Below are 144179 nucleotides of genomic sequence, written 5' to 3' on the forward strand. Positions count from 1 at the left end.
CTGACGCAGGGCTCGAACTCACGGACCGTGAGATCATGACCTGAGACGAAGTCGGACGCTTAACCAACCAAGCCACCCAGGCGCCCCACTGTTGTTACCATTCTAATAGGTGCATAGTAGTGTCTCATAGCAGATTGCATGTGCATTTCCCTAATGTCTAATGATGTTGAACCTTTTTTATGAAGTTATTTACCATGTAAGTATTTTCTTTGATGAAGTATCTCCGTAAATGTTTTGTCCATTCTTTTTTTAATTGGGATGCTTGTTTTCTTATTCACTGGGTGATAAGGATTCTTTATATATTTGAGGTAACCACCTTTTGTCAAAACTACATTTTGAAACTTTTTTTCCCCTCAATTTGTGGTTGGCCTTTCTCTTATCAGTGTCTTTCAAAGAACAGACGTTTCTAATCTGACAAAGTCTAATATATTTTCTTTTCTGGCTTACGCTTTGGATTTCCAAACAAAGAAATCTTTTCCTAATTCAAGGCTGAAAAACTTGTCTTCTATGTTTTTAATAGAAATTTTTTAGTTTTATATTTTATATTTCTATCAATGATTCGCTCCAAGTTAATTTTTATGTGGTGAAAGGTATGTCACATAAGGCTATCAAATTGTACAATAATTCATTGAAAGGGCTATTCTTTTCCCATTGACTGCTTTTGCAGGTGGTCAGAATGAGTTGTGTGGTTATATTTCTGGATCCTAATTTCTTCCTTTTATCTATGCATATATTCTTTGTTCATTACTATGTCCAATTCATTACTGTACATTTATAATAAGTCTTAAATCAGGTAGTATGTGTTCTCATAATACATCATTTTTGTTAAAAAATAGCATTGGCTAATCAAGCTAAGAGATTTTGGCTTTTGGATCGGTATTGTTTTGAATTAGTTCAAATCGATAAATGGTGTCTTAACCATATTGATTCTTAAAATGCACCAACTTATTATTTGTCTCCATTATTTGGGTTTTTGTTTTCTCTCATTTATGTCTTGTAGTTTTTAGCGATCTTGCACGTACTTTTTTAGATGTAAACATTTTTTGTTTGGTTGATCCTGTGTTAAAAAGTAATTTCTGTTCAGTTTCCAGCTGTTTATGATAATAATTAGAAATGTGTTTCATAGTTGCATATTGCACTTATATCTTATCACCGTGCTAAACTCATTTGATCAATTTAGCAGCTTCTTTGAAGATTCAAATTTTCTCCACGGACAATAATACCATTGCCTGCAAATATAGAGCTCTGAATGTATTTATTTCTACTCTGCACCTATTTTGTGCATTTTTCTCCCTCTACAGAACTGACTACATCCTTCAGTACAATGTTGAATGAAACTCTTGAAAATGGGCATCCCTGTCAGTTCTTGACTGTAGGGAGAAAATATTTAGCTTTTTAATATCAAGTATGATACTGCCTGTAGAACTTTGATGGGTGCTTTTTATCAGGTTGAATATATGCCTTTAATTCATAGATTGCTTACAATTTTTATCATACATGAGAATTGAATTTTTCCAAATGTGTTTTCTGCATCTGTTGCAAAGGTCCTATTATGTTTCTTCTTTAGCCTGTTTCACACGATGAATTGAGTTGTTTGACTTTGAAATGTTGGGTCAGCCTTGAATTCCCGGGATATGCCCCAATTATGGCATTAGATATTAGCATGTTTATAAATTTCTGCATTATATTTGCTAATATTTTAGATAGATAATTTTGGATATTTGCATGATGGATATTGGTTTGTAATTCTATTTTCTTATAATTTATTTGCTATGCAGACCTCAGAAAATGACTTGAGAAATATTTCCTCCTTTTTTTCCATATGTTATTTTACCCTAAATATTTGATAAAAATTTTCAGTGACAACATCAAAGGCTTTAATAGATGCAAGACTATTTAAGTTTTCTCTTCTTCTTCTAAAGCTGCTGGTTGTCCATTTCATCTAAGCTATCAAATTTTGGGGCATGAAGGTGTTCATCATATCCCACTATTAACCATTTAAGGTCTGTAGTGATGTCACAACTTTCATCTCTAAATTTATATTATTGGCAATAAATATTTATATTGGTAATATAAATCTTCTTTCTTCTTCACTTTGTTAGTCTGGCTAGAGGCTTACCAGTTTGTTGGTATTTTCACAGACCTAGCCTTTGGCTTTATGAAATTAAAAAATTCTTTCAATTTTATTATTCTCCTATTTTAATTTTTTCTTCTCTTCTGCTTGCTTTGGATTTAATTTACTCTTTCTATTTATTGAGCTGCAAGCTAAGGTCATTTATTTAATGCCCTTCTTATTTTCTAACATATGTGTTTAGTGCTCTAAGTGGTTCTGTAAACAGTGTAATTCCCACATACTATGAAATACATTTTCATTTTCAACCAATTAAAAATGTGTTCTGATTTTCCTTGTGGTATCATATCTTTCCCATGGATTATTTAAAAGGTTATTATTTAGTGTCCAAAATATTTTGGGATTATCCCAATATATTTATTTTATTGATTTCTAGTTCAATTTTGCTATATTCTGAGAATACATTTTTGTGTGATTTTACTTCTTGTGTTGCTTATGTTTGTTTTATGGCCCAAAATGTGATCTATTTTGGTCAGTGTCCCATGTGCACGCTTCAATATGCATTGTTCAGTTTGGTTGTTGTTGGGCAATATTTCATAAAAGTCAAATTGATTAGCAGTGTTGTTCAGTATTCCATATCAGGAATCAAGAAACTTTTTCTTAAAGGACTGGATAATAAATATCTTAGTCTTTTGGATCATACTGTCTCTGTCACAACTCTTCACCTATGCTGTGGTAACATGGAAGCAGTCATTAACATTATTGAAATATATGAATGAAACTATGACTCAATAAAACTTTATTTATAAAATCAAGTAGTTGCCCATGGGTGATGGTTTTCTCACTTCTATTTTATATCTTTTCAGTGTTTGGTCTCCTTGGTCTGTCAGTTACTGTATGTGGCTTTGACATAACCATCTATAATCATGGATTTGTATATTTCTTCTTCAGTTCCATCATTATTTGCCTCTTCACTTATAAATCCCCATTGTTAGGAGCATATACATTTTAAGATTGTTATGTTTTCTTAAATTGGCTTTATCATTATGTAGTATTTTTATCTATGGAAATATTTATTTTTCTGAAGCTTACTTTGTGATACAAGCAGTTCAACTTTCTTTTGATTAATGTCTTTATGTCACATATTTTTTTTTCCTATTATTTTACTTTAAAGTATTCTTTGGCTTTATATTTTAAGTGGAATCCTTGTAGACACCATAGTTCATACTTTTTTTGTTAAGTCCAATCTGAAAATCTCTGTCATTTGATTGGGATGCCTAAATAATTTAAACTCAATGTAATTATTGACATCAATGGATTAAACCTATTATCTGGAAATTGTTTCCTATTTATTCTAACTTTTAGTTCCAGTAAAAGTTCATGGAAACTATCCTGTCATGAGGAATTTGGCACTTGCCAAAATGAAAACGAAAATGAAAACAAAACAAAGCAATACAAAACAAACAAAGCCTGTGTACCATCATTCAGGCCCAACTACATTCAATTACAAACGCTTTACTTGGCAGAACTCATGGGGGCCAATCTGCCCTCTCCACCCAAGACATGGTGCACAGTCAGTGCATTACAATCTCTGAAGGGAGTTGCCGTCAAAGGCTCAGGACCCACTGACTGGCCATGTTTCTATGAATATTTGCATTCCTCGCCTTGGTGCCTCCATTTGGAGGTTTCTTTATCAGGGAAACACAAAGATAGTTTTTTCTCCACTCCGATTTAGTACTCAGTATTTTTCCATCCCTAGCCCTTATCTTTCTCCCTCCTCTCAGACCAAATCTCCACAAGTTTTGGTTTTGTTTTTTGTTTTTTTTTTTCCAGGGTTCCTTTAACAGTGAGATGGGTTCCCATGTCTACCACCTGAAAATCTGTTATTGGGGGGAAATGAATCTATTTATTTCTTCTAGGGAAGAATCTATAGTTTCTTTCATTTTAGATTCTTTCTCATTCTGATATAATAAGTGATTAAAGATTTCGCTATTACTATCATATTTGTCTTGTGGCTTTAATTGGTTGCTCCCACACACCTCACTGCCCACCTTTTTCCAGCTCAGTGGAGCTCCTGACAAGGAGTGATTTAAAACTATCCATAGATCTGAAGTTCCTAGGGATTACTATAGCCTTGCTGGCCCACACTTTACCTTTAGTGATTTAGTAACATTTTATCTGATTTCTCCTTCCTGGGATGGGGGTGGTGAGGGAGTCTTTGATTTCAGGCTACTTGGTTACTCCATGACTACAGCTAACTGATTGCTTCAAAAAAAAATGTCTTGTTATGATGGAAGTGATAGTCTTTCCAGCTTTCTAAATCTTAAGTGGAAGCAGAAATATCAAGCTACCACTTTCTTCTAGCTTCTGACAGCTAAACCATCAGCCTGTTGTAATTTTCTCCCAGGGACATTTGCCAGGTTGTTAAATCCTGTATCATGAGAGAGTAGCTCCATACTGCCAATGCCTCTTATCTAGTTTCATATTCCCTTCCCCTTGACTAGCATCCCTATTATCCACTCTTATTTACTCCTACTCATGCATGTTAGCTAGACCCAGCAGCGGTATTGGCATAAAATCCCACTCAGCCTGTAGCAGACATATGCTTTTCCAATTGGGCATTGCTGATATTTGGCTCTACAAATGGGCGTGATGTTCATAAAGGGAATGGAGAACAGATCCAGAAGAAAGAAAGCATTGGTTTACAAAGCTCTTACCATCTGGAGGCATCTGAATAGTCTTCATGTGAGGGGGAGCTTTTTTCAGGCAAGGAGAGGTAGGCTCCTTCTTTTGCCCTAGATGATTCAGGGAACCTGGGCACTTGAGATCCTCAGGTATCCCTATTCAAAGTCTTAGGATCCTGTCTCTCCCAGTTCCGGGTCCAGATGTTTTCCTCTGTCTACTGCTAGAATGTGGAAGGTGAGAGTCTCTCAGTGGTGCCAAGGAGACCTTCTAATTTTCTCAGTTCATATTAATTTTATGATAAATAGATTTGAGCCTGTCATAGTATCTCTTCAATGCGTCAATGGCCCGTAGAAGCAATCACCCAGTTCCATAGTCCTTATTATTAGCAATGTCCTCCATGCTTCTCAAACACCAGAGATTTGTAGATGCTAGTACACCCCCCACCTTTCTTCTGTGTCATATCTCAGTTTATCACAGATGGAAATTCTAGCAACTGCCATGCTAGTGCATTCAAGGGACTATCAATTATCCGTCTGCCATTAGTGATGAGACCCCTAAATTCAGTGGGTAATTGGCTGTCATTACAGTATAATCCCTAGAGAGAGGGCAGTCTGTAGTGCACATGGATTGTAGATCAAGGTAACTACCATGAAACTGAAGAGAAGTTGCCAGAAAAGGATTAAGCTGTGAGATTTTTGCAACCTGTGTTTACAGTGGTTGGGGGAAGGTTGCATTGACCTATAGAAGGACATCTGAAGGAGATACCAACCATCCCTGCTTTGCACAGCACAGAGGTTCCATATCTTTTGAAAGATTATTACCCTGTTATACTTCTCTATGTCTTTTTATTCACAAATACTGATAGATCATTTTGTATACGAAACTGAACTCCCTTATTCCTTAATTTGACAACAACTGCATTTCATGTTAAGTATCCCAAGAAGACAATTAGTTTCTCCTGGCACGTTTGTCGGCCCCAGGACCCGAACATGGTTTTCTTGGAGACAGCTTTGACCTATGTTTGATAGCCTCCCTTGCATATAGAATGCTCTTTTTAATCATTTTTTTTCCTTTTACATTCTGAACTCGACCCATATTTAGTAAGAAGTAAATCTTCCAGACATCTTTCCTTCACAGACAAATTTATAGTGAAATGTCACTCTTCTCTTACATCCGAGAGTAATTCTGCCAGTTCCCCTTTGATGATGTCTTATCGTGTGATGGCACATACCGTTATTACCATTTACCCATGTTTTTGCATATATTTTATCGGTACAATTAGATTAAGTCCTTTGGAAGAAGGGGACTATAACTTATGCCGCTTTTTATTCTTATCAGAATTATACTAAGCATTCTATCTATGAGTGCACCATGTAGAGATTTCAAATAGAGGAATCAAGACTGTTTGATATGTCACTCGTATATAACACTCCTTGGCACAGAGAGGCACTTCTTAAGTTTTTCTGACTGAACACATAAAGACTAAATTAATTTATGACAACTATATATTCTGGTATGTTTGCCTTTGTGTGCATGTGGGTGCTAATACTAACATATGAATTTAATAACTTAATTTTTATTTGGGAATATGTATGAAATGGCAGCTTATTTTTTTTCTGTACATTTACTCAGTCTGCTTTAAATTTACAGTGAGAAAAGTCACTCTTTCTATTCCATTTATAAGCCACATAATGATGAGCATTCTTGAATTTATTTCTCTGTTTCTTAAAACCACAGACCTACAGATGAGTTTGAATCAGATCCAAAAATCTATGGGTACTTGAAAGCACACGGGGGCCAGGCTGCAGTTTGTGGGGAGTGTTATAACCACAGGCACATGACAGCTAGCAATGAGTAAACCAATCTGGGTGGAAAGGATTGAGCCACATCTTTGTTCGAACTAAGTTTACTGACTCTTCTGACTCTTGTTTATGAAATAGCCTGATACATATGTGTGTGTGTGTATGTATATATACATGTGTGTGTGTATATATATATATATATATACACACACACATATTTAATGCTGCTAAATGTCAGCTAGATTCACGTATTTCTTTTTCTTTTGTCTACATCTTTACAGGCCCTTATAATGTGTGTCATAATCAGAAATAAACGGGTTTCACTGTGTAGCTGTTCAAGAACAATGGAGACAAAGCCAGAATTGCCAATAATAGCTGAAAGAGGAAGTACTTCAAGTCTAATGAGAATATTCTTCCATTTCTAAAGGGCTTTGCAGAGTATTTCCCCAAGTCCGGGGGATTTGCACAACATGAACAACAACAACAACATAACCATTTGAGCGCTTGTTCGGATTGGACCCTGCCTATCAAAATGTTATTACCAGACAAATTTTATTACTGAAAAATAATACGAGACAAATGTTGCTAGATTTTCTCCGGTGGGCTAAATTTTTACTCTTTCTGGCAAATGGCCCCAGGGGGAGCCTGTCAACTTTATGATATACCCCCCCCCTTTCAATTTTACTTGACTTTTAGTTATTTCAAAGTCTGTTTCATTTAGTTTCCTCTACTTTGACGTTGACTTTTTTCTCATCCTTTTTGCTTCATTTAGCTAATATCTGATCTACTGCTTAGAAACCTCCTAAACTGCCCTTTCATTTTGATCCTCTTCTTTCCTATGTGCCTCATCTGTATGGAAAGATAGTTCAGCCACTCTTCTCAGGTATGCTCTCACACCACATTTTATTCCAATGCAGTGAAACCAGACTAGTGACATCACAGTGGCTTTGCCCAGGGTTAATACGCCACCGTATTTTGCAGTATTTTGTACATGCTGCCATTTTTGAAGAAAATATGTTCATTTACCACCTCCTGTCACATTCCCTGTTTATATAGCTCACATAATTTCCACTTTTTCAGGTGGCACGTCACTCATTTTTTTAGTATTCAGTTTCCCTAACACTTCTCTTGACAATTTAAGAACAGTAGCTGTTTTAGCCCTGGCCTGCTCGCGGAAAGAACTGAAGGGTAGCTCTTGATTGATGTGACCACTAGAGATCTCAGGAGCAATGGTTGATGAAGCTTCAGTTTCATGTTTAACGAATGTGACATCCCACATAAATGGCTTCTTTTTTTTCTGACATAGTAGCAATTGCTGGCCTTTTCCTTGTTTTTAGTTTAAATATCCAGGAAAGGTTATTTAATTTTCTGAACTACTTGTTCATTTCTATTAAGCCAAACCCTTTTATGTCTGACTATATTCTAGGCTTTTGGCCTGCCTAGGATGGAGCTGTCTTGGAATAGATGTCTACCACTGATCCAATCAACAGTGACACATACCATGGCTGGCCATTCTGCAGAAACCATGGTCAGGCAGTGGCCCTGAACCAAGAGTGTGGGCATGGACAGGACAAGCACTGGCTGACATTTCCATTACTTTCTATTTCTCGATGCAATAAACACATGACATCACTCTTCTACATACATTTCCAAGAGTGTTCTAACTAAAATTGTCCACCTAGAACACATTTAGTCATTCGCTGTTTTTTGAGTAACCCAATATGTGTCAGGATAATTTTCTGTTTATTCATATGAGGAAAAATTAGGGATGGAGAGCTGAATAAAACAAAACAAAACAAAAATCCTTGCTTTCAAGTTTCTTCTGAGAGCTAGAAAGCCTATCAATTACTTTTGATAAATTAACATGAGTGATTGAAGACCGTTGAGAAATGAGGGAGATGAGATTAGGGGCAAGCTGTGAAAGATCATAAAGGTCTTTGTATATTACAAGAAGGAGTTTTACCTTTACTCTAATTATAATAGAAACCCTTTGGAGCTTTGGTTGTGTTTTGTTTTGCTTTTTATTCAAGGGTGTATCATGATCAGATTTCTGTTTTAAAATAAGCATTGTGACTGTTGCCCGGAGAATGTGCTCAATGGGGATTAAGAACAGAGGTAGCATGGGCCAAGCAAGAGATTCCTGATCTGGTCCAGATAAAATGATTTTGCTTTGAACTACACTGGAGAAGAACGTGATGAAAATAAGTTGTATTAGGCATTTTACATGAAGAACCAACAAAATTTAGTGTTGGTTTTTATGTGGTTTTTACACAATAGCTCCAAGACTTGTGACCTGGGTAACTGAGGGGATAGTGTTATGATCATCTGGGATAGGAAATATTTGCTACAGAATAGATCTAGCTGGAGAATTTTTAAGGGGGCAGGGGTGAACAAGCTTTCTATATTACATGGCAAATTTGGCGTGCTCGTTATAAATCCAAGAAGAGACGCCGAAGGTATTTGGAAAAGTGAAATTGGAACACAATGGAAAGAAGCCATACTAAGGTTGAAGTTTTCGGGAGTCACAATTTTCCTGATGGATTTTAAAGCCACTGAAGCCAATTTAAGTAGAGGAGAGAAGGCTGAAATTGTGTTAATTTACAGACCAGCTAGGATAAAGACTACTAAAAGGGACAGAGGAAAAGTTTCTCAGGAGGTAGGAGAAAACAGATAAACTTTGTTTTGTTGGAACCTAGATTGTGGTTCCCATTCTGGAGGGTGCATCAACATCTCCTGGAGAGCTCGTTACCCTCTAAGTCTGACCCAGTAGATCTGAGATGAGCCCGGGAATTTACTTATTTTATAAGTTCACACATATAGTAAAGGGTCTGATAAGATTTTTTTTTTTTTTTTGATGTTTGCTGACAGCTTTCAGGCTTCGTTCCTCCCTCTTCCTCTTTTCCCCACATCTAGGTAAGCTGATAAGAAAGCTTGACTTCTCCCTCCTTTCATTCTGGTGAGAGGTTCAAACCCTCAGGAATCTCTGCCAGTGTGAGGGAACCTTCACCTGGTTCCCTCTGCCCCCGAAAGACCATAAAAGCCCGAGATCAGGCTCCTTTCCCTGCTTTCACGAGCCATTTTTGAACTTGCTAGAAATCATTCTGCTATTCCTAAAAAGCTTTACTATGTAATAAACCTTTTCATATCCTCTTAGTGTGTGTGTGGCATCATCAGTCTCAATAAATGAACCAAACTTTGGGTAGTGTCATCCTGTTACTTCAGAGTGGCCACAGGTGGTGTTCCCTGCTTAGCTGGAGAGTACTATGAGAGCCATTCTATAGCATGCTCTAATAAACAGTCCCTTAATTTAAAATGCTGCTAAGATTCCAAGTAAGCTGAGGATAGAAAGTTGACCACTGACCTTAGGGCGATCATTTGTGATTTTTTTATTTTCTTATTTTTTAATGTTTATTTATGTATTCTATGAGAGAGAGAGTGCGGGTAGGGGAGGGACAGAGAGAGAGGAAGAGAGAATTCCAAGCAGACTCCATGCTGTCAACGTAGAGCCCAGCATCAGGCTCGATTTCATGAACCCTGAGCTCATGACCTGACCTGACATCAAGATTTGGATGCTTAACCGACTGAGCCAACAAGGCACCCCCATTTGTGAACTTCATAAGAGCTATTTTAGCAAGATGGGTTGGGGATATAATGGAATAAAATAGAGGGGACACAGAAAGTCTAGAGAATTCTCTGAAGAAGTATTTTTTTTAATATTAAGGTATATTTGGATTTTGATTGATAATAACACAACTGTCAGATCTACGCTTAGACTAGAAAAGGGAGAATTATATACTGGAGAATTCTTACATTATATTAGAGGAAGAAAATGAAGTTGGCCCCATCTGATGGTGTCTGCTTTCCACATGAAATAAGCTGAGATCATCAACTCAAAAAGAGAAAAGGATTATGAAGAAATAGTCACTGGGAGAGTGGGACAATGATCTTCATGGGTATCCACTAGGATGAGCAATGGCACTGAGGAGTACTTATCTGAGATGTGTGATTGTAAGTTTGAAGGGGAACCAGGTAATACGGGGAGCCTAGTGGGTTGTGTCTGCAACTCTTAAGCCAGAGCTTCTGGGTTCAAATCCTCTTTTTCCCCCCACTTATTTCTTGGGTGACCTTGGACAAAATACTTAACCACAAAGGGCTCGTTGCCTTTTATAATATTAGTTTGACATGAGAACATGTCAGTATTAAAAGGTCTCAATGCTACCACATGAAACCGTTTCTTACTTTTCTGTAGGTAGGTAATTCATTATTTTACCTTTAATACGAGGCCTGTGGGAGACTTGCTTACATTTTACTGCATCAGTGGGTGGCCCAATGACTAACCATGAAATAAGCCCTGGATTCTTTCCTGGAAAATTGGGATTCAATTCAGAAGGACATGGTAAGAAGAAGGTCATGCTTTTAATTTTGTCCAAACACTTTCATCCCCACTGCCATGGTTGCTTCAGTTTTGTGCCATTAGGAAGACCCAGGTTGGAGAAAAATAATCAGCCACCTTGGATAGTTGAGGCAATTATTTGCTATTTTTGTTTTCCTCTAGTAAAGGCTCACTGGCGATGAAGCTGTGATAATTTTTTTTTCCCCAAAATTTGTTACTGTGTAATCTGTCAAACTGGCTACTTCCAGATCACTGCCCATCTAGCCAAACTATTACCTACTAGTATAGCCAGCTTCACTCACATGTGATCTGTCTAGCTGGACGGATCCCACACTGAGAAGGGCCCAGTGCTTTGCTGAATGCTTTGCTTTCACCATCTTGAAATTCTTTGGACTTGAGTGTTTTAAATGAAGTCTGATGGAACAACAGGACATGCGTGTGGGCAGAGGAGACGTACTGGGTGGCAGAGCGCTCACTGGTGGTGGCTCAGCAGTAGTCAACCCTTCCTGGCACAGTGGAAGCAGGAATGCGTAGCATTTGGCATGGCACAGAATCCTACGCCCCGGCTGCCAAGCCAGGACTGAAGGCCAGACTGGAGGTAGCGATAGCACAGCAGCAGCACGGATGCCAGTAGCAGTGGCTCTGGGACGGAGGAAGGGGTCTGCATGGGCGTCAGGATGTGAGGTGTGGGAATGCTTGCTCATCTGGCTGCACAGCCTATTCGTGAGCTGTCAGCAGCCATATTAACGCTCCAGTGGGGTGCTGGGACAGAATCTGCTAGTGGGCAAGCGGTAAATTATGTCAGTAAATTGTTGTAAAATAAAAGGTTACATATGGATATTGCAATAAAGAATATTGGGAGGCATTAGGACACTTCAAAGAGTTTAGAATCTCTAGTTTTGATGACTAATGTACTATTGCAAAGGAAATACCCACAGGCTTGAAAAAAAGAAATGAAATTTAATGTCTGTATTATTGGAAAAGAACACAATTTTCCTATGAAGTTTTGGTTGACTCTATTATTAACAAGGAAGACAATTTTAAACTAAATTATTTTTTTTAATTGAAGATATAGTTATAGAATTCATGGACAGGCATTTTGAATTATGTGCAAATCATGAAGCTGATTTGTTTCTTATATGACCTCCACAAGGTATAGAAAATGCCAAAGGAAACATTAAAATGACATTGTATAAATTTACATTTAAGCTAAATTTAGACTTACAAGAAACTGATTTGTATTAAGAGTTAAATCTTTTTAGAAAAAAAAGTGTTCCATGAGAAATGTCAGGTCCAGATGTACTAAATTTTATATTTTGAAATAATTAGAAATTTATTCCAATGTTATTATAGCTTATAAACATTCTTATTGATTCCAGAAACAGTCGCATCCACAGAAAAATTCCTCTCAAAATTAGAAATTATCGAAATTATTTGCAATCCTGCATTTACTGAGAGTGACTAACATTGCTTTCGGTTGTATCAATTATAAAGTCTACTATAAATATAAATTTATGCGATCTAGTAAATGAAAACAGAGATAAAAATTATATGATTAATCAAGATACTCAGTAAGAAATTATTACTATTTAGGGTATTATATAAAATTATAACACAATTTATCTTCAATTTGTAAATTAATATTATTTTCCATGTAGTACTGATGCCCTTATTATGTTTAGAATTATATTTAGTAAACAAGTCTTTTAAAGGAAAGATTTTCATATTTTTGCACTTTTAATAACAAGGTACTAAGCAAGGGACCCCACATATTTGTTTTGCACTAGGCAATGAAAATTACACAACTAGCCTTGCATAGATGCAGAAATTATTTCAAATCCTTCCTCTGGTTATACTCTTGCCTAGCCAGAGTGAACTTTAAAATATATCGTTCAAAGTTCTAATATTGGGAAAACAACTTAAATTATTTGAGGTCTACCCCTGAAAACAGAGGTGATCCACCATGTATATAACATATATTTCTATCAGTCTCCAAACACAGACTTGTCTCATCCCATGGGTATCCTATCCTGCTATAAATAATTTATGCTGTATTTTTAAAAATCATCAGGGTAGCCAACCTGTAAGGCACCCAGTGAGCTATGCTATGGCATATAAAGATAAGCTGGACCGATCAGACCTGACTTTTGTTTTCTATTGCTTGTCACTTGTGTGATCTTGGAAAACTTTGTGTAATTTTTCTTAGCCCAATATATTTATCTATAAAATAAAATAATGGAGTTGTTTAGATGTCTTTTAAACTCCCAACTCTAAATTTTTATATTAACAAAAGTGAATATTTTAGTATGCTTAATCACAATGATAATTGATTGCCCAATCATAAATGCCTACGTCACAATTTGAGAATTAAAATTTTAAAGGAAAATTAATAATTACTGACTTACTTAATGGAGAGTGTCATGATTTATATATTCTAGGACTGTGTCGTGAAATCAGTTGAGATCAGTGTCCTATGATTAAGTGGTCTTAATTAAGTCTTTACAGAGGAGTGCATGTTGTGGCTGAAGCAAAGCAATAGCAAAGACCAGGATATATCATGGACAAACCTGGTAATAGCATTTTTTTAAACACTGTTCAGTTTTGCATTTGCTGTATAACCAACCCATAATCCCATTTATTGTCCTTCCTCAACTCGTCCACTCGTATGATTAACTTACAGCATATTTCAGACAGCATAGTAACAAACATCAAAATTTGTTCTCACTTACATTTACAAAAGATTTCTGGAATCTAGTATTACTACCATAATAAGGTCATGTCTTGCAGAAACTTCATTTATCTTTATAGTGATGTAGAAAATGCATTTATTGTACGAAAGATGGAGAAACCAGTGATAACGAAGAAGTGAGTTTCTTCCTATTCCCAAGGTGTCACAGGCCATTGAGTCAGAGGTCGATTGACAAGTATGGTATAATACTATCTGGTCTTAAGCAAAGGAGCTCACGTTGTGGTAAAGAGTCCCAAACAGTGCATTGTGTTTGTTTAAATAGTGTGGGAGAAATTAACAGCTCTGAGTAATCGATTGCAGTTCCCATGATGCCTGCTTGTTGCAAGAATTGTTTGCAACTTCCGGGTCTGTTTGTTCTGGGCCTACTCATTGTTTCCAGACACTCTGCTGATTTCTGAACTGAGTTCAGGCTGTTCTTTCTAACACAGCCTCATAAGCAAGCGATGAGGAGATTTGCAACAGCCTAGTGTTAATCTCAGACTTCTAAAGTATTATTGGAAAATTTGGCACACTGCACCGCCTTTGAGCAAACAGATAGATTCAGATCGGTCTTCCACTTCTTAATTTGACTGTATATAATGGAGGGAACCATGTGGGTAAAATTAGGAAATTTAGAATATTAGAACAAGGAAATATTCAGGAATGCAAAGCATGCTATGCTGTAGAGTCCTCTTTTGGATATAACGTTGGCCAAAAACTTTATTGAAAATAATGGGGAAAGTCTGAGTTGTAGTCATTTCCTCCCTTTCTTTAATGCCATTTCATATTAAAACAAGAGAAAAAAGAAACTGCTCCAAGTTCCGTCAGTGCATGAATTACTAAATCTTCTAATGGAAATCAGCAACAAAATTAATATTTTATAAATGAATGTGACATCATTAAAAATGAATCACCTGAATAGCATTTGTTTTTATTCTGAAATAACAGGTCTTTAATTCAGAATCACATATCCAAAATTATTTTTACTCATACTCTAAAACTTTAAAAATTCATTAACAATTTATCATTGATGCTGTCATCTCTTCTAAATATATTCCAATTTAATAACTATTATTAATAAAAACACTGTGTTTGCTTATTGCACAATATAGTCATGAGGAATAATTATTGCCATTTAAAATGCTCTTATAGAACTTACATGCAAATAAAAATATATCTACCAGTGTCACTCCTTAGTTTATTAGTCATGAAATAGCTAGCAAAAATAAAGAAAAATTTATATCATCTTCAAGAAATATTTACCCTAGATTGAATTTGGGTCATTAAACATTTTTAAATCTGCACATGCAATTGGTGTTGGTATACAGCTGGTTTCATGGGTCTAAGAATGTTAAATCTCAAACAATCAAGTTTTTCACAGCTGGTATTGGTTAACTTGTGTCTTCCCCAAATCCATATGTTGAAGTCCTATCCCTCAGTATCTGAAAATGGGACCTTATTTGGAGATGGGGTATCTTAGGTCAGGCTGCCATAAAATAATACTTATAGACTGGGTGGTTTAAACAAGAAACCATGTCTCGCAATTCCGAAGGGTGGGTGGTCTCCTGGTGCTGGCAAATCCCAACTCTGGTAGAGGCCACTTTCGGGCTTATAGGCGGCCACCTTCTCTCTGTGTCCTCATCTGGTGAAGAGAGAGGGAAGAAGCAAACTCTCCTCTCTCTTTTTATAAGGGCACTAGTCTCCTTGCGAGGGTTTTGACCTCGTGACTGAAGACCTCCCAAAGACCCCATCTTTAAATATTATCACGTAGGGTTTCAACATAAAAATCTGGAGGGACACAAACATTCCGTCCTGAGCAAAGGGTCTTTACAGAGGTAATCAAGTTAAAATGAGGTCATGACAATAGGCCCTAATACAGAATGATTGTTGTACTTGTAAAAAGAGAAAATTTGGTGATGGACATGCACATGGAGAGAGAGTCAAATGAAAACAAAAGCGGATCAGGGTGATGCTTCTATAAGCCAAGGAATTCCCAGTATTGCCAGCAAATCGCTAAAGGCTAGGTGAGAGGCATGAGACAGATTCTATTTCACAGGCCTCAGCAGGAACCAAGCCTGCCAATGCTTTGATTTAGGACTTTTAGCATCCAGATCTCTGAGACAGTAAATTTCTGTTATTAAGCCATCAAGTTTGTAGTGCTTTGTTATGGTAGCCATAAGAAACTAATAATACCATGGCATATGCATATGTATATATACAATGTGTGTATATATATACACATATATATGCATATATATACACACACATATATATACATATATATATATACATATACATGTATATACATATACATGTATACACATATACATGTATATACATATACATATATACACACACATATACATATATATATACACATTATATATATACATATATATATCTCATGTATTTATATATCTCACATGTACTACATATGTATATATGAGTATATGTAGAAGCAAATGCATGGAGAGATGGAAAGAAATTCATTTCAGTAGTTACAAGACTAAAGAAGAGGAAGAAGAAATTCCTGTTAAGGAATTGGTTTATCATTAACGTTCTGTTTTGGAAACAGAGAATATTATTAGTCACTCGTACAATTTGAGCTTTGTTGAAATTATTATTATATCTCATGCAGACAATTTCAGTAGTTTCCTACCAGGCGTGTTTTATTTAAATTCTACATATTTATTTTCTCCACTTAAAGAAATCTTCTAACCCTTCAAGAACCAATCCATCCCCTAGGGTGCCAGGCGAAATTAGTTATTCCTTGCAGTGTGAACATATGACACGATGCTCCAATTTCCATTATGGTGCACTTAAGAGGGTGCTCTTTAACATAAATTGTTTGGTGTATGTTTGTTTCACTTACTAGAGTATGAGCTCTGTGATGTAAGAGACTTCCCTGCAAAAACAACAGTCATCATTCTGCTTTGTAAAGAGTAGAAAACTTGAAAATTGTTTGCTAAATTTTACATTATCCTGACATTTGTTTGTTGTGCAACCTTCGGCAAATAACCTAAATACCTACCACTTCAGTACTAACACTTAGCACTAAGGGTAATTGTGGATATTTAATATGAGGCATGTGTGATATTTTTTTGGCACCCTGTCTGGAATTTTGTACCCCCAAACTAAAGTTTGTTGTTGTTGCTGTTACAGTTTTTGCTCTTACATAAAGCTACTTAGATTACATGTATTGTTTGGATCCCTAGAGGTTTACTGGTTAGTATACAAACAAAGGCCCTACAACAATATATGTAAGATCCAGGATGAAGCCAGTAGGTGGGAAAGTTGGGAAGAATTGACAAGGCAATCCCAGGGGCAGCAATTATCTGGGAATTCAGATACTTCTCTCTCTTGGTGACCTATCCATACCCGTAAACTGTGTGTTGCTTTTTGACCTTCGCTGTTGCTGACCGCTGACACTTCTACGCTGCTGTTGCTGACGCTAATTTCTGTGTGCTTGACATCTCTTTCCATTTTCCGTGCCTGCTTTGTACCAGATCCTGATTCTGCTTTCCCTGCCTTCCCAAGTAATCTGGCCAATTCCTCTGGTTTGTTCCACTTTTGCTTGAAAGTGATTTCCGCCGCTTTACTAAACATCTTCGTCTTTTTATGGCAAAAAGGGAGATTACGGTCCCTCAACTAAAATGCCAGAAATGGCTGGATTATGATCATCTTGAGGAGTAGTTGTATCAGCTGTCCATTTCATCGCACAGCACCTGTAGACCTCCTTTTTTTTTCTTTTGATGTGTATTTATTTTTGAGAGGCGGTGGGGGGTGGGGTGGGGAGAGGCAGAGACAGAGAGAGTGGGGGAGACAGAGAATTCTAAGAAGTCTCTGCCCTGTTCGCACAGAGCCCGCTGTGTGTCTCAAACTCATGAACTGTGAGATCGTGACCTGTGGAGATCAAAAGTTGGACTCTTAACTGACTGAGCCACCCAGGCGTCCCCTGCAGACATCTTTTTACAGCTCCCCTTCCCCTGCCTTGCCCCACCTCCACGTAAGGTGTATGGGGCTCAAAATACACAGTGCACCGATACTCATGATATGGGAACAAAGTACTCTTTGGGTCCTTTTACAGCCAGTGGGGTCACACATGCTTATCCATATTCTTCCTTCCTATAGTTCCTTCTTTCCTTATCCCTTGTAGGATCTTATCACCATCCTCAGACATTCTCTTTCACGTCTCTTTTCTAACGTCAGGTCCTAAGTGGCAAGATATCTGCTCTAAAGCACATTTGGTGTTCAAAGGACTCTAAAATTTTCTGAATTTTGAATGGAATCTTCCTTCTGATTCTAGTAGTTCACTGAATGATGCCATCCTCTAAGCATTTTATATAATATCTCATGCTGGTACATCATCCAAATTCCTGGTCCATGAGAATGCCTTCTAGGATGAACAGCAGAAAATGTAATTCTGGGAAGCATAGAGAGCTGATAACCTCAATTAAAACATTTTAGCAGAGGTCAGATGCTCCACTATTAGGAATGTTGCAATTCCTACATGAGCAGGAAGTGAGACTATATTATTTGTACTGTATTATTTGTATTATATTTTATAGGAAATGTCCTGTGCCCACTTCAAATTCTCTTTGCCTCAGCTTTTATTCTAGACACTGTTGCTAAGTTTCGACAAGGTGTCTCCAGCTTCATGTAGGTACGGCATAGAAGTGCCTCACATCAGTCTTAACCTAGTCCTGTTAGTTCTTGCCCTTGGCCTTCTCTGACATGGGACAACCAGGGGAATGTACTTGGAACTGTGCACAGAATTTATCACTCTTTTGGGAAACTCTTGATGCTTTTTGTCTTTAAGATGGCATAATTCCTGCCAAATTTAGCCTCTTGCCTGCAAGTTATGACCTCATACCCCTTCTGTCTTGGAGAGACAAGTAGATCCTTCTTACCAGAAGTGACACCCAGAGCTGGATACGAAGTTGCCTTCTCTGTGTATATTGCCTCCAGAAACATCACCATATAAATGCAGCTTTTACTAGCATAGTGTATTGTACAATATCGCCTCATATCAAGGGACCCATTTCATGACAAAAGAAATACAGTAACGGGTACATAATTATGGGATCTGCTGGTTTCACACATATCCCATCACCCAGAAGCGGCTGATCTAATAAAGTGATGAAATAGCCTATTAAAATTTGGGTTTGTCCTCTAGGATGTTAAATCTATTTCTATAATGGAAACATGTAGTATCAGGCCAAGTCTGTATTTCCGCCCCAGTACTTATTTGTTGTTGTGTGTCATCCTCAACAAAAAAGTTAATATCTCTTGAACAATCTCTGAACACAGAGATAGGAACTGATAAGTAAGTGTCTTTCTTCTTTTTTTTTGGCCAAGTGTTAATGAGGTTTCTCATATGGCTCCCATAAATTAAGCACTTTGTTTCCATAATAGTGGCCAATTTGATAACATATTGGCTCTCCCATATATCACTCCTGGTTCCTGAGATCACAGTCTCAAATAAACTATTCATACATCATCCTTTGTCTCAGGCACTATTTTCACAGAAACACAGGATAAGGCAATATCTAAGGTCCTCACCAATTCTGGCAATGTATTAATTTTCCTAAAGATAATTGTATTCTAAATCTAACTTTTCCATAATAGTCTAGCAGAAAGATCCTGGATTTCTTTCTCTGAAAAGAGTTGTCACTATCTGCTTTCGATTGAAAAGCTGCAGGGTACGTTAAGTAACTCTTTTTAGTCTATGACTTAATGGGTAGAGTTTTGTGATATCAATTGTTCATAAGACAAACTAGAGCTGAATCAAAATGGCATGATTAACAAAACAGAGCCAAGTGTAGACATTAGCATTTGGCAATAAGACTAAGCAGTCAAAATATTTGGCAAAGGCTGTTGCTGTGGATTCTTGTAGATGAGAATGGACAAGTTTTTCTTTGTGGCCATGAAAACCACAATTTTATTGTTATAACATAAATAACTCTAGGCAAAGGGTCTTGGCAGTCATACCTGACTTATTATTGAGAATATATAGACATTTTTAATCGCTAAATAATTTTTCCTTCTTTCTCTCAGATATAAGAGCATGAGAAATTCTACCACTTAATCCTTTGATATGATTAAGCTTAGTCTGTGAGTGCTACCATGATGGATGTGGACCAGATTTGTAGATTTCACCGCTGGAATATCTCATTGGTTTGCTGCCATTTGAGATTGAGTTACTCTCTTATGTTCAGATGAGTGCTGGGTTCTTCATATTGTCACATTAATGTCCAGTTTCCTCTATTTATGGGGGATGAAGAGCTAAAATCAGTATCTCCTGGGGTCCCTTTCAGATTCTTGCTGTAAAATGTGTTTAGCCAGTTGTATACACTTGACCATTTGGAAGGCAAAAATGAAGGGACACTTACCTCCCTGTACTCTTGACTAGTACAGAAGGGCTAACAATATAGGTATGTGGGACTTCCCTACAGCAGCATTCAGTGACCAACACCAATGCGAGAGGTAGTTTACAAGGTAACAGTGGCTATTTCTTGCTTTCAGCATAACCCTAGTGGCAACCTCGGAAAGCACTCCCTTAGTGGATCAGTATTAACCATGGAGATTAGTAATAATCGGTTTTATTCATGGAGAATTTCCAAAGGGTCTCATATATACCTTCAGCACTTACGATGACTTTCTAAGGGCAGAATTCCCTGTATCACATATCTTCCTGCTGAAAATACCCTAAGCGTTTTTTGTTTCCTTCCCTGAATCCTAATGGACACATCAAATTAAAGGAGAACTGAGCACCATGACACAACAGACAGTGGAATTTTCGATGATTGAAGGAGTACCATCACAAATGTTAAAAGTGTAAAGTGAAGGGTGCCTGGGTGGCTCAGTCAGTTAAGTGTCTGACTCTTGATTTCAGCTCAGGTCATTATCTCACGGTCATGAGATTGAGCCTCATCTCGGGAGCTGAGCATGGAGCCTGCTTAAGATTCTCCCTCTGTCCCTCCACCCCCTCAAAAAAAAAAGTAAAGTGAAATATATGTTCACATAAAATTATTTCTTAGGAAAATACCATTAGGAAAAAATTTAAATATATTGCAAATGTGAGAGAAGCAAAGTCCAAGCTGGAAGTCCTGGCTTGTGTTTATTTTTAGAAGATTTTAGTGGAGTTAGAGGACTTTGTGACAGAGAAAGAGATGATACTAATCTTTGGGCTTTTGTGTACTCTGGACCTTCAGTCATAATCTCTTCTGTAAACCTCAAACCATTAACATAAAGTCCTTTCTCAAAATTAAAAAAAAAAGACATTTCAATTTAAAAAAAATATGTAAAATTATAAGATACATCTACACATTCCAATGTGTTCGTATTCCTGTCTCCCATTCAGTATGATCTTCAACTCAGAGCAACATGTTAAGGGAAAAGACCCATGTCATACGCTGGACACTTTCATGTTTCTTAGGGAGATACATATAGTTCTAGACTGTCAGACGATTAAGGACAGCAGTTCTTACACTCAGTGACTGTGCACGTTTGATGTTATCAGTTCCTCACAATTCCTTCAACAGTCAGACACAATGGTATATCGACTGACTATAACTTCAGGATCATTTCATGGACTCCAGAAGCTGAGCGTTTAAATCATAGTGAACTTCTGATTTGCTGAATATTAGCTCTTCACTGAATTATTTTTTAAAGAATCCTGTAATAGTACCAAATCTGTTAGCACTCCTGTCTGGAATCCATTCAATGCAACAGGCACGGAAGAATGTTTTAAATTGTGGATTTTTCAGTTTGGGTGAGTGCTGAAAAAGCTGACTTTCAGAATACCTGCCCAATGATATTCTTTTATATATTTTCCCAGAGAAATAAAGCTTATCCCCCACGTTTCCTCAGCAGCTCACATGGCATTTGAAATCGTGGATGACACAAAAACTTGTCTCTAAGTCAATTTGTGACAGCTCTTCCCCCTCTGTTTTTAACACTATATTATTTACGTGCTTTTTTAAATAATCTGTGCTCTTAAACAGTGATCTGCATGGCATAGAAATTTATGAATTATAATAAAATGAATGACGAGATCATTTGAAGGTGTGATTTTTAAAAATGAAATCAAATTATGCTCAGGCATCATGAAGAAACAGTTACAAATAATGAACATTAAATTGTTCACTGTACTGAATATATAGTAAATTAAGGTAAGCATGTGAAAAGTGTCCTTTGTCTTCTCTAGAAATCTAATAAATAATCAAAAAATAGAAATATAGTAAGGTGTCCCTAGCTCTGAAGTTGAGAATTCTGTTTCTGTTGTTCTCTTACTTAACTGAACATAAAACCTCTGTGCCTGTTTAAGGGTTTGAAAACAAGAAAAACGTATGGACGTTTTCAGTTCACTGACTATTAAGCACAATGCTTCTCTCAGTGCAGTATTATCACGGGTGACTTCTTTGTCCTGACATTATTGAGAATAAATTAAATATTTTTACCTAATTAGAAATTTTAATATCTGCCTCTGTCAGGCTGCTTCAGTGCCTGACAAAGAGGGATGGAAATGGATACATTCTGAAAATATTCATCTCCCATTGGCTGGAATAATTCCTTTTAGCTGGAATTGAACATTTTAGTGGTTGCTGTGGAGTCACAGAGGTGATGTCTTAGTTCAGTGGCTTGAATCACTAATGCGTTAATGTCTGGATGATAGGCAATGGGAATGCTACCAGAGTTAGCTTCCAGGGGATGGAAGGCTCTGTCTCCCTCTCCCGTGAATGACTCCACACACGTTTATGACAGCATCTACCTATTATTACAAGTTCATGTGGTAATTGCTTGCCAGGAAATTCCTTCACTTAAGGAGACAGAAGAGACAAGAAAGAGAAAATAACTGGCAAGAAAGTACACATGCATGTATCCCTTTCTCTGCTGCTCTTTGGAGATTTTCGTGGGATAATATGATCAAACAAATGCTTTCTCTTGTATGCCACAATTTCTCCAAGAAAATATTTCATCTGACATGTGGCTTTGACTCTTTCTGTCAACCACCTCTCTTCTCCAACCAGTTTTCCTTCTTCACTTCTTTTTAAAATTAATTATTACATAATTCGCAAGGAAATCAAGCCAGGTTTTTAGACTTCCTTCTTCGTGCTACTAATCTTTGTTTTTTGTTTTTTGTTTTTTTTTTTTTACAAAATTAATTGATACTTGCTGATTCTTTTCCTCATTACTACTTAACCCCTTGCAAGCTGCCTTCTACTCCTGCCCTTACGTCATAAAGATTTCTTTCTTTAGGTCAGCGGTATCTTTCCAGTGACCAGTCACAAAGGTTTTCTGTTCCATATTGCTACCCCTCTTTCTTAAGCTCTGTCTCTGGTTGTAGTTTGTGCGACATTATTTATTTAGTTCCGTTTCCTACTTTACTGTCTCTTTTCTTTCCTGCCTTCTTTCTTTCTTTGTCACTTTTCCTGGTATATTTTCCACGATTTCTAAATAAAGGTGTTCCCACAAAATGTGTGTTCTACTCTGTCCCCGTCCTCTTGATCAGATGCTTGCATGATTTCAAACAAATCTCCAAGTAACTTCCAGCTGTCTTGGTGACAAATTTCCTCTTTCCATTAAGTTCCAGATGCTGCTCAGTACCCATACTGAATTGTTTCTTGGGCCCTTAATTGAGGTTTCTATATTTAGACACTTATTGAAAATGTAATGCATTTAAATACTTTTGAATTGTAACCAGTTTCAAATTTTTATGCAAAGAGAAATTGTAGATGGAGCACACCTGTTGTTACCAAAAACCTATTCATCCGTATTGAGATTGTGAAGCCAAAGTTATATAGTTGCACATATAAGAAAACAAAAAATAATGAAAATTGTTGACCAGTGAAGCCAGGTTTTGCAATCTATAGTCCTTTTAGTTAATTTTGATTAGGCTTGGTCTAACCACAACGTACCTGAATTCGTTAGGTTTTAGGCTAAAATTTCAACTGAAGACAGCACCGTAACTCATCTCCCTTTTCATGTTGAAAATCTGTTTCATGTTACCACATGGTGCATAAATAACACGGCCAGAGAATTATGTATGCCAACCGGACACTCATTCATTCAACACATGCACAACACGCTTTGCTCACCAACTTGCTAACCGCCACGGGGGGTCGGTTCCAGCTCATAAAATGACTTATCTGGGTTTTCTCTAAATTAAATGGTGGCAATTGCTTTTCAACTAGGTTTTACATTTTGGATCACAAAGATGCTACATTTGAAATATCAAGCAAAAGGAGAGTTAAAAATTACAAGCAAAAGCACTTTGGTTACTTAAAATTACGATACTTAAGGGAAATCAGGCAAATAGGAATTATGATATTGGAAAATTTAAAAACACAACATCCAGAGGCAAAACTCTTCCTTGGTCTCTTTAGTTATCTCCACTGACATTTTAGCTTATACCACAGCGGCTCAGACCTCCTGGATTATTTATGCCAAATATAAATAATCCATTACATTTCATGTTCATTTATTTCCATACATAGACACATTTTGTTGCCATTCTAGGAACACATCAATAATAGTAAAATCTGAATTAATTACAGCCAAACTGCTTGGTATGTGTTATAAGTAAAAATTACCGTATTTCATTTTTTAGATAAGGAAGGCCAAAACAATGACATTTCATTTAACTAGGTGTATGTTTAAGAAGTAGAGGATATTGAAAAAGAAAAAAAAAAGATAAACTGACAGAAACTAATATTAGGCAACTGTGTGAAAATATCTCTGTCTCTCTCCAGGCCAAGTGAATTGTTCTTTCCCTTGTATTTTTATAGCACAATTTAATACACTTAAATAATTTGGAATTGTTATTGTGTTTACTTTTTACAAAAAGATAAATTGGTGGAGGGGCACCTTGGTGGCTCAGTTGGTTAAGCATTGGATCCTTAATTTCGGCTCAGGTCCTGATCTCACGGTTCCTGAAATCAAGCCCCACAATGGGGCTCTGTGTTGACAACTCGGAGCCTATTTGCTGAGCTCTTTCTTTCAAAATAAATAAACTTGAAAAAAGATAAACTTGGCACACCTGTTATTAATAACAACATATTCACAGGTGATGTTTTTAGTATTTAAAACTGCAGAGCCCAAGTGATTTCATGCATAAGAAAGGAAGATATGCAAAGAGATTGTTTTTATTTGTTTACATTACCATTTCTCTCATTAAACTAAGCTCCCTGAGATCAGGAACCGTGTCTAAATCATCATTGTATCTCAGATATTAACCCAGCGTCTGAGTTGCCATTTCCAATCAATATCTGTCACAAAATTAAAATAATCGTTTTATTATACAGTAATTATAATATGCCTAGAATCATTCAAACTAGCGAATATACTTGCACAATGATAAGAGTAAGAACTAAATATACTAAAGGAAAAAGATGAATTGGAGCTATAGTACTGAATAACACACAGTAATATAATTTTTAGATATTGCTATCATAAATATCAAAACGTCTACTAAAATTGGAAAATAAATGTGATTAGGGATTGTACTGAGAAGGAAATACCATTCTCTATTTTTAAACATAACTGAAGCTTGAAGTCTTTTGTATATGCTCCTTCTTTTTCATAAACAGGAAAGATTTTGTCATATATGCAATGATGAATGTGAGCTTCTCTCCCTAAGCCAAAAACGCTTGAGAATTATGAACTCATTTTTCTTCTTCCCACATACCTTTGTCAAGATAATCTGCATGCAAAACCCCACAATTTTAAGGGAGTTTCCCACTTGGCCAACTTTGTGGTGAAAGAGACCCATAACAAATATACTTCCAAAACATAAAGGTAGAAGTGTGATTTCAGAGAATGTGAGTGGCTTGGGAGTTTGGGGTTTATAAAGATGTAGTTCGGCTATTGGCTCTTTTCTGAGTGGGGTTCTATATGAACTTCATTTTCTCCATTTGTGAATCCGAAATAGTAATTTATTTCTACTCCCATTCTTAGTAATACTGACATTTTTTCCATGGATATCCTCAATGTTCATCATATTATTATTTATGTGATTAAGTATATTGTAACAATCATGTCAGGATGAAGTCAAAGTTACTCTACATACACTCTTTGGGATTTTTTTACATTTAAAATTCAGCCATTTTATTTATTAATTCATTTACTTATTAATTTATTATATATTTTTTTCTTTTTTTTAAGTCACGTAATAATATTTGTTTAAGTAATACCCACACCCCACATGGGACTCAAACTCATGACACTGAGATCGAGATCAGCACACTCGTCCAACTGAGCCAGCCAGGCACCCTGAGTCGTATTTTTAAAGAAAAATACAATTTATTAACTGACTTGAAGACTCACCATTTCATTTCTAAATGGAGTGAGATGCTATTGCAATACATAAGAAAGTATTTACCAGTGTAACAAACATTCCATAGGGCCAAATCCAATTTTCCAGCAAGTTGTGGGTTTTTTTTTTAACGCTGATTTGAGATTGGTTATTGGTAAAGTGGAGATTTTAAAATAAACAATTTTGACATTTCCTCATTGATTTCATATTAATATAAATTGAATATTTTTAACAAGATATTTTAAATGGTTATTTGGCTCCACATGGACAAAAAGTAATAAAATGCTGTTGGCTTGGTTTTTGTCATTTGGCCAGAGATTTCATTGTCTGCGTGAAGTCACATCCTGATTCTAATAAAACAAATTGGAGGCGCCTATAATCTGAGAAAACTGCAGTACATTGTATAAAAATGGTAAAAGTTATACCCAATTTAATTATTATAATATACTTAAAAGATAATTACTTAAAGATCATCTTTTGTTTGATAATGGAAAACAAAGTTGACCCAATCACAGACACTACTTACGGTTTGAACTGTAATTTTCAGTGATGTATTTATGAGAAAAGGCACAAGGCTCTGTATGGCCCAAGCTTGTACAAGAATTAAAATTACATTTTTATTTCTTACATTCCCCGACCCACCCACCATTGCTTTGGACAGCACTGTGAGTAAATCAATTCCAATGAATTAATTGTCCTTTGTGTGTTAATGTTAAAATATTGAATCATGAAAATGTATCAGTTTGCAGTGGTTAGTATCTAGAGTAATGGATATTGGTTAAATTATTTCTGTCAGGATGACTGCATAAGTTCAATGAATCTAATTGGATAGCAACATATGTTACTTCTTTTTAGTCAATACATCGATTCCTTTTACTGATGTCACAGTGCTGAACTTCAAGGAAAATGCTAAATGTCATAGAACTAATCTGTCACTTGTAATTTCTGTAAGATACTCCTGTGGAAAAATCTAGGCCTGGTGCTTTCTTGGAGTGGAGAATCTCTTAGAAAATATAATTTATTAATTATGACCATTTTTTTTTCAGTTTAGACTTTCTATACCTTCTGGGTCATTTTTGATCACTTATATTTTCATGAAAGTCATCTATTTTATCCAGATTTACAAATTTATTTCACACAGTTGAACAAAGAACTCTCTCACAAAACTTATAATTTCCTATATATCAATGGCAATGTACCACTTAGTATTTCCTTTTTACATAATTATATTATTTACCTTTTAGTCTTGATTTACTGTACAACATTTCATATATTTTACTGTTTTACCATATAAATAAATTCTTTACATGGAAAAAGCTAATCTACTTACCAATAATTAAATTACCCATACATCTATTATTTTGTTAGACTTAAATAATTTTTACACATGTAAAAAAAGGGGGGAAATAACTTTATGCAATTTCTCTTTTCCTTTCTGTAACAGCTCTTTTTACTTATGTCTTTTCCAAGGTCTTAGGGTATATGACATTCATATGGTAATTTGTAAACCCAAACTCCATATTTAACTTACTTATAGTCGCGCATTCTTCTTGTCATATATTCATTGTTATTTCAAAATTGTGTGAAATTCAGCCTCAAGTAGTGAGTTCTACAAAAGCTCATAAGGAGTAAATGAGGTATATCCCCTGAGTTACTGCCAAAGTGTGTCTGTTGCTTTTATGATAGTTGTGTTATGTATGATGTCACTGAGTCGTACTTTCTCTCCGAGGGACTCCACTGTGGTACTGTCTTTGACCATTGGCGACTCCAGGTTTTTACCAAGGTCATGTGAATTAGCTTTAGGACAGGATTTTATGGGCAAGTAAGTTCTTTTATCTGTTACTGCTCTCAGGCAACTGAGTATATTGCTTCCAGTTCAATCACTGTCCACTATGCTGCCTCACTGATAAGTTGGTTTATGCAAAATATTGCTCATCTTTATGATTCAAAGCCGAACCAAGCTAAAGGAATCTCCCACTGTCGTCCCAGGGACCAACCTGCCATTACTGCAAACAGGGACTTGTTGGTTGGCACTTTTGCTTGTCTCTTTTTTTGGAGAAGTGTTACCTACCGCTCGGTGTATCCTGGAAGGGGCTTGCTGTGTCTTCCTATGCTCCTCTTTGACCATTGCTACATTTGGGATCCCATCCCGTTCACTTGCGACACAAGGTTTCCATAAGGTTTATCGAAGGTAGAATTTGCATTTTTATTTCTCATTCTCTTTAGAAATTTTGAGTAAATCCCAAGAAGAACGGAAGAAAATACAGACTTGCCTGAATCCTGTTAAAACCACAAATTATAAAGTATAGTTGTATTATTTTTAAAAATAATAAGCCTTGTGTGACACTGATAGATTGTATTATTTTAACCCATTTGACTTAGAATACTTTATTCTTCAAAGATCTTGACACTCATATAGAATGGGTAAAAGTCAGAGAATAAGAAGAAAAATAGAGTATGATTTCATACAGATTGATTATGGCCCCTTTATCAGTTTTTAAAATAAAAGTAATTTTTTGTTTCTGTATTGATTTTTTGTGGACAATTAATTGCAGTAGTCTGTTATTTATTATTTTTATTAAAGTATAATTAACATACAATGTTATATTAATTTCGGGTATCTGACATTGATTCAACAATTCTGTTCATTACTTATTGCTCGCCATGATAGGTATAGTCACCATCTGTCACCATACAGCGTTATTACAATATTATTGACTGTATTGCCTTTGCTGTACTTTTCATCCTTGTAACTTATATATTTTATAACTGGACGTTTATACCTCCTAATTCCCTTTATCTATTTCTCTCATCCACCCACCAACCTCCCCTCTGGCAGCCACCAGTTTGTTCCCTGTATTTAATAGTCTTTTTTGTGGTTTCTTTGTTTCTTTTTTGTTTGTTTTGTTTTGCTAGATTCCACATATAGGTGAAATCCCACGCATTTGCCTTTGACTTATTTCACTTCGCATAATACCTTTTAGGTCCATCTATGTTGTTGCAAATGGCAAGACCTCATCTTTTTTTATAGTTCAATAATATTCCATTTTATGTATGTGTGTATATGTATATGTATCTATACATATATATGTATGTGTGTTTGTATGTTTATATGTTATACAAATATGTATATATATAAATGTATACTTACTACATCTTCTTTATCCACTCATCTATGATGGACACTTGGGTTGCTTCCATATCCGCGTTATTATAAATAATGCTGCTATAAACATAGGAATGCATATATCTTTTCAAATTAGTATGTTTTAAATCTTTTTAATTTTATTTTTAGTTTGTAAAATTTACATCCAAATTAGCATATAGTCAAACAATGATTTCAGGAGTAGATTCTTTAATGCCCCTTACCCGTTTAGCCCATCCCCCCCAAAACCCCTCCAGTAACCCTCAGTTTGTTCTCCATATTTATGAGTCTCTTCTGTTTTGTCCCCCTCCCTGTTTTTATATTATTTTTGTTTCCCTTCCCTTATGTTCATCTGTTTTGTCTCTTAAAGTCCTCATATGAGTGAAGTCATATGACTTTTGTCTTTCTCTGACTGACTCATTTCACTTAGCATAATACCCTCCAGTTCCATCCACGTAGTTGCAAATGGAAAGATTTCATTCTTTTTGATTGCCGAGTAATAACTCCATTGTATGTATGTATGTATGTATATATATATATACCACATCTTCTTTACCCATTCATCCATCGATGGACGTTTGGGCTCTTTCCATACTTTGGCTATTGTTGATAATGCTGCTATAAACATGGGGGTGCATGTGTCCCTTCAAAACAGTACACCTGTATCCCTTGGATAAATGCCTAGTAGTGCAATTGCTGGATCATATAGTAGTTCTATTTTTAATTTTTTGAGGAACCTCCATAGTGTTTTCCGGAGTGGCTGCACCAGCTTGCATTCCCACCAACGATGCAAAAGAGATCCTCTTTCTCTTCATCCTCGCCAACATCTGTTGTTGCCTGAGTTGTTAATGTTAGCCATTCTGACAGGTGTAATGTAGTATCTTATTGTGGTTTTGATTTGTATTTCCCTGATGATGAGTGATGTTGAGCATTCTTTCATGTGCCGGTTGGCCATCTGGTCAAATTAGTATTTTAGTTATCCTTAGGCAAATGCCAAGTAGTGGGATTATTGGTTCATTTGGTATTTCTATTTTTAATTATGTAAGGAATCTTCATACTTTTTTCCACAGTGGCTGTGCTGGTTTACATTCCCACCAACAGTACAGCAGGCTTCTTTTTCTCAACATCCTCATCCACAGTTGTTATTTCTTGTCTGTTATTTTCTAGCCATTCTGACAGGTATAAGATAATATCTCTTTGAGGTTTTGATTTGCCTTTTCCTGATGATTAGTGATGTGGAGCATCTTTTCACGACTGTTGGCCATCTCTATGTCTCTTTGGGAAAAAAATGTCTATTCAGTTTCTCTGCCCATTTCTATTGGATCATTTGTCTTTCTTGTGAACATAATAACATAAGTTCTTTATATATATTTAGGACATTAACCCCTTATTAGATATATAATTTGCAAATACCTTCTCCCATTCAGTAGTTTGCCTTTTTTCTTTGTTAATGATTTCGTTCACTGTGCAAAAGCTTTTCATGTTGGTGTAATCTCAACAGTTTATTTTGCTTTTGTTTCCCTTGCCCAGGGAGACATATCTAGAAAAATGTTTTTAAAGCCAATGTCAAAGAGATTAGTGCCTATGCTCTCTTATAAGAGTTTTATGATTTCAGGTCTCACAACAAAGATCTTCCCTTTGTTTTTTATTTAAAATTTTGTGTTTCAAGTTAGTGGTCAAGACTGTAGGGTACGATGCTGTATTGCATGCACATTGCTCTATAAAATGACTCAATGTAAAAGCAACATTCTTTTTTTATTGTTTTCATATTCTTCTAAAAACTAACATTTTTATTGGTTTTATGAAAGCAAAAGTTTACATTCCAAATAAAATTTTAGTGCATCAATACCCTTCTAAATTTAACTGCTACAATAGTCCAACAGATTTCTTTTCCAAAATATAAATTAATTATTTCAAAGCCCTTTATATCAGGGTATATAGATGTAGTTAAATACATATATAAATCATTGGTTTTATAGAGTTTGTCGAAATTTCACATTTAATCTCCATGAGATCTTGTTCAAAAACAATTGTTTGACAATAGTGTTTTATGGCTTCTTGTAAGAAGTACATGTATATTTCAGGTATACGATCAACATCACTTACCCAACATAGTGAAGCAGCAGTGAATCTTGCAGGAAATGCTGGAGGGCAATATATTTAAGGCAGGCATCAATAGATATCAGAAGATTTCTGCATTTGGCGATATATTTGTTGAATACCATTAGCCTAAAACAAAACTTTAATAGTGTGAGAAGAATGACATAGCGGTCACAACGGCATTTTAAAATTATTTATGCTCTACCACCATGAAACAGTAAATATATGGAAAGAGGATCGAAGGTCAGAAAGTTTAAGAGATTTTAAATCACATTACTCAACTGTCATTCCTAATTATGAGAATATTTGTAAGCATCCTATGTTTGGAGATAATTCTCTCAATAGCTTCATCTTACATAAAAACACTGAAATGTGAGATGATATTATTTTCATCAGAGCTTTACCATCATCTTGGACACAGGCTTAGAAAAAATTTTTTAAAAATAGACTTCAGAATTCAGTTACAAATATAGTTTAATGTGTATGCATGCTAAATAATATAATTTGTAATGCATGACATTGGAAGTCTTTATGTAATGAAATATATTTCCCTAACACTGTACTTTATCTTTTTGTTGACATTTGATAAATGTTTATTGAGCATCTCTAATATATGAGGCACCAGTTTAGGTGGTCACCTGTGGGAATTAAAACATAATATCTCACATCTGTGAATATGTTGTTTATAATTCCTACTTTTATTTTTAAAAATGATATATAATTTGCATTTAGTGAAGTACATTAATCTTATACATGCATCTTAATGTATATTTTACCTATGCTTACATCCGTGTCACCATCCTCCAAATTGGGAGATAGAAGATTACAGCACCTCCTTATTTCTATCCACCCTCTAGCTTTATAATTGCATTTTCTCTGTTTTCTGGGATTCCGACCTCCATATGATACTATTTTTGAGTTTCTTTTCCTAGAGAAGAAAATCTTCCTGATGGGTGACCCCAATGCGTTGCTCTTGCATTCTGTCAATATTACTCACATTCAACTACCTCCCTGTCCTCTGTCACCACAGAGTAATTTCCCTGACTGTGAATCTGCCTCCACACTTGCCAACACATTTGACTTAGGTGGGGTGAGGTACATGAAAGCCTCTTTATGCTTTCTAATTGCCGTTGTTCAACAGGTGCCTTGTGGCTAAACCCTTGCCTCATCCTAGCACTTGATGGGAACTGTTGTTACCTCAGTCACGAAGGACAAACTAAGGGTTTTTGTTGAGCTGGAGGGTGGACTCTGAGTACCCTCCTTCTCAGCTGGTCCCTGACCAATTTTTTCTGACACGTACTCTGATGTTCCCCCTCCATTTCCTCTTCTCCACATAGTAAGTTTATATTCTAGATAGGATGTTTGTTTACTGTTATTGTATTTATATCCTAGGGGGAAGCTGTAATATCTGAAGTCACTCCACCATGTTTATTGGAAAACTTAAACTGTGTTCTACCTTTAATAGACAATTTATTGAGATACGATTCATGTACAGTAAAATTCAACTTTCTTGGAGAAAAATACTATGAGCTTTACATACATATCTACCTGTGTAACCATTACCACAATCAAGATATAGGAAATTTCCATCAACCCGAAATTATCTCTCTACTGCTTTGTACTTAAACACAGTTGAACCTCCCCAATCTTTGGCAAACCATTCATTAGTTGTCTTCCCTTATGATTTTGCTTTTTCCAGATGGCCATACAAATGTTATCACATTATCTTCCAGTTTGCATAGTCCCTGGTGAGAAGGGTTCTCCAATCTTAAGTCTGTTTCCCCGTGGATCTTTTATTCCCTGATTGACTTCGGGATTTGGTCTTTGCCATTGGGTTTTCATGAACTTGAGTATGAAATGTCTGATCTGTTTTTTATTTGTTAGTTTGTTTATTGTTATTTGTCCTGCTTGAGAAACCTCTTGGGTATATAGTTGATAATGACATCTTTCATAATTTTTGGAAAATTCTGAGGCACTGACTTTTCAAATATCTCTTCTTCCTCTTTATTTCTCTCTAACCTCTAGCATTATAAATGCATCTTCTCTTTTTTGCTGGGATTCCAATCTCCACATGATACTATTTCTGAGTTTCTTTTCCTAGCGAGGCAAATCTTACTGATGGGTGACCCCCAATCCATACTGAAAATGTTCTCCTTCATTGCATCACCCTACAGAGAATGGAAAGCCAAATACCAACTTTTCCAGCCTCATACTACAGTTCTGAGTACAAAGCTCTGCTCTAGGCTGTGAATTTAAATGGAAGTCTGGTGGAAAAGCTTCTGGAAAAAGTTAATTATATCACAGATGAAAATAGAAAAATACAACTAGAACATCATTCCCACCTACTTCATCCATTAAAGACATATTTTTTTTTGCCACTATAACAGCCATATTGGCCCCACAGAGCTGTGAAATGATACGCTAAGAACTGCAAAGCTGCATTACAGATGAAGCTTGAATCTTCAATATTGTTGAGGCACCGAACCAACAATGAAATTTCTACACATAGGCTTTAAATTTTTTTTCATTATTGTGCTGATAAAATAAAAATATCAGTCAAATATGAATTCTAAATCCACTGAAATCATGCTTCTAAAAAGAGTATAAAAAAGGACCTTTTTCAGATACACAGATGTTGAGAGGTTGTGACACTAGCAGATGGCACCATGTGAGAAGGGAGAGGATGTTCCGTTTCAGGATGAAGGGAAATGATACTTCCTTCATGGATGGATTGGATAGAGTCAGATCTATTGGTATATCCATAGTTGAAGTAAAGAATGGAAACACAAGAAATTGTAAATAATTGGATACATATAAAAACTGCGTTTAATTTTTAGGAAAACTTCATAACAGATAAATTACTTTATAAACCTAGCATCATAACATTGTAAATAAGGGTTTATGAATTAGATAAAAATAAAAGTTATTACAACAGTAAAAACACTGACAGCTAAGTAAATGGAATTACATAATGTAATAATATTTAACAGGGAAAGGTGAAGTAGGAAGTCACAAAGATTTACTTGAAGTAAACTCTGGTAATTTAAGAATACATTTTACTTCCAAAGCGACTAATCAGTGTATTTAACTTTATGAAAAATAAATATAGTTATGTGGACTGGAAATTAGCAATTGGGAAAATAATGATAACAAACTATAATGATACTAAAGTCAAACGTCTGAAGAATAATTTTTTAAGGGCCTATAAAATGTGTACTTTGAAAACACAAAATATTCTTAGAAGGAATTTAGAAACACTAAATAAATAGTCGGGTATACAAGCCTATGAACTTGAAAAATTGTTAAAGCATCAAATTTCCCCACATTGATCTGTAGATTCAATACACTCCCAATTAAAATCACAAGCAGGCTTTTTTTTTGTAGACATTGATAAGCTGATCTAAAATTTATGTCATAAAATAAAGAACCTAGAAATTCCAAACAATAGTGAAAAAGAAAAATAAATGCAGTGACTTACACTAACATCTTTTGAGACCCATAGTAGAGCTACAGTGAAGCAGAGAGTGAACTATGCCATAAGGATAGATACATAAATGAATGAAACATAATAGAGCCTAGAAATAGATTCATACAGATATGGTCAACTAATTTCCAGCAAAGGTGTCAAGATCATTCAGTGGAGAAAAGATAGTCTTTTCAATGAATTCAGTTAATTAATGGATAGCTGTATGTAAAATGTGACCATTGACCTCTCTATATTATTTCTAAAAATTCAAAATTAATATTATTCATCAACATAAAAGTTAATGCTCTAAATCTAGAAAATATTGAGAAAAATCTTCACAGACTTGGAGTAGGCAAAAATTTCTTGGAGAGGACACAAAAAAACATTAGCCACAAAAGGATTAACTGATAAATTGGACTTCATAACAAGTAAAAGTTTCTGCTTTGGAAAAAGGCTCACATTGGAGGATAAGAATGTTCCAAACATATATCTGACAAAGGTTTCTATCTAAGACATATATGGACTTATCTAAATTAATACTTAAAAAATAAACATTTTTCTAAATGGGCAAACATCTAACACAGGTACTCAGAACATAAGATATAAAGGCATCTAATAAGATCATTAAGAGATGTTCAATTTAAGAGCTTAAATTAAAACCACAATGAGATACTTCACACTCACCAAAATGACAAAAATTAAAAATACTTACAATATCAAATATCGACTCATACATCAGCTATTTGAATGCTCATATATTATAAGAGTGATTTTGAAAAATATTTTGATGTTCCTTGTTAACGTTTCATAGTTTATATTTTCCCAAGAGAAATGAAAACTGATGTTCATCAATGACATATACCAATGTTGACAGCTGCTTTATTTGCATCCCCTGCTGGCTTGAAAAGTCCCAAATATTCATAAACATGTGAGTGGAAAAACAAACTGATATGGGCATACAATAGAGTATTACTCATCAGATAACAAGAACAAATTTCAGATATAGCTGTAACAAGCATGGCTGGTGAAAGAAATCACACATGCATACTGTGTAATTTTTTTTAATAAGCTCCTAGGAGAAGTAAAAATAAGTTATTGTGATACAAATTAGCTTCGTTGTCTGGGGTCAGAGTTTGGGGACGGAACTGAATGAATAGGGACATGAAAGAACTTTCTGGAGTGATAGAAATTTTTAGTATCTTGTGCTTGGTGATAGTTTAAAGATTATACATTTGTCATAGCATCATAATGCAGAATTAAAATGTGGGTGTACTATTTCATGTAAATTATAATAAAAAAAATCTGATTCCAAATAATGTAATCAAAACTATGCTTCAAAAAGATGATTTGTCAATGATGTTTATATGGTGCAAGAGGCAGGAAGTAGGGGTTAGACAGGTTGTGGGCTGGTAGACCAGGCAAGAGAGTGTTGTCATAATCTAGATAAGAGGGAAGAAAGACCCGTGGCAGAAAAGATACATAAAATTTAGGAAAAAAATACAAGAAAAGATAATTAAGGACTTTACTGCTTCACTTTTGCAGAACTTCTGAGGTTGCTAAGCAAAATTCTTGAAATACATAGTCAATATATTTTCTCATTTGAAGTGGTTATAATAATGATATACTACCCAAAAGAGTAAATAATAGACAAAGAAATAAGGCAGCATTATCAATAATATTCAAACTATTGAAAGAGCCCAACTGTCTACAGACTGATGAGTGGGTAAAGAAAATGTAGTTTGTATACACAATGGAATATTACTCATCCATCAAAAAGAATGAAATCTTGCCATTTGCAACAGCGTGCACATGGCTAGAGTGTATTACGCTAAGAAGAATAAGTCAGTCAGAGAAAGACAAATACCATATCATTTCACTCATGTGGAATTTGAGCAGTCACACAGGTGAACATGTCGGAAGGGGGGAAGTAAAAGAGAGAGGGAAACAAATTATAAGTGACTCTTAACAATAGACAACAAACTGAGGGTTGATGGAGGGAAGCAGGTGGGAGATGGGCTAGATGGGTGATGGTTAGTAAGGAGGGTATTTGTTGTGATGAACACTGGGTGTTATATGTAAGTGATAAATCACTGAATTCTAGTCCTGACACCTATATTACACTGTATGTTAACTAACTAGAATTTAAATAAAAATTAAAATATATATATATGTATATAAATTCTTCATACCAAAAAAAGACAACAACAACAACAACAACAACAAGGAAACAAGGCTACTTTGGAACTAACCTAGAATATGAACAATCACTTGCCAAACTGTGCTATTTGTATAGTCCACTTTCTTGTTATAAATGGGTAATAACCTGGTTAAAAAAATGAAAGCAATATTTACCAAGTATTCATTCAATATACCCTAACACTTTGGGAAAAATTATCATACTTTGGCTGAAAGTCCTGTGGATGTTTGGCTCATCTATACTACCAATTTTGAGATGCGTATTTGAAAAATATAAGAAATGTGGGACAAATTTATATAAATTTTTGTTGGGTAAAGTTTTTAGCAGTTGTCTTTGTCCCATTAGGGAGATACCAAGTTCAGGCAATACTTAAGGCATTTGGTCTTAAATATATTAAGCAATGTATTGTAATTAGGCTAAGAAAAACTGGATTATTTATCCTTTAAAGGTAGAATTAAAATAAAATCTTTTTCACAATGCAAACATTTTATCTACAAGAAAAGAATAAACTCGGACACTTCTCTTATTTAGTCTAATTTGCACGCTTTTTCAGTAAAAACAAAACTCCGTGACAAAAAGAAACAGCTGGAATTGCTCTAAAAAGGTGAAATAGAAGTATTTTGACAAGATCACCATGAATTAAGGTTAACTATGCCGAGAAGGCAGAAGTAGCTAACGTGGAGAGATTAATATTCTGATAAAAAGAGAAAATGTCTTAGAAAAGGGAAAGGTTAAGGGTTAAATGCTGTAGTAGTTGACTGTTGGCCAAACAATATTCTGTAGTTTATATCTTAGTTTAAGATCTGAGATGTGAGCCTTTGCTTTTACTCCAAAACATAATAATAAATAGGTTTTGTTAATATACATTTAAAGTGAGGAATTTGGAGAGAGGAGTATTTAAATTTTGTTTAAAGAAGATAGATACTACAATCTAGAATAGTCTTTGTTCTGAAAAGATTTTAGCAAAGATGCCATCTTTAAGAAAATGTATAGGAAAGGGTCTCACTTGGAAAACATTTTTTTTTGTGCTTAATACTTCCCAAGTCATTAATATTTGAATTATTAATAGTGAATCTTATGAGATCATATTTATAAAATGTGATCACACAGACTCTGTCTACTCTAACATGGTAAGGTTTAAGTGTATAAGAAACAAAACAAATGAGCAAAGATAGAAAGAAAAGGAAGGGAGAGAGAGAGAGAGAGAGAGAGAGAGAGAGAGAGAGAGAGAAAGAGAGAGAGAGAGAGAGAAACCAAGAAAAAGATTCTTAATTACAGAGAACAAACTGATGGTTACCAGGGGGGAGAAGGCAGTGGATGGGTGACATAGATGATGGATATTAAGTAGTGCACTTGTCATGATGAGCACTGGGTGATGTATGGAATTGTTTTGTACTCCTGTAACTAATATAACACTGTATGTTAACTAATTGGAATTCAAACAAAAACTTTAAAAAAGAATAGTCTGTCAGCAGTTATGAAATTTCAGGAACATAAAGCTTGTAGTCAGAAAGCTAATTATATTCCTAATTAAATTTAATCGTATAAATGTGATTTCTCCTCTGAGGATGTAAAAATTCTTATTCCTGAGCCATCTTCAATGTTAACTGGTCCATATTGTCACATAATGAGGAAACTTAGACCTAGAAAAAGCAAGGTTACCTGACTTAGCATTGCAGCTAAAAACCGTACTCTACCAGACTTCAAGCTGTATGACAAAGCTGTAATCATCAAGACAGTATGGTACTGGCACAAAAACAGACACTCAGATCAATGGAACAGAATAGAGAAGACAGAAATGGACCCACAAACGTATGGCCAACTCATCTTTGACAAAGCAGGAAAGAATATACAATGGAATAAAGACAGTCTCTTCAGCAAGTGGTGCTGGGAAAACTGGACAGCGACATAAAGAAAAATGAACCTGGACCACTTTCTTACACCATACACAAAAATAAACTCAAAATGGATGAAAGACCTAAATGTAAGACAGGAAGCCATCACAATCCTTGAGGAGAAGGCAGGCAACAACCTCTTTGACCTTGGTCGCAGCAACTTCTTACTCAACACGTCTCCGGAGACAAGGGAAACAAAAGGTTTCCTGAGAGAGAGAGAGAGAGAGAGAGAGAGAGAGCACAACTATTGGGACCTCATCAAAATAAAAAGCTTCTGCACAGTGAAGGAAACAGCAAAGCTAAAAGGCAACCAACAGAATGGGAGAAGATATTTGCAAATGACATATCAGATAAAGGGTTAGTATCCAAAATCTATAAAGAACTTATCAAACTCAACACCCAAAAAACAAATAATCCTGTGAAAAAATGGGCAAAAGACAGAAATAGACACTTCTCCAAAGAAGACATCCAGATGGCCAACTGACACATGAAAAAATGCTCAACATCACTCATCATCAGGGAAATACAAATCAAAACCACAAGGAGATACCACCTCACGTCTGTGAGAATGGCTAAAATTAACAGGTCAGGCAACAACAGATGTTGGTCAGAATGCGGAGAAAGAGGATCTCTTTTGCATTGTTGATGGGAATGCAAGCTGGTGCAGTCACTCTGGAAAACAGTATGGAGGTTCCTCAAAAAATTAAAAATAGAACTACCATACGACCTAGAAATTGCGCTACTAGGCATTTATCAACGGGATACAGGTGTGCTGTTTTTAAGGGACACATGCACCCCAATGTTTATAGCAGCACTATCAACAATAGCCACATTATGGACAGAGCCCAAATGTCCATCGATGGATGAATGGGTAAAGAAGATGTGGTATATATATACAATGGAATATTACTCGGCAATCAAACAGAATGAAATCTTGCCATTTGCAACTACGTGGATGGAACTGGAGGGTATTATGCTAAGTGAAATTAGTCAGAGAAAGACAAATATCATATGACTTCACTCATATGTGGAATTTAAGAAACAAAACAGATGAATATAAGAGAAGGGAAGCAAAAATAATATAAAAACAGGGAGGGGGACAAAACAGAAGAGACTCATAAATATGGAGAACAAACTGAGGGTTACTGGACGGGTTGTGGGAGGGGGGATGGGCTAAATGGGTAAGGGGCACTAAGGAACCTACTCCTGAAATCATTGTTGCACTATATGCTAACTAACTTGGATGTAAATTAAAAAAAAATAATTAAAAAAAGAAACTGACTCTAGAACCAGAGCTGGAACTCTATTTCTTATTTTCTTTCTTTGTGCAATGTAGTTATTAGTGAACTTTAACCATAGCATCATTGCAGTAAGTAATGAATGTGAAACATTTAGAATAATACTGGATACAAAGTAACCACTCATTAAGAATGAAGTCTGTGCTAGGGAAATCCCAAATCCTACTCAGGTCTTTACTCCAGCACATTGTCTTAATCTATTCTAGTATACATTCTCCCTTGCAGTGTTTAATGAAAAGTTATGATACTTTTCTAATGGGCACTTTGTGAGGAGCAGAATTTTATCTTTTATTACATGCTACAGTAATCCTGTTATTAATATATGGTGTTATTCATATATTTTTCTCTCTGATGAAAAATACGGAGACTGAAATTAATTTATATGATTGATCTAAATCACAAATTCATAAATAACAAATTCGTAGTATTTTTGGTTTTTAATCTTAAACTAGCTCTCATTAGTTAGCCATTAGTATAAGAAAGTATTTAATCAGATACTGGTTTTCTTAGGGTAACAATTTTGATAATGAGTATATGGGTATGAAATGCTACTTTAATTAATGAGAAATAATCTAGAATAGAGTTTCTATCTGTTTTCAAATACACACACACACACACACACACATATTTGGGTAGTGCATTACTAAAATTAGTTACTTCTTTTTCCTTATTAACTTTTTCTTGGGGGGGGGGGTGGTTAATCACAGCCAATTAAATACTTAAGAAGTACACTGTTAAGAGGCTTAAGGGTGGTTTAGTCATCTGAGTGTCCGGCTCTTGATTTAGGCTCACGTCATGATCCCAGAGGGCTCTGCACTGAATATGGAGCCAGCTTGAGATTCTCTCTCCCTGTTCCTCTGCTCCTCTCTCTCTCCCTCTCCATCTCTCTCTCTCTGAAAAGGAAAAAAAAAAAAAAAAAAGGAAAGAAGTACACTGTTAACTGCTTAATTTCTCCTTATTAAAGGCAACAACGTGGCTCGGAAACTTTTGTTGTTCATGTGACCATACAATTCGGTCAATAAACTTACTACAAACTCCCAGGAACTTCCCTTAAATCCATCAGTTAGCCATGGATCTCAGGTCTGTCTCCTTTTCCTGAAAGTTATGTCTCTGCCAGCATTCTCATTGCCAAACACTGTCAAGAACTGTGAAAAACCGTGAGATTTTCCCTACTTGCAGGATAGCAAGTCAATTTGCCGCAGTGTCACTGAAATTGACAAAAGACAGGGAATTCTTGAATCAGAGTTGAGACCAAAGCAGCGTTCCACATGTCAGCATGCTTCCCTGGATCTTTAGAGTTCCACCTCCCACAGGACCATATGCATGGAGGGCCAGAGGATACCTGCCCACACACACAGAGTCATCTGCTTTACAGGAAAGAAACCTGGGGCCAGTGACCCGATATTTCCTTTTTGCACGCAGCAAGCATTGTAGCAAACCAAAAAACCGCCTTCCTCCACTTTTAGAGCAAACAGATAGATACATGTATTCACTGTGGTCTTCTTAGTTACCTATGTGACCAGTTACAGAAACTTCTTTTTATGAAGACAAGGCTTGCAGCCTGGCACAGTTGAGAACATGCAGGGATGCTCCGGGCCTGTGGTAGACGTCCTCTTCCAATACATACTGCAAAAATGCTAAAACTAAGCCAACAAAATTGCGACTAAATAGTCAGTTTAGAGACTAAAGGTAAACAAGCCATCAATAACTGGAACATAATTTAAATTAAAAACCCAAGGCTGCTTCAGATTCTGTGTCTCCCTCTCTCTCTCTGCCCCTCCCCTGCTTGTACTTGGTGTATCTCTCAAAAATAAATAAACATTAAAAAATAATAAATTAAAAATCCACAAATAATCCAACAAACCCCTCGACACCTTGTTGCCCCCCTCCTTTTGTCCTTGGCAGTCTCCAATGGTGATATCTGGGGAAAGAGTAAGAAATACCCCCAACTCTCTATGTCCTTCCTGTTTCTGACCCTGATTAGGAAGGAAAACAGTTGATTAAATATCAATGAAACAAAAAAACAATGATTAAAATATCAATGAATAAATTCAATTGGATATTTTAAAGAATTTTTTTTTCAACGTTTATTTATTTTTTGGGGGACAGAGAGAGACAGAGCATGAACGGGGGAGGGGCAGAGAGAGAGGGAGACACAGAATCGGAAACAGGCTCCAGGCTCCGAGCCATCAGCCCAGAGCACGATGCGGGGCTCGAACTCACGGACCGTGAGATCGTGACCTGGCTGAAGTCGGACGCTTAACCGACTGCGCCACCCAGGCGCCCTCAATTGGATATTTTAAATCACTAATTAAAACTGTATTTATAGCGTAAAGGAATGGCAATTCTCTTATTACCTAAAGATGAGAGGGAGGTAATAGGCCTTTCTCCATAGACTCAGATCTAGTTCTACTATACATAGCTAAGAATTTTCCAGTTACTTCAATTTCTGTTAATCATGTTAGATCTGTTCTCACTATTTTGGGGAGAGTATTACTGTGAATGATAGTGATATTTTACTAATCGTCTAGGGCAAACTAAACTTCTTTAATCAATAAATCTATCCCATATAAAGAGGGAATGGTGTGGTCCAAATGACATAAATTTGGGTTATATCAGCCTAAGTCACAGTGATTTTATTAACTTAAAGCCATAACTAGAATTTTAATACATAATGGGGGCTTAGAGTTCAGGTAATATAATTGTTGTAGTAGATGAGTTGAAGCTTAATAAAATGTGATTAGCAGAGGAGCAGACACTAGAGAGTTGGTCTAGAAACAAGCAGCCTGACATTTAATCTAAATATCTTCATATTGTAGCATGACTCATGTCAAGGATTTGAGCCTCACCCATGCAACAACAAAATAACCAGAAATACACAGGCAAAACAACAAAATAAACAGAATAATTGTCAAAACAACATACAATTGAGGATGGTGTATGAACCTCATCTTTATCTGGCAAAAATTAATAATTTTCCACTCCTGTTGCTGCTTTTTCTTTGTGACAGATCTATGTCAAGACAGTGATGCTTTGGAAGATCAAAGTTATGTTAAAATTCGTTCCAGAATGAGTTACCTCTGTCGGTTTTCATTAATACTGTGGAGCCCCAGACAATCAGGAAGCACAACAGATGATAAAATCCTGTTACCGATTTCATAGGTGGCAGGTAAGGACATAAATTGAAAAGGGGAACCTTTGTGATATATGTTTTTAACTTGGAAACCAATGTATTAGGGGTAAGGCTCAAAAAGAAAGTCCAAGGAGAGGAATACTAAAAGGAAGACAGCCTCTCCAAAAGGATTAATAGTACCTTGCTCCCAGTGGCTAAATTCCTGGAAAACAAACCCGGAGAGAATACCACTTTCCTAAACAACTTTTGACTGAAGTGGTTTATAATGTTTGTTTGCCTTAGCGTTATCCCATGCCCTCCCCTCCCTCAACCCCTCCCCGCTGGCACCCAGGGAGACCACTCCAGGCTACACAACAGGACGTGCTTGGGGTGGCATGTCTATCTGCTGACAATCTTGGAGATTATCAATCTTCAGGGTGAACAGGTCCTTTGACTGACATCCTCTTCAGTGTGTGGAAGGCGAGAATGTAGCCAACGTTGAAATAGATCAGTTTCTAGGAATTCAGTGATTATTGACTGATGATTCCAGAGGACATGGCTGGAAGATGTGTTGTCCTACGTTTATGTCAACATTTTTTTTTCTCTTAGTTTATTTATTCTGAGAGAAAACAGAGACAGAGAAAGATAGAAAGAGAGAGTATGCGTGGGAGGGGCAGAGAGAGAGAGAGAGAGAGAGAGAGAGAGAAGGAGAGAGAAAGAATCCCAAGCAGGCTCCACACTGTCAGTGTAGAGCTAATATGGGGCTCGAGCTCATGAACCATGAAATCATGACCTGAGCAGGAACCAAGAGTCGGACACTTAACTGACTGAGCCGACCAGGCACCCTTATGCCAACAAGGTTTTAAATTTTTTTTTTAACATTTATTTATTTTTGAGACAGAGAGAGACAGAGCATGAATGGGGGGAGGGCCAGAGAGAGAGGGAGACACAGAATCTGAAGCAGGCTCCAGGCTTTGAGCTGTCAGCACAGAGCCAGATGTGGGGCTCGAACTCACGGACCGTGAGATCGTGACCTGAGCGAAGTTGGACGCTCAACCGACTGAGCCACCCTGGCGCCCCTGCCAACAAGGTTTTAAAGGTAAATTTTACCTGAGCAGAAAATGAATTACTGTTCACATGCTTGTTTGTATTATGGGTAAGACTTGCATTTGCTATCATCATCAACAAAATATAGGAACATTAATAATCTTTGAAAGAGTAATTAGAAACCAATATTCAGGGATAGCACTATAGAAAATGCAGAATTACTGGGGCGCCTGGGTGGCCCAGTCACTTAAGCATCCGACTTCCGCTCAGGTCATGATCTCATGGTTGCTGGGTTCCAGCCCCGCATCAGGCTGTGTGCTGACAGCTCGGAGCCTGGAGCCTGCTTTGGATTCTGTGCCTCACTCTCTCTGTCTTTCTCTGCCCCTCCCCCACTTGCACTCTGTCTCTCAAAAATAAACAAACAAACAAAAAAAGAAAACGCAGAATTATGAGTGATAGTGAAATTAGTGTTAAGTGATATTCAGAAAGAGTTCTATATTGTTTCATGGTACTGAAACATGGTTCTATATTGTTTCATTGCTACTTTTTAAAAATGATTTTACTGAGATAAATATCGATATACAGTATGTATAACATAATAACTCAACATTTGTATATATTGCACGATGATCATCCCAATAAGTCTAGTTACGATCTGTCACCATACACAGTGACATTTTTTCCCCTGTGATAAGGACTATTAAGATTTACTCTCTTAGAAACTTTCAAATGCACAAAACAGCAATATTAACTCTAATCACCGTGCTGTACATCACATCTCCATGGCTAATTTACTTTATAACTAGAAGTTTTCACTTTTTGACCCCCTTCAACCCATTTCACCCATCTCCCATCCCCCAACCACCAATTTGTTTTCTGTATCTATGAGCTCGGGGTTTTCTGTTTGTTTTTGTTTTTGTTTTTGTTTGTACTTGAGATTCCACATTTAAGTGAGGTCGTACTGTATCCTTTTATCTTGGTAGGAGATACAGTTCCTGGACAATAACACGTGGCTGGACATTGCAGGATATCTCCCTGTGCACTGATTTGACCATAAACTGACCACAGAAAGTTTCCATATGGAAGTATCTCTTTACCTATTATCCTGAAGCTTCACTGCTATTTCACTATACTCAATACGGCTGTATTTATTTTGTAATCAAACCGTTCCTAGGAAAAGTTCTATCAGATGTCTTTCCCTGGAACCTGTACAACCAATAACATTAAGTCAAAAAGTACGACTCAAAAGAAGTATTCCTGGAAAGACCAGCTTCAGGGCTCCGGTGCCTTGATGCAATTGCTACTTCTCACTTCTCAGTCCAATAAAAGTCGAGTGGAACCAGCTGCTGCTTATTCCTAGTCTCTTGGCTCAGCCAGGGTTCTGTGCCTATGGCAGGAGGAAGGTTGATGAGCTGAAAAGATGATGGGTTTAGTAGCGAGACACAGCTTTAAAAAAAAAACAAAAACTAGTTATTTGCAGTGTATCTGTACAAAAGTGAGATCTACCAACTATAGCCACACTCCCCAAACAATGCACCAACGCATTCTCTCAAGAGCCTCAGCAAACTCATGGGGAGGTGCATGAGATTTTAAGTTTTCAGAGGAAACACAGCAGTACTCAACAGCTCTCACACACCCAGCAAACTATTAACAGATTCACCATTACACGGGGTTACATGCCCTTTGGTGCCATCATAACTTGTTAAGCTGTATTTCCTGAGGTTGCATGATGAAAGGAAATGCTGGAAGAAAAGCAGTGTGACACAGGAAAAGAGGGCGTGAGTACTTCATTTGATTTAAGGGCTTGTAGAACCAAACAGGTGCATACATCCAATGTGTAAATAACTAGTTATTTAAGAATGAACGAAAAATATTATTTCATTCTTTCAATTTGCGCGTATCTTTCCCCAGAAGCCTACTAAATTAAGATGTAAATCCTTATAAAGTGTGTGGAATTAGCTACTAAATAAATGGAACTGTTAGGTACTTGTTTTTTTTTTTGGCCTAAGACATGCAAAGGAAAAATTACTAAGATATTAAGTGTCATGAAAGAAAATGTTTGTGAACCTCCCAAGCTTTGGAACAAAAGGAACTGTTTGGAAATTTTTTTTTAGTTTTTTAATGTTTATTTATTCCAAGGGAGAGAGAGAAACTGGGTGCAAGCAGGGGAGGGGCAGAGAGAGAGGGAAACACAGAATCCGAAGCAGGCCCTAGCCTCCGAGTTGTCAGCACAGGACCCGATTAGGGGCTCGAACTCAGGAACCGCGAGATCATGACTTGAGCCGAGCGAGACGCTTAACCGACTGAGCTACCCAGGTGCCCCTGGAATAATTTTTTGATAGGATGCCTTATATTCTCTGCACCCATTTCTTCTTGGGTGCTCTGGATTGCACAAGTCAAAATTTTAAGGTGAACCTGTCCCATCTAAATTACAGTGATGTTTTCAAATTACAGTGTGTTTTTAGGCCTCTATGTATTGATTATGGTGAGGCTAAACTTTTATAACTTGAGCATAAATATGAACTTAAAGAATCTAAAATAAATTGATGTACAAATGAACTTGTCTCACTTAAAGACATATCCGTTCATATGTGCCCCCAATTTGAAACAGATAATATGACACTTGTACCTTGCTAGTCTCTTAGAACTACAAGTCAATATGAAAAAAGTGAAATGCGATGCAATAAAACTGCTTTTTTAAGAAGAACACACCTTAACCAAGTTTGTGACAGCCCTTAAAATATTACAGCCTGATTCTGCCAAATTCCCCATTCCCAAGTGCATTATCTGACCTTGACAAAGTAGACTTGTGGTTTAAGTTTTAGCCCCTTGGGTTTTTTTTTTCATGTGATATATGTCACTCTGCTTATTGTCTGGGGATGAATAAATCATTGCTTAAAGGAGGCATATTAACAGTGTAACCAAAGTGAACTAATAGCAATAAATAAACGTGATAAGAAGCCCAGTCAGAAAGATTTTCTCCTGGCTTCGTTTTATTCCCTCAAGGGTTTTAGCACATTTTCGTGTTAGATAATAAGCAGCAATTTATTTTTCTAAGTATGTTGAAATCATTTTTGTTAATTTAAACACATTTCTGTGCTTCTGATGACAAAACCACGTCTTAAGTATTTTTAAGTCAAGTCTTTCATAGCTATCTATAAAGGAGATATAAAATGAGTGTAAAATCAATGTACATTTCAATTGAGACCTGGTAACTAAGGTGTGGCTAGATATAAGTAGAGGCAATGAGAATATGATTTTCTATCCTTACCGGTTATATCATCTGTTTCAGGAATTTTCTGTTTGGTTTGACTTTCTGTTGAATGGAAATGGTCTTCATTTTTAGGCAAAATGAAGTTTAATGAGAATGTAAGAGGCTATGTGAGTAAAAGCCTTGTGTGAATCTGACTTTTTCCTGTGGGGGGAATAACATTGCATGTTTTTCCTTAGAGATGAAATGATAGTTGGGCTGACTTTGGGCTGTTCCATCATCCACGCCTCCAACAGGGAGAGTGCTCTATGTTCGCTATTCTTTTTTCTATTGTTTTGGTTGTTATTATTTGGTTTCTATTGTTCTATTGTTTCTATTGTTATTGTTATACTACTAGTTCTATTATTACTACTAGTAACACGGTTTTCTTTTCCTACATTTCTTGCCCGCAATGCTAAGTATACGGTGATTCTTCTTTGTGTGCTTAGAAAAATGGATTCATGATAAGATGAATTGCTTAATGAATAGAAATAAGGTTTCATCCTGGCACCATTTAAGTTTCTAAAAATTTCAAAGGGATGTTTGTGAGATAAATTGCAGTTTTAATGAAAAGCCTGGAGTTCGAATGTGTCTTCTCAGATAAGTTGAATGTGTCACCGCAGTGGGTCTCCTATGTGAAAGCCGAAGATCCCAATGAGGACAAAGGGAGGGACAGGCATTCTATGCATCTGCAAAGGCAGCCAGAATAATCTGGGAATGGCTGTCTACCCATTGGGAGATTTCATACACTCATCACTTTTTTTAGCCTAATAAATGGGCAGTTCCTTCAAATACTCTTATTCTTGGCTCCGCTGAATGACTGCTTTGCCAGAAATAAGGCCACAACTCAATGTTGCCAGAGAGGCCATGCTCCGCATGCGCTCAGAAGAGGGCCTGAAGCCTGTTTATGATGCACGTCAAGTCTGAGGTGAATTGAAGATTTCCCTGGAATTTCACAAAAGGAGAGAATCTATCGCGGTATTTAGCAATTGTTTGAAATGGAAAAAAAAAGTACAGATTGTTTTTTGTAATGTCAGATGACAGCACACAATACAATGTGTGGGGGAAAAAGGACAATGAGTGAAAGAAAAATGAAGAATTTAGTATGATAACCATTTTTTAAATGTTTTATTTATTTTTGAGAGAGAGAGAGACAGAATGTGTGTGTGTGTGTGTGTGTGTGTGTGTGTGAGCAAGCAGGGGAGGGGAAGGAGGGAGCGGGAGGGAGGATCTGAAGCAGGCTCCCTACTGACAGCAGGGAGTCTGATGTGGGGCTTGAACTCAAGAACTGTGAGAGTGTGACCTGAGTCAAAGTCGGTGGTTCAACGGACTGGCCCACCCAGGCGCCCCTGAAAACTATTTTCTAACTCAAGAAAAATACATTCAAACCTCTAAGATTTCAAATTGGAACAGGAATTGGCCCTAAACTTTGGTCTCTTCTACTTTGTTTGTTTGTGTTTATTTTGTAATTACACACCAGTTGACATATTGAATCTTCTATTGATTAACGAATAATAGCTGATACCTTGCCTGATTCTTCCGTAAACCGTAAGAATTTGTTCTGGCTTCTTATGAACAGTAAGATTGGGAAATAAACTATAAGCCTTTTGATGGTATTTTGACAATACTGTGTCACATACATCATTGAAATAGCTCTCTACATTTCGAGTTCAATTTCATTCAGTAGAAGTTATGAAATTTTCTATTAACATTGTCCTTGAAATTTTAAAACTGAAGAGCATTTCTGGAACCAATTTCTCTAAACGAGGGTTTGAAATAAAGCCGTTGTGATGCCTCTGGGCACTCGGGAGATATTCCTGCTTTCAGCCTCTCCAACCTCATAAGCTACAGAGATCACATGAGCCGTTAAGAATAAATGCATAAACAGAATTTTGTATGTGAAATTCATAGAAGCATGTGAAAATATACTGTTGACACACTTGTTTCAAAATCTTGAACTGTAATTCAGGTCAAAAAAGGTTTGTTTTGAAATTACTTCTCCGTGGTGGATTTCTTACATGGATAAAAAAACCTGCAATGGTATTGTTTAAAGAGTCTAGAAATGTCAATGTGATAGTACATAATGGTTTAAAAATAGAATATTAAATGTGAGTTCTGTGAACACAGATTATCTCTTACTGATACATGTATATACAGCTCATATTGATCCATGATCAATAACAGATACTCAAAGCATATTTATTGAATTTATACTGAGTCACATCACTTCACTATGGGGTAAAAAGAACACTACATTGGAAATCTAGGGCAGTGGCTCTTAAATTAGGACATACTAAAATTCTCTGAAGAGCATGTTAAAATAGTTTCCTCTCTCAGTGTCTCTCTCCAAACTACACACACACACACACACACACACACACACACACACACTTTCACTGGGACTAAAGTCATAATGCCAAAGAAAAATTCAAGTAATAAGAAGAACAGAAAGGAAAAAAAAATGGTAGCAAAAATCACAGATGAGGAAAACACTAACTCAAAGCAGTACATGCACCCCCATGTTTACTGCAGCATTATTTACAATAAGCAAGATAGGGAAGCAACTTGTTTCCATAAGTAGATTAATGGATAAAGAAGGAGTAGGATATATACAATGGAATATAACTCAGTCATGCAAAGAATGGAAGGTTGCCGTTTGTGACAAATAAACTAGAAGGTATTATGCTAAGTGCAATAAGTCAGAGAAAGACAAATACCACATGATTTTACTTATATGTGAAATATAAAAAAAAACAAAACAAACAAGAAACATAAACAGACCCATAAATACAAAGAACTAGTGATTGCCAGAGGGAAAGAGGGTAGAGGAATAGGCAAAGTGAAGAGAATTAAGAAATACAAACTTACAGTCATAAAATAAATGAACCACAATATTGAAAAGTACAGCATAGGGAGTGTGGTCAATAATATTGTAACGTATGGTGGACAGACGGTAACTAATTGTAGTGAACATTTCATAATATATATGAATGTTGAATTGCTATGTTGTACGCTTGAATCTATATAATCAAATGTAGTTTAATTTTTTTTTTACTTAAAATTTTTTTTAACATTTATTGATTTTTGAGACAGAGAGAGAGAGAGAGCAAGCAGAGGATGGGGCAGAGAGAGAGGGAGACACAGAATCCAAAGCAGGCTCCAGGGCTCTGAGGTGTCAGCACAGAGCTTGATGCAGGGCTTGAGCTCACAAACTGTGAGATCATGAGCCGAAGTCAGACACTCAACTGACTGATCCACCCAGGCGCCCCTAGTTTAATTTTTTTAAAGAAAATCCTGGGGCACCTGGGTGGCTCAGTCGGTTAAGCGTCTGACTCTTGATCTCTTTCAGGTCATGGTCTCGTAGCTCATGAGATGGAGCCCCACGTTGGGCTCTGCACTGACAGTGTGGAGCCTGCTTGAAATTCTCTCTCTCCTTCTCTCCCTGCTCCTCTCCTCATGCTCGCTCTCTCTCTCTCTCTCTCTCTCTCTCAAAATAAATAAATGAATTTAAAAAAGAAAAAGAAAAAAGAAAATCCTAAGCATAGGCATTGAGAAAACCAGGTCACATCTCAAAACAAAGGAAATATTTTTAGATCTATTTTATTTAGATTTGAATATAAGACATTGGTAAAGATAAAGAGAAGGAAACTGTTAGTCAGCCTCCGTGTACCAACTCGTGGACTTTTAATTTTTCTCAACATTTCACTGAATTCAAAATATTGTTATAAAATAGTTCTGTATTCATGTTACTAAAGAAATGGACTCATTAGAATTCTTTCCTAGAAGACTTCCCTCATGTAGAGGAAACCCCCACGTAGAGCCAACTTCAATGAATAATTTGAGCAAGAGGAAAGGAAAATGGAGGTTTAATACAAAAAAGAAGTAGAAACTCACAACACTCACTCCCCTAGTAGTCTCCAGGGCACATGTGATACGTGATTTTTATACCGAGACTACGCACGTTCATGGGCTAAGATTACTTTGGACAAACTACACTTTCCCTGCCTTGTTTGGTTTGCAAGTTATATGAATTGACTACTTACAACACACAATAAATTTATTTTGCAGACACTGTAAAACGATGTACCCTACAGGAATTTACGCTTTATTCTGATGATTGCCTGGTTTTAGAAATCCTCGTAAATCCCAAGCTTACTAAATATAACATACCAGGCTAGTCTGCTGTCAGCTTTTGCAAACAGGGTCCTGAGATGTAGTTAGCAATTAAAGCAATATGTGGGTAAAAGTCAGCTTTGGGGTACATGTTTCATGTGACATAATTATTAGTTCCAAAGTCATCAAGTGAACATCTCATCCATATGCATGCCTATGTTTATGTTATATCTGGTTGTATTGAATTTACAAACATTTTACGGTACGTTTTTTTTTTTAGTTTGTAAATTCTTTTTTTATTGTTATTATAAATTCTCAGTTGCGAAAAAACATAGCATTCCCTAAGTACTGAATAAGTGTATACACTCTAGTTCACTCTACCACGGGTGTTCACTTCAGCTGCCTTACTTTTGTCTCAAAGCTTGATGTGACCTTGTTATCAATCTTTCTCAATAAAGCCAGTGCAGTTACACTGAGGACAGATTCCCAAACTGTACAGGGAAGTGAAACTAATGGAAAACCTTGCCACTGTACAGAGAGGCACTTTTTGGTGAAATTCTTATTGAGTTCATTTTGGAGGGAAGGAACGTTTTAAAAATTAAATTGATATTTAATTCATCACTGTATGGAAGCTATATTTAAAGTCTAAAGATTGAACAACTGCAAATCACAGCATCTAGTAACGTCCAGTTAGTAATAGTATAACTGATGTGCAGAAATGACCATTCCTAGTTAGATCACAGAGGATGTGAGCAATCTAGAACACAGGAGAAGGGGATTGAACATAGCAGAAAGGATTGATCAGGTTATGGATTCCAGCTCTGAGGTGCCTACAGATTTCTCCAATTCTGAATGAGGAAAGTTTGAATGAAACTTAATAGCAGAAACACAATGTATCATATACATCATTACCTTAGTTACTCTAATTATATAATAAACTATATATATATATATTTTAAAAGTTTTTTGTCTTTAATAAATCCTGATAATGGTGTAAAATTCAGATTTTTTTTTTTTGGTAGCTAAATCTCTGGACCAGCTGGACCTCAGCTCACAAGCGAGAGTCAAGATCTTATTGTGAAAATTAGAACTATGAGGCAAGCAGCATCGTTTGTGGTGGGCTTAGCCCAGTTGGTACGTACTCTGTACTTAACTAAGAGTTGAAAAAGCAGTAGATTGGGAGTTAGGCAATCTGTTTTCACCTCTCAGTGCTTCATCCAACTAGCTTCAAATCATCTAGACTGGGACATATAGACTAAACAGGTAAGTTTTCTCCTATTTATGAAGTCTTTGGTATTGCCCTTGCTTTAAGAGCAAGTTGACTTGGGCCAATTATGCAACTCTCAGAACCTCAGTTTCCACATGTATAAAATGAATATAATGGTGGTTCCTAATCACAGCAGCATTAAGGAAGAATTGATTGAATTAATACATGTAATGAGCTGAGGGGTGCCTGGGTGGTTCATTTGACCATTAGATTCTTGATTTTGGCTCAGATCATGATCCTAGGGTTATGGGATTGAGCCCTATGTTGGGCTCCTCACTGAGTGCGAAGCCTGCTTGGGATTCTCTCTTCCTCTGCCCCTCTGCCCCTCTCCCCCTCTCACTCACTCTCTCTCTCTTTCAAAATAAAAATAAAAATACAGGGGCGCCTGGGTGGCTCAGTTCGTTAAGCGTCCAACTTCAACTCAGGTCACGATCTCGCGGTCTGTGAGTTCGAGCCCCCCGTCAGGCTCTGGGCTGATGGCTCAGAGCCTGGAGCCTGCTTCCAATTCTGTGTCTCCCTCTCTCTCTGCCCCTCCCCCGTTCATGCTCTGTCTCTCTCTGTCTCAAAAATAAATAAACGTTAAAAAAAATAATTAAAAAAAATAAAAATACATATAACAAGCTGAGACTATTTCTGGCACATAATGTATGCACAAACACCATAGCAAGGCAGAAAAACAGAGCGGTAAGAGCACAACTCTACAGGAGGTTGACCATATGGGTTCAGATTCAAGGCCTCCCCTCCCCCCTACCGCAGCCCCATGCTAGTGGTGTGACCTGACTTTTCCAGGCCTCAGTGTTCTTGTGTGTAGAAAGGAGACAGAAGTAATATCCACTTCATTGAGATCTGTTGGGGGATTAATTGAGAATGTAGGTGTAAAGCTGGTGAAACAGGTAATCATCACGATGAAATGATGATAAAATTATACATCTTTACTACCTACATAAAGTGATTTTTTGTGTATTCAAGTCTGCTTATCATGCTTACTTATCAGGACAATAATTAAAAAGGAGAATCTGGATTCTTGAGATAGTGTTAGGAAGAGGGACACTGAAATCTTCAGCAAAGTCTGATGTGTAAGCAACAACAACTACAAGGCACATTATTATTACTGGGTTATAGTATCAGTGTTATATATTCCCTAAAAATAAAACCTCCTTCGAGAAAGAATCTGCAGTGATGTTCTATGATGTTAGAAGAATATTGTGCTTTCTAAAAGAAGGAAAAAAAATTCTACTCAGCATGTAAACACACAACTTAGGTAGAAATTAAGGTGATTGCTCATTCTGGGATTTTTTGGTTTCTATCATTTACAGTCATGTCGTTTCATATATCATTTCACAAAAGGAAGGTGGTGGCAATCGTGTGATTTCTGTGGTTCTACACACTGTGAAAAAAAGTGACTACTGGCTTGTAATTACATAGAGTGAACTGTTGTATTCAGCGTGCCTGCAAGACACAGAGCTCAAGAAGGACTCACCGAAGTTCTTCATCCTGGTTTTCCGCTTCCTCTACTCCTTTCTGTGCCTTGGGTACTTGTCAAAGCCATCCATTAAGCGTGGGCTCCCAGGCATTCCTCACCATCCCCTCCACTCATTTTCCGCTTTCCTCTGGCTGCTGTCACCAACCTATACTTAGCAACAGCTACTTTCCATTAATGTCTTTAATACAGGACCTGTTATGAGTACCTCCTTGGTACCTACTTAGTTCCTGATGGCCTAATAGGTAGCTTTATGCATATTTTATATTTTCTGCTGACCTCTCCAGTGTCCTTTATATCATAAAGAGAAAATGCATTCCACTGTTAAACTAATAATGGTTTCAGATGACAAATGGAGAGACAGCGTATTCATGGAAACTTTTGGGCACAGCTTTTATTTTCCAAAATATTACAATGACAATCACTTAAAGGCATAGGCATAATAAATACTTAGTGTGAATATGAAGAATAATGCCTTATTCTCTGTAGTTTTCCTCATTATGCTCTCTCTTGTCCATCTGTTCTCCATTTGGGGATGCTGATCCAGACTGTTCTTTCAGTATATGAGATTGCAAAAATTTATAGATGGAGAAGAATACGAAGTAGTCCAGTTACATTCATCAGATTTTATGTTCACTTCAAAATGAGAACAGTGTCTTAAAAAGCCAAGAGGAATCTCTTCCCATAAAAAGACCAAATGGCTATTGACAACTTTCTTTAGGCAGTATTAGGTACGCTTTTCCTGGGGTTGATTTTGGTTCAGAGAATAAAGAGGAAGTTAATTTGGCAAGAGTTTTTCCTACTGCAATGTGTCTGTGATAAAGCAGTGGATTTACTGACAGGAGAAAATTGGGATGCAAGGTCTTGAAAACTGACCCTCGCCATCACATACAGTATTGAGGCTGTTCGTACTGTGTGGTAAATTATACCTTCTGGCTTTTTCCATATTTTTTTGGCTCTTACAAAATGCAAAATAGCCCACACCTGGCTTTTCAAAGCAAGAGTTAATGGAACACTTGAAATTAATGCTAGCACGTAAAATAGTATTTGTTTGATCTTAAATTTTGATTCTTGTACTTCTAAACTTATAAATGAATGATGACGCTATTGTCGGAAATCACATACCAATCTTTTATTAGGAAATGCACGTAAAGCGCATCATTTGATAAGTGTCCTCCATTTGCTTTGGGAGAAGACCTTTCTGCCTGAGAAAGTTGCCACAACACCCAAACATTAACCTTGTTTCCAAAATTGTATTACGTTAGGCAGACCATAACTTATTATTGAGCCACTATTTTTTTTTCTGGGTTCAGTAGCCTGAAGTTAATAGACTTAATCAAAATAATATGAAATGATATAACTAGAATGAGGTATCCCTTACAAGAATGGTCTCATGAAGTCTTGTTTGATAATACATTTTTAAAAAATAATTCTCAAATTTAGTAATACTTTGATATCATTGGCACCATTTCTGGTTTATTTGTAGAAAAAAAAATCTCTTAATATGAAGAGTCTTTTAATCATTCTTAAAGCATCATAAGTATTTTGTAAATATAACCTAGTGTCTCTTTTTCGGAGGACAAAAAAGTCACGACTCTAGGGTTTGAAAACGTAGACCAAAGCCACACATCGCAAGTGTGAGACTTATCAAAAGATTTTATCATGTATATCCTTGAAAAGATGTCACATGGTTTGCCATGATGAAAGATAAGTATCATTTAGATTTCCTGTCAATTAGGTTACATATTTTTCCCCAAAACTTCAAGTGAAATCAAAAGAAATCCTGTAAGGAAACCTGTATTTTTCCTCGTGTTTATAACCAATACGATCTTTAGCAACAGTTAGTGCTGAATTAGTACAGATTCTCAAAAATGTGTTTAATTGCTATGGTCAAGATTTTACCTGCATCAGATCAGGGTTACGCTTCATAACTCTTCACTCGCATGAGAACCTTCTGAGGTTCTTGGAAGAGGCCCGAGCAGTGTATTGACAGAGTCTGATATTTTCACTAAAATTTACTAAGTGAGTAATCTGAAATAACGTCGTTTCAGATTCTTGTCTATTCACTCCAGCTTCTGTATCAAGTGGCTGTGGAGTAGCCTTGGGCAGTTTTGGATTCGGCCTCAGAGGCAATTGGGATGTATTTGGGTTTAGTGGGATATCTTTTTAGCGATCCCTTTGTGCTTTGGCCTCGACTTCTGCGCATACACCGTCAATTCATTGCTCACCATTCCCTTGTAGGAATGATTTTCAGAAGTGCCATGGCAATGTGTCCAACATTGTGGCAAAAAGGTACAAAGCCAAAGGTCGTACCAAGGTTTGAACCCCCGTCCTTCAGCACCCAGGCCTTGTGTGAGGAGTGAGGACAGTGCAGGGTGTTCAACATATTGAGTTAGCTGCCATATCTGTAAATTTATTTCCCTCAACTGACACTCAGGCTAAAACAAAGTTTTTTCCTTCAGGCATACACTTGACTGTGCCCTCAAATCTTCGACCTAAGTAATAATAATAATAAAAAATGAGTTTCTATTAGGCATGCTGAAAAGCAATTTCAACTCTTTCTCCACAGAAATTACTACAAATGCATTATCATATGAAAAGTTAGAGTTTTAAGCCAAAACCTGTAGGGCAAAAGGTATCATAAAACTATGTCGGAGGAAAACTTAATTAAAAACACATTGATATTATTTTCCTGGAATTTTTTTGTGTGGGGGGTAGATGTCAAAAATGCGTTAATTTTGTGATTTATCTCTCCCTTCTAAATAAATCTTCATTTTCATACCGAAATTTCAATTCATAATTTTGTATTTTGAAAGGGAATCCTCCAAATTGTATAAAGCTGCAGACCTCATAAAACTGTATCTGCTTCACGTCATAAATAGTAATTAATTGGTATCCCTCTTGGTTACATTATGATTGAAAACATGTGTGTGAAAACATCCAATTTACATCTGTGATCTCTAATATAATTTATGCCTGATGAAAGCTTTAGCCCATGAATCCTTACAACAATCCCGTAAGATGAAAACAAAATCAAGTGACAGTGACTATTACCAGGTACTGTTTTACCTCTATTAATGTATTTGTCACTATAAACTCGTAAGGAAGATTCTGTGTTAGTGTCATGCCTTTTAAGTAAATGAGAAACAAATACATAGAGACAGTCGGTGACTTGCCCAAGCTCACTTAGCTGGGAGTGTCAGACGCTCTGCTCTTGCCTCTGTATACCGAACTATGGTACCTGGGGACCCTCTTTCTGATGGAAGCAGGTCTTCAGATATCAGACGTGCTGAGAAGAACTTAACCCGCTTAACAGTTGTTTTGTTTTGTTCCCCACCACCACCAATTTGGGGAATGGGGTCACGCAAAGCAATTCACAGTCATCTAGGAAACTTCTTCAATCTTAATGAGGCTAGGGTCTCCTCCCCACCCTAGTCTGGATGCGGCAATTAGCCCCACATTTATATTTTGAAGATTCACTCGGGCACTTCTGCTCTATCTTTTACATGACAGGTAGCGTAAAATATGATGGCAGGAAGAGGTATACAAAGTTGGAGGAAATCACAATTCTTCTCAGAACAAATTGGCATTGTCTTTTCATCTCCTCAGCTTGTGGTCCCCGTACACTGATATGTTCGTAGTAGTTTGTAGAAAGGGATGAAATCCTAGAGGCGACCTGGAGAAAATGTCCACGGCACTTTCAAGAGTCTGGATTAGAGAGCAAGGACTCAATACTGATTCAGGCAGTACCTTTTCAGTCCCTGAAACAGAGCTTGGGTTTTGAAATTGATAAAATTAAAAGAAACAACACCATGTTGTATACTATTTAGGTGTATGTGTATATGTAAAAAAAAAAAAACTTGAAAAAAATAGTGAAATTGAGAATAGTGGTTATTTCTGTGTTGGATGGTGGGGAAAAATAGGAGGAAGAAAGACATGGAAGGGATAGGAGGATATGAACTACCTATCATATACATATATGTCAATTTGCTTTAGTTTGAAGTTAAATGATGGGTTCTTGGGTGTTCGTTATTTCAGTAAAAACAGACAAATGGAATTAAAAGATAAATGCAAGCAGAAATAAAGAATATACTATTTACACACACACACACACACACACATATATGGTATAGTTTATTTTTTTAAGGGTTAAGCATAGACCTGTGGTGACAGTGTGCTATGAACCAATGGTTATTTTTGTGTGTATAATTGGGAAGCTTCTGATTTAAATAATTCTTGGCCCCAGTGCGGTTGGATATCCAGCATTTCTTCCTGTGTTCTTAGTGCTAATCCAGTGCTTAGATTCTTTACTTGATTAACCCACAACCTAGAAGAAGTCCTTAAAGGAAGAAGACATTTATTTTTGTCTGGCTCCATGATGCCTCAGGCAGTGCATTGAACAAAATAAGCAGGCAGTCAATGTTTAAACAATGTATGAATGCTGGCTATTATGTTCATTAGTAATATCATGCATTATTTAGTAACTCAAGTTTCTCCCATAGTATATAATCATTGTAACATATTTACCATGAAGTAATATGAAGAGCCTATAATAAATGCGGTTGCTCTTCCAATGTGAAATTTAAAAAAAAATTTCCACTCTACTATTAAAATTATGTAGAACTTAATAAATTCTTTAGTTATTTTTAGATCAAAGGAACATGTAGTTTAATATGTGGAAATGACTACCGTGGAAATGAATAGCCACATAGTTAACTAAGCCAATATGAAGAAAATCAATTCACTGGATTCCCAAATCCTATTACACTTCTCTTTCTTGTTTTCCAATTCTTTTAATTTGAAAAATACTTTTCTATTGTTAGTACACTCACAATATAAATCCTGGACGTGTGTCAAAAACACAGGACAGGGTGCAACTCCATAGCTCTATGAAAACATCATTTAGACTATGTTGGTTTTGGATCCTTCTCATTAACATTTGACAGAGTTATCAGATGAACAAGATGAGTGTGTTGGTATTAACAAGATCTCATGTTTAAGAGGTTTTCTTTTTACTAAAAATTCTTGACTTCTGATCAAATTGGATATGCTTCAGTTATTTTCTCTTGTACGACTTAGTATCAACTTTCTCTTGTAGGTTTAATTAAAACTTTGGTGTTCTGCTTTAAAATTCAACTTTTCTTCTGTAATCGGAAAGATGGTAATTATTGGAAAGCATGTCAAGGCTGCCCTTAGGCACACATGAAGGCCACAATTTTCTTTAATCATCATTTATTAATACCCTAAATCCAAGTATTATCAAGTAAGCATATGTATGCATATAAATCAACATCTTAGTCAAAACCTTTAAAATTTTGCAAGGCACAGGATTACATAGAGGGTATGCCATAGGCAAAATGTGTTTTCCATTTCTTTCCAGCCCTTGATTTTCTCCTTCATATTCAAAGCCTTTCAAAACTCTTTCCACTTGTTTCTTGACCCGGTGCCTAAGGGTCCCACTGTTTGCTGGCTAATCATACTTTTCCATTTGTATGAACGTTTTATAGGTGGTAACTCTCAAAATTTTGTACCCTTCCAGCTAAAAAATTTCAACAGAATTTTTTTCCACCTGGGATCCGAAGGCACAATTAATGTAGTTTTAGGCAATCCAGCAAGCCATCCATGAAAGTAATCTTCTAATTAAAGAGGTCTTTGGTATTTAAGATAATTAAGACAGGTCTGTATGGTTATATGATGAGGAAAGAGAGAATAATGCTACCTTTGTGTCTTTGGAGGGCAATTCTGAGAGTGAATTTCTCTCTGTTTAAGTGCAAGTTCTGGTGTGATGTATGAAAGACTACAGTAATAGCCCCCAGCTCTCACGGTGAAGAACTCTGGACCTTTAGCAGCAGGCAAAGTGCAGGAAGTGGTAAAATACGGACCATTCCATATTCCCTACTGAATGAACCCAGTTTTACAGATACAGGATCAACAACAACAACAACAAAAAAGTCAGGGGTTAAATATACTAATGCTGGCACTTTCAAACTGTAAAAGTGAAAGCAATTGTGGAAAGGCCGTCCTCTGAATCATTTGACAGAAGAAGGAAGCATTGTTAGTATTCTTTGGGGAGACACGCTTTATGTTCAGCAGCACCGGGGGAATAAAATGGGCCAGTGGGCATTTTTTCGGTTTTAGGCTCTATAATACTACGGTTCATTTCTAGGCCCTTTTGGAAATAAAAATGGTTTATTTCAGGGCCCACAGAGCTTTATTCCTAGAGTTGAGTTTCATGCTACTCAGTATTTTCAGACAGTGCCTGTCTGGGACATAACACACTTTAAGTGAAATAGCAGAATGATTGTAGTTTTGTGGCTGCATGAAGTCAGAAGGTCAATCACAATTTCTTTTCCATTAGGTTATTTGGCACCTGTGATAACCAAGTCATAGCATTGTCTGTCATTTGAACTTCTAGATATGCTTTTATGGAATTGCAATTATGCCCTTTATTTCAAATAGAAATGTCATTAGACGTGTATGGAATAGACTAGGTTTATAATGGAATGGAGTAGAAACAAAGGTAGTATTATTCTCTCTCTCTTTCCTCATCACATGTCAGACAATATTTAAACAATATGAGACTATTTTTAAAGGTCCACCATTTATTCACTGTCTCTTAAAAATAGACCATATTTATTATTTATATCCTCACATTTAGAAAGCACTTTGAAATACATTTGACTCATATTTCATGAAGCCTTGACATGGTGGTCCTAATTTAATAGATGAGATCACTGAATCGTATGCCAAGACTTCATACTTGTTGAAGATAAAGAGATGCTTAGACATTGGAAGTTCAAGTGGAAAGTGACCAAAGGAAAAATAAAAAAAAGTAAAGAGTGGGAATGCACTGTGTATATACAAAGGACACAGAAAGAAAGAATTCTGTCTACCAGAGAATGAGAAAACTTGCTAAATAGGAGGTGAACATAAGTCTAGGAATAGGAATGCTTTATGTGGAGGCTATGATAATATGTATTATGCACACACATATATACATATAATATACACATATATACATATGTATGTATATTATATGTATATATACACTTATATACACTATTAAATACATGTGCACCCATGTATATAATGGTATATGTTACTGTTTAGTGTACATATTGCTATTTCTTACTATTCTACAATAGAATGTGCAAAGAGAAACACCCTGTGTATATGTTTGACTCATCAGCTCACTATCTAATCCAAACAAGTTAGGAAAGAATCTATAATCAGTTCAGCTTTTATTTTTGTTTTTCATAAAGGTTTTAATTCATTAATTTATTTTTTAAAAGATTTTGTTTTTAAGGAATCTCTACACCCGGCATGGGGCTCAAACTCACAACCCCAGTGCCAGAGTCATGTGCTCTACTGACTGAGCCAGCCAGGCACCCACCTAAAGGTTTTTATTTTTTAAGTAATGTCTACACCCAATGTGGGGCTCGAGTTTACAACCTCAAGATCAAGAGTTGCATACTCTACCAACTGAGCCAGCCAGGTGCCCCTCTAGTCAGTTCAACTTTTAATCAGTGGTGTTAGTCAAATTCTAAAAGTCTTTAATACTTCTCAAAAACAAAAAATTTTGTATTTTATGTTAAACCTATTTCCTTATTTTTGTATATATGTTCATTGATTATTATACATAAATGTTATTTACATGTATATATGTATTTATTTTCTCAATTTTTTGAGATGTAATTGTCATAACATTATATTATATATATTACAACATGATTATCTCGTTAAGTCTAGTTAACATCCATCAACACGCATATTACACAATTTTTTGTTCTTGTGATGACAACTTTTAAGATCTCCTCTCTTAGCAGCTTTCAAATATACAATAGAGTATTACTAACTATATCACCATTCTATACATTATAACCCCAGTACTTATCTGCCTTATAATGGGAAGTTTGTACTTTTTCATCACCGTTACACATTTTATTCATCTTCATTTCCCAGCCTCTGTGAACCACCAAGCTCTCTCTAAGGTTTTTGTTTTATTTTGTTTTGTTTTGTTGTTACTGTTTTTTTTTTCCCGTTTTGTTTTTATTTGTTTTTTAAGATTTTAATTTTTTTAAGTTTTTATCTAAATTCCAGTTAGTTATCATACAGTGTAACATTAGTTTCACATGTACAACTCAAGGATTCCACACTTACCTACAACACCCGGGGCTCATCCCAAGTACACTCCATAATCCTGATCACCTTTTAACCCATTCCTCACCCATCTCTCCTCTGGTAACCATCAGTTCATTCTCTATAGTTAAGAGTCTGTTTCTTGGTTTTCCTTTCTCTTTTTTCTCCCTATGATCATTTTTTTTTTTGTTTCTTAAATTCCACGTGTGAATGAAATCTTATGGTATTTGTCTTTCTCTGACTGACTTATTTTGCATAGCATAAAACTCTCCAGCTCCACCCACATCATTGCAAATGTCAAGATTTCATTCTTTTAGATGGCTGAGTAATATTCCATTATATATATGGATAGTATATATGTATATATGGATAATATGTATGTATAATGTATATATAATGTATATAATACCACATATTCTTTATCCATTCATTAATTGATAGACATTTTGGCTCTTTCCATAATTTGACTATTATGGATAATGCTGTTATAAACATCAGGGTGCATGTATCCATTAGAATAGGTATTTTTGTTACCTTTGGTCAAATACCTAGTAGTGTAATTGCTGAATTGTAGAATAGTTCTATTTTTAACTCTTTGAGGGACATCCATACTGTTTTTTTTTGCTTTGTTTTAAGATTCCACATATATGTGAGATCATATGGTATTTGTCTCTTTTTGTCTGATTTATTTTACTTAGCGTAATGCTTTCAAGGATCATCCAGGTTATCGCAAATGGCAAGATTTCCTTCTTTTTGTGGCTGTATAATACTCCATTGTGGAGATATAGATATAGATATAGATATAGATGATATAGATATAGATAGATATATGGATAGATATATAGATACGGATATAGTACATTTTCTTTATCCACTTGTCCAACAATGGACAGTTAGGTTGTTCCATATCTTGGCCATTGTAAATGATGCTCCAATGAACATGAGAGTGCAGAAATCATTTCAAGTTAGTGTTTTCATTTCCTTTGGATAAATAAATACCAAGAAGTAGAATTGCTGTATTATATACTAATTCTATTTTTTTTAAAAAAAATAATGCTTATTTATTTTTGGTAGAGAGTGAGAGAGAGAGAGAGAGAGAGAGAGAGAGAGCATGAGTGGGATAGGGCAGAGAAAGAGACACAGAGTCCAAAGCAGGCTCCAGGCTCCAAGCTTTCAGCACGGAGCCCAGTGCGGGGTTTGAACCCACTAACCTCGAGATCATGACCTGAGCTGAAGTTGGGTGGTTAACTGACTGTGTGCCCAGGCGCCACTAGTAAGTCTATTTTTTTTAAAGCAACCTCCATATTGTTTTACCTAATGGAAAATTTCAGTTCCCACCAATAGTGCACAAGTGTTGACTCATTTCCACATCCTCGACAACATTTGCTCTTATCTTTTTGAAAATAGCCATTCTAACAGGTGGGAGTTGATATCTTATTATTGTTCTGATTTGCATTTTCCTTATGATTAGTGATGCTGAACATCTTTTCATATACCTCTTGGCTATCTTATGTTTCTAGTGGGAAATTGTCTGGTCAGATCCTATGCCCAATTTTAAATTCAATTTTTGGCTTATTTGCTATTGAGTGGAATCCTTTATGTATTTTGGATATTAATCCTCTTGTGTATATATATATATATATATATGTATATATATATATATATACATATATATATATGATTTTCATATACATATATATGATTTACAAATATTTTCTCCAATTCAGTAGGCTGCTTTTTCATTGTGTTGATGGTTTCCTTTGCTGTGTGCAGAAGCTTTTTAGTTTGATGTGGTCCTTCTTGTTTATTTTTATTTTGTTGCCCTTGCTTTTGGAGGCAGATCCAAAAATTCATCACCAAGAACCAGTGTCAAGGAGTTTACTGCATATGTTCTCTCCTAAAATTTTTATGGTTTCGGGTCTTCCATTCAAGTCTTTCATCCATTTTGAGTTAATTTTTGTGTATGGTATAAGATAGTGGTCCTGTTTCATTCTTTTGCATATGGCTGTCAGTTTCCCAGCTCCATTTATTAAAGAGACTGTCGTTTACTCATTGTATATCCTTGAATCTTTTATCATAAAATGTTATTTATTTTGTATTTTTTTAATATGAAATTTATTGTCAAATTGTTTTCCATACAACACCCAGTGCTCATCCCAACAGGTGCCCTCCTCAATGCCCATCACCCACCCTCCCCTCCCTCCCACCCCCCATCAACCCTCAGTTTGTTCTCATTTTTTAAGAGTCTCTTATGCTTTGGCTCTCTCCCTCTCTAACCTCTTCTTTTTTTTTTCTTCCCCTCCCCCATGGACTTCTGTTAAGTTTCTCATGGTCCACATAAGAGTGAAAACATATGGTATCTGTCTTTCTCCATATTACTTATTTCACTTAGCATAACACTCTCCAGTTCCATCCACGTTGCTACAAAAGGCCATATTTCATTCTTTCTCATTGCCATGTAGTATTCCATTGTGTATATAAACCACAATTTCTTTATCCATTCTTTATCCATCCAATGTTGATGGACATTTAGGCTCTTTCCATAATTTGGCTATTATTGAAAGTGCTGCTATAAACATTGGGGTACAAGAGCCCCTATGCATCAGCACTCTTGTATCCCTTGGGTAGATTCCTAGCAGTGCTATTGCTGGGTCATAGGGTAGATCTGTTTTTAATTTTTAAATATATATACCTTTCCCCTCATCTTAAGCTTTATCTCATTGATTTCCAGCCTCTTAAAACTACTTAAAAATTTTGGGGGCGTGTGGGCAGCTCAGTCGGTTAAGTGTCCAACTGAGGTCTCTTCCGCTCAGGTCGTGATCTCATGGTCTGTGAGTTCAAGCCCCGTGTGGGGCTCTGTGCTGACAGCTCAGAGCCTGGAGCCTGCTACTGATTCTGTCTCCCTCTCTCCCTGCCCCTTTCCCACTCACACTCTGTTGTCTCTCTGTCTCTGTCTCTCACACAAATAAACATTAAAAAAATTTTTTTAACTGCTTGAAATTTTTAACTTTTAGATTTTCAAGTCCTCAAAGTCAGAGGATAGCATGATAAAAAACAAGACTTTTGCACATATTTAATCTGCAAGCAGCCCCTTGAAATGGTCGCTATTACATTCTTTGCTTTCAGATGAGAACATTGATATTGAGAGGTCTAAGTCACACAGTTTGTAACTGGCAGAACTTAAACTGAAACCCAAGACCTTTCTACACCTGCTTTTTTGATGGTCCCCGATATATGTACTCTATTTCTTTTTATTAAGGGTTCTAAAAAAATCACCACAAGAATCTCTGGAGACCCATATGTGGACTCTCCCCAACAATAATTGCTAGAGGTGCAACAACCATGCTTCAGGTATTGGCCTAGAACTAAATTGTCGCATCTCATATCATCCCGCCCTAAAAAAAGGGACTGGCATATTAAGAACCTGGCATACACCGTTAGGCCTTGAGGAAAAACTGAAAACAAATGGATGAGTAAAAGCAGGCCGGAATCTAAGTTAAGGGAGGGTTATCCCTTCAAGCAATGCTGTTTTACTAACCTTGGGGAGAGGTGGGGGATAGCGAATGTCTGAAGTCAGGGGCAGAAACTCAATAGAAACGTTAGCGCCCTGGCTCTGACATCATAAATATGCAGGTCTACCTTCAAAAGAATGATCGCTTTTCTCCTCTGCTAAAATTCTTGTCAACATTATGTGAGTATTCTGAAGGTATGGGAAACCCTCTGACATTCTCTGCTTGTTATGGAACCGGAAGCTAACTATTGACAGCAGTTATTCCAAAAAGGCTGTTCATTTTTAAAATAAGGCATCAATAGCGGTCCATGAAATACTTCTCTGTATTTCATTTGGGACCCAATTCGGTACAACCTGGGGCTCAATTAAACCTGAGCTTGTAGAATTTGGTAGGCATAACTATTTGTTGTTAATATTTTTGCATTTCTGTCTGGACACATGGGGATTGAATTTTTTTAATGTGCCAGGTGTTTGCAAATGAATGGCTTTAGGCTCTTAAATGTACGTGGCTTTTAGATGTATTATTTTATATAATGCAGTGTCCCTAAAAGGTAGGCAATATTATTATCCCCATTTTATAGATGAAAGAAAACCAAAAGCTGAAGTTAAAAAATTACCTTAATATCACACAGCCGCTGAGTTGAAAAGCCCACTTAAACCTGGATCTACCTGAATTTAGAGATCAAGGTGTTAGCAATACCTCCACGTGGGGTTAGTTTAGCGTTTCCAGATACATGCTTGAGTCGTGTGGAACCTGAACAAAGAATTACGGTAGCAACTGCTTTGTAACTGCTCACTGATAGTGAAGGCAATCTGCTGTCATTGGGTTTGCTTGATTTTGAATCCAGATTCTCTGTAAACCTTCCCCCCCTTGAAGTGGTGTCTGTCTACAGTCTAGCCGTGATTCCTTTGGAGGCGGGGCAAAACTGACGAGGACTTCCCGCTAGATTGACTTCTTTTACCCAAAAGCAGTTATGACCTTAATTGATATTAACCTCCACTGCAAGATTAGTTTTTGCTTTTTTGTAAATTAACTGAATTCGTTTTTTCTGTCTTTAGTTTATCTCAACATTATTTCCTTATTTCTTTATTTATTAACCTGGTGAATCATATACATTCTAGCAACTAATCAAAAATGCTATTTTGAGCATGGTACAGTAATAGCGGATGTGTGTGTTCATCAACAGTAAAGTTACCTGTTATCAGGTTGATTACCAAGTAGGTAGAAATGCATATTCAAGCCTATATTTTATCCTTTTAAGTAGAGCATAACCCAAATTTGTTACTGTCTGTCTATAAAGGATTATAAGTGCTTTCGAGAGTCAAATTTTAAATAATCTTTTTAAATATCACATTTATTAAATAACTATGAATAATACCCACTTACAAAACCCATGTTTAAAAGGATTCTCAGTAACTCCCTTTGCAATAGAAGGAACCAAGCATATGAAGAGCTCTTTAGCTTCTGAATGTACAGACTTCACAGTCTGCAGGAGGTAAATATGGACTCCGTTTCTACTGCATCCAAATGTTTGATGTTTAGATTGCACAATTAAAAGAATGCATAGTTCCTGTAACTGTCCAACCCCTCCTGAAATGCTGTTACTATTTGTTTTTTAGTTTTCTTAGTCATTTTATTTTTTGATTACTAAGAATTACTTTGATTACAAATATTTTTTTTCTAAATTTCATTTAGATTAAATCAACTAATTTAACTCAGTTAACTAATTTAACTGAATTAACTCAGTATTTTCTAATAATGAAAAAAAAAAGAAACCAAGACTTTCACTGAAAAATGACATCTCTGTTAACCTCTGAGAATACCTTTTACAAAGTCCTAATAAAAGCACATTAAGATACAGGAAAATCTGGGTGTCTGGGTGGCTCAGTGAGTTAGGCATCTGACTCTTAGTTTCAGCTCAGGTCATGATCTCACGGTTCGTGGGTTCAAACCCTGCGTCCGGCTCTATGATGACAGCATGGGGCCTGCTTAGGACTCTCTCTCCCTCTCTCTCTGCCCCTCCTCCCCTTCCCAAAATAAATAAATAAACTTGAAAAAAAAAAAAAAGATCTAGAAAAAGATCTTCCAGAATCTGGGAAGAAATACCATTACCAAAGAGGCCAGCTGACCTGGACTTAGAAATTGAACCATCTCAACAAAATCAGTTATCTGCTTTTGCTACTTACCCTAGATCAGGTTTGAAGAACATGGGTATTTTCACGTTATCTTGAATAGTAGCCCAAGCCTCCTTGCTATTGTGTTCATGACAAGATGGGTGCAAATGGGTAATTTCATATGAGATGAAAGTCCAAAGTCCTTTCTAATTATGCATCCAACTGAGCTTATGTGCTCTTAATTATTATTGGTTCTTTGCTCCTCATTATATAAAGTGTGCTGTGATACTATAGGCTGTCTATATGTATTCTGTGCCATGGCATCTCTGGAGTAAAACCCATTTGCACAAAACAAAAGCCAGTTAATCACTAGACACTGGGCTAAGAGCTACGCCTGTTCTAAGTTGACCAACTGTCACGATTTACCCAGGACTGAGGTATTTTTCGGGATATGGAACTTTCAGTACTAAAAACTATGCCATTTCCAGGAAAAAAAAAAACCCAGGAACATTGGTCACCCTAACCGCGAGCTTACTTTTCATCTGTAAATGTGAGAGAGGAGTTCAAACACGTAAGTGGACATTGAACAAGAGATAATTAATCTGCTTGTCTGTTCATTCATTTAGTAAGTACAATCTTGACCTTTCCCACTTTAGAAAAAAATTGGATATTGAAAAGAAGAAAAGGAAAGGAAGCACCCAACTTATAAAATGTTATGGAATAGGGGAAAGGTGACATCATATTGACAGGTGTAATGAAGAAATAGGCAAAAGGAAAAGGCGCTAGAGAGTTTGGGGGCGGGCGTGCACATAAAGTGTAGGAGTCCCACTCATATGAAACAGGATTCAAGGTCAGAAGAGGAAACCACAGTATCAGGATAAGACGAGATTACTTGAAGAGACAGTGAGGTAAGTAGACTGTGAGTTGTGATTAAAAGGAAGTAAAAGTAAGAGATAATTCAGGAAGAGTGAAATAGCTCTAACAAATTTAAAAAATAAACAGCATTGGTAGCAGAAAAGAGCAGCATCTCCAAAATGGGCAATGAATCACTAAAGGGAAACAAGGTGTCCCCAAATGTAGAACAAATTTAAAAACTATAAAAAATGAAAGAGACTATGACAGGAAAGACAAATGGTTGTCATTATAGAACCGGAAACAAGATATGGGAACTGAAACAATTGTCAAAGCAATGTTTATAGAACTTTCCTGAGTTAAAATGAACCTTAGTATACAGAGTGATGTATTTGTTTGATTCAAAAAAAATTAACAGCTATAAGCATCTTGGAAAATTATTGAATTGCAATTTTTATTATGAAAATGTTCAAATATACAGAAAAATTGTAAGAGTAGTAAAATTAAACCTATAGACATTTTATCTAGATTACACAATTGTTATCTTTTTGTCATAATTGCTTTTTATATACCCAAGTGTGTGTGTGTGTGTGTGTGTGTGTGTGTATGTGTGCACATGCACTTATATTCTGCACAAATCCCATGTGGAAAAATATTTTATTACAAAGGAATAAAAAAATAGTTGGCTTTAAAATTCTCTTTTGTGGGGCGCCTGGGTGGCGCAGTCGGTTGGGCGTCCGACTTCAGCCAGGTCACGATCTCGCGGTCCGGGAGTTCGAACCCCGCGTCAGGCTCTGGGCTGATGGCTCAGAGCCTGGAGCCTGTTTCCGATTCTGTGTCTCCCTCTCTCTCTGCCCCTCCCCCGTTCATGCTCTGTCTCTCTCTGTCCCCAAAATAAATAAACGTTGAAAAAAACATTTTTTTTTAAATTCTCTTTTGTGAATCAAATTACCTGAAGACAAGGGAACAATGTCTACAGTGTTTGAGAGGGAAAAAAGAAAAACAACCATGATCCCATCGCTTTATGTCCAACAGTGTTCTGTAATAAATGCAGAGAATAAAAGCAGATTCTTGTGTAATTAATGGATCAGAAAATATATCAGTTATACGCCTACAGTAAAAACTAAAATGAAAATACTTGTTTAAAAATGCATGTTAGCTGGGCACCTTGGTGGCTCAGTTGGTTGAGTGTCAGACTCTTTATTTGGCTCAGGTCATGATCCCAGGGTCATGGGATCGAGCTGCATATCAGACTCCTTGCTGAGTGTGGAGCCTGCTTTAGGTTATCTGTCTCTCCCTCTGCCTCCTTCCCTTTTGTGCATGCAGTCTCTCTCTGTCTCTTTAAAATTAGAAAAAAAAAAAAAACAACAACTGGATGTTAGATAATTTGAAAGATAAATATTAAAAGTTCTGGAAGGAAAATTAGGTGGGAAAATGGACTGAGACAAGCATAGGAATCAATTACCTATATAATTAACTCTGATGTAAAACTGTCAAACCATTCTTTAAAGAGAATGTAGGTTCCAAAAATGATTTCATTTTGAAGGTTATATGATATTAAAGACTATTGGCAAAGTGATTAAATAAAAAATTTGAGAGAATTCAGCCACACTATGGTATTAAGTAATATAGGAGAATAGGAAGATGCAACTTTATTAATTTTCATGTAATAAAAAATATAACTTGAGGAATTCATAGAAATTCACTAAGACAGGTAACAACAAAAACAATTAAAAAGTGACAGAATACACAGAATAATCAAATGTAAATCTGTACAATAATGGATCTCTATTAAAGAGAAAGATTACCAGATAATTAAACCAAAATTGATAACTCTCTTTTATGCTCATAATTAACTGTTAGAAAATATAATGAAAAAAAAGGAGATTTCATTTATAATAGAAATTAACACACAAAATCACTAAGGAAAGACTCCAAGATATTATAGGAAGGTCTATTAAATATATGCAATCTTCCTGAATTCTAATAAGTACTAGAAATAGAGTTGTGAAAGAGATTATCATGTAATTAGAAAAAGAGAAATTTCTAGTATGAGTGTTATAAAGGGGAAAATAAAGGGATTACTTGAACATATAGTCTTGAACAATGAGAAGGAAATGGCTGGGTAGTTTGCAAAAGTCTACTCATCAGAGAGGACCAAGCTCGAGCCCTTCATTGGGTTCTGCACCACTTGTGCTTCTCCTCCTCCTCCTCAATCTCTCTCTCTCTCTCTCTCTCTCTCTCTCCCTGCCCCTCCCCTGCTTACGCTCTCTCTCTGTCTCTCAAAATAAATAACTAAAAAAAAAAAAAAAAAAGAGAGAAGAAAAGAAAAAGAAAAGAAAGGGAAGGGCATTGGAAAACTACCAATATGGCTAGTGAGTGTTCTTAAACTTTGTCATCAGGGCATAACTTAAAAAACATGGCACATGGGGGCATCTGGGTGGCTCAGTTGGTTAAGTGTCTGACTCTCGTTTTTGGCTCAGGTCACGATTTCACAATTTATGAGTTAGAGTCTTGTTCTGCTCTGGGCTGACAAAACACAGAGCCTGCTTGGGATGCTATCTCTGCTCTTTCTCTGCCTCTCTCTCTTTCTCTGTCTCAAAAATAAATAAATAAGCATTAAAAAATGTGGCATATGAATGGCCCACTAACTTTAAGTAAATATGTTTCCATTTTCAAAATAAAAGCATGTTAAAAATATTTTAATATAATATTCTTGTTTTATACTCCTTTATGAATAATACTACTTGATTCTTTAGGATATCCACATTTGATTTTATTGTGAATAACTTGCACAGGGGATTAAATCTCTATATTATTTTTTATTGTTTTGCTTAATTTAAGACCTAAATATTATATGGAAAAGTGCCACTGAATTTGCAAAGGAACTCTGTTTGAATTAATCATGTGCCAATGAAATGTTTGAATACCAATTACATAAAGAATATCTACATGCTTTAAGAAAGAAAATCTGGTTACCCACAAAATACAGAATTATTTTGGCATTACTTGGCATTATCTACCACATTAAATGGTTAACAACAATTGATGATTGATGATTTCAGAATTTTAGGTAGAGTGATTTTAACACCAGAAAGCTATATCCTTGCAAAATAATATTAATTATAAGATTTAAAAAAGTTTTTGAAGGTCATGATTTAATAAATTATTTCATAACAAAATGCTTGTAGAAATAAGAACAGATGTTACCAACTTCAGTGATGGATTAAAAACACAAAAATAAAAATTAAAACCATCAAACTACCATGAAACTATTATGTTGAGAGTATAAAAGTCTTTCCTGAACATAGCATAAAACCTAGAGAACCCAGGCACAAATGGATGGCTCAGTTGGTTGAGTGTCTGACTCTTGATTTTGGCTCAAGTCATGATCTCAGGGATGTGGGATAGATCCCTGTGTCGGGTTCTGTGCAAAGCGTGGAGCCTGCTTAAGATCCTCTCTCTCTCTCTCTCTCTCTCTCTCTCTCTCTCCCTCCCTCCCTCTGTCTCTGTCTCTCTCTCTCCTTATCTTCTCTTTCTCTTTCCCCTTCCCTCTCTCCTTCTTTCCCTTCTTCTCCTTCCCCTTCTCCTCCTCTTCCTCCTCTTTTCTTCTCCTTCCTCTTCTTTCTTCTTCTTCTCTCTGCCACTCTTCCCCACTTGTTCTTTCTCTATATATAAAAAAAAAATACAAATAATAAAAATAACCCTGGATAAACCAAAATAGCAACAATAAAATTTTAACATAAAAATATAAACAATTTATATATAAAAAGGTATATTTTTCAATTTATATATATAATTTATATATATATATATACAATTTATATATAAAAGGTATATTTTCTCAACTATTGAGAAAATATACTATGATATAAAAACATTTGTAGGGAAATCCATTAAAAACCTTATTATAGGGGCGCCTGGGTGGCGCAGTCGGTTAAGCGTCCGACTTCAGCCAGGTCACGATCTCGCGGCCCGTGAGTTCCAGCCGCGCGTCAGGCTCTGGGCTGATGGCTCAGAGCCTGGAGCCTGTTTCCGATTCTGTGTCTCCCTCTCTCTCTGCCCCTCCCCCGTTCATGCTCTGTCTCTCTCTGTCCCAAAAATAAATAAACGTTGAAAAAAAAATTTAAAAAAAGTAAATAAATAAAAATAAATAAAAACCTTATTATACAAACACTGTTTCGAATCCACAAAAGAAAGATTGGGATATTTATCTTAATACAATGCTCTACAGAAATATGTCTTTAGCGTACTCCTCTTCGGTAAATTCAAAAAGCTATCAAACATTTCCATTTTCTTATATATTTCATATTTGGTCTTTCCTATTATACCTCTTTAAAAGCTTTAGTTGGTATTCTAATTTGCAAATCATAACATCTTTCTGTAGTGTCTACCCTTGCAATGCCTCAGTGAGACAATCTTACTAACTTCACTTACTAAGGGGTGAAGGAAAAGGGCTGACCAAAGTATCTTTGGAAATTAGTGTAGCCTATAAGGCTAAAACACATAGAACTATATATATGCTAAACTGTAATTGATAAAATTGTTTTCCATGGAACATTAGTTACAAATTCTGAAAACACTATACAAATAGTCTGGAATTGAACAATTAAGTAACTGGAATTTGGATGGTAGGAGCTTGTTGGAATGGAGTTTTCAGATAAGAAAGTGGAGGAAGCTAGAATGATCCATGTACTAATGGATCAAAGTTGGTTAGGGTTAGGGTTACTAAAAAATCGGAGAGAATACAAAACATTTTTTAGAGTGAAATGAATCATGGACATCAATGTGTACTCAGATTTAGCTTAATGATAGATATTTTATTACATACAGAGATATTTATAGATACGCATCTGCACACAGGTTAGTATACAGATATATATTGCTTTGTTCTGTCAGCCTAGAGGGCCAAGAAGCAACAGCACAGTAGCACTCATGACACTTAGCACCTAGAGTTTTGTTTCTAAGTCCATTCTCTAAAAAAAGAAGCTTGAGCTCTTTGGTGAAATGCCTGATTCTAGAAGTAGGAAAAAAATAAGCAAGATGAGCCTAGAACACCTTGCAGTGCCAGAAGGTAGGGAAGCGATCACCTCCCAAAACTTGGCGAAATGTCAAAGGGATGTATTAGCCAGTGGAAAGGGCTCCCAATGACCAATGTTGAAACAATTTGAGAAGGAAATAGTATTGGATTATAAAACAAAATTTAAAGTAAATATTCATAGGTTCATACTTCTGTAAGTAAATGATTGAGCAAACAAATGGGATAAAGTAGAAAATATCCGTGCAGAAGAATTTCAGATAATTTATGTCAATACTCTAGTATTAAGTGCATGAGTATAACTCCCCACTCTCTAAATGCAGGCTTTATGGTGTATTTCTTCCAAGAAGAATGAGATGGAAAGGAAAGGGAAAAAATAAATTTCAGTGGAGAAACCTGGCAAAAACTATCTCAAACTAGGTAATCAAGGGTGAAATTAATTATAAATTATATTGATAGTTCATGCACTTAATATGATGTTATGAGATGATAATGGCACTTTGTGTTTTTCCTCCCCAAAACTTATCACACCAGTCTAATCATGAGGAAAAACAGCACATAAACACGAATTGAGAAATATTCTTGAAAATGCCCAACTAATAATTCTTAAAATTGTCAAGATTATCAAAAATAAGGAAAGTGTGACAAACTGTCACAATAAAGAGTTGCCTAAAGGGACATGGGTATTAATATAATGTGGTATTCTGGGTAGATCCTGAAACAGAATAAACAAATTAGGGATAAACTGAGGAAAGCTGAACAAAGCATGCACTTTTGGTAGTAATAGCATGCAATTATTGGTTCATTAACTGGGATGAATGTGCCATACTAATATAAGGTATTAATAATAAGGAAAACTGAGTGTGGGGTATACAAGGACTTTCTTTCTGTGCTGTGCATTGTTTTTGTAAATCTGAAATCTCTAAAATAAAATGAAGTTTACTAAAAATAATCTTTTTAATAAATTTTGTTTGAAGAATTGGTTATCTATGTACTAAAAAATCAGAGAGGATATAAAACATTTTTTAGAGTGAAATGAATCATGGAACTTAAAAGTGAGAACTAAAGATATGAGCTCTTTAGAAGAAAATGGGTGAACATATTTATTATTCTGGGTTAGGCAAAGATTTCCTAAATATGACACAAAAAGCATAAATCAAAAGCTTTTTAAAAATTGATAAGTAGGGTAATCAAGGATAATCAATAAAATTAAGACTTTTATTGTTTGAAATGAACTCAATATAATAAGACCAAAAAGCAAGCCATTCACATTATTACCTATAAAACATATAAGTAGTAAAAGACATATATCCAGAGTATAATTCCTTCTTAAAGATATATAATAAGAACATAAAAATACTGATTTAGAAAGGGGAAATGACTTGACCAGACCCTTCATAAATGAAGGATACTCATTCACATGGCAAAGAAGCACATGAAAAATCCTGACCATCGTTCGGTATTCCTTGGGAAAACACAAATGATCATTTCAAACCCACTCGAATTGCTAGAATTACAAAAAGACTGTAATACCAAGTGTGGTGATGATATGAAGCCACTGAGAATTTTATACATCATTGGTGGGCCTACAATAGTAGACTGCTACTTTGGAAAGCCATTGATCTGTTGCTTCTAAAGTTAATGTACAATTGTCATATAACCTTAAAGTCTTTCTCCTTGCTATTTACTCAAGAGGAATGAAACTATGTGTTCACACAAAGAACTGCTACTGAATGTTCATTGCACTTGGGCTCACAACCTAAAACTGGAAACAACACAACTGTCCGTCAACTGGAGAATAGATAAATATTGGTGTACCTCACAATGCAATAATCCTCAGAAATAGACAGTATACATTGCTATTAGGCAATGCAAGTTAGCTTTAGTAGCATTATGTTAACAGTGAACCAAACTAGCCCAAACGGCCACCATCTGTATCCCATTTGTAAGAAATTCTAGAAAAGGCAAAGCTACAGTGATGAGAAAGCAGATGAATATTTGCCTGGGGCTGAGGGTAGGGGAAGGGCACCACTGCAAAAGGACAGGAGGAAAGTGCTGGGGTGACAGTAATGTTCTAGATCCTGAGTGTTCTTACTGTCTTCTGAATACATTTGTCAAAACTCAAGGAAGTATATACTTAAGAGGGTGATTTTCATACGTAAATTATACCCAAGAAAGCTAGTAAAACATAAATGTCCATACAAATCATAACTGTTCAGTGGTAAACATCTAACCTCTCCTTACTTCCATGGCTCTTGATTCAAGTGTTTGGAGACATATTTACATTTCAGTTTCACCTTATTGGACCTGAGGATTTCCTCAATCTTATGTATAATTTTGTTAAGAAGGAAAAGAAGTTTTCAGAATATGCAGTCACCATGTTGGTAACTGGCCCTAAATTTGCTATTTATTTCAATGGGGATTATAATTAATGAAGTCAATTCAATTATATAATTTATTTAAATTATTTTAATTTTTTTTAACATTTATTTATTATTGAGAGACAGAGAGAGACAGAGCATGAGCAGGCAAGTGGCTGAGAGACGGGGAGACACAGAATCCAAAGCAGGCTCCAGGCTCTGAGCTGTCAGCACAGAGCCCGACGCAGGGCTCGAACTCACAAACCGCGAGATCATGCCCTGAGCCGAAGTGGGACGCCTAACAGACGGAGCCCCCCCCAGACGCCCCTTACTTAAATTATTTTAGAGTGTTTATCAAGAAAGGTAAGTTTATGTAATATGCTATGTGAAGCCAAATGAAAACATTTCAGTGGAAATATAAACTCATATTATTTATAGCCTTATTGCAATGTTATCTAATTTAGTATAAATTATGAAAATATGTTCAAAAGATATAGTCTTAAGACCAGAATTCGGAGACATAATGAAACTTGTTTTACAAACTCTTCATTCTTTTTAGCTCTTTTCTACTGTTTCTTTACTCAATATTCTTTTAGCCTTAGTCAAGAGTTACCTTGAAAGAATTAATGGGCTTTTTCAAATATCCATCTTGAAACTATAAGAAACCATGTTCTTTGGATCAGTTTCTGTTATTTCACATTTTATACATATATTTTAGAAACCACAGATTAGAGGCATATTTCCCTTTCAGAAACATAACAGTTTGTACAAATCCAGTGTTATTAGTAGGCAATGCCACCAGCGGATGAGTCCTTAGAATATGATCATAACTCAAGTTTGCTTTAGAAACCACAGATCTGGCTTGAATTGAAAGTAACGGAATCAGCCTGGTGTGTTCCCTGAAGTTGGTCCAACTTAGCATTTCCTAGAGAATTCCAAACTCCATTAGTATTATTAGTCATGACTTAGAATTATCTCTAAATTACTTAGTCAATTAATTGAACATATCTTCACAGGTTAACTCTTTCGAATGCTATTTTTCACTTTATCTATATAGAAATTGTAACTGAGAAAGCCCGAATGATATGCCAGAGGTCATTAGGAGAGAGAGAGCTGTGCCTAGATGGCTCAGATGGTTAAGCATTCGACTTCAGATCAGGTCATGATTTCCTGGTTCATGAGTTTGAGCCTCGCATCCGGCTCTGTGCTGACAGCTCAGAGCCTGGAGCGTGCTTCCAATTCTGTGTGTGTGTGTGTGTGTGTGTGTGTCTCTCTCTCTCCCTCCCCTGCTCATGCTCTGTCTCTCTCTCTCAAAAACAAATGAACATTGTAAAAATTAAAAAGAAAAAAAAGGAGAGAGAGAAAGAGAAAGTGAGGGGAAAGAGAGAGAGAGAGAGGGTGAAGAAGGGGAAGGAAGGAAGGAAGGAAGGAAGGAAGGAATTGATTCAGAGCAAAGAAAAGACAAGTATTAAGTTCCCAAATCCTTAGCTGTGTTCTTCACTTTTCACAACACTGCTAATGAATACATGAGAGATTTGTGAGTCATGGATAAAATGTACCCAAGTGTGAATGCTGAAAACATGGAAAACTTTTCATGCTGTCTTCTATAAGATTAAATTAGTAGGTTTTCCATGCTGGTAAACTTTTAACATCTGTGAAATAAAAAACTCATATGTGATACAAAAACGTAACTTACTAATGGAATTTTTTTTTTCTTGTTCATGACAAAAGTAAAAATATTTCATAATAGAAAGGAAGCTGTTCCATTCCTCATGAGCTGTATTGCCTAAACCATGTGTGCTGGCCATGAAAATTCACAGCTAATATTTCTGACGGTAGAGCACAGTGTACAGAAGGTCCTACCTCCTGCCCTCTGGATCTGCCACCATGGTCGTGTCAAGGCCATGCTCACTTCAGGTAGCTCTCAGCCAGTCATGGAACCCGGCATGGCACCAAAGTAGGCCCGCTGGGGTGGGACTTGGAACTTCGCCTTCACAAGACTTAGCCTCCTGATCCCGACCGTCCTAGCAGCAGGATCAGTCTCCTGAAATACACTTTTCATCTCTCCCCCCATTAAATCTGTTTTCTTTCCAATTCCATCTTGGCTCCTCTTCTTAAAGGCATGAACTAACACCCAGTTGCTCTTTGTAGCCCTGATCTTGAATTTGTGTATTTATAAAATAAAGGAAAACCTCTTTATTTTTCTGGTCAAGTAGATTTCACTTTAATTTCACAAAGAAGGCGCTTTGAAAACGTGATCCCAAAGCTTGTACATATTTTCATCTGATCAAAGATGTGCTATTTCTGGTACAAAGAAAACCAGACAACATTGTCAGTAAACTATGAAATGCCAGCAATTATCAACTGTATTTCAATTCTAGAGATATAAAAGTGTGCGTTTTAGAATCAGTGAAAGTGATCATTGGTCTCATCATAAATGTTTCTCAATATAGATACCATGAAGCATACTGTTCATTTCTCATAGCTACTTTTGTGATGAATAGTCTTTTTTGTCTTGAAGAATATACATTAAAAAAAAAAATTCTCTGCTTGCTTAGTTCCAAACATTTGCTTACACATCTGGCTGCTCATAAGAAACATAACAGTTTAATTATGCATATGCTGCATCTAGTTTAGAGCAGATGCCCTTGAGAAAAAAAATAAAGCTCTGAAAGTAAACTGATAATTGGATTTTATGAAGTGTTTTTATAATTTTCAGAATAACTTTTTTTTAAATTCATTAACTGACTTCTACCAGATTTCCAGGGGTAAATGAGTGTTTTTATTATCTTTTCACAGATGAGGAAATTGAAAAGTTAAGTAACTTCCGAAGGTCACACAGGAAAACAACCAAGGCCAGGTATATGCGGTCCAAGCTTTTGACCATTTGACAGGGCTGCCTTCAGAGTCTGCTTCTTATAAAGAATTATATTAGTTTTGCAAAAAAAAGGGGAAAAAGTCATTTTTAAAAGGTAATTAGTTACAGAAAACTCTGCTGAGACAACTTCAAGAATTGTACCAGTTTAAAGGGCTCCTGTCTTCCCTTTTACTTTGAAAGCTTTGAGAAAATTAACAATGTTAGTTCAGGATAAATTTTCTGAACTTTGAGTCTCTTGGCTTTTACTCATTTGTAAAATGTCATACTGATTATTTAAACTTTGTGGCTGTACTTTTGACAGATTTGCTATGGCAACACTCTTGGGGAAAACCTTGAGTAATGTTAACAAGTTCTAGACAACCAGTATGACATTAAACCTTGTAAATAGTGAAGGTGTCACCAGGAAGGACCCACCTACCTGGAAAACAGCATAATAAAATACATCATGTGTGGGCTGGGGAAATGTCACTGCAGCAGGTTGGGTAGAAGCAAATTCCTCTCTTTGTCAGCAAACTTGTATTTTCTTTCATTTTTTTTTTCCCTTCCATCAATCATCTCAAATATTGCAGTGGAGAAATATTCATAAGATTTCATAGAAAAGCTTGCTTTTTTTTTAATTCCTCTATCCTCTCTGCTTCATCATTTTCCCTTCTTTTATTTGTTTTTCAGAGAATAACGATCTGTCCTTTCCTAGTTCCTTCTTAGATATGTGTAGAAACAGTTCTTCCGCGAATGGATTCCACTGCGGAGATTGGATGACAGTCAACCAGGACATGGTCGTCATTCCTTCAGAAATTCTTTGGAAATCTCAAGCCTTCTTAGGACATTTGCATGTTTCTTCTCAAAGTAATGCTATCAAATTTTTTGCTACTTAGTTTATTAGCAATAATATTTTTCTAATCATTGGTCTAGTTCTCAGATTTCCTGTCCTTAATACTTTATATATATTTTTTTTAAAAAGAAAGAAAAACTAAGTACTATTTACTAGGTTCACAATGTTGTGCGAGAAGTCTGTATTTCTAGCCACTTTCGCTGAGTTTTCTTACTCATATTTCTGTTTTCTGGAAGTTTGCAAACTCAGTATGTCATACACTCATTATTTTGCTTTTCCCAGTCTCTTTTCTCTCATGTAAGTTCTTAGTTGGTGGTGCCATTAAACATATGCCAGAAATTAGGAACTAAACTCTGACTCTTCCTTCACCCTAACTCTCCTATCTATAATCAATTACCTAAGCACTTCAACTTCTTCTTTGTTAATCAGCATTAGATTAAAACTTGCTACTTTTGTGTCTCTGCTTTTGCTCAGGGTCTTATTTTCTGCCCAGATTAAAGTAAGAGGTTTTTAACTTATCTGTTGAACTACTTTTATAATACTCTCCATTCTGCTACCAGATGGACCTTTTAAAAAAAAAAAAAAACACACAAACTTGGCAATAGTCTTTCCTCCCTATAAAAATCCTTCAGTGCCTCATTTTTGACCAGATGATTTGAAATTTTTTTTTCTTTAGTGTATGAAATAAATGTATCTCCCTTATCCTGCCAATTGATATGTGACTATCAAATCTTATATTTTAGCAATACCTAATATTGAAGATTGTTTCAGAATTGTATGTTTTCATCTCTGCATATGCTATTTTCTATGACCCTAGTACTTGATGACTCCTGTCTATGTCTCTTGTCAAAACTGAATACAATTGCATATTCCCGGTGCCACACTATAATATTTAACTAAGTTGACCAGGCAAATTATTTCTCTTTGATATGGCCGATATAGCAAATTTTAGATGCTATAATAAACACACTAAAACTGCAGTAGCTTGACAAGTCAAAATTTATTTCTCGGGTGCCTGGGTGTCTCAGTCGGTTAAGCATCTGACTTCAGCTCAGGTCGTGATCTCACAATTCCTGAGTTCGAGCCCTGCATCCTGCTCTCTGCTGTCAGCACGGAGCCTTATTCCAGTCCTCTGACTTACTCTCACTCTGTCCCTCACCCGCTTGCACTCTCTCCCTCTCCCTCTGTCTCAAAAATAAATAAACATTAAAAAAAAGAAGAAGAAAGTTTATTTTGCAATCCGCAGAAGACCTCTCCTTCCAATAAACTCAGAGTTCTGGCTACTTCTAGTCTGTGACTCTGCAATGTCCATAAGGCCTTCTTGGTCATTACCCAAGCGGAAGAGAGGGAGGAGGAACAGTCCCTGGGCAGTCCATGAGCAGTCATAGTCATATGACCTCAAACTGAGTGCAAAAGCTGTTGTAAATGTATGGGAGCATATGGAATATGTTCTGCCATACTCGCCGATCTGTCACAATAAGACTGAATCTCAGCCTTCACCTTGCCTGTGTTGTGTGGTTGCATGCGTTGTATCATATGGCGATTGTGTGCTTCCATTTCTCTCTGTCCCACCTGAATATGAGCCTATGAATATGACAGCAGAGAAAGTTCCTATTTATTGTTGTCTGTATCGAATCCCATAATGGCAAATAATAGATGATTTGATTTTCAGAATAAACTAATACATGCTGATTTGATGTTGGGGTATGAGCAGGACCAAATGCACTGAGACAGGTAAACGTATTGAATGTGTGGAAAATAGCTTGTAGGCTTTGAGGATAACGGCTAGGAAAGCAAATACATAAAGGCTTTTTAATTCTTTTGTATGAAACTTAATGTGAAATTTTTGGTCTACGTCAGTCTTTTCTGCATGCTGATTATTTAAAATTAGAGTCAGGGTGCCTGGGTGGCTCAGTCAGTTAAACATCCGACGTTGGCTCAGGTCATGGTCTCGCAGTTTGTGAGTTCGAGCCCCACAGCAGGCTCTCAGCTGACAGCTCGGAGCCTGGAGCCTGCTTCTGATTCTGTGTCTCCCTCTGTCTCTCTCTGCCCCTCCCCTGTTCCCTCTCTCTCTCTCTCAAGAATAAGTAAACATGAAAAAAAAAATTACTTCATTAAAAAAAATTACGTAACTTCTCAGAAAAACTTGTGCCACCATTTTCTCAGAGTGCCATTGTATCCTGCCAGCGAGGCCCCCCAATGTAAACGGATGTACTGAGTCCCTACTGGGGTGAGGATAGCATCTCTCCTTCTTGAGCCGAGTTCCTTGTATTTTGTGTTATATTTATGCTGTATTGTGCCCACCTTTAATGCAACTTTAAGCTTAGTTGTTTGCCCTATGTGACACTGTCTTATATATCAGAAAGGCCTCTGTTTTTTTACTGAAAGCTTGAGTGTCTGGAAATCACCAAAGATGTCCCCTTGAACTACTGCCCTTTCTCAGGGCACCCGGAACTAGAGAATGGTTGGCTTCATGACCTGCCCTCTGTGATGCTCTCAGGCGGCAGCTTTTTCCCTCTTGACTATTCCCCACATGACATGAAGTGTTTCTCTTTGTGGGGTGAAGAGCTTTATGCTTCAGCATCTCCTACTGTAATTATGGAGACAAATCACTGGTTACTTCTGCCAGCACACTGGAAATAAAATGAGGTTCTTGCATCATTAATTCTTTTGGGGAAATTGCTTTTGACATATGCATTTTTTAGTTGCAAATACTTTTCCATAAACACTTCCAGTCCACACTGTAAAGTGCCAGTGTTCGTATTTGAGGATGACGGAACCTCATTGGAATCCTTTGGCAGTGGGATGATTAATCTGCTAGAGGTATGCAATCCTGGGAAGACGCTGTGGGTAGGAGACCGACGTGGGACTCCTGCAGTGGTTTGAAAGAAGTCACAGAGACTAGAATTAGGCTGCTGGAAATGTAAGTATTTAACCAAAGCACTAAACCTTTGATAGTTCTGGGGGTGCCTGGATGGCTCCGTCGGTTAAGCGTCCAGCTCTCGTTTCAGCTCAGGTCATGGTCTCACGGTTTATGAGTTCGATCTCCACATCTGGCTCTGTGCTGACAGGGCAGAGGCTGCTTGGAATTCTCTCTCCCCCCCCCCCCCTCTCTCTCTGCCCCTCCACTGCTCTCTCTTTCTCTCAAAATAAATACATAAACTTAAAAATATATTTGATAGACACAATGTCTAAGGAGAGAATGTGGGAGAAAATGATGATCCTACGTCTCCAGGAAAAAACATAATGGAGCCAACAGGGAATCACTTCAAAGCTTAGGGTTTAAATATTGTCACGCGAAAACTGGCTCCAGTCACAACCAGGTAGATTAGCAGGAAGCTAATATCTCTCTCCATCTTCACTGAATTGGCCGCTCTAAGGGAGTCTTTGCATATCAACACCGTGAAGTGGACTCTGAGTGTCTCTTGACCCCTGTGTCCTTAGCCATTGTCCCCAAAGCATGCATGCCGTGTTACAGTGTCTGTGTTGGATTCAAGGTACAGATATTTAGCCTCAGGGTCTTTGCTTGGGGGTGGGACTTCCTATTAGCAATCTAAATCCTGAATACAGACTTTTAATTCTATCCCAGTGAATTCCCCTCTGGGGAAGGTGGTCCTTGACATTCTTTCCATTTCAGTGGAAGTTCTGTAAATCCATTAGGTGGGTAAACCTTTTACTTTTAAAAAAATTTTTTTGTTTTTTTAACGTTTATTCAATTTTGAGGGATAGAGACAGAATGTGAGTGGGGGAGGGGCAGAGAGGGACACATCGAATCTGAAGCAGGATCCAGGTTCTGAGCTATCAGTGCAGAGCCTGATGCAGGCCTTGAACCCACGGGCTGCAAGATCATGACCTGAGCTGAAGTCAGCCGCATAACCGACTGAGCCACCCAGGCGCCCCTGCCTTTTACTCTTTGAAGTCTCTTGATCATTCACACCTCTTACTTCCAACTCAGAGTATTTGTCTTTACTTTATAATGAATATTGGAGCTGTGCAGGTCATCTAGCATGACCATTTTTTTCATGGGACAATGAACATCAATTTCATTTACCTTTCTACAAGTGAGAGCGATAATTCTAGCAATTCCCCCAAAATAAACATTGCTAAGAGTGACTTGTTTTTAAATATAGAACAGGGATCCCTAAAAGGGATAGTGCCAGCACAGGGAATAGAAATCTTTGTAGTTATTACAAGCAAAAGAGAGAGAGATTGTAGCAAATTAGATCCTCCCTTACACCATCATGGAATGATGGAGAAGCTGGTGTCAGAGCACTGTTTTGCCCTGTAATTGTAAACCCCGGGCTCAGCAAGTTCCCGTTGCTAACATCTAGGCCACTATGACTGCCTCTTGGCAGCAGGCTACCGGACCTGGAATGCTGGGGTCATCAGTATAACTGCTACTAAAGAGTCACATCTCCAAGGACACTGTTGGAAGCAGAAATACCTCACCTCTGTCTTCCCAAACTAACCAGAGTTTATCAGTTGCTAGAAGCAAGGTCACATCCAGAACTTAGTTCTTAGGAACTAAGGGAAAGTGCACTTTAAGTTTCCCAGCCTCTATAGTTGCAACAAAGTATGGGAAAGTAATTTTTTTTTAATGTTTTTTAGCCAATATGGTAAAGGAGTGCCCTGTGCTAAGTGCCAACTGACTGTATTCATTCTGTACCGAAGATCTATACAGAAATGAAAAAAAGTCAAGTATAAGAGCTGTGTAGGGGTGTCTGGGTGGCTCAATCAATAAATATTCCAGCCCTTGATTTCAGCTCAGGTCATGATCTCATGGCTTATAGGTTCCGGCCCTGTATCAGGCTCCCGCTGACAGCATGAAGACTGCTTGGGATTCTCTCTCTCTGCCCCTCCCCCATGTGCATGCTTCCTCCGTCTCAAAATAAATATATATAAACTTTAAAAAAAATCGGTGAGAAGTACAAAAGATTATTTTAAATTGAAGAAAGCACGTCCTGTCTCAAGAGGGATTCAGAGGTTTTAAAAAATTTAGACATTTATATAAAAGCTCCAATTTTTACGTATATACTGAATAATGATATTTAAAAAAAATAAATCACCAGACCTGGGTCAAGGGTTTCAGTTTTGCTGCTAATGACTTAGTTGTATTTATAATGGGTCATCAACAACAGAAAAATACTTTTAACTTATTTTTATTTTCATAGTTAAGAAACTTTAGTGGAGATATGTTTATTTCTGAGGTGGATCTACATGGAAATATACATTTTTCCCCATTGCTCTATTTAGGTATGCATATTATTTCCTATAAAATTATTGCGATGTTTTCGGGACTTGCCTTGTCATGAAGTTTAAACAAAAATGAAATAAATCTTTCTCTCTACCTGATTTTTTTTTCTCAGTTACAAATCTCTCTCTCCGCACCCCCCCCCCCCACCGCCCCAGCAGGCTCAACCTCCTGAACTGTTGTTATGCCCAGAATTTGTGATCCCCAAAGGCCACGAGGCAGCCGAGTCTGATGCAAAAGCAAAGAGCCTTTATTTGAGCTAGCTCGAGCTCAATCCCCTACCTGCACCGACACAGCGGTGAGATGCCAGAGAGAGCGAGTTTCAAAAGCATAGAGAGTTTATAGGGGTCTAGGGGTAGTCGGTGAGGTAATGGCCATGGCCTTAGCCAATTGGCTGGGGAAGGGTCAGAGTCCCCTTTCGCAGGTTGCTGGGCGTGGTTTGATCAGGAAGTTACTCAAAGGGAGGAGGCGTGGTCTGAGGCTTGAGCAGGAATTCCTTTCTGGGGCCATGTCAGGGACATAGTCACTCAAGATGGAGGATACAGAACAAGATGGAGGACACAGAACAAGATGGAGGACACAGAACAAGATGGAGAACACAGAACAAAATGGGGTCGGCCGGCCTAGGTCTGCTCTTTCACTGTGAGATCATAACTCCCGCCCAGGGAGAGAGAGAGAGAGAGAGATCACATTATGTAATTAATTGTATTCATGTAAAGAGAAATATCTGAAAACTGATAAAAACTCAGTGAAAGGACACCAGAGTCATAGCCTCGCACTCTGTACTCTGACTCTTTTGAAACATTTGACCCAACTAACTCAAGTGTGCAGTAGTGTGAACTTTCCATCGCTATTCTGTTATCTAAACTGACTTTGGAGATCAGCTGCTGGCTTGGTGACCATTTCACAGATTTTCAGCAAAACCACGATGCATGTTGTCAATGTAATTAGACCAGTGCCCAAACAGCACGTTTTGGAAGTATATTACATTATAGATTTTCTGAATCATTCCACTCTTCCAAAGATTTTATTAATTAGTTCTATATGTTTCTATCTGCACTTTTTAAAAATACATTTTTTTGTTTTATTGACAAATGTGATATCCATCAATTTCTTTGGAACAGATAAAGCTTTTCAGTCTTGCTGGAGCACCTAAAAGTTTTAGTTTTATACCAGGGCTTGGATCTTGAGCCAAAGGCAGTCTTTTTGGCAATCCTCTCTATATAACACATCTCACCTACAGAGATCTGAGACAGATATCAGATATTGGATTTTTTACCAGAAAATGTATGCTGATTCTGCCTTTTCTGATGTGTGACATTGAATCCTGCCTTTGTTTCACTTAAGGCGATAAAGATAAGTAAAGACTAAAAAGAAACAAAAAAGTACTGTAACTTATTATCAGTGGTTGTAGGATTACTAAATATTTAAAAAGAAAAACTCAAAAAAATATGCACATTAATGAATCTGTCTTTTCATGCATATGTTCCTTACTATATCCTGTTGCAGGCAAAGTCTGGGTCCCTTTGTATGATAGCCCTTGTAAATGGCTAAATGACTATATAATTTAATATCTAAATTGGGACATTTTTGAGAATGACATGGGACTCTATTACTAATTATTCCAGGATAACAGAGTGAACTGAATCAGTTCCTGGCAAACTTGGATGTAAGCATTCTTACATATCACCCATGTTATGTTAATGGAAAGGTCTATCTTTCCTTCCAAGCAGACCTCATAATAAGCCTATTTGCAGCCATTCTTATAGAGGTCCCATTTTGTGTCCTTTTTTTTTTTTTTTTTTAATTTTTTAATGATTATTTATTTTGGAGAGTGAGACAGAGCACAAGTGGGGAAGGGGAAAGAGGGAGACACAGAATCCCAAGCAGGCTCCAGGCTCCGAGCTGTCAGCACAGAGCCCCACGTGGGGCTCAAACTCACGAACTGCGAGATCATGACCTGCGCCAAAGTCGGACGCTTCACTGACTGAGCCACCCAGGTGCTCCATTGAGTGGTTTTCTTAAATATGTTTTTCCACTGCCAGAAAAGAAAATATCACTGGGGAAAGCTGACATGCTGTTTGTTATGCTGAAATGTAAATGAGGTCATCAGTTCCTATCCTGAGAACATTTCTTGAGAGAATATCTAAAAGGTGAGTAAGCAAGGGAGACAAAATATACGGAAAGTAGAGGCTGGTACACCAAAACCGAACTTTATTATTTCACTGTGACTGGAATTCCCGTATCTGAGAACTCCAACACAGGAAATGTAAATGGAAGACACAGGTCATATGAAAGACTAGGAGACACAATGTTGATGGATTGAGCCAAATTTATTACCACTGCCAGGAAAAGAAATGAAAGTCCACATATTTCTGATGCTGTATCAAAACAAAAATGAACTTTACACACCTAAGATGGCATCATGATGCTCTTGATTGTATGTTTGTAAATAATACCGTTACCTACTGGCTAAGTGGCCCGTTTCATCCTGAGTCATAACAATTCTCAAATGACAACAAAATGGAATATTCTGTTTTGAGCAGGTCAAAATAAGTTAAAAGCTTACAGATATTACAGCACTTAACACTAATATAAAACTGTACACTTTTGTGAGAAACAAGGTCATGTTTTCATACTGCTCAGAGAAGCCAAATGGTAATGTGGTCCATCTGGATTTCTTGAAACTCTACAAGTGTAAACTCCAAGGCATTTTACTGATAGAAAATGGACTGCAGAATGTTGGTTTAAATGTAGTTAAACCTTCCCAAAGCCTTTCCAATCTATATTTATAGTACCCAAACATACAATGACATGCACAGTATTTCATCTGTTCACAGAACTTTCTGTTAATGGGTTTCTAAATGATTAGTTACAAAAGTAGATCCTATAATTGGTTTATAATTATTCTCTCAAGTATACTATGTTTACGAACATTAACATAAACCTCTTATCAAACCAATTACTACATTTGCTTTCATAACTGTTAAATGTAGCAAATGTAATTGAATAGTTGGGAAGCGTATTAAGATAAAAATTTCCAGGATGTCTGGCTGGCTCAGTCGATAGAGCATGTGACTCTTGATCCCAGGTCCTGAGTTCGAGCCCCATGGTGGGTGCAGAGATTACTAGAGATTATTTTTTGAAAAAGATAAAAATTTCCTGTTTGAAATATGATAGATGGTATTATACACAGGCATGAGAAAACTCAAGGTTCTTGTTTCTTGAAAAAAGTATTTCTACAATCTAACTAAAAGGGTGTATAGAATCTTGTTCTGATAGAGAATTGTTATCCATACTGTTCACTACCAATTGAAATGCTTAATATATTAAAACTATTCTCTTAGATCTCTTGCTAATTAGATGCTATTAGTGTCTAAAATAAAACAAATTCAATGCCATTACTTTAACGAAAGTATTTTAGTAATATAGTTAGGGAAAATTTTATATCTACATCTTTGTATTATATCGATGTCTGTTTATTATCTATATAAATACCTTTCTATCTAAAACTTTACATGTTATTCATGAGGAGAAGAATTTCGTTCACATATATGTTTCAAGGTTATCCTTAGCATAGGAAGCAATATTGGCTTTCAAATAGCATCCATTTGTATTGGCTCCCCCAAAATTAGATAATGTGATAAATTTGTGAAGGGTTTTCTGGATCTCTATGTATTTTTCTTTATCTTAGACAAGTGGAATTGATGTCTACTTTCCTTTTTACATATCTGTTCTTTGTGGACACCATTATAAAGGGATGTCCTATTGTTTTACAGTTAGAACTACTAACCTAATTACTATAATTCATTGAGTGCAGGAGCTGTCTTATTTTTTTCTCCTGACTATTCCTTGCCACCAGAGAGCACATTATAGATACTCAATAAAGCATTTTTTAAACTTTATTTTTATTTTGAAGAGCTGGAAATATATATGAAGACAGCAAAGATGGTTGAGGGACTTTCGGTACACCTTCTGCTCAGCTGTCCTTAATGTTAAATAATATATACCTTGGTGCTTTGGCCAGTACTGACCCACAAGCCTTAGTAATACTGTTAAAGGCCTTCATTTGGAATTTTGCCAGCTTTCCCACTAATGTCTTCTCTTCTGTTTCGGGATGCAATCTAAGATACCACATTGCCTTTAGTTATCATGTCTCCTCAGTCTCCCCAGGATTCTGATAGTTACTCAGTCTTTTCTTGTTTGTTTGTATGATTGTTTTCTTAATGACCTTGACAAAGAATTTGCCTCAGTGAATGAATGGATGAATGAATGAACGACTTTAATGAAAGCCACGCAAGTTATCTATCATGTATTTGTATGTGGAGAGTTGTGTGATCAAAAATATATATTCTATCATTACATTAAAATTCTCTTAATATTTCTGATGTATATTATTATCAAATGCAGCTTAAATGTTGGTATAAAGGCAAATATACTAACTAAAGTTAAAGATTCATTCTGACTGTAAATTTCAAAGGGGAAACTTATTTACAATGATAAATGATCAAGAACTTCTTTAAGGAATAAAAATTAATAGCCAATAAACATAATGCTGGTGAGACAAAAGCAGAATGTATTAGAGTTAAAAGGATTTGCTTCAGACCCAGAGACCTGGATTTTGGTAATGACATGGCTATTTGCATACTTTGGACTTAGATGAGTTACTTATTTATTAAAACTTAATTTGGTCTTTAGTTAAATAAAGATAATAATGATACTTATAGGTTTATTGTGAATATCAAATGACATAATTAATGGACCTTATCAAATTAAAATTAGTCCTTAATACATATAAATAATAAACCAAAAGAAAGAACAGGAAAAAAGATTAAAGTGAATGAGCATCCAAGAATATAAAATAAGATGTTTTAAAACTGAACAAGCTAGAAGAGATCTAATTAATAGATAACTAATGGAAAGTTATGTATACTTTCTTAAGATGAGACTCAAGGCAATTAATTCACTTGTTACCTGTTGATTATTTATTTATTTATTTATTTTATTTTTTTCAATATATGAAATTTATTGTCAAAATGGTTTCCATACAACACCCAGTGCTCATCCCAAAGGTGCCCTCCTCAATACCCATCACCCATCCTCCCCTCCCTCCCACCCCCCATCAACCCCCAGTTTGTTCTCAGTTTTTAAGAGTCTCTTATGCTTTGGCTCTCTCCCACTCTAACCTCTTTTTTTTTTTTTCCTTCCCCTCCCCCATGGGTTTCTGTTAAGTTTCTCAGGATCCACATAAGAGTGAAAACATATGGTATCTGTCTTTCTCTGTATGGCTTATTTCACTTAGCATCACACTCCAGTTCCATCCACGTTGCTACAAAAGGCCATATTTCGTTCTTTCTCATTGCCATGTAGTACTCCATTATGTATATAAACCACAATTTCTTTATCCATTCATCTGTTGATGGACATTTAGGCTCTTTCCATAATTGGCTATTGTTGAGAGTGCTGCTATAAACATTGGGGTACAAGTGCCCCTATGCATCAGTACTCCTGTATCCCTTGGGTAAATTCCTAACAGTGCTATTGCTGGGTCATAGGGTAGGTCTATTTTTAATTTTCTGAGGAACCTCCACACTGCTTTCCAGAGCGGCTGCACCAATTTGCATTCCCACCAACAGTGCAAGAGGGTTCCCGTTTCTCCACATCCTCTCCAGCATCTATAGTCTTCTGATTAGTTCATTTTGGCCACTCTGACTGGTGTGAGGTGATATCTGAGTGTGGTTTTGATTTGTATTTCTCTGATAAGGAGCGGCTTTGAGCATCTTTTCATGTGCCTGTTGGTCATCTGGATGTCTTCTTTAGAGAAGTGTCTGTTCATGTTTTCTGCCCATTTCTTCACTGGATTATTTGTTTTTTGGGTGTGGAGTTTGGTGAGCTTTTTATAGATTTTGGATACTAGCCCTTTGTCTGATATGTCATTTGCAAATATCTTTTCCCATTCCGTTGGTTGCCTTTTAGTTTTGTCGGTTGTTTCCTTTGCTTTGCAGAAGTTTTTATCTTCATAAGGTCCCAGTAATTCAATTTTGCTTTTAATTCCCTTGCCTTTGGGGATGTGTCGAGTAAGAGATTGCTACGGCTGAGGTCAGAGAGGTCTTTTCCTGCTGTCTCCTCTAGGGTTTTGATGGTTTCCTGTCTCACATTCAGGTCCTTTATCCATTTTGAGTTTCTTTTTGTGAATGGTTTGAGAAAGTGGTCTAGTTTCAACCTTCTGCATGTTGCTGTCCAGTTCTCCCAGCACCATTTGTTAAAGAGGCTGTCTTTTTTCCATTGGATGTTCTTTCCTGCTTTGTCAAAGATGAGTTGGCCATACGTTTGTGGGTCTAGTTCTGGGTTCCATTGGTCTATGTGTCTGTTTTTGTGCCAATACCATGCTGTCTTGATGATGACAGCTTTGTAGTAGAGGCTAAAGTCTGGGATCGTGATGCCTCCTGCTTTGGTCTTCTTCTTCAAAATTCCTTTGGCTATTCGGGGCCTTTTGTGGTTCCATATGAATTTTAGGATTGCTTGTTCTAGTTTCGAGAAGAATGCTGGTGCAATTTTGATTGGGATTGCATTGAATGTGTAGATAGCTTTGGGTAGTATTGACATTTTGACAATATTTATTCTTCCAATCCATGAGCAGGGAATGTCTTTCCATTTCTTTAAATCTTCTTTAATTACCTTCATAAGCTTTCTATAGTTTTCAGCATACAGATCTTTTACATCTTTGGTTAGATTTATTCCTAGGTATTTTATGATTCTTGGTGCAATTGTGAATGGGATCAGTTTCTTTATTTGTCTTTCTGTTGCTTCATTGTTAGTGTATAAGAATGCAACTGATTTCTGTACGTTGATTTTGTATCCTGCAACTTTGCTAAATTCATGTATCAGTTCTAGCAGACTTTTGTTGCAGTCTATCGGATTTTCCATGTATAGTATCATGTCATCTGCAAAAAGTGAAAGCTTGACTTCATCTTTGCCAATTTTGATGCCTTTGATTTCCTTTTGTTGTCTGATTGCTGATGCTAGAACTTCCATCACTATGTTAAACAACAGCGGTGAGAGTGGGCATCCCTGTCGTGTCCCTGATCTCAGGGAAAAAGCTCTCAGTTTTTCCCCATTGAGGATGATGTTGGCTGTGGGCTTTTCATAAATGGCTTTTATGATCTTTAAGTATGTTCCTTCTATCCCGACTTTCTCAAGGGTTTTTATTAAGAAAGGGTGCTGAATTTTGTCCAAGGGCTTTTCTGCATCGATTGACAGGATTATATGGTTCTTCTCTTTTCTTTTATTAATGTGATGTATCACGTTGATTGATTTGCGAATGTTGAACCAGCCCTGCATCCCAGGAATGAATCCCACTTGATCATGGTGAATAATTCTTTTTATATGTTGTTGAATTCTATTTGCTAGTATCTTATTGAGAATTTTTGCATCCATATTCATCAGGGATATTGGCCTGTAGTTCTCTTTTTTTACTGGGTCTCTGTCTGGTTTGGGAATCAAAGTAATACTGGCTTCATAGAATGAGTCTGGAAGTTTTCCTTCCCTTTCTATTTCGTGGAATAGCTTGAGAAGGATAGGTATTATCTCTGCTTTAAATGTCTGGTAGAACTCCCCTGGGAAGCCATCTGGTCCTGGACTCTTATTTGTTGGGAGATTTTTGATAACCAATTCAATTTCTTTGCTGGTTATGGGTCTGTTCAAGCTTTCTATTTCTTCCTGTTTGAGTTTTGGAAGTGTGTGGGTGTTTAGGAATTTGTCCATTTCTTCCAGGTTGTCCAATTTGTTGGCATATAATTTTTCATAGTATTCCTGATAATTGTTTGTATCTCTGAGGGATTGGTTGTAATAATTCCATTTTAATTCATGATTTTATCTATTTGGGTCATCTCCCTTTTCTTTTTGAGAAGCCTGGCTAGAGGTTTGTCAATTTTGTTTATTTTTTCAAAAAAACAACTCTTGGTTTCATGGATCTGCTCTACAGTTTTTTTAGATTCTGTATTGTTTATTTCTGCTCTGATCTTTATTATTTCTCTTCTTCTGCTGGGTTTAGGCTGACTTTGCTGTTCTGCTTCTATTTCCTTTAGGTGTGCTGTTAGATTTTGTATTTGGGATTTTTCTTGTTTATTGAGTTAGGCCTGGATGGCAATGTATTTTCCTCTCAGGACTGCCTTCGCTGCATCCCAAAGCGTTTGGATTGTTGTATTTTCATTTTCATTTGTTTCCATATATTTTTTAATTTCTTCTCTAATTGCCTGGTTGACCCACTCATTCTTTAGTAGGGTGTTCTTTAACCTCCATGCTTTTGGAGGTTTTCCAGACTTTTTCCTGTGGTTGATTTCAAGCTTCATGGCATTGTGGTCTGAAAGTATGCATGGTATGATTTCAATTCTTGTATACTTATGAAGGACTGTTTTGTGACCCAGTATATGATCTATCTTGGAGAATGTTCCATGTGCACTCGAGAAGAAAGTATATTCTGTTGCTTTGGGATGCAGAGTTCTAAATATATCTGTCAAGTCCATCTGATCCAATGTATCATTCAGGGCCCTTGTTTCTTTAATGACCATGTGTCTAGATAATCTATCCATTTCTGTAAGTGGAGTGTTAAAGTCCCCTGCAATTACCACATTCTTATCAATAAGGTTGCTTATGTTTAAGAGTAATTGTTTTATATATTTGGGGGCTCCCGTATTCGGTGCATAAACATTTATAACTGTTAGCTCTTCCTGATGGATAGACCCTGTGATTATTATATAATGCCCTTCTTCATCTCTTGTTACAGCCTTTAATTTAAAGTCTAGTTTGTCTGATATAAGTATGGCTACTCCAGCTTTCTTTTGGCTTCCAGTAGCATGATAAATAGTTCTCCATCCCCTCACTCTCAATCTAAAGGTGTCCTCAAGTCTAAAATGAGTCTCTTGTAGACAGCAAGTCGATGGGTCTTGTTTTTTTATCCATTCTGATACCCTATGTCTTTTGGTTGGCGCATTTAGTCCATTTACATTCAGTGTTATTATAGAAAGATATGGGTTTAGAGTCATTGTGATGTCTGTATGTTTTATGCTTGTTGCGATGTCTCTGGTACTTTGTCTCACAGGATCCCCCTTAGAATCTGTTGTAGGGCTGGTTTAGTGGTGACAAATTCCTTCAGTTTTTGTTTGTTTGGGAAGACCTTTATCTCTCCTTCTATTCTAAATCACAGACTTGCTGGATAAAGGATTCTTGGCTGCATATTTTTTTCTGTTCATCACATTGAAGATCTCCTGCCATTCCTTTCTGGCCTGCCAAGTTTCAAAAGAGAGATCTGTCACGAGTCTTATAGGTCTCCCTTTATATGTGAGGGCACATTTATCCCTTGCTGCTTTCAGAATTTTCTCTTTATCCTTGTATTTTGCCAGTTTCACTATGATATGTCGTGCAGAAGATCGATTCAAGTTACGTCTGAAGGGAGTTCTCTGTGATTCTTGGATTTCAACGCCTTTTTCCTTCCCCAGTTCAGGGAAGTTCTCAGTACCTTTCCCTCTCTCTTCCTCCTCTGGGAAACCAATTATGCGTATATCATTTCTTTTTAGTGTATCACTTAGTTCTCTCATTTTCCCCTCATACTCCTGGATTTTTTTTATCTGTCTTTTTCTCAGCTTCCTCTTTTTCCATAATTTTATCTTCTAGTTCACCTATTCTCCCCTCTGCCTCTTCAATCCAAGCCATGGATGTTTCCATTTTATTTTGCATGTCGTTTAAAGTGGTTTTCAGCTCCTCGTGACTGTTCCTTAGTCCCTTGATCTCTGTAGCAAGAGATTCTCTGCTGTCCTCTATACTGTTTTCAAGCCCAGCGATTAATTTTATGACTATTATTCTAAATTCACTTTCCGTTATATCATTTAAATCCTTTTTGATCAGTTCATTAGCTGTTGTTATTTCCTGGAGGTTCTTTTGAGGGGAATTCTTCCATTTGGTCATTTTGGATAGTCCCTGGAGTGGTGCGGACCTGCAGGGCACTTCCCCTGTGCTGTGGTGTATAACTGGAGTTGGTGGGCGGGGCCCCAGTCAGACCTGATGTCTGCCCCCAGCCCACCGCTGGGCCACAGTCAGACTGGTGTGTGCCTTCTCTTCCCCTCTCCTAAGGGTGGGATTCACTGTGGGGTGGCGTGGCCGTCTGGGCTACTTGCACACTGCCAGGCTTGTGGAGCTGGGTTCCGGCGTATTAGCTGTGGTGGGTAGGCAAGGTGCACGGGGGCAGGAGGGGCAGGCTTAGCTCGCTTCTCCTTAGGTGATCCACTTCAGGAGGGGCCCTGTGGCAGCGGGAGGGAGTCAGACCCGCTGCTGGATGGGTGGCTCCGCAGAAGCACAGCGTTGGGTGTTTGTGGGGAGCAAGCAAGTTCCCTGGCAGGAACTGGTTCCCTTTGGGATTTTGGCTGGGGGATGGGCGAGGGAGATGGCGCTGGCGAGCGCCTTTGTTCCCCAACAAACTGAGCTCTGTCATCCTGGGGCTCAGCGACTCTCCCTCCCTTTGTCCTCCAGCCTTCCCGCTTTCGGAGCAGAGCTGTTAACTAATGACCTCCCAGATATAAGTCCCGCTTGCTGTCGGAACACACTCCCTCCGGCCCCTCCGCTTCTGCCAGCCAGACTCGGGGCTCTGCTTGGCCGGCCAGCTGCCCCTCCGCCCCGGCTCCCTCCCGCCAGTCCGTGGAGTGCTCACTGCCTTGCCGCCCTTCCTACCCTCTTCCGTGGGCCTCTCGTCTGCGCTTGGCTCCAGACACTCCATTCTGCTAGTCTTCTGGTGGTTTTCTGGGTTAGTTAGGCAGGTGTAGGTGGAATCTAAGTGATCAGCAGGACGCGCGGTGAGCCCAGCGTCCTCCTATGCTGCCATCTTCTTAGTAACTCCACCTGTTGATTTTTTATTTAATATTTATCAGAACTGTATAATTGTAGTCTTCCATAAAATTTTAGAGTTTCTTTATAAATTAATTTATTGTAGTAAGAAACTATATTATTAGTGGAACACATACCAATGGGCACTTGGACGTACTTTAGTAATCTATGACACTGAGGAATTTAATAAGAAATAGGCTTTGCTTCAATCTTCAAGCATATTTTTTGCTTGTTTGTTTCAAATTTTTCTTCAAATTCTGGTTAGTTCACATATAACATAATATTGGTTTCAGGAGTCGAAATTATTGATTCATAACTTACATATAACAGCAAATGCTTAAACAACAAGTGTCCTCCTTAATACCCATCACCCACTAGGCCATCCCTTGCCCACCTCCCTTCTATCAACCTTCAGTTTGTTCTCTGTCACTATGAGTCTCTTATGGTTTGCTTCCCTCTCCTTTTTTCCCTTCCCCTATGTTCATCTGTTTTGTTTCTTAAATTCCACATATGAGTGAGATCATATGATATTTGTCTTTCTCTGACTGACTTATTTTGCTTAGCATAAAAGACTCTAGCTCCATCCATGTCATTGCAAATGGCAAGGTTTCATTCTTTTTAATGGCTGAGTAATATGCCAAAATAATACGCCTTTGTACATATACATTGCATACATACACACACACACAAATCACTTCTTTATCCATTCATCAGTTGATGGTTTGGGGATCTTTTCATCATTTAGCTATTGTAGATAATGCTCCTATAAATAATGGGATGCATGTACCCTTTCAAATTAGTATTTTTGTATCCTTTGGGCAAGTATCTACCAGTGCATGGCTGGATTTTCAGGTAGCTCTATTTTTAATTTTTTGAGGAACCTCCATAATGTTTTCCAAAGTGGCTACACCAGTTTGCATTCCTACCAATAGTGCAAGAGGGTTCCCCTTTCTCTGCATCCTTGCCAACATCTGTTGTTTCCTGTGCTGTTAATTTTAGCCATTCTGGCAGCTGTGAGTTGGTATCTCATTGTGGTTTTGATTTGTATTTCCTTGATGATGAGTGATGTTGAGCATCTTTTCATGTGTCTGTCGGCCATCTGGATATCTTCTTTGGAAAAATGTCTATTCATGTCTTCTATTTCTTAGCTGGACTATTTGTTTTTCTGGGTGTTGAGTTTGATAAGTCCTTTATAGAATTTGGATATTAACCCTTTATCAGATATGTCATTTGCAAATATCTTCTCCCATTCTGTAGGCTGCCTTTTAGCTTTGTTGATTGTTTCCATTGCTGTGCAGAAGCTTTTTATCTTGATCAGGTCCCAATAGTTTATTTTTGCTTTTGTTTCCCTTGCCTCTGGGGGTGTGTCTAATAAGAAATTGAGGTTGCTGCCTGTGTTCTCCGGTAGGATTCTGATAGTTTCCTGTCAGTTATATTGTTTAGCAAAGTTATCCATCATAGAAAAGTCATACATTTCATGTTCCATAAATAAAAGTTACACTATATTAGAGATATTTTATGGAGAAAACTTTTTCTTTAGAAAATAGACTGATAATTTTGTTAATATCTAAGAGATTTTCACACTGACATTTTAGATGGCTCCCATATCCATTGTTTCTGGCTGTTTCTATTGTCAGCAGAAAGTAAAATCCTAGATTCATGTATCATTTTTTTTCTTGGATTCGTTCCTGCGAAATTTGAGCAAAATCCCAACCAGTATGATTGACAAAGGAGACACCGTTAAACTGAGGGTAGGAAAAAAACAAACTGGGGGCTCAGTCGGTTAAGCGTCCGACTTCAGCTCAGGTCATGGTCTCACGGTTTGTGAGTTCAAGCCCTGTGTCGGGCTCTGTGTTGACAGCTCAGAGCCTGGAGCATGCCTCAGATTCTGTGTCTCCCTCTCCCTCTGCCCCTCCCCTGCTCACGCTCTGACTCTCTCTGACTTTCAATAATAAACATTAAAAACAATTTAAAGAAAAAAAAACAAGCTGAAAGTAGTAATATTCTAACATTTTTATATTGCTTATATATTTCATGGTGTTTAGTTGTCTTAATTTGCTTGTTTTATCTTCATCTAATCTGTGAAGTAATTCAGGAGAATAACACTGAATTAAGTATGTAATAGGAAAACTGAACATAGACGTAATAATTTATTAGCTTTGCCATCCAGGGATCTCCTGGTAAAGACGGTACTAAAATCTGGTTCTTTTGGGTAACATTCCCGTTTTCATTCCTCAGGCCACTTGGAGAAATCTTTTAGCTAAAATAAACTCCCTGGGATAGTATAATTTCCCAGTACTTGAACACAAACAGAGGTCTCACCAAAAGCCTTTTTCTCCTCCATAAACAAAACTGATTCTCAGAAACAACAAGGTACAGAAATCAATGAATGCGAGGCCCTTCCAAACCACAAATACCAATAGAATGGGAAAATCAGTATATCTTGCCTAAGAATCTTGTGCAAAAAGATAAAATATGGAGTGTTAATTGTGAAGGTTTTTCAATCGCACAAATATAGGCTTCCTCCTGTAATCAATTAAACAATCAGTCAGTGTTTCTTAAAGCAACAACTAATGAACACCCTGAAGACTCCTAAATGCCATAGAGTATATAAAAGAAGCATAACCATTATCTCCCCTACGAAGGCACAGTAATCTACCTGGAGATGGGACACTAACATATGTGCAATCTTGTTGTTGAACATAAAAAAAACCTAACATAGTATAAATGTGGCCATTACAATGTCCGCAGAAAATGACCTAAGAGATAAGAGGGAAGAATCATTGAGAACACGAGCAATCGGGAAAGGCTTGTTGGAAATTTGAAGTCGTTTGCATCTTGAAAAAGTGTCACAATTTGAAAAGGCAAGGAGAGAAAAGAGGGTGTTCAAAGCCAAAGAAAGAACACGAAGTGTAATAATATGAGTGAAGGTTGGGGAATACCGACGTTTGGAGATAAGTTAAAGGATCTTAGAATTTTAGAGCTTGAAGAGACTTCAAACATCATACAACTTCATCCCTGTTTCTTCAGTGGGGCACCCTAAGAGTAAGAAAATAGAGGTGAGGTGCCAAAGACACACAGCTTGTTAATGATTCAATTGGTTCCTGAATCTGGGTCTCTTGATTTTCACAGTCCAGTGCTCTTTTAAATAAATAGTAAGTTAAATTGTACTAGTTCGCATTTAATTCAATGTGAATGGAGCAATGAAAATTATAGACTGGAAACAGGAGAGGGCTTGAAAAATACATGGCTGTAATTATTGTTAACCTGTGAGAGCTGCATCATGTTCACTTATCTTCCTGGCACGAGGTAGTACCTCTGAAATCTAACGTGGCCTCTTGCAGTTATTTGGCATGAAATGACCTAAATAGTGCCAGAAATATCATGAGTGAGACTGCACAGCAAAGTTTCCACCCCATTTTCAGTGTTAAGATTCAAACACAGTTTGGGTAAAGCTTCTGATGAGAGTTCCAGACTTGGGAGACATAACACACGTGTGTTAGATGGGGATCGTGTTGGAAGGGAAGCTACAGCTTATAATTTGATGTTGCAAATCTGATTCTTCTTTTTATTTTGATGACTGAAACGTGTATTGAGGTGTAAACTCAACATCAGAAAATATTTTATACACTAATACAATTCATAATAACTAATAAAAAGGCAAATAATTTTTGTGCTTAGACACTTCAGGATCCAATTCAAATCAAATAAATAGCTCAAAGAAATGAATTAAACACACCAATACAAATTCAATGGAATTTTATTAGCTCAATGAATATTTCTTAATTGAGTATTTTCTCTGTGCCAGGTACTTTCTGGGTGATCATATCCACGAAAACAACAAAAAGCAACCTAAGTCCCGTTCTCGTTAAATTTATTGGTTAGTGGAAATTTACATTCTATTTCATCTTCTGTGTGCCAGGCAAAGTGTTGAGCAGAGCGTATGAAAAACAATGAAACAAAAGTGATCCTCCATTTGTGAGTTCATTATCTTAAAAAAGAATGCAGACATAAAAAATAATTATGGAACAATAGGGCATGGTCTCCAATTGGAACGTGTACTCTGTCAGATACAGCCCCGAGGAGAAAGTAAATAACTCCACAGGCAGCAGACAAAAATGGTTTTGCTAATGGGCTTGCTTTTAGAAAGTAGAGGTGAAGCTCGCTAAAATGAAATCAAATACTTTGGCTCTGTATAAAATCTGACAATTGTGAAGTTGAGATGAAGGGTCATTTGAATAACAAGCAAAAATGTTTATAAAATTATACATACTTCTTGCTTCCTATAAAACGAAATGTGGATATTTCTCTCCCCTCCTGTGTAATCCTAACAGTCACTCAAATGGGATCTTTTATAAGTATTGAATAATCAGGTGTAATGAGTGTAGATTAAGAATGGTTTTGCATTTGCATAGTAAAATAGGCTTCATTAAATACTATGTTAATGAGATACAACTATTACATATTAAAATTATGAGTCTTTGTTATTGGTTACTGCTCATGTGTTCTACCTTATATTTAAGGCATTGCATGGAGGCATTGATATTAAGGCATCCCATAGTGTAGTGGCACAAAGTTCAGATGAAATCAGTTCTCGCATTAGTTTATTAATATTTTGCTAATCACATAATGTGCTAATTGTAATTTTTACCTAGTCAGATAAAAAATAGCCAAAGAAACACAGTATTAAAAATTTGCTAGGGGTGCCTGGGTGGCTCAGTCAATTAAGTGTCCAACTTTGACTCAGGTCATGATCTCACCTTTCATGGGTTTGAGCCCCGTGTCAGGCTCTCTGCTGGCAGCTCAGAGCCTGGAGCCTGCTTTGGATTCTGTGTCTCTATCTCTCTCTTATTCTCTGTCTTTCTCTCTATCTCTCAAAAATAAATAAACATTAAAAAATTTGCTAAATGTAGGCAGGAATCATATCCTTGTTTACTGTAAAAAGTTGACTCAAATAATTGGAAGTTTCCTTGCACTAAAAATGCAAGCTGATAAATTATATCAATTTTGGCAGCTAAAAAGGACTTAAAAGTAATTTTGGAACTTTATAAGCCCACCCAGTATTTTGATTTATTTTCAGTGGAAAGCTTTCCTTTTTCCTACTGAAAGATCCAAGATACCTAAATAAAAATAAAGGTGTCCAGTGACTTTAGAAACCCACTGCAAGGATGGGGGAAAATACCCAATGAAAGAGAAAAGAAAGAGAATGGACTTCTAATATTCACTCTTTGTGAAGTTCATTTACAATTGTGCTGATCTATAAGAGTTATTTCCACAGTTCTAGAGGAAAGACAGTGGAATTCAAAGAGTAAGTGTCACTGTGTAATAAAATGCTTGAAAGGCAAAGCTCATCATATTCAGAACAGAAATTCTGAAGTGACTTTGAGATGATTTATCAGACCCGTGCATGCTTGAAAGTTAAGAGTTGCGTCAAGCGTACAACTGTAACACTATTGTGTACACATGGTCACAGAGGGTTCCCTGGACGAGTATCTAAGCAAGTTGTCTCCGTGGATTTCTAGTGCCACCATATTTACTCAGAGTGATGAACTAGACTGAGGGGAATAGGCTGAAGAGGAACTGAGACCATCATATTTGGGAGCATGTTTTTCAGGTATTGTTTTTCTTCCAAAGCATTGTGGGTTTGCTTTCACCATGAAGAAACTGGGGGAGGGTGAAAGGGAGATTTCTGCGGAGAATAATTTTGTCTTGTTTTCCTCTTCAGTTAAATTATACAGTATATTTTAGCTTACAATTTCCTTTCATACAATAATTAGAATAGTTACATGTAGTTTTTTTTTTTTTTTTTAGAAAAAAATTTTTTGATGCTTACCTATTTTGAGAGAAAGAGTGCACACAAGCCGGGCAGAGGCAGAGAGAGAGGGAGAAAATTCCAAGCAGGTTCCATGCTGTCAGTGCAGAGCCCGATGCAGGGCTTGATCTCATGAATGGTGAGATCACGACCTGAGCTGAAATCCAGGGTCTGACGCTTAAGTGACTGAGCCACCCAGACACCCCAGAATCATTACGTGTATTTTTACTTGAAAAGATTTTTCCAAGAATTATTAGCTTTCCTTTAAAAATCGGTGAATTATTGTGCAATTCCTTTCGGCTTTCTGTCGTTCCTCACCGAGGGTTTTAACAGACATACTTGAGTTTGAAGCTCAGTGCTGTGTCAACAGTTGTGTACCTTGGGGCGGATTATCATCCTTCACCATCAGCCTCCTCCCTTGAAAACTAGATTTTTGTGAGGCTAAATGAGAATCTTTTTGAAGCACTGTTAAATTTTACTAAAATAAATAGCACACTTTAGATGCCCATCTGATATCCTGGTTTGTTGTGTTTTGTTTTTCTTTTCAAGACAGATGCCACCAAAAGTCTTAAAAACAACATAAAAATCAATAAAGTTTGAGCCCCTACTGTATGAGATCCTAGGTTCTGTATGCATTTCAGCAATGAAGCATGTAAACTCTGCCCTAAAAAATAATATAATCTATTAAGATATAATATAACTTTACAGATGAAAAGCTAAGTTACAGTTTCTGCTATATGATGGGGATTTTTAGTTAGTATCATACATTTTTATACATCAGAAACTAATCCTGGTGATTTTATCTGATTTCTGTATGGGATATGGTTAGATAAATGTGTATGCCCATGAATCTCTTTATCAATAAATAAAACTTCTTGGATGGAATCCTACAGAAGCCAAACTGGTACTCGATATACCCCACAGCAATGTAGCTACAATGGTACCCTGTACCCAGCACCTCAGCACATATAGGAAGCAGTCTTTGGGGAGAAAATTTCTTAGGAAGTTAAACCAGCTCTTTTGGGTATCATTTTGAACATTCAAGGGAGACTGCTAAACAGCACCCTAGTGATTGCTAAAATTCCTTTCAGTTCTAAAAATCCCATGATTCTATGATTTTGTAATTTAGCTTATAAAAATACTCTCCAAAAAAAAAAAAAAAAAAAAAAGGAAAGAAATCACATGAGCCATTCAGGAAATAATACCACAAGAACTGTCGTGTTTGTGCTTCTGCCTTTTGGATGGCCCGCTACTTGTTTTTATAGTTTTCCTCTTTATGGAACAAAATAGGAGGGGTGGATATCAAAATATTGTCCTTATTATTATCAGTTCTCATTTTTTGCAAACTTGGAATTCATCTGGTGGAAAATCATTAGATTTATCCCAACTCTAGCTAGTTTGTGTTGGACCAAGGTTGATAAGTAAAATAAAATACTGGAAACAAAGCTTCTAAAAGTTTTCCAAACATTATAAACTTTTATTTTTTCTTTTCTTTTTTAAAGCATTTTTACAAACTCTGACTTGACTTGGAGTATTTTTGTTTAACTGTAGACTTGAAAATGCATTAAAGAGAAATTCATTTAAGGGTGTCTAATATATATGTATGTATGTATGTATGTATTTATTTATATTGTTTCAAGTTTTTTATTTAAATTCCAGTTAGTTAACATACAGTGTAATATTAGTTTCAGGAGTAGAAATTAGTGATTCATCACTTACATGTAACACCTGGTGCTCATCATTACCCTCCTTAATATGATTTCACATTTTTAAAGCAATGAAACTCTGGAAGGTCAAACATATTGAAGGATGTGACATCAGCTCCAATCCATAATTTATTACACCTGCAAGACCTAAAAAGTGTAGTTGATTATCAAACATCTTTGAATTTTTGGATCAGTGGTAAAAATTGTTAAAAAATTCTACTTTACCTGAGCCTTTGACGTATTCCTGATAATTCATAACTATTCATGGAAGAAAAAGTCATTCAAAGAAATGAAAATATTACATATATATATATATATATAGACACCATATGTAAGTAGTGTATATATAGAGAGATGCATATAATATGTCTACAATAAACTGTATAAAATATGGATATATTATATAATATGCTATAACACACATGCACATATATGTGTGTGATATATTTCTATAGAAATACTAAATAAAGCTACAGGGATACTGTGGCAAAAACTAATATTCCTTAACATGTTATGATAATTTTGTTCATATAAACATTTTACTTTAAAAAAACGTAAAGAAATGGAATAGCTGTCAAAAGTCATGAGCCTTCTTAACCCTGACAGGGATTCATTATTTAATTTTTTTAAAGACTCTTTTTATCTTCAAATGTCATTTCTTTTGAGAGAGGAGGGGGAGGGGCACGAAGAGGGAGAATCCCGAGGAAGCTCAACGCTATCAGAGCAGAGCCCAACCTGGGGTTCGATCCCACACTGTGAGATCATGACCTGAGCCTAAATCAGCCTTAACCGAGTGAGCCCCTATGCACCCCGATCCATTATTTTCGAGCTGTTAAGTTTCTCAAGCAAATTGAGGTGTGATCCACATGAATCACTCTTAGATTTCATCTTACTTTGGACACAAAATTGTGAAAATATTATCAATCATCCACAGAGATGCCACAAAGATGTTCATATATTCCGAGTAGTCAAGGTTTGAATTTATTATTAATACATATATAAATTAGAGAACACATTACTGTAAAATGATAAAAGACAGGACACCTGGTGGCTCAGTCAGTAAAGGTCTAACTCTTGGTTTCGGCTCACACCATGATCTCACAGTTTCATGAGTTCGAGCCTCACACTGGGTTCCGTGCTGAAAGTGTAGGGCCTGCTTGAGATTCTCTCTCTCTCCCTTGCCCTCTGCCCCTCCCCCACTTGTGCTGTCCCTCTCTCTCAAAATAAATAAATCAACTTTAAAAATATGATAAAAGACAATATGACATTTTGCTGCGGTAGGGCATTTTGAGATTTTATGAATTCCACTCTGAAATTGTCACAAGCGTTGCCTTGGAAATAAGTCATTTTGTACATTGTACTAAACATGGGGTGTTTATCTGAATTCTTTTGTGAAGGAAAGGTGCGGTCATTTTAAGAGAAATTCTTAACTGTGTGTCAGGAAAAGAAGTTGAAAAGCATTAATATTGACCAGACTTATTTATTTATTTATTTATTTATTTATTTATTTATTATTTCTCTGTCTTATGTCCATTTAAACATCAGTTTAAACCACATTAGATTAAGACTCCAAAACTTATTTATTTATTATTTGTCTGTCTTATGTCCAGTTAAACATCAGTTTAAACCACATTAGATTAAGACTCCAAAACTGTTGTAAGGAACATTATTTTATTGCCTTTCACAGCACAGGAGGGCCTAATCTGAGCATCCGGAAGGAATATTTTTTTCCTTTGGAGGGAGGAGGAATGCAAAGAAAAGCCCATAGTGATTACACCCATCCGTCCCTTTGTTATGCACAAACCTGTATCATTTTTAGTGTGTTTCTCCCCAGTGATGTGGTTAGTCATGCAGACTATGCCCTTTGGACAAAGAAGCTTCATTCACTGCGCTAGAAATTCCAGGAAGAAAGATAGAATGTCATTCTTGATCTTCTCAGTTGTCAGTAGTAAATTGGAAAACTTACACTGGACCTTCTATTGAATTGTGTATCAAAGAGGCTTTCCTATCCAGTCCAGCAGGAATCTGCTGAGGAGAGGCCACAACAGAATCCTGGAAATCAATACAGAGCGTTTTGTGTCAGAATGAGTTTCGATCATCTACAGATACATTTTGGAAAAGACTGGTCAAGGCCCAGCATAGATAAGGACGCAGTGGAGACATCCTCATAAGCCTGTTTGCATACACATTTTGCCTTTAGCCCTGATGTTAATCGTCTACACCTCTCCTTATTAATGTTCCCTTTGTGCCTCGCTGGCTAAATTGAAAATATCTGGAATTTAATGAGTAACTTTCCCCTCCCCATTAGGGATGACCAGGGTCATTGTTAGAATTTTAACACATGTGTTTCTAATTTATTTACAGTTAATTCAGGAAAAATGTTGCTGTCTCCAAGCAGTTTGGTGTCCAAGAATGCTATTAAAAAAAAAAATCAAAGGTCATCGATATCCTCTTCTTTTTGTTTAGAATTCCTTTATTGTCTCCACCCTCTTTCATTTCCCCTGATGTAGTTTTAGTAGTGGCAAGATTTCTTTACCTCCCCAGGGAAGGAATTCTATAATCTAATCATTTTTGTGGTTTCCCTGAAATTTAACTTTAACTTCTCTGTGGTTTCTTCTATATTCAACCAAATATACACATTTTTATTATTATTTTCTTTATACCACTGTAAGTCACTCTTCCTCTGCCCCAGGATATCTAATATTATACTCTTAGGATGAAGATTAGTAGCAGTTTTTGACATTTTCCCTGTTACATTTCAAATAATTCTTTCAATCATTCATGGGTGCCATTAGGCTAACAGGGATATTAGGTCTTCAAGAATCGGGAATGGTTTGAACCTGAAGCCATATGAAAGGCTGGGGTGGGGGGCAGGGTAACTAAGCCCAGTGGAAAGGCTGCAGCTGTGGATGTGGCCTACCTAACACGGGCATTTCCACGCGCCCTTTCTTTTGCTCATCCTTTAGCAAACCTTTCCTTGTATCCCCTCCGATCCTCTGCAGCCGGTCTCCTGAGTCAGTCGACCTTAACATTACATTTGAATTCTTCATTGATGTGTTAATGAAAACAAAACTGCCCTGTACTTTTCCGACAGCATTTGCTGTATTCTGTCCTAACATCAGCAGCACTTCGTGTGCGTTCTTAGAGCCCTTGTGTATCTGTGATATCGCCGTTTTCCACCTAAGACCTCTGTGACATCAAGCTTCACCCAGCCTTATGGATTTTTATTATTTTTTAGAGTTTATAAAGAAGCATCCCTTTTCAGTAGGGATGTAATAGATATTCGTCTTTACCACTTAATACATGTGGGAACCGACATGAATCATGTAAGACTTGTAGCATACTAAGTAGCAGGACTAAAATGAGCACCTAAGCCTTCTGATTCCTTATCCAGCAATCACCATCACCACCACCACCACCATTTATTAAAGTCCATTATATGGCAGGTACTAGGCTATGTGAAGCTTGGAATTCACAAAATAATTTTACTACTCTCCTCTCTCTGGTATTTGGTACCATGTCATTGACAAGACAGAACTCCAGTAAATATTTTGACGTTTGAATTTCTCCTATTAGATTTCCACCGTTTCTTAGGTATCTCTGTAGCTTTCCTAAGAAGAAGGTAAGTTAGGTATAAGCTTCCCGGACAGAGTGAATGCACAATCGTTGTAATTATAGTCATCTAGCTGGATAAATGGTATGTTGAAGTGTAAAATACAGGTGGGTAACATATCAAGTATCAGCTGTGTATTCTCATGCGAGGTTCTAGCCACAGAGGACAATTTGACTATCTCCCAAGTTCCTTTCCAGGTTTTTTTGACTTGAGTTTCAGCTCTGTTGAAATGTCATCGTGTGTTGTGGCTTTGGGGAGAAACAGTCTTTCCATATATCCCCACATGATTTCGGGACTAAACCACACTCTAATTATCTACTTGCATTTTTTTGCAAACTCATCTTGGCACAAGATCCCAAACACAGAACATCTTTTCGAGTATAACTGCCCCCACCTCCTTCCCCTGTAGCTTCCCAATCCATGGACGGCAAAGCCGCTTTCCGTGAGAGTCCTATTTCTTTAGCCTTTGTCTAGAATGCTCCTGCTCCTTTAAGTACTGAGCAGTTTTCATTTTCTGGTTGTTAGTTGAATCTCCTGGACCCCACCGGTTCATTTTTAAAGAATCTTAGGTTTGATAGATAGGAAAAACATTATATATGTCACAAATAAGGAAAATAAGGACCAAAGAGATTACAGAAGTGTCCAGGTTTATATATCTTGGAATGCCTTTTCCTTACTGGTTTTATATTTCTGCCTTATTCCCATCTGGTTTTCCTTGAATTTGAATTTTTTTTTTTTCTAGCCACAGATATCTTCAGCATTTCAACAGCTTCTGGACCACTATAAAATCAATACCCACAAAGTTATGTTTGGATCACATGTATATGATTATACATAATATGAAGGGAAGGGGGTGCGTATATTTAGAGAATAATTTTAACCAATGGTTTTTTAAAAGATTGGCAATATTTGATATCAAAAAGTACTTTTCTGCTTTATCTATTTTATTACTTGTTTATGCTTTTAAATAATTGGAATTAAAGTTTTTATTTTAGTTTTAGAATATGAGACATAATATAAAATCATAGCTCCTAGCTTAATATGATCTAAAATGTTGTAAATATGCGATTCCTATATTTTTCCATATCATTTATACATTTTTGTATTAAGACCATTGCTTTCACCAGCCCATTAGTCATATTTTAATGCTGTTGTTTTTAATTTTTTAAAAAAGAGCTTTTTGTTTTTCTGCTTATGTTTCAATTAATTTTCATTTTTATGACAATGAATACAATACATAATAAGGTCAAATGAGAATTATTTCTATATGATAACTCTCACAGGATATTTACTTTACTATGACCAAAATGTTTTTAAGGCTATATCCTTCATCATCTGTAAATTATAAGAAACAATAAAGTTCCCTACTCATAAGTGCACAGTTGTTATCAGTGTCAGATACGCACATTTTTTATTTTTATTTTTTTAATATTTATTCATTTTTGAGAGACAGAGAGAACGTGAGCAGAGAGAGGGAGACAGAGTCCGAGGCAGGCTCCAGGCTCTGAGCTGTCAGCACAGAGCCGTGTGTGAGGCTAGAACCCTTAAACTGCAAAACCATGTCCTGAGCTGAAGTCAGGCACTTAAGCCACCCAGGTGCCTGAGGTCCGCACATTTTTTAAAGTAATGAAATATTGTTTTGGCTTTTTGTTTGTGTGTGTGTGTGTGTGTGTGTGTGTGTGTGTGTGAGGTGCTGTGTTATCACAAGTCACTGGTACCCATGTTTCTCAGAATTTCTTCATTGATACCCTTCCTTTCAGTAGATCATACACTACCTGCTGGAAATGACATGATGGACAGTTTAGTGAGACTCTATAATTTTGAAGATGAGGAATTTGAGATCTGGGAATTCAAGTTCATCGACTTGGTTAAGGTCATGCAATTTTCAAGCAGAAGTGGAGCTATCCTTCCATGCTGCTTCTGAAATTTCAAAGCAGTTTTAGAGGGATTTTTGTGTTTGTCCTCCTGTTCGTGCAAATCACTCTTTGATTTGCAGTACTTAGAATTTGTAGATAAGTAATTTGAGGTTTTGTCCATACTCTTCCTTTTGTACCTGCAACAAATTTGATTTTCCACTGTTATTTTTTTTTCAACGTTTATTTATTTTTTTGGGGGGACAGAGAGAGACAAAGCATGAACGGGGGAGGGGCAGAGAGAGAGGGAGACACAGAATCGGAAACAGGCTCCAGGCTCTGAGCCATCAGCCCAGAGCCTGACGCGGGGCTCGAACTCACGGACCGCGAGATCCTGACCTGGCTGAAGTCGGACGCTTAACCGACTGCGCCACCCAGGCGCCCCTCCACTGTTATTTTTAAGGTGGTGGTGTGGGAGGCAGAATAATGGTCCATAAATGGTCTACATCCTTATTCCTGGGACTTGTGACTATATTGTGTTATACAGCAAAGGGAAATTAAGGTTTCAGGTGGAAGTAACATTGCAAATCATTTGACCTTCAACTAGTAGAGTATGCCGGGTGATCCAGGTGAGCCAAATATTCTGAGTTATCCAGGTGAGCCCAGTGTAATCACAGAGTACTTAAATGTGGAAAAGGGAAGCAGAGAAGTCAGTGTCAAAGTGATGAAGCGTGAGAGCAGACTGACCAGGGCTTACTGTGGACAATGGAAGAAGGAAGCCGTCTCCAAAAAATAGTGGCAGTCTCCAGAATGAAACTTCGCCCTGGTACCACTTTGCTTTTAGCCCCGTGAGACCTGTTGCGGCCTTCTCACCTCCAAAACGGTAAGTTAAAACTTTTGTTTTGAAACACTTGGTTGGTTGTGGTTGGTTACAGCGACTATAGGAATCCGATACCGGTGGAAATTCTTCTTAGCTGTTAGAATCTGATTGAGGGAAAATGGCCTACGAATGAAGCCTTGCCGAGGTCTCTTTTCCACTCGGGCTTTTAGTCGTTTTTTTACAACCCACACTTCAGTTGGTGGACGCAGAGTGAGGAGGTTTCAGTTGTATTTTCATTGTAGAGGAAAGAGGGGTCCAGGACGTACTGGCACCGTTTTCTGCCTGAACAGGGTTAATTTCAGACAGCTGGGATTGTAGTTTTCTTAGTCTTCAGATATTTGGAGTATGAAGACTGCAGGGTCATGGAGTTCTCAAGTAACAACCAACTAGGCTTGGATAAGTTCTCCATGATGTGCCATCGGATCATCCCTGTAACTTTTATTCTTTGGTTTATGCAGTGAAGATAATAACATGTCCGTTGTTTTGCAACTAAACTGCACACTCAATGTGCAATGCCTTGTACAAAAAGGTAGTAAACATTTTAAAGCTACAAGTATTGTTATACAAATTGTTCTCAGAGAAGCCGGTGTATTCTAGATGCATATGCTCTCTAAAAAAGAAAACAAAAAGTCATTTGTATTGCAGTCAATTTTTCTCTCTTGAGTTCCTGATTACTAAAATGATGGGGAAAACTATGCTTTAACCTTTTTTTTTTTTTTAACCATCCTAAAGATCGTTTTTTTTTTCCCTTCACGTATTCACAATAACAATATAGATTGTAGCATCTTTATTTGTACTCTATAAAGTACTATCTCTAGCCGTGCCAGGGTGGAACAGTCGGTTAAGCATCTGACTTTGGCTGAGGGCATGATCTGTTGATGTGTGAGTTCGAGCCCCACGTCAGGCTCTGTGCTGACAGATAAGAGCCTGGAGTGTGCTCCCTCTCTGTTCCTCGCCTGCTCGCACTGTGTCTCTCTCTTTCTCAAAAATAAAATGAAAAGAAAATTTAAAAAACTCTCTCGATATATTACAGTTTTTTACTCTTAGTAAAGACAAATCAAATCAATCCTAATTGAAAGGATCATAAAGGGGTACAATTAAATACTCCAACATGGCTTTGCTTTAAGTTCTCATTTTTGGAAACCAGTCTTCAGATGTCAATAGTGATGATGATATAACCGGTTTTCTTATTGTTGTTTACTTGAATAAAGTTCTTGCTGGAGTGATTCCCAGCCAGTGTCAATACATTAACCAACCTTCACAATAAGCAGTGTGTAATAAATAACTTAAATTTGGCTCACCAGAGGGCACATATTTCCTAGAATAATTTCCATTAAGGAAAAAACAAAAGAGTTGGTTTTGGCAGATTTCTGATGACTCCATAGTTTTGTCTCTTCTATTCCATTCCTGAGATTGTTTTTTGTGTGTGTGTGCGCGTGCGCGTGTGTGTGTGTGCGCGTGCGCGTGTGTGTGTGTGTGTGGTTTTTTTGGTTTTTTTTTTTTTTTTTTGTATCCAGGAGGTTGAAGAGATTGCTTTTCTCATCTAGTGCTACATTCAGTGTGGGATCTCTAAAACTATAATTACTAGTAGGAGCATTGTTGTATCTTGGACATGTTTGATTAAGTGTCGAGATGGTATAAATGAAGCGAGCCTCACAAAAGGATGGAAAATGAAAGTCATGGTCCTGGGCAAGAAATCCTACTACTTCTAATCATAGTGATTACATTGTCTTAATTAAACATACTATTTTCTTCATATTTATTGTAATCTTTACTAGGATTCTGATAAAACCACAAACATTTGCTAAGCAGCTGTGTTTTTCTTCTTTTTTTTTCCAACTAGTCTAAATACATGGCTGGGTGTATGAAAGAATACAAATCGGAAGGTGGGACATAATGTGTAAGGAGATGAACCAGTTCCTGGCCCTTGCTGCTTGCTGTTCCTGTCACATGTGCCCATGTTTGGGGCTGGTGGTGGGGTGGGAGGGAGGCACAATGTATTTGTAAGTGTTGGAAATAGGTGTTCTGAGGCACTTAGGTAGATCTTAATCTAGATTAAGCCTACTCATGCTTTCTAAGTTCTAAAGTCTTACTCAGTTCGATAAACATGTGTTAACCTGGCAGAGGACAGAGGGATAGGCAAAGGTGAATTGCTGATAGTTCAGGACATTTCCATCCAGGGAAGGGAAATTTGGTTTCGGCACAATTAGGTTATAGCAAGTCAGACGGCATCTCTAATTCCAGGCAGGAATAAGGGTAGTTCAAACTGAGTCTACCTCAACGAGACAGTCAAAGGCTTTTTTGGAAACACTGACTAGGTTTCCAGTTGGGCTTCTGTGATGTGGTATTTATCATATGCTGACCTCGAATAGCAAAGAAGAATGATGATGTTCAGTTGAACTCACTAATGTCCAGGACAAAAATCCGTAGTTAGTTAATAAGGATGAAGGAATGAATACCATTAGGACAAATAGTTTCTGCCATATGTCCCAAGAAATGACTGGGTTATTGCTGATACACCGTAATGAATTTAAATGAGTTTTTTCATAAAGACTCAGAAAAATAGGTAAAATTCATGTATGGTTCATATTTTTTTTTATCTCTACTGGAAACAGTTGGAAAGACTTAAAATATTGCAACAAATGAAGAATTCCCTGATAGGAATATCAGTAACTTTGAAAGGCCACTTTTTATCATAAATACTGAAAAACAACTTTATAGGAAATGTGGTACAGTGCAAAGAGGGTAAGATGATGTGTAATATTGAAACGCTAACTATGTCAAGCCACCAATACTAGCCCGTCTTACAGTTTGGAAAATTCAGACCATTACTACAAAGTCAATAGTAACTGGTTCAGCTGAGGCCGAAGTGGATTAACAAATACTAGAAGGTATCTTGTGAGGGAGACAGACTGAGGAATACTAAATCTACCAGAATCCAAAATAAAGTTAACATATCAAAGTCGAGTGCTGGGAACATAAATCAATCTAGTGCTCTTGGTCTCACAGATGACTAATGAAAGTAATATTGTCCAAAAATCTGTGGACTGCTGAAGGCATGTACTCCACAGATGATCGGAGGCCGGTAGAAAGTTGATGATATTAGTAGAGCAACTACCTCTCTGGCCGCTAATGAAGAGTAGAGATCATGGGAGTACACGAATGTCTGCCTTTGAGGAATCTGGAAGCTCCGGTCCAGAACCCCTACCATCTCTTCCGTTATTACTGATGTAACTGCCTCTTGTTATTGAAAATGTTGTGATGTGAATAGTGAAATGATGTAAAACCCAATTCTGTTTGACAATTTCATGGTATTTCTTACCAGGGCAGGAAGATGACTCTTGTTCTCCTTTTTCCTTAAAAACAACAACAAAAACAACAGTGGTAACCAAACACACAGTCGTATATTTGTGCCTAGTGGCACAGAAGTCTTGGGGAGATTGGGTATTAGATTTCTAATGAGAGTGAAAAGAGAAACATGCTGGAATATCCACAAGCGGTAACTATTTAAGATGCAGAGTGATGTTTCATGATCAGGTTACTTAAAATAATAAAAAAGGTGTATATGTCCTGTTGTATTCCTTGTTACTGTAATTGGTATCCACCAATATTACTTAAACATAAGGAAGAGTAAGAACAACTTGAAAAGAATTTGGCTTTCTTGGCCAAACCTTAAAAAACTAAACAGTCAGATCCAGTAAAGGTAACATTAACCATGAAAGTACATAGGAAATTAAAGAAAAAAGCAAATACTGGCATTTCACAAAATGAAATCAATTACATATGGATATATAATTCCATTACTAAATTTTGTACTGCAGGTTTTACTGTGAAATTGAACTAGAGTAAGAATACTTGGGAAGAAAGACTAAAGACTTTAAAAATATCCCAACTCCTGGACTTCTTAAAAGTTAAAAAAATAAAATTACAGAGAAAGAGGAGAAGAATAAAATATTCAAACCCATGGCTTAAAGATGTTGACCATGTCCTTTCAAGGATTGATCTTCTAAACATTTATTCCATGAGGCCAGTTCCCACAAACCAATATGACGCAAGTCAAACTCCAGGTTTTCCTAATAACAGCGCGGCAGGAAAGCGGTAACCATTTGAGCAAATTGTGTTTGCAACCAAGGGCTCTAGTGTGATGAAGCAGCTCTGTATGTTAACTATATTATACAGTGTAATGATACCATGTAACCTCATTAATCATCTAAGGGAGAAAGATACACAAGTATGAGGTCAAAATCCTATCAATTATATGAAACCTATTTTTTTTTTTTTACATGACTTGCTGCGTGTAACCATCCAAATGAATGAAGTTTCAAAGGGAACTGTGCTAAGTTAGAAAACTTAATTAGTGGCTTCCTTGTGCATATAGTGTCTGTCTTAAACTCAGATTTAATTTTGAAATTCTGGGGTTGAATTAGAAAACTCGAATCCTAGTTCTCTTGAAATCTTACTGGGTTAATGGTAAAAACTGGAATAAATCCTTAGGGCATGTGAAAAACACCTAACCCCCAGAGAAAAAATACTTCCAAGGAACTCTGAAAGCAAATGAAGTAGATTATGTGGATATAATTAGAATTTCACAAGAGCAATGATTCATTGCTAGGGTCAGTCTGATCACACTGAACAGTTATAATATTTATGTTCTGGAGTTGCTACTAAAATCAAATTTTCTATAAATAATATACTTTGAGAGGTTATATCCTCAAATCTGGAAAACAATATAAAATGGCACAGCTAGCAATAGAAGAGGCCCCTTTGACATTGGGGGGTGGGGAGGAAAGTCGAGATTATTCCTTGGGAAATGTTTGCGTTTACAGCAACTGTAAAATTTGATAATACAATAACTCCCTTTTCCATTTATTTCACATACAAGTGTGGGTCTGTGTCACTTGATACATTGGCCTTAGATGAGAAGAGGGACACACAGGCTGATCAGACTCCTCAAAAAGATGCTGGGGTTGCAAAAGGAATTGAAAGCGATTTCAAGAAAATACTTGGTCAGAACTTGAGGTAAAGGGGTTGAAAAATTGGGATGACAGAAAGAATCAAAGGCAGGACTACCACTCATAGAGGATTTTTTTTCCAATTAAGTTTCCTTGAAGTGAGAAGGAGGACACAGAGGCTTAGTTTTTCTGTTTATCAGTGTTACTTTCAATCACCAACAACTTGAGTTTAGCACAAAATACATCAATGAAATTGGTAACTTCACCACTTCATCTATTATCAATAGTTGATATTTTGAAGGTAGTCAAATCCATGCCCGAACTCTGGGAAATAGGTATTTATGTTTCCGTGTTACTTTGACCAAAACTTGAGAAGGTTCTAAAGTAGTCATAAAGGAATACAAAAGAATACTGGAGAAAGCCATTCTAGAAAGGAGCATGACAATTTAATAGTTGCTAACTTTTTTCCCTCCAGGGATCTATCCATATTTCTCATTTGGTAGGAACACAATGGCTTTGGAGTCACAATATAACTAACCAGTTCTTTGCACTAATTATCTCTATGATCTTGAGCCAATTTTTTTGGGGGGGTCGCTGTCTGGAATGTGTGTATCTAATAAAATGGGAAAAGAAAATTCCAGACATGCCCTGGAGAACTTAGTCTTTGTTATATAATGTACAGCGTTAAGATGGTGAAAACAAAATGTGGAGGGAGGGCCACGTGAATGGGTACACGGAAAGGAGAGTTTGAGAGGGTAGACACAGGACCTGAAACTGAGGATGGAATCAGAGTAAAGGAGGACTGAAGGAAAGTGTAATGGCCAAGAGTTTGGGATGATAGGCAACAAAGACTTAGGCAAAAGTGAAAATGACAAGTCAGAACAAAGTGGAACAGAAGTCTGAAAGCAGATATGTGAAATGCATACCCCAAGGCAAAGCTATTTTCAGTGACCCAGGTGCACACTGCTGATCCAACACATTAAGGTCTGTTTCTGGAACTTTCTAAACGAAGATGATTACATTAGATTTTTCCATGGTAAAAGAGAGTGGAGTTAGTGTTGGGTTGCTTGATAATCTAGCAAGCCCAAGAAACCTTTTGATTCTCTAAACCTGATTAAACAGAGCATAGAAACATCTGTATATCCAGAGAGATTTATCTCAGTTTAAATTAGGATAACCTACATTTATCAAAGAGTTTTGTTTATTGCAAGAAATGAAATTAAGTTATATGAGCTTTTATTACTGTGTAGACAAAATATTAGTGCACATAAAGCTCATAATAAAAAATAGATTTTTTTAAAGCATGTTAAAAACAGTTTTATTACGGAGGGATAACAGGTCGCCATTTTCATGATTTGGGTCAGGCTTGAACAGTTCATAGCTTTTCTTTTACTACCTGCCACTTAGGGACTTGGGGTTGACCTTTTCCCATGTGCTGTAATAATGAAAAGTATCTTAAGTTTCCTTTCCCAAGGTGGATTGTGTTCTTGCTTTGATGACAAAATTCCAGTGGGCTTCTATTGTACCTGTGATCTCTTAAATGTATGTATCTTTACCTTTTATGTATTTAACTTGTCAAGGTTTTTTGTTCTGAAGGAGCTTTGGCCAAGAAGGCCTAGTCTTGCCTTATTTCTAATGTCCAAGCTTCTCCCATCCAAGCTCCCTCAGAGAGAGGGCCCTGGTATATGCTTTCCTCAAGAAAACACAAATAGATCCACTTTAATAGATTGCTTCAACACTTGCATTGCATTTATTTACGTATATTGTAATATATATAAACATGCAAAAGAAAATACAATTTTAATTGAGGGCTAATACAATTTTAATAAACTTTACTAAAACTTGGAGAAAAATGGGAAAAAATGATTTTAAGCGAACGATCCTCTTTTTCTTTGGTATTCCATACAAAGGAAAAAACTCCAGTCAAGACTATTTCTTGATGATCACTTTGTAATTATTAAAGTTAACTGAAATGCACCTTGTACAGGACAGAAAATTGATATTCTGGAGAGAATGAGAATTTCATGCAATTTCTAAAACTTGGGGTCATTTTCTTATTTCCAAACATGAAAATACCGTTTCATAGAATTTGCCTTCATGAAAAGAAAGGTGAAGATTACCTTGCCACGCTGTTTTGCTGGGTCTTATTATTGCTAATGAGTATGGATGACTTTATTTACATCTAATACTTATTTGAATTATTCAAAGCTTTCCTTCAGACGCACGAAACTTTGTTGAAAATGTATCAGAAGATGGTCTGGTTTCTGTAAAAAAAAAAAAAAAAAAAAAAAAAAAAAAGATAATGGGGACAGAGATTTTTCAGATGCCAGAGTGAAGGAAACAAAATGTTACAAAAGCACTTTAGAGAAGTGAAGAAGTTAATATTTTGTTTAGGAAACCTCAAGAAAATGGAGTTAACACATCTGCATCTTACCTGCAATCCTCATAATTTCAGAAGAGAAAATACCATTGTCTCTCCTTCTAATTCTATAATCCTGGTATTCCTATTGTTTGAGAAAGTAAGTCATCCCAAGACATGAAGAGGATCCATTATTTTACCACTTACACTTCCTTTTCCATATCCTGTCTTCACTCAGAACATGGATTGTGTTGTTTTATTGCAATTTTAAGAGAAACTCAAGGGCTGGGGACTGTGGACTCTCTAACCAAATGAGGATTTTACTAACAACAATGAATATCAGTACCAATAAAATGTCCTTAGGTTTACCCTTCTTACTAGATTCTGTAACATTTCTCACCAAGGGTAATTAATCCTCATTGAGATTTTGTTTTGAATCATAGACTGTTTTCAAAAAATAAGTTTACTGGGGCCCCTAGGTGGCTCAGTCACCTAAACATCGAACTCTTGATTTTGGCTAAGGTCATGGTTGATGAGTTAAGCTCGTGTCTCCCTCTCTTCCCCTCCCCTGTTCATCATGTTCTTTATCTCTCAAAAAATAAACATTTAAAAAAAATGTTTAACACAATTAAGTCATGATTTTCTTTTGGAACTTAATTTAAATACTTTTAGCTCTTTATTTCTGTATACCTTGTTTTTTTTTGTTCCAACGTTCTATTTTTGAGATGGTTTCATGATGTCGAAGCTGTTGTGTGTCCTTAGGCAGAATCTTTGTGCCACTGCTACTAAGCAACCAGCTTTCTTGAAGTGACCCCCTTGCTCTACAAACAGAGGGCTTGGTAATAAAGGTAGCCTTTGATTTCTCAGCCTGCCTCTCCTAAATGTGAGCTGGTGCTAGAGTGATGGGGGTGGAGTGTTCCCTACCTGCCATAGCTGAGGTAGGGCTTCCACTGTAAAAGTTAAGGGCCAGGTAAAGGAAGGGAGCTTCAGGCATCCACCTGTACTTGCCTGGAGGAGAGTATCCTCAACATGGAACTGGACAAGGTGGGAGGGGAATGACCAATGCAGTGGCAAGGTAGAAATAGTAGCTCCTAATCGGGAGTTGGGAGAGGGAGTCCAGTCTTCTTGTTTGTATCTGCCTAGAATCGAACTTGCTGAGCGGGGTTAGGAGAGAAAGGAGATTTTGACTCAAAGGTCAGAGACTCACTGTTAACACCAAGATTGAGCAGATTGTCTTGAATTTCTGTCTATCCATTTGCTGATTCCTTTTCAAACTCCTTGTAGAGATTTTGAGTGGTTGTTTTCACCTGTTACGGTTATTAAACTAAGAGGTCCCTGTATTATTGTATTTTATGTGATTTGTGGTAGACAAAAGAGTTGTATCTTTTTACAATTCTGGCCATCACTACGAATTTATCAGAGTGTTTAGACATTTAAATCCAATACAAATATTGGTATCTTGAAATGTAGGTATAGCATTTCTTGTATGTTGGTTTTCTCTATTTACCCTTACTGTTTCTTCAGTCTCCTGAGTTCATTGAACATTTATTAATGTATTTAATTCTCCTTTGTGTTCTTGGTATGGTGTCCATTTGCATAGTTCTTACAGCGATTGTCCAAAGGGATTATAATTATACACTTAGCCTTTCACATTCTGCTTAGAAACAATACTGCATTACTTCCAGTGGAAGTGGAAAGCTTAACACAATATATACTCCTTAGCTATTTCCTTATACTGTACTTGTCATAGATTATCCCTACTTAACGTTGACATTTTCTCAGATAATGCTCAAGTTTTTCATTCAACCGTCAAATAATATCTTAATGAACTCCAATACACATGAACTGTATCATATTTACCCAGTACTTAACATTTCTGTTGATCCTTTTCCTTGATTCCTAATGATCCAAATTTATGTCTGTCCTTTGGGATGAAAACCTTCTAGTAGTGATTTTTTTTTTGGGGGGGGCAGGTCTTGTGGCAACAACTTCTCTTGGTTTCATTTCCTCTAAAAGTACCTGATTTACCCTTCCCTCCTGAAGGCCATTTTCATTAGATCTAGAATTCTAGGCTAAAGGTTTTATCCACTCAGCACTTGAAAATTTGTCCTTGTTGTTTCTGAAAGTAAAATTTTTCAACCTTCAAATCCTTACTCTCCAGCAGTGATGGCAATTGTCTTTTCTGACTGCCTTGAAAATGTTTTTTTTTTTTCCTTCTCTAATTTCTGGCACTTTTATTACACCTGATACACATTTCAAAGGGCTTATACTGTTTGGGGTTCATAAATTTCTGGATTGGGTGAGTTTGTGCTTTTTATAAAAATGGGGAAGTAGTCAGTATTTATTGAAAAAAATTTTCCTGCCCTACATAGACTTTGCCCCCATTCCTTGTAGAGCCATTTGGTATTGTCTGATACGTTCCTTAAGCTCTGTGCATTTTGTTTCTAATGCGTTTCTAATGCGTCTGCTGTTTATATTTCTACTACTCTATTTTCAGTTTTACTTAGTTATTTGTTCTATCCACTCTATTAAGCACATCCATTGGGGTTTTATTTGGAAAGTTGTTACTCTTAAGTTATAAAATTTTCTTTTGACCCTTATCTATATATTCTATCTATTTTCCGAGCTTTGGCCCTTCATTCATTGCAAGAGTGATGGCTTTGACTTCCTGGAGTGTTTTTTAACAAGTGCTTGAAAGTCTTGGTCAAATAATTCCAACATCTGTGTCCTGTCCTTGGCATACACTGATGATTGTATCACATGCCTGCTGATACTTTGCTTGTCTTTGGCGTATGGAAAACTCTTTAAATGCATCTTGGACATCTCGAATGTTGTGTTACAAGACTCTAACAGCTTCTAAAACCTGCAAGTAATGTTTCTATTGTTTAGCAGCCTTGGCTTTAAGCCACACGCCTACCTAGCTATCTCTGGATTATGTTTTCAATATTGTCTTTGTTCCCAAAGTGTGCTACACACCAGAATGGTCTAGGAAGTGGGCAGTTGTCTGTTTCTTAGTTGGGCTCACAAGATCATTTGTCTACTTTTTAGGACAGATCCATGCATTCATGCATACCTTGATGTGCATAGGAGGGTGGATGATCCCAGGAGCTGATAACAACCATAAAGATTTTTTGTCAAGTTCTTTTTATTTGATCTCCATGATACTTTGCGATTCCCTACATGTGTCCCTTCTGCTCCTCCAGCTAGAATGCTGGTGCTTTATTTACCTTGTACTGCTGCACAGTCCCTATCACTGTGCTAGCATCCAATAATCGGATGAACAGAAAGAGAAAAGATCAACAGAAATTTGCTACATGCATTGGGACTACAGTCAGAGAGGAAGGTTCACTTTACTCGGAGTTGTAAATGATGATGGGTTCCCGTTGCCTTGATGTTGCTGCCAAGAAACCTCTTTTTCTATCTGAAGGCCTGAACTAGAAGGTGATCCTACAGTGCTCTGTGCATGTGCCAATGCCACCTTCCACTTGGCCAAGGGATCATGGAGGGAAAAACATACGGGTGACTTCTTCACTGATTCAGTGTAACCTCTATTTTTGCTCTTTTCTCCACAACTTCCTGTGACTATTAACTTTTTGGAGTTCACTGACTATTTGATACATTCTGTCTGGGATTTTTAGCTTCATTGAATGGGCTGACAGAGTGGAGTATGTTCACTCCATCTTGCCCAGAACCAGAATATTACTGATAATGGTTGGGGCATAAAAACAAATCATAATTTCTTTACAATTGAATAACCTAATATGATTTAGACATAAAGTTGTAGGTTATCAGACAGGATATACTAAAATGCAGTCTTGAAAATCCTGGTGAATAGGTCATTCTCAAGGCTAGAGTAGATAATGGAACCCTAGTAACTTATATCCTTAACCTACGGTAAAGGAATAGTGACTTGGCTTTGATATTTTTTATGGCAATCTAAAGGGCAACTGTCATACATTGTGCATATATCATACACCATACATTCATACATCATTACCCCTGAAAACAATAAGTGTCTTCAGATGTGATTTATACGTATGAACAATATCAAGGAGAGTAAAGTTGGAGAAATACTCCCTTAGAATAGATCTTGCAAATGCTCATTGTTGTATATTTTTATAAAGTTCGCTAGCAAACACCTCTTGATACAGTTCCTAGATATCTGCCTGGAATATTTAAATGAAAATAGGTCTTTTTGTGTAGATACCAGTTGTCAAGTATGGGAGTTAGTTACAAACAACAGACTGTAATCTTTGCCCTTGATTTAATAATATATTTTAAGACATGTTGTGACCTGTGATTGGGATGCCGTATGGAAGTACTTGGTAGCCGGGTCAACCTCTTTCAAAACGGTGCTGTAGAAATGGTTTTGCACCGCATGCAGACTTACTAGAAGGTCGTTGTGTCATAACAGAGAACATAGTAGCGTGTAACTTAATTAGTTTTAGAAAAGTGTTACCCTTTAATACATAAATAATGCATTAAAAATTAGTGCTATAATTATCTAACATAGAGCAGTAGTGAGTGATTTTAGAAACACACCATTAGATAAAAAAACAATACACACCACCATATTCTTCCACCATATTACCTAATGAAATGCAAGTCAAGATTTCAATGGATGTAAGTTCAAAATTGGGCACGATAAATTAGACTACATTTACAAAGTCCCAAAGTCCTTACTCTGGCTATATTTTAAAATTATTTTGTGCTGTGTCACCTGTGTCAACGACCATAAGTTATCCAGGAATCCCAAGATGCAAAAGGATCAAGCACAAACATTTCACACTACTTACAATGCCAAAATACAACGCAGGAATGTTTTCCAAGCTCAAGAAAGCAAAATCCACTTTGATATTGAATATACAATCTCTTTGCTAGACCTTGTAAAAGGAACAGTTTGTACATCAAATAATAAAAGTGGCTTGTTTTAATTAGGGGCATTATTTTAAAGTGTTTTGGCAAGCTGCTGGCAGTGTGTGTGTGCATGCACTAAAGAGATCAACAAAAGAAAGAAGTGTTTTCATGATATAAATCCAATGCTCCCCCCTATAAGATCACTTCTTGTGGGATCTAGGCTCCATCCCAAGCCAAGGGTCAACTACCTAATGTGGAAACTGGCTTCTATCATCACTGCAACTCAGTCCATCGAGTGTACAGTAATAACCTAGAACAGACTTTTGGTGACCAAAGCAAAGAGAAAAGCCAAGTCTGAATTATGATAGTTCTGCAAACAAGACATCTCACATTACCACAGACCTTTTATAGATGGTTGCTGGAGTGTTTTTAATTATGACTCACATCAGTTCATCTTCCTGTGTTATCTTTGCTGAACATCAAATACATATTCATGGTATGTATATTTATGATTGCTTTGACCATCTGGTTATTCATTGGTAGGATAATCTAAGGTTTGGGTTTTACTGAGGGGTTTTTAGCATGGTTTCTGAATTTTAAGCAATTGAAACAGCATTCTGGATTTTAGTTTCCATTAAAAAGCAAGTCCATTCCTTTGAATATGTTAGACTGTGTGTACTTGACACAGAAAAATCTCATTCAGAATCGAATTAAAAATATATTTTAGAGTCTGATGTGGTCACATTCAAATTGAATCTGATACCTAAAGGAAAAACTATGGAGAGTATTTGGTCAATGACTTGATATACTGTAAAGTAGGAGTGTGTGCGCGTGAGTGTGTGTGCGTGTGTATGTGAGTGAGCATAATAAATTATGTACCCAGACAAGAGTGTGATACTTAGGGTTGGTTGAGATGACTCCATGCGCATGAGTTATCCTCACATTCCCCCAATGAGCTCTGAGGTTTTACTAAAAATACCATGTTTTATTAATGGAATATCTGCTTGAAGGTCCAAATTTAAATTTATATAGCATATATTACATTATACATACACACATAATGCTTTCATGTTAAGATAAGCATTAAGTTCTGGTGGCGATCAAGTAAATACGCCTAGTAAAGAACAATGTAATTGCTCATACTTGAAGACTGAGCCTTGCATCTGTTTCTAAATAGCCTCTGTTTCATTGTTAGCGAACACTTCATGTTCTATATCCAGTCTGTGTTTCCCCCCGCCCCCCACCACAGTCTTGCGTCTGTTCAGTGCACTTGATCCGTTTATCTTTGGCCTAAAGCTTTACAATTACTTACACTTTACTTCATCTTTCCGCTGGCTTGCTTTCATACACCGTTGAACTGATTGGACAACTAAGCAACTGTAAAAATGCCTCTTCCACCCCTATTTGAAACCTCAGTGTACCAAGCTAAGGACTGACACAATTTTAGTAAAATGGCTGTCCAAACATCAAAATTACAGGTCGTCAGAAATAAGTTGTACAGGATTCTATCCAGATGGGTCTGTGTCAAAATACTGAGATGGAATGTGGTGATAACATGACTCACATTTTCCTCAAGTTGGAATTTCTTTTCAAAATGAGTGACTGGCGAAACTCTCTATCCTATCAGACTTAAATACATGATACACCCACACGTATATCAACACTTACTACTTACATTCATATTATGATAGTCTAATCACACACATAGAAGGCAGTGCTATTCTGAAATTGTAGCTACGAAATAAAGCTGTGTGGTGTATCCTGAGGTTGCAGATAGAAATACAAAGTACTGCCGTTGATGGTTAGCAGTGTTAAAAAACAAAACAGAGGTGGTAACTTAAATTATAACTTCGATTGAATATTTCTGAAAATAAGAGTGTAATATTGGGTATCATCTTGGACACGTGGTTACAGCGAGTCCTGCTTTCTTTAGGTATTCCTTTGATGTTGCCTCAAACGCACAGTAAAACTGGAGGAATTTTTCCTAAAGCTCAAGATGTCACTGTAACAGAAAAAAAAAAAATGAAAGTCATGAGGTTGTTACTGCAAAATACTGAGGCATTATTTACAAGCAAAGACAAAAGGCTAGCATGCATCAGGTGCCCCTTCCTCCTTTACCTATCGCCTTCAAGTGTAGCTGACAGTGTGAGAAGGCTTAGTATTGCTTCAGAGTTTCTGATGGTATTGGTGAGACTGGCTGATGAAGTATAGGTCTTTTTCCACCAGTGAAGCTATTGTCAGCATCTTCAAGCATAGCTTCATAACAACAAGGAATCCCGTGGAGAGAAATACTGAATACACCAACCCTCACAAATACTGTTCCTGATCATTGTCTCTACTGATAAAAACTGAACTACCTGATAATCAGAAGCACATGGTTAAACTTGACAATCTAATAAACATTTTTATTTAACTACTCTAGGTGCATTTAACCAATCTGATTTTAGAATTGAGAAGAGCTCAGTTTTGCCAAAGATACTTTCCTTAGCATTGTGTGCAAGTCAAAGATTATTTTCACTTGGACTAAATGACCATACATTACATTTTATGTTCCTCAAAGTACCAAACAAAACTTAAAAATATATATATAAAAAAAAAAGGAAAAGTAGAGTAATATGTTCTTAGGCCAACTGCCCATTCCTCTTCACTATTAAGTATGACAAATTTTTCCTCCATGCCAGATATCCTGGAAATTAGGAGTCCGTGTCCTTGTTAGGTTTTTCTGATTTCCTCAAGCCCTGATAAAGAAACTGAAAAGAGTGTCTGTGCATACATAAACTTAAACAGAAATATTTAAATGTTGCTTAGGCTTTAATTGGTTTGGGTAGGACTTCTCAAATCCTGGATGCCTGTTTGACTTGCTAATCAGAGAAGTATGTGCTAATTCAGCACATCTCTCATGTGAATGTTTTGCAGTTCATCTTTATTCTTAAACATACTGTAGCTCCAGAGAGAAGAAACTTCTGTCCTCTTGAATGACGATAGCTATGTATGGATGTAGTCAGACTGAATTTCTAGTTCTATTCTGTAACCATAAACAGGTATCCTCATTAAACCATATAGTTACCCCAAATTTGGTATTTTCCGCCCTTTAATGAATAAACGATACATAGAATAGTTGGAGCTTGTGCCGAAATTTCCACAAAATCTCATAGGTGCATTTCATAGGCGTGTTTGTGTTGGCCTGAACTATAAAAGCCTAGATGCTGTACCATGTGACCCCATAGCATAAGGGGTGCAAAAATGAAGTTACCATCCTAATTTATGACATTGACTATAAATTCTTATTTTTTTTTCCTGGAGAGGAGGTTGAGGGAAATAAAGGTTTAAGTAGAGGCAATGAAACATGTTCCCCATCACTAACATCATTGATCTGGCTGAAGATTGAAGGCTACAAAACTATGGAGTTAGGAGGCTCTGGGATTGCTGATAAGAAGGAAATGTAAAAGGGCTCCTGCTGTTACTTGAGTCTCCTACGTGAAGTTGGAATCATGTTCTTTGCACTGTGTTACCTTTGATTGTCAAGGCAGCATAGCCGTGTTGGTTAATTTGCAAACACTCGGGCCAATGTACTTAGTAACTTCATGACTGTGGGCCTAGCCTACAACTTGTCTGTGTTGCTTATCTTTAAAAATGGGGTGAAAACAATAGTAACTAATCATAAGGTTATTTTGGACATCAGTTAAAATGTATAAAACATTTAGTGCCAGGAAGTTAGGAATTAGTACGTGACTGGTTCTTAATGTTCACATCTTTGGGAGCTTGTCTCCTCTGTTTTCTAATAGACATGTTGCATCTGCTGATGATCTACTGAGAAAAAGGGAGGGAACAAGGGAAGGAGGGAGAGAGAGGGAGAGAGGCAAGGAGGAAGAGAGGAGAGGGAGAGAAAGAATGAACACAAAGTCTTTGTGAAAACACTTGATGAACTTGTTGGAATATATAGTATGATCCTGATAAGGGTCAGGATATAACATGTTGGCCTTCTTTATAATACGAAATCATGAACTGGAAGATGCCTATAGTTATTTCTTAATTTGTTTTACAAATTTTAGTTTGGATCCATCACCAAAACGTTACTTGAGTAGTGTGACTGATAATGACAAAATCATTACGAATCTGTGTGTTTTTTTAAATCCGTTTTATGACAAAATTCACTTTGGAGTAAAAGACATGGTTTCTCTAAGAAAAAAAAAAACCTGGATGTATACCATAAGTCTAAGGGGTGTGTGTGTGTGTGTGTGTGTGTGTGCGCGCGCGTGCTTGATTGTTTAGAAGTTTGTGAACTTACTGTATTGTATCTTTGTACCTCAAGCTAAGAACCTCTGCATAGAGATCACCTCATGACAATTTCATTACAAAAAATATCCAAACTACATAAAATACGTTACTTTTAAGATGTTAAATTTTAAGGGGCACCTGGGTGGCTCAGTCAGTTAGCATCCAATTCTTGATTTGGGCTCAGGGAATGATCCCCGGGTCACGGGATCCAGCCTCACGTCAGGTTCTGCCTCAGCCCAGAACCTCTTTGGGATTTTCTCTTTCCTCTTCCCTCTCGTCCTCCCCAGGGCTAGGGGTACATATCAGCTGTTTGAAGGTTACACATCTCTGTCTGAAAAGAAAAAGAAACTACTTAGAATTGACTCTTACTCTCTAAAGCCACATGCAAAAAATAGTCCTGACACATTGATAAATCAGGCAGAGGAGCCAGGGCACATGTATCCCTAGATGGAACTATTGATGACCTCCCCTGATATACTCCTGGTTCTAGAGTGCTTCCTTGGAGACCACCGTGTTGCTCCAGTGACTCAGCATGTCTGCATCAGCATGAAAGAATGGACTAGAAAGCTGGGACAAGAAGGTGTTATTATCTTCTGTTTGCAGAGTGTAGCCAATAAGTTCAGATTGCTTTCACAGAATTGAGGACTAATTGGATCCACAAGGAGGAAAAAAAAATAGGGCTCCTTCTTAGGAAAAATAGAAAATCAGCAGTAACTGAGTAAATTAAGAATAAACTGCCAACTTTCCTGCTAAAATTGTCAATGCTAGTGCTTTCTAATCTCCAGTTACTGCTCCAAAATCTCCTTTCCTCAAATTAGAGAAAATCACTGTGGGTCTGTGCCAATCATTCTGTTTTTCATCCAGTAGTGACCCCTCTTACCCTAATGCAAACTGATTTAGGCCAGGTACAAAAGCACACATACAGAACACTGCACACCAGTCCCTGAAGACTTAACAGAAATACTGAAATGCTGTGTCCTATTTGCAGTGAGCCAGAAGAGTTCTCTCATGGGTGATGTCTTCAAACAGACACCAGAGCACTTGCCACATGACTTTTCCAATGGAAGTCGTCTGGATCCTGAGCTAAAATAAAAATAAGCCCGAAATTTGGTGCCCATTAAGGGATAACAGCAGAGTGAGGTTACCAGATAGCCTCTTACTCCATGGACTTCTATTTGCCAAAAAAATAATATTCAAGTTGCCGCTTTCCCCTATGATGTGGTAATCTCATTAGGAGACACAAAAAGAACCATTTTATGAGGAAGCTGAAGAAAATAATTGATCAAATGCATAGCCATATTATTATACAAACTGCCAGTTAAATTATTTCTGTCCTCAACCGTGAGGTAGACTGGCATAGAATTGAACTTATTTTTTTTCATTTCACATGAATTCAAATGAATCACCATGGTGTCCGTGATGAAGCATGTTTCAGTATGTAAAGGGGAGAGGTGGGGAACACATCTATTTGAGCGATTAGAGTCAAGGGGCTGAAACTGCTAACAAAGAAAATTACCTTCTTGCCTTATTGTAACCGCAACTTGCAGAAGCAGAGGGATTTTTTTCCCCTTTCACTTGTTTAAAAATTAGAGCCTGTTCTCTTCTGACAGAATAGCTAATAGGCTGCCATTGGGTTTATCTCACATACATGCTGTCCCCTGGTGTTGTACCTACGATACATTCCTGAAGTCTCAGCAGCGTGATTGGGAACAGCACACTGGAACTCACATTGAGACAGTTTATACATCAAGCAAACAGATCCTATGCATCACACATAAAAACCCCCGACTGTGTGTAGGCAGGAAGGAAAGCAAACAAATTCTGTTTTCACTCATTTGCACATTACATTACCATAAGTTTTACCCTTTCCAAATAATCTGCAGATGGAAAATTAGGCAATGCGCTGCTGTAAATCACTGTTAGTGCTGGGGTGGTGGCAGGAGAAAACAGTTAAGGGATTCATTTTTCTTCCAAGAAAATCATACTTTTCAAATCCATCAGAATCCCAGCCAAAGGATTACTTCTTATCTGGCTGTAACAAAGGCTCTCTGCACCAGTCTTGAATGTAAAAAGAAACCACCTCATTGCACTAAATAGTACCCTGCACTCCAAGGTCAGCTCCGTCGCCCGGCTTTGCAAGAGGCAGTGTGCTTGTGTTTGCACAAGGGCGAAATCAACCTCACACCCGGATGGACTTACGGCTTTTACGCTTCCTGCCTGAACAGTTTCTAAGCGAGTCTGAGAGCTCTAAAGTTTAGGTCTTTATTGGCCCTCCTGGTGGTGCCCATTTTCTGGATTGGTGGATTGGGTGTGACAGAGGCAATCTTAGAATTTATGATCCTCTATCTCCCCAGAGGAAGTCCTTCTAGGAGCCTAGGGAGTCATGCATGTTACAAAGAAGAGTGAGGTCCGGAGAAACAGGGAAAGCTCAGACTCCCTGAGCCTAGAGTTCACATTGCTGCCGCACAGGTCCACGTGGTAGGACTATTTCAGATGGGCTCAGAGTCCTGAAACTCTCGAGTGCAACTTACCACCAGCCTACTACCCCTACGGTGCCATAAGGATCCTGCTGAATTACTGACAATAGCGAAAGTATGGAAAGAGGCCAAATGTCCATCAAATGATGAATAAAGACGATGTGGTATATATACAGTGGAATATTACTTGGCGATCAAAAAGAATGAAGTCCTGTCATTTGCAACAACATGGCTGGACCTATGGTGTATTATGCTAAGCAAAATTAGAGAAAGACAGACATATGATTTGACTCATAATATAAAAAGGGAGGGGCACAAAACATAAGAGACTCTTAAATACAGAGAACAAACTGAGGGTTGCTGGTGGGGTATTGGGATGGGGGATGGGCTAAATGGGCAAAGGGCATTAAGGAGGACACTTGTTGGGATGAACATTTGGGTGTTATATGTAAGTGATGAATCACTAAATTCTATTCCGGGAATCATTATTGCACTATATGTGAACTACCTTGGATTTAAATTTAAAAAAAAATAATAAAAATTTTAAAAGAGTAATCCTGCTGAAACTCTCTATGTGTATGTGCACAGACCAGAATTCATTTTTCTTTGAATCCGTTCCATTCATTAAATGTATACATTTTCCGGTATTAGGAAGACAGAAAACCTCAGAATTTCCAAGGAGTGTCTTCTAAGGCATGAATCAGGGAAAATACTGAGTGGGAAAAAAAAAAAAAAAAAAAAAACCAAAAAACAAGACAAACGAGACTTCATGTTCCTAGTTGGGGAATTCAGAACAGGTATAAAAATGGTACCAGTATTCCAAGGTAACAGCTTATAAAGAGATAGCTTAGTTGCTGAGTGCATTGCAAAATGAAATGAGCTATGGCACTATCAACTGATGATTTCTTCTAGGAGGACACAGCTATTTGGTCTGACTTACGCTGAAGTTGTAAGGAGGTTGGAAACTTCAGTGTTTTTTTCCCCCCTCTCACAGTCTAAAAATGGTTGGGGTCACACATTTGATTTGGCAGATAAGATTAATGATGTTGATCTTAGGTTTACTTTTCGGGAAACTAAGAATCCCAGCAGCCAGCAGCCACCATTTTTTCCAGAATATGTAAAGCCACGAGAAGAATTTTCAGGTGGGAAGATACTGAAGTTTTAGAAACTCCTATTCAGCATAGATGCAGCAATAACTCCTTGTTATTAACTACTTGTTGAAGCAAGTTGAATTTCACTTTCATGTATTTTCAAGCTTCACTAAAAGATACCCTGGGGTTTGGCCAAGGATACATACAGGAGGTGCCAATCAGATATTCTTTTTAATGGAGATTCTTAGGCTTGCTTGCTGGTAACTTATCTGTAACATATGCACATAAATGTTCAATCCAAGCAACAGACTATCACCAAGACCCAGAATTATTTTTTGTGCCTCCTTCCAACCCATAATACCATCCCTTCCCTCAATGCTATCTAGATTTGCAGCACAAGAAATCAGTTTGTTCTGTTTTGACTTTTATGTAAATAGAATTATTACTAGTAACTTTTGTATTTGATTTCTGTTATGCCACATTTTGTGGGTAAGGTTTATCCATGATGTTGTATCTAACAGTAGTTTTATTGGATACGGTTCTCTTCTGGGACTATTCCACAGTTCTTTTATCCAATTCTACTGTTGATAAATAGTGGGTTAATTTCAGTCAAATTTGACAAATGATGCCACTATGGATTTTCCTGTGATGAAATGTATTTCTCTTGAGCCTATATTGTACATGGAAATTTAGATCATGGTGATTATGTCTATTCAACCTTAGTAGATATTACCAAATAGTCTTTAAACATGGAAGTAAAATTTACACTCCACCAGCGTGGGAAAGTTCCAATTTCTCTGTATCCTTGCTAACACTTGGTATCTTTTTTGTTTTAGCCATTCTGGAACGGTGCAGTGATAATGGTGCTTCTCTACTTTAGTTACTAATGTTTTTAATTTGTATTTTCTGGGAAGGAGACCAGTTTTGGAGCTGGTCTGCCAGATGTCCAGAGTGGCCAGGGCAGGAGGGATGGGGAACAGTCCCTGATGAGAAATCACCCTCACCAGGCAGTAGCTATGTTGCCAAGGAAAGAATGTATGACACGGGTACAGAGCTGGGCACTTGTGAGGCACGAGAGCACAGCACAGGAAGGAGGTGAGATCTCTGCAGTCAAGTAGGTAGCTGGGGGAGGCATGGGGAGGTCAGAGGAAGTGCAGTCAGGCACAACAAGCAGGTGGGGTTATGGAAGTTGCAGAAGACACTCCCACCTGCAGGTTAAACACAACCTTAGTGCCTCACCACCCCTTCTGCTCAGTCAGCCAGCCATCGTGCACCTGCCAGGACTGTGACCTTCAAGGTAAGCCTGTATTTGAGCAGCCCAGTGAGCACTGCTGCTGAGCTGGGGAGTACCGCGTCTGCTGTGCATTGATGATGCCACTCTCCCACTCCAGCACAGAGATGATGGTGCCCTGACACCAGCCTTCAGGATCAAATCTGCCAGGCCACCATACAGGTGATCTCTGAAGGAGAGCATGCAGGAGCTTACTGTAAGTCAGATTCAGGGAGCCCAACACGTTTCCCTACCGATAGATTTTGCCCTTTTTTCACTGGAGGGTAGACTTTCTCATTGAGGTTTCTGAAAGTCTTGTACCCATCCGTGAAAAAGCTGAGCTTGTCCTCTTGGGCAATCGCCTCCTTGAATAGTTGACGATGACAGTTGAGACGTACCACATGTAGCATCCCCTTATCCATGCAGTTGGAAGGACTGTTACTGAGGAGGACCACCTGTCTCCCATGGGCCACAAGGCTGCTCAGGATGGCAAAGATTTCTTCCTTTCTCAAGATGAATTTCTCCATGTTGCACTGGACCCACTGGTATAGGAGACCCTTCTTGGAACATGGCAACAAACCTCGATCACTTCCTTATAGAGACCCACTTGGACACACTCCATGTCCTGGGCCAGGAAATGGTCCATCATGCAGGAGACCAGTGCCATCTTTGGCTGCAGGAAGATGTCCGGGAACTGCTGGATAGAGGGACTTTGGCTATAGTGCAGTGGGGTATGCTGGGTACCCCCATATCACTTTTTGGTCCCGCACAGTTGGAGGCCCTGGAGGTTGTCCTTAGTTGAACGTAATGGAAGGCCTCTGTCTTCATCAGGAGGCTCTCAGGAATGTTTTAGGGTATGTGGATAGCAGAGTTGGGGTTGTAGTCATGTGTCTGAATCCCTGCTGGGTACTTGTAGTACTCAATCAGGATGTCCTTTCTTGCACTGAATGTCCCCCAGTGTTGTTGCTCGGTGGACTGTGCCAGCGTGTAGTTGGGGTGGAAACTGTAGACTTCTGCATCACTCAGGCTGAGCTTGGTGTTGGTGTAGATGGCTGTGGGCTACAGAAGACTGAAGACCTGGGGGCTTAAGAGTGGGAGGCACTGCAGGAGAAGTCTCGCGTGTCCTCGTGAAGAGCTTACAAATGTGTGTCAGGCTTGGTGCTTCTGGCAGGCGCGGAGCATGCACTGCCCAGGCAGAGGGTTCTAGACTGAGGAGGCTGCAGCCATGACTGGAGGCAAAGAGAAGGCAGCTGCCAAAACCCCACATGTGCCATTCCCACTGAGAGCCACCAGGGTGGCTGGGTGGTGAAGCCCATCCACCCCTCTAACTTCCGGCATCTCTGTGGTTTGCACTTACATTTACATAATCAGTGAGAGTGAACATCTTCTTTATATTTATTACCCATTTGGATATGTTTTTGTTGACGTGATTTTTTTCAAGGTAAATTTTCTTTTGGCCTTTTGGTTTTTAAGATTTGTGGAAGTTTACATCTGTGTGTATGTATGTGTATCTATATACATAGATGTACATATATATATATATATATATATTTACATACACATATTCTTTATCTGAGACTTCTTTTTAGTAATATGCCCTACGAACATTTTTGTTTACCAGATGTCTTGCTTTTTCATTTTCTTACTGATGATTTTTGATAAATTGATGAATTGAAATACTTAATTTTTATAAAAATTTTTAGGTATTCGATTTTGAGAGAGACAGAGCATGAGTGGGGACAGGCAGAGAGAGCGAAGGAGACACAAATTCTAAAGCAGGCTCCAGGCTCTGAGCCATCAGCCCAAGAGCCTGACATGGGGGTCGAACTCACAAACTAGGAGATTATGGCCTGAGCTGAAGTCAGATGCTTAACCAACCGAGCCACCCATGTACCCCTGAAATATTTAATTTTTAATACAAGTCTTATTTATTTTGCTTTTTGGGTAGACTTGATATCCTATTTAAGAAATCATTACTTATTCCTGAAGTTATAAAAGTAGTCTTCTATGTTCTCATCAATTGCGCATTTTAAGGTTTACATATTTTGACACCTAGAGAGAGAGAGAAAGGAGATGGAGTGAGACCATGTGTGAGAGAGCGCAAGCAGAGGAGGGACAAGGAGAGACAGATAGAATCCCAAGCAGGCTCTGTGCTGTCAGTATGGACCTCAATGTGAGGCTCAATCCCATGAACTGTGAGATCATGATCGGAGCCAAAACAAAGAGTTGGACACTAAACCGCATGAGCCACCCAGGCACCTCCAGCTGTATGTTTTTTAATAAATTCTTCTGCAAGAGAAGAAACAACATGATAATAATAAAAGGATTACTAGTAAGATCACATACAATTAAGAAGCAATTAACCTCCTTCATAGATTTAAAACTTGAATGTAGCAATGTAGAAATGAGGAAATGTTGACAGAAAATTACACGATTAAAAAATATACGGTGATTTTATGTATAAAAAGGCATTTTTTTAATCAGTGGAGATACAAAAATCCTTTAACGAAGTTTGTTTCCACATTGAGAGTGCACTAGGAGAAAATAAGGTGTATACCCTCCCTTATTTTTTTGCTCAAAAGTAATATTCCATGGGCTCCTGGGAGCTCAGTTGAGTGACTGCCTATTGGTGTCAACTCAGGTCATGATCTCACAGTCCTGAAACTGAGTTCCTTGTCGGGCTCCTTGTCGGGCCATGGAACCTGCTTATGATTCTCTACCTCTCTGTTTCTCCCCTGCACTTGTCCTTCCCTCCCTCCCTCCATCCCTCCCCCCCTCTTTAAAAAAAAAAAAGATTCCAGATTAATCAAAAATTTAAAGATAAATCATAAAATACTTGAAGGATTTTTTTTTCTTACAGTGACACTTGAGGGAATAAACATGTCTCTAGACTTAACTACTGAACAGATATTTTTTAAAGTAGACTTCACAATTTTTAAGTATGTGAATACATCTTCAAAAAGTATAATATTTTTCATTTTCGTAATGTTCGAAAAATCAGCGTGTGTATTTGCAATCAATGAGGAACATAAAAGATTCCTCCATTATAAAAACTCCCTAATCACCAGGAAAAACAAAGATACCCATTTCAAGTAAATAGAATGTGGCATGTGTGTTCAAGGGCAACAGGTCTGTACTTCACAGAAGGAAAAATGCCATCAGCCAAAACCATATAGACATATGGACAACCTGACACACAGTGAAAAACATTTATATTGAATCAATGAAATATGCGTGTGTTTGTGTGTATGGATGCCATGGTTTCAGGAAGAAATCGTTTCCTATGAACAGAAATTTAAACAGAGTATGTTTTGTCAATAACTATTGAAATTGAAAACTCACATACATGTTAACCCACCAAGTCCAACCTAAGTCATTTTTTTTTCTATTATACTTCCATGGAAAGTTTATAAAAAACAATTTCATTTACTTCATTTAGCATTTTGAAGGCAGCATTTTTTCCAGTAGAAAAATAGGTACATAAAGGCATAATAAGACACCCACATACTTATTTTCATACTGGAAACTGTATCTAAGACAGCTTAAGTCAGTACATGGAAGAAATTAGGAAACCGTAGGTTTATTTGATTGATGTTTTGTCAAAAATACAATTATGGGGTTGCCTGGGTGGCTCAGTCGGTTAAGCGTCCGACTTCGGCTCAGGTCATGATCTCGCGGTCTGTGAGTTCGAGCCCCGTGTCAGGCTCTGTGCTGACAGCTCAGAGCCTGGAGCCTGCTTCTGATTCTCTGCTCCCCCTCTCTCTCCACCCCATCCCTGCTGTACTGTCTCTCTCTGTCTTTCAAAATGAATAAACATTAAAAAAATACAATTATGCATGAAGCATTTTTGGAGAAATTCACAAGAAACCAGAAACAAGTATACTTTGAGAGGTTGGTGGTATTTGGAATCTCTTGCTGTTCATTTTATAATCTTGTATACATTTTGAAATTTTTATATAAGCATATATTTTTATAATGAAAAACAAAAAGTTTCATTTCTCTGAATTTCAGAAACTGAATCCTTCGCTAGACGTACTTCGTTACTATGCTGTTTTCATAACCGAGTTGGAAAAGATTACATCGTTTTGTTAAAAAAAGGTGAAATTGGTGAAGCTACGCTTACAATTTCTGATTGCGTAGAGCTGGCAAAAAATGAAGAATAAAGTACTGAATTGAAAATTAGAAAACAATACTGTTTCTGGATCTATTTGGTTTCAAATCCATTTACCATTTATAAGTGCCATGCCAATTAGGTCTATTATGCTCTCTGGTCATTTTCTCTTCTTTTTTTTTTTTTTTTAAATTTTATTGAGATAATTTTCCTGTATATTGTATTTACCTACAGGATTAAATGGAAGCGTGAGAAAGCACTTTATTTTTATAGATATTCATCCTCAAGTATCTCTACACAATTGTGCCAAGAAGCAAAAAGAGGTTAAATTTATGTCATGAACTGTATTGTATATTCATGAGTTTTCTAGTTCTCTGCTCTATCTGCTAGACTAAGACCTGGAATGGTCTTCAAAAATATTCTCACTTAGACCTGTTTACTGGACAAGTTTTCTCAAATTCTCTGACCTTAGAGGCGTCTGCTGGTCAGCAAGGTCTCCCCTGATCCCAAAGGCCGGAAAAGTACCTCTCTGTCAAGATACCCCCAGGTTGCTGTCGTGCTCTCGCGGGATTACTGACTACTTCTCCGTAAATCCCGGGTCCTTCCAGACCCTCCCGATCACATTCCTGTCACAGATTCTGCTGCCACCAGGTCCACTGCTCTTGCTGTCTAACTACTTGGTAGTTGGTGTTTCTGGAAAGAGAATCGTTTCCTCACAAATTCTTAAAAGCCTTTTTGGAGACAAACACAGTTATTTTATTAGCAATTTGTTGCTTCGATTATTTTTTTAGCATACACCTACCATGTACATGAGAAACGAATACAGTGTTGTAACTTATTTCATATATGTGTATATGGCACAATAATCAACACCGTAAGTCTAGTCAATATCCATCACCAGTTACAAATTTTTGTTTCCTTGTAATGAGACATTTTGTGATCTCTCATAAGCAACTTTCAAATACACAAATTATAGTATTATTAACTATAGTCACCATGCTGTACATTAAATTCCCAAGACTTAATTATTTCCTAGCCGGAGGTTTGTGGTTTTTCTGTTGACTTTTTGTTTTTTCGATTTGACATACAAGTGCGATCATAAGGTTATTTGTTTGACTTGTTTCACTTAGCATAATGCCCTCAAGTTATAGCCATATTGTTGGAAGTGGTAGGATTTTCTACATTTTTATGGCTAAATAATACTCTGTGTGTGTATAAACATTTTCTTTCAACATTCATCCGCTGATGGACACTTAGGTTGTTTCTCTGTCATGACTTATTGTAAGTAACGCTACATGAAGCTGCACAGAACAGGGAGATAAAGAAATCATTTCAATTCAATTCATTTCCTTTGAATAAATACGCAGAAGTACGATTGCTGGATCGTAAGGTACTTAATTTTTGAAATTTTTGATTCTGTTTTCCCTAGCGGGCCTCACCAATTTACATTGTCACCAACAGTGCATGAGGATTCCTTTTTCCCCCACATTCTTGCCAACAATTGCCATTTCTTGTCTTTTTTATAATAGCCATGCCAACAGGTGAGAAGTGATACCTTGTTGTAATTTTGATTTTTATCCCTGATGATTAGTGATGTTGAGCATCTTCTCATATACCCTTTGACCATTTGTATGTCTTCTTTAGGAAAATATCTATTCAAATGCTCTCTTTTTTTATTGAATTTTTTTTCTCTGAGTTCTTTATATACTTTGGATATTAATTCTTTATCAGGTATATAATCTGCACACATTTACTTCGATTTGGTAAGTTGACTTTTTATTTTGTTGGTGGTTTTATCTGCTGTGCAGAAGCTTTTTAATTTGATGCCTACTTTTAAAATTTTTGATGTCTTTGCTTTCTGCTGTGAAATCCAAGAAATTGTCAAGATTTTCAAGATTGCTTTGGTTACGTGGGCAGTGGGGGCAGTCTTCTCTGGCTCCAGAGAAATTTTAGTATTCTTTATTTTTATGAAAAATGCCATTTGATTTATGATATGGATTGCATTGAATCTATAGTTTTGAGTGGTATGGTCATTTTAACAATAGTAATTCTTCTAATCTGTGATCTCAGAATATCTTTGTGTCATCTTCAACTTTTTTTAATCAACGTCTCAGAGTTTTCACTGAATGAGGCTTGTACCTCCTTAACTAAATTTAATTGTCTGTATTTTATCTTTTTGTTGAAATTGTCAATGAGCTTTTCTCTTCAGTTTTTCTTTCTTATAGTTCATTACTACTCTGTAGAAATGCACCTGATCTTTATGTATTGATTTTGTATCCTGTAATTTACCATGTTCACTTACTCTGACAGTTTGTCAGTGGAATCTGTAAGGTTTTCTCAATATGAGAGGATATCATCTGCAAGTAGAGAAAGTTTCACTCCTTCTTTTCTGAGTGGGATGCCTTTGGTTTCTTTTTCTTGCCTAATAGCTCTGGTGGAGATTTGAACTTGTATGTTAAATGTGAGTGTTGGGAGTGGACATACTTGTCTTCTTTGTAATTTGAGAAGAAAACCTTTCAGCTATTCACCATAGAGGATGAAATTAGCCGTAGCTTAACATATATGATCTTTATTATGTTAAAGTAGTTCGATCTATACCTGCTTTGTTGAGAGTTCTTACCATAAAGGGATGTTGAATTTTTAAAATGTTTTTACTGCATCTACTGAGACCATCATAGGATTTTTTAATTTTGTTGTTTTTGTTCATTTTGTTTTATTGGGTTGGTTGTGATCCTTTGTTTTGTTAGTGTGGTGTATCACACTGATTGGTTTACAAAAGTTGAACCATTCTTGTATCTCTGGAATAACTCTCACTTTTGATCAGTGTGTGATCTTTTTTAAAGTGCTGCCGAAATAGGTTCACTCCTACTTTGTTCAACATTTTGCACCTATTGTCTCTGGGAATATTGGCCTTAATTTTCTCATGGCATCCTTGTCTGGTTTTGATATCAGGGTAATGCCGACCTTGTAAAATAAGTGTAAAAGTTGTTCCTCTTCTGTTTTTAAAAAAAAGTGTGAGAAGTAGTGGTATTAATTCTTCTTGAAATGCCTGGTGAAACCACCAGTGAAGCCCTCTGGTCGTGGACTGTTGTTTTGGGGGAGAAAAACGGGCTACTTAAAAAGGTTTTTTTACTTAATTTTCTCCAAAGCAAAGAGACACAAGACATTGCCGATCACCTGGACAAATGTGTTTTGTCTTCATGCTTCTAGCAAAGTGAGTCTTTAGAAATAAAAACTTTGATTACAGTTTTTCTTTTTTCGGGAATTATGATCTATCCTGGCAGGCTTTGTACACTGCCCATAAAAAAATTCCTGGAAGAGGCCTATATACACATCTAGACATAGGGAATCTCAGTGGGAAATAGATCACAAAAGAGAGAGTCCCGTGTCCTCCCTGTCCTCAACTTGCATACATACATACAAGTGTAATATACTTAAATTCGTACATAAAGTGTTGTTCTGGCTTTCCGAAAATTAAAAGAGAAAAATAAATAATTTGGGGCTTGATGAAAACACATCCCCCAAATTCCTAACAGGTTTTGTAACAAACCAAAGATGGTCATGTTTCTCAGAATAACTGCCCTATCTCTCACAAAGTTCTTTCAAAGTTTAAATGAAGTAGCAAATGTAAATGTTCCTGCTTACCATAGGGGTTAACATAAAATATGAAAAAGTCCTAGCACTGAAATCATGCCTCCACAATTCATACTGACAGCACAAACCAAGATATGCAAATCATTTTTCACTCCCATTGGCTTTACACCTTGATTTAAAGCCTACGACACCATGGCAAAAGGCTGGAACCTGAGCATTAAGTTTTCAATCAAGAGCAAAATGTGTGCTATGTCAGTTTTTCCATCGAATGGGTCATGTTGATCCAATCACGTATTTGGTAAGATACCTTTTGAGCATAGGTTAAGACATTATTTTACACACTTGGTAATTAACCTCTTTCAACCACTGATTGTTTTCCGGTAAGACAAAAGGAGTTGGTCTGGTCCCAAAGTGTGCTTTCTACTAGGTTCTAAACTGTTTGTTCAGAAATACACAATTGGAAGAACATATATTTGAACAGAGCTAAGTCTATAGGGAACACTTAAATTTAGACAGCATTGAAAAAAATATATATTTTTGGGGCGCCTGGGTGGCGCAGTCGGTTAACCGTCCGACTTCAGCCAGGTCACGATCTCACGGTCCGTGAGTTCGAGCCCCGCCTCAGGCTCTGGGCTGATGGCTCAGAGGCTGGAGCCTGTTTCCGATTCTGTGTCTCCCTCTCTCTCTGCCCCTCCCCCGTTCATGCTCTGTCTCTCTCTGTCCCAAAAATAAATAAACGTTGAAAAAAAAATTTAAAAAAAAAAAGAAAAAATATATATTTTTGACATTCCAAAGATTGTTTGTTTGTTTATTTTTCCTGAGAACTATATTTTAGAAGTTTCCATGGCTTCTTAAGAAATACAGAAATTCACACATCCCATGTCTCCAATCCCTGACTTTTTAAATAATGTAATAGGAGATAAAATAGAACATCTGACAGTCTAAATTTCCTTGGAGAGTATAAAAAGAATCTTTGTTTTTCATAGATAGTCTGTAAACCACTTATCATAACACTAGGATGAAGCACACAGACTATTCCATTTGGCAAGTATTTTATTGTATCTTCTTTGATTTTTTTAAAAGCAGTTTGCAGAGATTGGGTGTAAATTATGACGAGCTCTGTATGGATCTATTCTTACAGGGTTGTGACATCATTTTGGAGAAATTCTATTAGCTATACCTCCCCCTCGGTAGTGGTTATCTCAGAAGACTTAAAATTGTGCTTTGGCTTCACAAGATACATGTCTTTGGAAACTATCATGTAAATGACTAAAGAAATCCTATTGTGAGATACAGCAGGGGTATTATGCACAACATGAACTATTTCAAGGGATGGCTGATAACATTCTTGAGACAGATTGTGCACAGAGGAAATAGGCAGGTTTTATATTAGTGCTCTCTGTTACTGTTTCACCCTGGCCCTTAACCAGATGCATGTGCGTAGTGAGATCTATAAGACGAAACAGGCCTCCACTATTTCATGGCTGTAGGGAATGGAACCTTGTCTAACATTAATTTATTAAGACAGGAGCACCCCCTGGCCACCAGTTTAAAAGAATCAGGGTGAAAAGAATGACTGAATGAGATATTCAGAGTATTTGCCAAAGCTAAACAGCATTGATCTGTGACTAAGAATACCTTGAATTTGGGAATCTATTATTTTCGAAATATTTTGTAAATGCCAGCTCATCTAATTCCCCCCTACAAGTTTGTAGGTAATTAGAGCACGTCCAACAATAACAATGATAAACACAAGAACAACTAATGTACTTTCTGTTCTATGTGCTTTACAAATTATTTATTCCTTGCTGCTGTTCTTTGAGTTTGGTACTATTTATATCCCTGTTTCACAGCTCAAGAAAATGAAGCAGAGAAAGATTAAATAACTTGCCCAAGGAAACAAAGTTAAGAAATGGTGAAGCCGGGCACTCTGCTGATGTCACATCAATAACAATGCAAGGCTAGAGTCATTTCGCTCTTGTGACAAATTTGTTTCTTTGAATAAGTCTTAAGATTAAAAAAAAAGAGACACTTAAGAGACATTGAGCTGTTGACTAGAATGGGAATAAATAAGAGTATTTTGGCTAAATGGTGGGTTTTTGTTTTATCCCTAGTGATGATCACTTTAATCACCTTTCTTTAAATGTCCATGAATGAGTGTTTTGATAGTCAGCCAAAACACCTGACAGAGATTAAAGACTGTTCTATAGTGTAGAATATTGGAAGTAGCTGAGGACATGGGGACCATGTTTTCCCTTATATCCATTTTTTGGCATATTGCCGGTTCTCACACATAAAATGTGACGCGAGGTGAATCAGAAGAAGTTGGGTTTTCCCCACCATTTCTGGTCTCCTCCGCCTACTTGAAAGTGATTACCAGGACTGTCTTGCAAGCCTTTTGGGATTGGACAGGGAGGTGTCAGACAACCTGGAGTATCCATTTTAGATTTTGATGTGCAGCTCATCATGTTTTAGAATTCTTACTTTGAGTATTGCGTAGTTAACCTTTTCTTTCACCCAAGTTATGCAAGGCCTATTCATTGAGTTATATTTCAATGGTCAAAAAATAAACTCACAAACCTCAATTGCAAAAATTATATATAATTGCAATTCTATATTACTACAAAAATAGTATGTATTTTGGATGTGTAGCAGTGTGGGGAGTGGATTTGTAGTTTCTTACCTTTCTGGGATTTGGGGGTGTTTCCTCATTTTCCCACCATCTCAACCATGCAATTAAAGAGAACCTTATAGAAAAAGAAAACCATAGATCTTTAAAATGACTTAAAAAAAGAAAATGAGAATTGTAATTTCAAACCAGTGCATAAAAATGAAAAAAAAAAAAACCTCAGATAACAAAACAAGTATAAAACAGAGAAAAAGCCAAAGAATTAGATAATAGAAAAAATATTTAAAAATAATTTTAAAAATATTTAGGTAATGTCAAAAAACTTAAGTCTCTAGAAAGGAGTTTGTATTTAGCGGTATAGCCTACTGAATATCCCGAGAAACATTCCCGGTGAAGCATATATTAAAGTGTTTGAGAAAAGGTTAACTATGGAGGATTTTTGATAAGTGGTGACAGTGACAACGATTCAGTCTTTTGGGGGAAAAATACAAAAAAAAAAAAAAACCAGGAAAATTAGCGAAAACAAAACCCCGTGGAAAATATTTATAATACAACTAGGCGGCAAGTTATCCCCATGAATCCCTAAATATGAATGGGTTGAATAAAAAAACAAAAACAGGGGCGCCTGGGTCGCTCAGTCGATTGAGTGTCCAGCTTCGGCTCAGGTCGTGATCTCACAGTTAGTGAGTTCGAGCTCCGCGCCGGGCTCTGTGCTGACAGCTCAGAGTCTGAGGCTGCTTCAGATTGTGTGTCTGCCCCTCACCTGCTTGCTCGCTTGTTCTTTGTCTCTGTCTCTCTCTGTCTCTCTCTCAAATAAATAAAATATTTTAAAAAATTAAAAAAAAAGAAAAACAAAACAAAAAATAAACCAGCCAAAACATCAACACACCCAAACTGCATGGCATCCACACGTGAGACCAAAAGCAAAGGGATGCTTCAAGGCACCTGATACGCGTAAGAGCAGTGGAAGTTGTTGCGAGCCAACTTGAAAATAGTAGCTGCACAGGGTGAAGGTTTCCCTACCAAGTGCTGGATGAGTTCACAGGCTCCACCATAAGCACTAAAGTCTTTGAGAATTCTGCAAGCTGGGGTACCTAGGTGGCTCAGTGGATTAAGCATCTGACTTTGGCATAGGTCGTGGTCTCTAGGTTGGTGAGTTGGAGCCTCACATAGGGCTCCGTGCTGACAGCTCAAAGTCAGGAGGCTGCTGCAGGTTCGGAGTCTCCCTCTCTCTTTGCCCCTCCGCCACTAGTGGTCTGTCTCGCTGTCTTTCTCTAAAAAATAAACATTACAAAAACAATTTGAAAAAAAAGGAATTCTGCAAGCTGACTACCTTGAGGAAAAACTTAGGAATAAAAATTAATAAATGAACAGAGAGGAAAGAAGAAAATGTCCAGGTAAAAGTAGGGTACAGGTTAAGAGACCCAGAAAATCTCAGAAAGCAGGCTGGTATTTGTTTCACACTCAAAAAAAAAGAAAGTGGGGCACTGTAGCAGAAAAGTCTCTGAACCATGTCTGCTTTTAAAAATTCAGAAAAACTATTTTGCATAAGAATAAACATAATTATCAACATCAAATTCCATACATACTTACCATGAAAATAAAGAGATCATATGGTAGAGAATAACATCCCCACAGAAAATAGAAATTTAAGATGAGTTATAAGCAAATTGAAAATGATATCAGATACAAATACACAACCTAAATGAGAATTAAAATAATCATAAGTGATATAACTCAAGAAAGAGTTAAAAGAAAAAAATCAATTATAACAATTAGAGAAATAAAGTAAAAAATGTTTTTTTTTTAATTTAGAAGATTAAAATGACTATTTTAAAAAGCCAAAAGATAATGATTCAATGAAAACTGGTTATGAAGACAAGCAAAGAAGGTAAAAAATATACATAGGCTTGCTGAGGAATAAACCCAAAGCATGGAGAAATAACAAATACAAAAAAAAAAAATGTAACTCAATAAAATTTCCCTGACTATAAAATAGTGGAAATTCATACTGAAAAAGCACATTGAATATCCAAGAATTCTGATCCAGAATGACAAATACCAAGACCCATTTTATTAGAATTATTGCACTTAAGATTTTTAAAAGCAAAACCTTAACTGAGCATCAAGACAAAGATGTATAGGACATAGAAAATTATCATTAGGCTTTCAACGATAATGTTTTTTGTAAAAAAAAAAAAAAGTAAAATATTGAATACGTTCAAAAAATAAACTTGAGTCAACATAAAATGCACCAACACTTACGTTACAGTATAAAGGCATAAACAAATTTTTATCAACACAGAAGAACTCAAGGAATTTTTTTTCTGGAATCATCCAGAGAAATCTAGAAAACAATTGTCAGACACCAAATGGCTCTAAAGGCATTGACAGGAGGATGGTGATGAAAATTAAACATGCAGTTACTTACAAAATTAAAACATAATAAGCTTTAAACATGAAGGAGAGCAGTGTATGATG

This window comes from Prionailurus bengalensis, chromosome A2 (genome assembly GCF_016509475.1).
Source record: "Prionailurus bengalensis isolate Pbe53 chromosome A2, Fcat_Pben_1.1_paternal_pri, whole genome shotgun sequence".
In the NCBI taxonomy this organism is placed as follows: domain Eukaryota; kingdom Metazoa; phylum Chordata; class Mammalia; order Carnivora; family Felidae; genus Prionailurus; species Prionailurus bengalensis.